The following is a 130,758-nucleotide window of genomic DNA, read 5'->3' as shown; positions in this document are numbered from 1 at the left end:
CCACTCTTCCATCATCCAGCCAGCCTCCATCTATCCATCCACCTGACACTTATTGAGCACCTACTGTGTGCTAGGCACTGTTCTAGGGCCTAGAGATACCACAAATGAAAAAAAAACAGACACAAATGTGTCTGCTCCTGCGTGGAGCGTACATTCGTGTGGGGGAGGCAGGCTGGATGATGGAAGAGTGGAGGAGTAGATGGATGGGCGGATAGATGAATGGATGGATGATGGATGGAGAATGAGTGGATGGGTGGATGGATGGATGGATGATGGACAGGCAGATGGATGGATGGACAGATGGATGATGGGTGGATAGATAATGGATGGGCAGATAGATGAATGGATGGATGATGGATGGATGGATGGATGGATGGTGGGTGGATGGTGGTTGGATGATGGATAGGTGGATGATGGATGGGTGGATGATGGATGGATGATGGATGGATGGATGGATGGATGGGCAGATGGGTGGATGGATGGATGCCTTAGTCTGCAGGCTGTGGAATTCTGCAAGTTCTGGAAGGAAGTGGGGATCAAGCCCCTTCTACTTTACAGTTTCCCAGAACTGACCTGGGGGCTTCCTCCCTTCATCCCCACTTGACTTCAGCTCGACAAGAGGTGGGCACAGGTTACCCTTCCCAGCACCTGCACTCATTTAAGCAGAAAAGGGATTTGTTATATGGACACTGAGGATCCCACAGACTCTCGGGGAGGGCAGGAGGACCAGACAGGAAGGTTCTGCAGCCAGAAACGACACCCAATATCACACCATGGGATGGTCTGGTGGGACTCAGCTGCTGGGTGCTGACCCCTGGGTAGTGCCGTCTGTGCCACACAGCCCTCAGGGGCGGGAGAGTCTGAACCCTCCTGTTAGTCTTACACCCAGGGTTGTGAGAGAACACAGAAGACCCAGTTCAATTTGAATTACAGATAAACAATGAATAATATTTTAGTAAAAGCATGTTCCGTACAATGTTTTATTATTATTATTATTTTATTTTGTTTAAATCTCGCACCCCTACCCACTACCTCAGGCGCCCCTCTTCTCCCCTGAGAGAAGTCCCTGGACACTAGCTTCCTTGCACCAAGGGCTCTCAATTCAAAGCCACAGCAGCATGTCCCATGCCTGCACCCTAGCTGCAAGGGAGTCTGGGAAAGCGAGTGTCAGACTCTCTAAGCTCCTACAGCAGGAGGGGACTCCACCTTGTGGCTTGGGGAGCCCCTCAGACTGTCGTCAGCACCTGGTTCCAGGCTGCGTCTCTCCCCTTATCTGGAGAGCCTGGGCAGGGTAGAGAACCAGACCTTCCCCAGAGAATATTGTGCGTTGCATGAGATTTGGTTTGTGAGATATGAACATCCTTTCCCTCAACCTATTTTCTCTGCCAGAGAGTTTTATCTTCTAGTCAGATGCAATCTCCACTAAAAGGAGCCAGGCCTCCCTGGAGACACGGCCGATTCCAGGACTGGGGCAAGGAAAGTACACGATGAGCTGGGAACATCTTGTTCTGCCGGAAAGTTGTGCCAAAACTGATGGGGCCATGTCAAACACACACAGGAGCCAGCTGGAAGGGGCCCCGCCTGTTCGAATCTGGGATGATGTGAGCATCAAAGTGAAAAATGATAGTAAAGCATTGTAATCCACTGCATAAAACAAGAATTAACGAGCCCATACTGATATATGTGTCTGTGCGTATATGCATAATATATGTACGTAATAAAGAAGTAATATATAATATTTAAAGTATGCATAAATATATAGTATAAATATATAATGTGTATTTATGAAATATACAACACTTGTGTGTACATGAATAAATAAATAGGGGAGAAGGGAAACCTTTTCCTTCCAGGACAGTGCCAACTAATAAATACAGGGGGCACGGTGGAATTAGAAAAGTCACCCTTGGCAGCCATCATAAAATACTTGTTTCAGGCAAGAATCATCAAGAGAGGCTAGAACTAGTGAGTGAAGGTTTTATGGGGAATAGGATGTTTACTTAGTCTCCATACACCTCTCTACAAGATAGATATTACAAAAAAATGCAGGAACGTCCCAGTGGAGAAACCTGGCAGACGCCAGCTTCCCCAAGTGGTCAAGGTTGACGTCAACAGCAACAGAACAGCTAGGCACGTGCCTCCCGCTACGGCGCACTGAGAAGGACACAACGTCACTTCTGGGAGAGTCCTGCCAAAAAGGCGAAGCCTGAGTCTCGTGATGCAGAAACAGTGGACAAACTCAACGTGTGGGACGTACTACAGGATATTTGGCTGGTAATCTTTTAAAAATGTCAACATCACGAAAGGAGAAGATAAAGTGAGGAGCTTGTCCAGATTCAAGGACACTAACGAGACATGAAAACTGAATGCGATTCCTGATCCGAGGTTTTCTTTTGCCGTGACGGACGTTCTGGCGACAATCGATGGGATCTGAGTGAGGTCTGTAGACACTCCTCACCCTGCCTCCACGTTGACTTCCTGAGGGGGACAACTGCACCAGGGTTATGTAAGAAAACGTCTCCTTCTGAGGAAGAGAGTGTCCTTGCTCTTACAAAACAGACGCTCAAGTATTTAGACATAAAGGGGGTCTCATGTCTGCCCTGCCTCTTAAAGAATTTAGAAAAGGAAAGAGAGAGAAAAAGGAAACTATCAAGTAAAGGAGGGGAAAATGTCTGGGGAATCGGAAGGAAGGGTACACAGGAATCCTTTGGACGGTTCTTGCAACTTTTCTGCAAGTCGGAAATTACGTCAAAATAAAAAATGCAAAAACAAACAAAAAAGTCTGTCTGGAAACTCAGAAGCTAAAATTGGCTCCTTTGTTCTGCCGTGGCCTGCACCCCCGGCGCACGCCCCCCGCCCCACCCCGAGGTAGGAGCCAGAGAGCAGGGGCTGCTGTCCGAAGGCCCAGAGCAGGGTTTTAGAGGAAAAAATCCTAGGAATGCATGACACATTTGTTAAAGTGATGGTCATAGCAGCAAGTAACATGTATATAGCATTTACTATGCGCCAGGCTTCCAAACAATTTAAAAAAAACTGCAGTCGCTGGTTTGAGCCTCATAACAACCCTAAGAAGTAGCTGCTATTATTATGCCCATTTTATATGTGAGGAAACTGAGGCACAGAGAGGTTGAGTAACCTGTCCAAAGTCACTCAGATCATAAGTGGTGGAGCCAGGATTTGAACCCAGACGCACTGGCTGCAGGGCCTTCTCCTGCCCCTGGGAAGTGTCATATAGGAAAGACTTCAAAGGCTCAAACCATAACGGGCTGACAAGGAAAGATGGGATAAGGCACAGGCTGGAAACTGAAGCCACACCCCTCACCAATTCCCACAGTGCCACCCTGATGGAGACAAGCTGTGAGGGGACCAGAGCAAAGACCCCAAAGAGTGAACGGCAGCAAACCCCCCTAAGCTCAGCATCCAGGGAGATGAGATGTCATGTGGACAATCGGCCACCATTGCTCAGCCTGCAGGGGAGGCGCCCACCTGTTGGATTGGGCTGAATTCTGTCCCCCCAATTCCTGTCCTCCTGGAACCTTGGAATGTGACTTTATTTGGAAATGGGGTCTTTGCAGATATAATTAGCTAAGTATCTCGAGATGAAGTCTTCCTGGATTTAGGGCGGCCCTAAATCCAATGACTGGTGTCCTCGTCAGAAGAGGAAAGGACACAGACAGACATAGGGAGAGGGCCACGTAAAGATGGGGTAGGGCCTGGAGGGGCGCAGCCATCGGAAACGGGAAGAGGCAGAAAGGATCCTGTCCTGAAGCCTTCAGAGGGACCGCGGCCCTGCTTGACGGCAGACTTCTGGCTTCCAGAACTGTGAAAAAATAAATTTCTGTTGTTGGAGCCAACATATTTGTGGTCATTTCTTACAACAGTTCTAGGAAATTAATACACTTGCAGTAAGTTCACAGATGAACTGCAACTCGCCTGCCCAAGGTGCCTTCTCTCCTTCTTCCTCACCACACAGCCCCTTTTCAGCTGGATCTGCAACGCACTCACTGAAAAACACGCCTCTCTCCAAACTCCCTTGCAGCTAGGAGTGGCCCGGGACCCACTTCTGACCAACCAGGCGTAACTGGAGATTAACTGGCTGAGACTTCTGGGAAAGTCATTGTTTCATGGTTTTTCCGGCTAAGTCACAGACTCAGGGGTTCTGCTTCCAGGAACGGCAGAGTAGCCACAATCAGATCCACTACGCCAGACCCAGCAACCATAAACTCTGGACAAAATATAAGATACAACTACCTGACGGTTATTGAGAGAACCAGAGGCAGGCAGAAACTGCAGGAGCGTCAACATTGTAGAGCGGGGACAGCACCGTGTGAGTCTTCTGTGCTTTTCAACTTTTTGCGTGAAGACAGCTCGGGTCAACACCATGCAGGGTTGGCCAATGTCTAACAGGAGCCGGCAGTCTTGAAGAACCAGAGGACGCCGTAGCCGGAAAGTGAGAGGGGAAACCCTAGCAAAGAGAGAGCCGCAGAGGGGAATGGCAAATTCTCTGTATACATTCTGCCCAGTCTCTGGCTGGCCCTCTGGCATGTGACCCATGCAGGCACAGAGCAGACTCCATGCTGTGCAGCCAAACAAAGACTGACAGACGCAAGAGGGATTTCAACTGCCGGCCACTGCGGAAGAGGGACGCTTGGAATTGGAGTCCAGACAAGTTAATCTCCTGCTCAAACAAAACACAACAATCCAGAATCTGCACACGGCATTCCTCACAATGTCCAAGATATAACCTAAAATTACTAGACATCCGGGGAAACAACCACTGCCAAAAATGTGTTCATACTCAAGGGGTCAGCAAACCACGGCCCACGGGCTGCCCACCTGCTTTTGAAAATGAAGTTTGACTGGAACACAGTCACATTCCTCCGCTTATATATGGTCTGTGGCTGCTTTCACGCTACAATCACAAAACCGAGTTGTGGCAACAGAGATGCTATGGCTTGTGACCCTAAAATATTTACTAACTGGGTCCTTTAAGAAAGAGTTTGCCAAACCCTATTCAAGAGAAAAGACAATCAATGGTGGCTGACCCCACGATGACCCAGATATAGGAATTAGCTGATATATATCTATGCTGAAGTCATAAAGGGAAGTGTCTTCAAAATAAATGAGAAAATGAGAAATTTCACAAAGAATTAGTAAAAGAACCAAATGGACATTGTAGAATTGAAAAATACAATATCTGGAATAAAAGGGACAGAATCAGCTGCCAGATGGCCTTTGACCTTCACAATGTCCGTCTTCCTGCCCAGAATGTCTATGACATGCAGGAGGTGAGGCTGCGTCATCTTTCAACCACGAGGACACATGCCACGTGCTGAGGATGGCAGAGAGGAAGCGTGAAGGAAGCTGGTCACTGGGGACTTCCCAAGCCCTGGACCCCAGGGGCAGTGGTTGGGTCTCCACCTTCCACTGTGGTTGGGTCTCTGTTCCATACAGCCAAATGCATTCCTGATTGACACTTTGACAAATACCGTCACGTGCCACATACTGACGTTTCTGTCAACGATGGGCCACATATCGGACCGTGGTCCCGTAAGATTAGTACCCCATAGTTTAGGTGTGTAGTAGGCTGTGGCACCTAGGTTTGTGTAAGTGCACGCCATGATGTTTGCACAACGACCAACTCACCTAATGGTGCATTTCTCACAACATATCCCCATCGTTGAGTGATGCGCGGCTGTAAAATCGAATTAGCACCTGAATGATATTTGACAAATATAATCAAATTAGCAAGTCATCGAAGGAGACGTGTGCTTATTAAATGAGATGGCGTCTGCTCGGTGCCCGGCCAGTCGCTGCCACATAGTAGGCACCTGACCCAGGTAACTCCTTTGCACCTTCTCGTGTCAGGAGGGGAGCAGTGGGCCTAGGCCGGGGACAGCGGGATGGAGAAGAAACAGCCTGGGGACGGCAGCCACAACTGGTGTAAGAGGTGAAAGCAGGTGAGCGGGGAGCCTGCTTGCTGACGAGCTGGCCTGTTCCCGTCCAGCGTGGCGGCAGCCAGGGCACACAGGGAGGCCGCCTGCCCTCCTCGGGGCCGGGGCCGGGCCAGACCCTGACAGGGGAACTGTCTGCCCGGTTCCTGGACAAAGGCTGCGACCAGTGCAGTGGGTCAAGATGAAAGAGTCACAGGAACGTCACGAGGTCTTCAAATCCTGCGTCTTCAGAACCAAATTTATTTTTTTTAAGGGCCTAAAAGATTTTCGGAGCCCACAGCAGCAGTCTAGAGCAGTTTGGGTTTGCTATGAAAAATTGGAAGGAAGGTGGATAAACAAACAAACGAAAAATCAACCCAATAAAACGTAAGAGTTTCAGGACCACCCACATAGCTGCAGGGTTTATTTCTTTTCTTTTTTAGCATGAAGTTGCCATGGTTTGAGGATCCATGATTTCACAGCTTCATGTCACCCCTTCCCCGGGACCCTAGGGCCCTCCGGGCAGGGCGGAGGGGGGAAAGGCAAGCCTCTGCTGGGAGTCGGAATCAGGGAAGGGCCTTAAAGTCCATCTAGTCCAAGGTCGGTCCTGTTTCTGCTTGTATTCTCCCAGAGACAGGGAGCTCCCTCCCTCTTCACACGGGCCATTTCATCTTCGGACAGTTCTGCCAATTAGAACGTCCTTTGTTGTATTCGGTAGAACTCTGTCTCCCTGTGACACACACGCACTGGCATTAGTCCCACCCTGCAAAAAAATGGAGTCACCAAACGTGGTAGCTGTGTGTGCGTACCACGTGCTGAGCTCATCTCAAGTTCATCCTCATTTAATTCGCATAACTGCCCCATGGAGTAGACACTGTTACCGTCACCCATTTATGGATGAGGCCACTGATGCTCAGAGAGGTTCGGTAACTCACTCAGCGTCACACAGCTGGTAAAGAGCTGAGCTGGGATTCAAACTCAGGCATGTCTGAGTCCCGGCTCTCAACTCTGACACCATCCCGCCTCCTACGAGAGCAAATCTTTATATATTTAAAGACAGCTCTCATGGCCTCCTGGTCTTCCTCTCTCCACTCTAAACCTCCCTGTTCTTTCAACTCTCGCTTGAGGTGGATCCAGGAATGGGCATGCGGCCGTGTACGATGAAAGGGACTTAAAAACAGGCCCGCTGGGTGACAACAGGAAAGATTTCCTCCCTGAGAGGAGAGAGAGCGCATGGGAAGGTCTGTCCACTCGCGTCCCTTCTTCCTGTCTCAGACTCAGTGTTCGGGGACCGGCTGGGTGTGGCGGCCGTCCTGACCACAGAGGACGGGTGAGAGGGGTGCAGGGACGACATCACTGAGCCGCGGCCCCTGGAATCACCTTCCCCGAGACACTGCATGTCTTTGGGGTGATGATCAGCTGGAGGAAGCACGAGAATCACCCAGAGCCCGGGTATCCCACGGCGCTGGACCCACCCGCAGAGGGTCTGACTCAGTGCGTCTGGGCTGAGAAGCTGCATTTCTAACAAGTCCTGGGGCCCCTAGCTGGAATTTCTGTCATCTGCAGCCAAACGCATTCCAACCGGGGCAAAACGTGACCATTATTTGAGCGCTTTTTAATCACCATCTCCCTTGCTTTACTCTTTACGCTGCTGCAGGCGGCTGTGATGTTTCCATTTTATAGAGGAGCAGCGTGAGGCCCAAAGAGGCAACGTGACCTGTCCGAGGTCCCATGGCAGGTGAGAGGTGGAGGACTCCCAGGTCCCCACTCTGGGTCCCCGGGGCCCCTTGTGCTGGCGCAGCCTCTGTCGGTGGCCTCGAGGCACCGAAGCCGGAAGTCACGCCACCCCCGCAGGCCCTGCCTCTTCTCGGACGACTTCTGCAAGGAGCAGCCCCTGCTCCACCCTGGGCCACCCCGCCTCCCCCAGCTGCCTCCACAACCGTCACACGTGGGAGTCTGGGGGCGAGGAGTGGGGCACGGGACTCCGGCGTCCTGGGGTAGCAGAACTTCCCAAAGCCGGAGGAGGAGGCAGGCGGAGGAAGGATGCAGAAGCCGAGGGAGGGGGGCCGGGGGGAGGGGGCCCTGCAACACCCCGGGGGAGCTGCCAACGGGGGGCGTTTCTATGGACTCGACAGTGCACTTGTCAGGAGCCGGTGTTTCCCAAACATCAGTCATTATTATCCAATCTCTGTGATTTTTGCAATCCACCTGCACGATTGTTTACTTAATATTTTTAAATCATTTAAAAAGCCTTAAATATATTTATTAAAGAGGAAAGCTATCCCCAACTTCAGTGGAAAAGAGCATTTGTCATAAATAGCGGGACTGTGAAAGCAAAGGCAGAGGCCTTGGCAGTGGGATGGAACAGATCATCAGGTGCCCCAGAAATCCTTCATGCGCTGTGGGGCGTTGGAACATAAAGGGACATGTGACTGCAATGAGAGGACAAGGGGCTGGGGTCTGGGAAGAAGGTGACTGTTATGGACTGAATCGTGTCCCCTCCCCCACCCCCAAATTCATATTTTGAAGCCCTCACCCCCGATGTGACTGTCTTTGCTGATGGAGCCTCTCGGGAGTTAGTTCAGGTTAAACGAGGTCATAAGGGTGGACCCTGATCCAAGAGAGTGGAGTCCTTACAAGATGAGGACGAGACACCAGGGATGTACGCACAGAGAAAAGGACACAGCGAGAAGGCGGCCGTCCGCAAGCCAAGGAGAGAGGCCTAAGGAGAGGCCAGCCCTGCAGCCACATCCATCTCGGACTTCCAGCCTCCAGAACTGGGAGAAAATAAATACCTGTGGTTTCAGCGCCCCCCGTGCGGCGGTATTTTGTTCCGGCAGCCTGAGGTGACTAGGACAGCGACAGAACGAAGCTGAGCCTGTCACCACGCGCCACTCAGCCCTCAGCATGCGATCTGGGGCAGCAGCATCAGCATCGCGGGAGCTCCTGAGCGATGGAGCCTGCCAGGCCCCAGCCCAGACCTGCTGGATCCGCATCTGCGTTTTGACAAAGCCCCGCCCCACACAAGACGCGCAGACTCCACGCATCTCCTCCTGCTCATCGGTGGAGGTCTGCGCCAGGCTCCAGGGACGCAGCAACGATCAGCGTCCGTAGATGCCACGTGCGACCTTCCCGGCAGACGTGGCGTAAACAAAGTTAGCTATGGGTCCGCGGGGAGGTTTTAAACGTTATATTTCACAGACTGCTCAGATTTGTTCATAAAAGAGACGTCATAGAAAATGTCTTAGAAATCAAACCGGTTTTATTGAAACAATGGCAACGTGGTCCCTGTTCATGCAAAGCACACACACAAACTTTACAAGAAACTTTTGTACATAGGAAGTAGCAAAACACATCATTTTTCATAGAAAAAAGCACACACGTAAGCTGCGGGCTGAGTGAGCCTACAGACAACACGGAAAATCAGAACACGGTGGGGCAAAAATCGGAAGGAAACCGAAAATTTTCATTCTAGGGGCGGGAGACCCAGAAACACTGTTGGCCTGATTTGTCATCTTTTTATGGGTTAAGTGTCAATGGCGCGATGGGCCCTAAACACACCAAATCAGAGGCCGTCCCTCATTACAAGGGCTTCTATTTGGTAGTTTTGTTTCCATTTTCAGAAGAAAAATGGTTCCAGTTTCAAAATGTTCGTGAGGACAAAAAAAGGCAGGAAGGTCTGGGTCTGGTGGATCTTTAATCCCATTAGCCGGGCCGCTAAGAGGCAATCAGGAAGCTGGGAACTTTATTTTTCAATGATGGGGTCGACTCACCCTGGAAGTTTCAGATTCTGAGACCTCAGGTAGGGACGGTTCAAGGACAAACCCGCTGCAACCTCCAGGACTGTCACTGATTCCAAAACCCCAAACTTGCAGTCTCGACATAGCCACAGCCACGAGAGGCTGGTGACAAAGCACAAGTCCGATGGACCAAATCTAGCAGCACAACACCTCGAATCCAGAAGTTTCTGAGTACTCACATCTTGGGCTGCACCTGGACACAATATCTGACAGGCTGACCAAATTCCCTTGCTCTGGTATTTGGGGTTGAATACTCAGAACCTGTGAATTACTACGAGCCCACAATGCACCAGGAAAAACAGTCCTGCTCATTTCAGCTCCGTCAAGCAAAACGTTTCATCGCTTTGACAGACTCCCTGCAGGGAGGGGCAGCGATTCCCCTTCAGTTTCTGCATTTATTAGAGATGCACTCAACAACCCACGCCCCGAGTTCCCAGGTAGAGAGTTCCTTGCCCAGACTAGCTTGGTTTTTTGGGTTTTTTTTTTTTTTTTCACTTTCTGCTAGTTCCTTTGCCTTTGAAACATTTTGATGGTGCTTGAAATCAACCTGAAACTGACATTCACAAAAGCGATATACTGGCCAGCGTAATGGCGGAGGGTGGAATGCCACCTTCTGCAAAGACATACTATTTACAAAAGGGGATTTTATTTCACTGTGGGTTTTGGTCTGGGCTTATGAAGAACTCTTACAAAGAGATGGAAGCCAGAGGGCACCGCAGTCCTCAGAGCCTCGGGAACATTTGGCAAGAGTCGTTCCACAAAAACAGGAAGAGAAATCCTTCTAGAGTGTTCCCATCTCTTGTTGTCATTACGCCGCAGGACGGTTTCATAACCACAAACGGTTCCTCCTCCCAGAGCTGCTAACCTCGGCGAGGAATGTGCTCTGGATTCCTTTCCTCCCACTGCTAAAAAATAGGTCATCCGACAGACGGGGAATCTGCACATTTACTTGTCATTTTTCTAAAAGCAGCAACAAAATAGCCCTTCTTTGGCTGTTTTTTAGACATCTCAATGGAACCCTCACAGACCAGGAATTAAATTTAAAAAGTGGGCTTCAGACAGAACTGCTTGCAAAGCAAAGACCCGGGTGTGAAATATGACACGAAAACTTGTCTGGGCTGGGGCGGGAGCCACAATGGGTAGGGGGTAAAGAAAGGAGCCTGGTTCATTAGTCCTCACTGAGACCAAAGGTCACGGCAGCAAACAGACAGGCCACGTGGACGAAGAGAAGGACAAAGACAAGATAAACCTCTGGAGTTACTGCTGAACTCTAAATAAACCAGCACTGCTGTATGTAGACCCAGCCTGCGCATGGCAGGATGCTGGCGAGGACAGGTGCCAGGGCAGAGCAGCGTCTCCCTTCCCCCAGCCCCTTGATCCCACCCGTTTGTCTGACCAGCAAACATTAAACCCATTTTTCTCCATTGGTAGGGACGGTGTTTTTTAATTTTTTAAATAACTACCTTCTACTCCATTCCTGAAACTCAGCCCACGTGCGCTCGCCGTGCCTCTCCCCACGCCCCTGCGGGCCTTATCGCATGAGCCTCAAACCCGCTGTGCTCTTTGCGGGCTTGGAGACCCACAAAAGAACATACAGGAAGGAACGTCTCGGATGACTGTCTATGCAGAGAGGGCCCCCAGGTGGGGACCCCCAGGTGTCAGCGGGACCGGCCACCAGCTGTGTGGTCAGGACCCCGAGGATGCTGTTTCTCCACGGTGCAGAGATGAGACAAGGCACGAAGGATGGGGCACCGAACGCCACTCAAGGAAGCTTCCTGATTCTCCAGATCCCCAGCCCACCCCCCAAATGACAACGTAAAAATAAAAAGCAAACCCCCGAAGCCCTTCTGAAGGCGCCCCCTCTCCCCGGCGCTGGGGCTTCACGGCCTGACAGCGAAGATTCGGAAGGCCTTGCCATCTCGAGGGGTCCTCAGGCTGAAAAGGAAGGGAGAGGGGATGTTACTGAGAGATCCCGAGAGCCTTCGACAGGGACTGGCGCTGGGAAGGGAGAGCTGGGTGCCCTTCACGTCCCCCCCCCCCCAGCAGTGGAAGAACCGTGGCCAAGGGACACTTCCCGCCGCCGCTGGAAACCAAGCCGGCCCAGCCAGCAACAGCTGGCAAATTGCGTTCTCTCTGCAGACGGGCCTGGGTCTGAATCAAGGTCACGGTTGTTAAGTTATTTTCTCTGAACTCCGGGAGTCACGGCCCCAGTGTGTCTGAATTGAACTCTCCCTTCAAGACCCGTGCCTGGTTTTTGCTGCCACCTGGGTTTTTGCTGTCAACCCAAATAGGGGCCAGCTGGTCGACGGATTAATAGGATGGCATTATAACAAGCAGGCGGGGGCCGCTGTTATTAAGACGGGGCACGCCGGCGGGGCTCAGATTTTGTGCAAAACACTCTGTCAGCCTTTTTACTTTCTTCCTGAGGTCGTGTAGCTTGTATCTTTATCTCGCAGGGAAGGAAACAAAGGCAAAGAGAAACTGAGTCACTTACCTGAGGCCACACATCCAGCAAAAACTACTCTCTCAAGAGGAGCTCAAGCCTTCAGCTAACTGAAGGCTTTTTTAAAAACCCGCTTTACTGAGGTGTCACACGCCATGAAATTCACCCTTGTTAAGGGTACAATTCAATGATTTTTTAGTAATTTTATAGGGTTGTGCAATCATCTCCACGATCCAGTTTTAGATTGTTAAAAACACTCCAAAAAGATCTTTGGTGCCCATCTATGATCAATTCTTCCCCCCCTGCCCCCGCACCCCAGGCCCTGGCAACTTCCGTCTCTACATATTGCCCGTTCTGGACATTTCGTGTAAACGGAATCATACGATATACGGCATTTTGTGGTCGGCCTCCATCGCTTAGCATAAGGTTTTGAGGGTCATGCATGTCGTAGCCTGTGTCAGCACTTCGTTCCTTTTTATTGCCAAATGATGTTCCACTCTATGGACAGACCACATTTTATTTTATTTATTCCTCAGTTGATGGACGTTTAGATTCTTTCCACTTCCGGGCTATTATCAATAACGCTGCTATGAACATTTGTGCACAGGTTTTTGCATGGACACGTTTTCAATTCTTTTGGGTCTACACCCAGGAGCAGAATTGCTGGGTTGTATGTTAACTGTATGCTCAGCTTTTTAAAAAACTCCCGAAATATTTTCCAAAGCAGCAGCATCAGTTTTCACGCCCCCAGCAGTGCAGAAGGGACTTCTAGTGTCTCCACATCCTTGCCAACACTTGTTACTGTCTGACTTACAGCTGGTGTAGCGTCTTCCTCTACGTAAAGATTCCTCATTCATTTTCTTCACCTGCATAGTATTCCATCATGATTAAGTATTATGATACAGTTAACTGGGTCCCTCTGAATGGATATTTAGTTGTTTCTAATCTTTTGCTTTTGCAAACAATGTTGCAGAGAACAACCGTGTCCAGGAGACTGTATTCATACGGACGAGAGCACCTGTGGACAAGCTCCTGGGGGGGAATTGCTGGATCAAAGGAACATGCCTTTGGAACTTGGGCAGCTTGCCAAACTGCCCCCCATAAGGTCATACCCATTGACCACCCCCCCATCAATGCGCGAGGCAGCCTGTTTAACCCACGTGCTGGCCAGCATGGCACGGTATCTAGTTTTCTGTTCTCAGCCAAGAGAATGGCATCCAGATAGAGTTTTAATTTGTATTTTGTTCACTCTGGATGAGTTTGAGCAGAAGATCAACAGCCCCGCACGGTTGAGGAGCACAGTTCCCTTCAGAGCAGCCCCCTTCAGACAAGAGGAACCCCAACTGGAAAATGCCAGACTAGACAGACGGCCTCGCCCTCGCAGGCTGCTCGGCAAGGTCCTCAATCCTCGGGGAGAGGCTGCTTGGGGTCCCTGGCCTGTCCCCCCTCCCCCAGGTGGCTTTGTGCTTTTGGCTCCCCTGGGGTTGAACTTGTGAAACGTGTATCCGATGGGAGTCCTTGGCGGGATGGCGCTGTGAGGAGAAGCCAAGAGCCCAGACACAGCGAAGGCTCGGCCGCGGCGGCCTCTGTGCTGGCGGCTCCTCACCAGACCACGCTGGGGAGATGGGCTGGGGCCCGCAGGGGCTGGGGTTACCCAGCTGCCCGGCTGGTTTCTGGAAAGCCCAGTTCCAGGGCCCTCCTCAGGGCTGCAAGATTTTCTTGGATTCCCTGCCCGAATGAATAGTCTGGAAGAACCACCCAGAGCCACAATGCCCTCGGCCACTCCACGTGGTGGGCAAGCCGCGCTGGGGAAAATCACCAGGGTTTGGGTCTCTGACTCACTACGGGACAGTCTATGGAGGGGCAGTGGGGTCTCCCATTCCCAGGGCCCCAACAGCCCAGGGACAAGGGGGCCTTCAGGCTGTCGTCCAGACAGGTACCCCAAGGTTCCTGGATGTCTTTCCCAGACCTAGACAGCATCCCCATCAGACAACCCATCCACCCAGCAGGCACGAGCAGGCCCCATGGAACTGGGTGTGTATTTCATAACACAGCAAACCGTGTGCTGATGACGCTGGGCGTCGATGTGACGACCCCAGATGTCGGTCCCACCCACCACCACAGGCAAAAAAATCCTGCAGGTTTGGGTAGCTCAAAGTGCCTTCGGCGAGTCCCTATTTGTCCACACCGCGAACGCTTAGTAAACTGCAGCTCTGCTGGGTAAGGTGACGGTCGTGCATGTTTGATGAAAAACAGGTGACGTGACAAATTATAAAATAACCTCCTTGTCTAAATCTTGCCTCTGATTCTCTTTCTGGATTAGTCTGTAACTCCCATACATGTATGAAGGGAGTGCAAATTGGTGCAGCATTTCTGGGCAATTTTCATAAAAGGTATTGAACAATTTTCACAGAGGAGATTGAACAATTTTCATAAAGGGTATGAAAAATCCCTCAACCAGTTCGGAACCAATTGCTGAACGCAGCGATTTCTCCGTCACTCAACCAGTGTTTACTGAGGACCTACTATGTGCTGGTGACGGGGCTGGGTGTCAGGGACAGGGGTTAACAAAACTGAAGGGGTTCTTGCCTTCATGGAGCTTACAGGCTGGGGATGGGAGATAAACAGCTAAATATGGGTGAGAAGTAATTTCAGAGGGTAGCGGGTCCTGGGGAAAACAACACGGGGGGATGAGATCAGATCAGATCGCTGAGGAGGAGGCGACTATAGACTCGACAGTAGGAGAACGCTTCCTCGGGGAGGTGGCGTCTGTGTGTAGATCTGAATGACAAGGGGACCCAGCCACAGGAATATGCAGGAGCAGGGAGGGTCCAGGGGTGGAAAACAGGAGGTGCAAAGGCCCTGGGGTGAGAACGAACTCGGTGTGGTCGAGGAGCAGAGAGAAGGCTGGTGAGGTGGAGCATTGTAATGAGGAGGAGCAATGAGCTGGAGTGTGGAGAAGCGGCAGGGGTGGCGTCATGTGTGGCCCTGTGTGGTAAGCGGAGGGGGTTTTATTCTTATCACAAGGGAAAGCCCCAGGGGGCAGGGCTTAAACAGGACCGTGCCTTACAGAAGGAGACCGATCGGGCGGCTGTGGCTGTTGTACTCAAAGGAAGTTACCTAAAGAAGTTGTCAGGAAGTGAGGGCTTGTGCAAGGACGTTCTTTGCAGAGTTGCTTATGACAGTGAAAGACAAACAGGAAGCAGCCGGATGCCCATCAACCTGGTAAAGAAATGATGGTCCATCCGCACAGTGGAATGAAAGAGAGAGAGAGAGAGGGGAAGGGAGGGAGGGAGGAAAAAGGAAAGGAGAAGATATTTGCAAATCGTATATCCAAAAAGGGGTTAATACCTAAAATATATAAAGAACTCATACAACTCAACAACAACAAAACAACCCAATTAAACAAATGGGCAGAGGATCTAAACAGACATTTCTCCAAAGAAGATACCAGATGGCCAACAGGCGCATGAAAAGATGCTCAACATCACTAATTATTAGGGAAATGCAAATCAAAACCACAATGAGATATCACCTCCTGCCCGTCAGAATGGCTATAATTAACAAGATAAGAAATAACAAGTGTGGGAGAGGATGTGGAGAGAAGGGGACCCTCATACAGAGCTGGTGGGAATGCAAACTGGTGCAGCCACTATGGAAAACAGTATGGAGATTTCTCAAAAAACTAAAAATAGAAATACCATACGACCCAGCTATCCCACTACTGGGTACCTACCCAAAGAACAAGAAAACACTAATTTGAAAAGATACCTGCACCCCTATGTTCATCGCAGCATTATTCACAATAGCCAATATGTGGAAACAACCCAAGTGCCCATCAAGGGAGGAAGAAAGAAGATGTGGTATATATATACAGTGGAATACTACTCAGCCATAAAAAGATGAAATCTTGTCATTTTCAACAACATGGCTGGACCTTGAGGGTATTATGTTAACGGAAATAAGCCAGACAGAGAAAGGTAAATACCGTATGATGTCACTCACATGTGGAAGATAAACAAACACACAGAAAAAGAGAACAGAGTGGTTACCAAAGGGGAGGGTGCTGGGGGTGGGCGAAAGGGGTAAAGGGGCCCGCATGTATGGTGACAGATAAAACCTAGACCATTGGGGGTGAGCACGACGCAGTCTACACAGAGACATATAATAATGGACACCTGAAATTACTCAACGGTATAAACCAATATGACCTCAATAAATAAATAAATGAAAGAATTAAAAAAAAATAGAAGGAAGAAAGAAGGAGAAAGAAAGAAAGAGAAAGAGAAAAAGAAAGTAAAAGAAAACCACCACAAAACTTCCCTTGTTAACTGGGGGATTGGCCTGGAACCTTCCGGGCAGTTCCCTCCAGCTGATCTGTTTGAGCTGAGCTGTGACAAGGGCCCTCTGGGAAGGCCCAGTGTCTGCAGCCTCGGGTGGTGTCCCCACTCAGCCCTGGTTGGTGATTCCCCGCCTTCTGATGGCCACTCGCCTCTCCATGCTCGCAGCTCCGCCCGGCACCCGCGTCCCACACGACAGAGGCTGCCCCGATCCTTACGCCATCTTACTCCGGCCCTTCCTCGCAGCCACCCTACGAGATCTCGGAGGTTCTTCCCGCTTGCAGAAAGGGAAGCAAGGCTTGGAGAGGTGACGCAATTTGCCCCAAATCGAACACCTGTTCCAGGTGCAGCCGGGATGTGGACCCAGGTCTGTCCAGGCTCTGAGACCCTTTGGTGACCACTGTCCTGGACAGAGGGGCCGTGGCCACACCATCCCTGAGGATGACATCGGCCAACCCAGATCACAGTGCCGGGCTCAGATGCCGGCAGCCCCCCGGGAGGCGGGAGGGCACAGGTGCACAAGGGGCCGCAAGCACAAGGCTCGTCCTCACCAGTCAAAATCCCTCAGGGATGGACCGATCACCGTGTGCGCCACACGACACAGACTGAGTTAAAGAGGCAGGAAGCTGGCTGTTCTGGAGCAGAGTGTGTGTCCGGGAGGACCGAGGAATCGTCCATGGAGTCATGGAACCCAGTGTGAGAGGAGAGCAGAAGAGGGGCACTTGATCGCTTAGCCCTGAGCTAACTGCTGCCAATCCTCCTCTTTTTGCTGAGGAAGAGTGGCCCTGAGCTAACATCTGAGCCCGTCTTCCTCTACTTTATATGTGGGACGCCTACCACAGCATGGCATGCCAAGTGGTGCCATGTCTGCACCCGGGATCCAAACTGGTGAACCCCAGGCCGCCGAAGCGGAACGTGCGAACTTAACCGCTGCGCCCCCGGCGTCCCAGTTTTTAAATGCATTTTATTACTAAGAACTATCATTTATCCGTACAGATATGTACTTACGTGTATATATACATGTGTATATACATATATATATATATTTTTTTTTTTTTTTTAAGGATTCTCTTTTCTCCCAGAGTCTCAGCCTCTACTAATCTTTCAGGAAAACTCAAGAGCCAGACATAGTCTCAGATCTTGTGTGTAGGCCTGGGGCTGGTGAGCCCATTTCTCTGAGCCTCAATTTCCACACCCGTAAGGCAGGGTCCATGAAGTACCCACTGCTTAGGGACCCTGTGAGCGTGGCCGAGCTCCTCCAGGCTCGGCGTCTGGGTCAGCGCTGCATGGCGAGCGGTGGGCCATGGGCCATGAAAGCCGTCATTCCAGTGAGGCTCCAACCTCATTCTCCCGTCAGGAAAACCAGGACGGGCCCGGCACACGGTGGGGACACACACGCGAGGAACGACTTATCCACGTAAAAGCCCAAACCCCAGGGAACTGTCAAACCGCCTCGTCTCAGTTCCTGGAATATGAAACGCCTTTTAGGGAAAAAAGCTTTGGAACAGTGTGTATAATGCGACCTCCCTTTTGATTTTCACGCGTGTTGCATGTGCACAGGGGAAACAGGCCTGGAAAAGCTATAAATGAACAATCAGAGGTTAACAGGGTGCCTGCGGGGACTCATTTTCTACTCCATAGACTTATTATTAAATAGTAAGTGTGTATTTCTTTTCTAGTAAATATTTTTTAACTTCGAAATAAGTGTACCTTATAGCACAGTCAGGCTCGCCCTGGCCCCTTCTGGGAGGGGCCTGTGCCCCAAGCTCAGTGACTTGTCTGTGGTGAGGAGTCACATGTGTTGGTTAAGAGCATGGATGCTGGGACAGGCAACCGGGTTCAAGTCCTGGCTCTGCCACTTGCTGGCTAGGTGACCTCAGGCAAGTTGCTTGACCTCTCTGTGCCTCCCTTTCCTTACTGATAAAATGGGGATAAATGTAGTCCCTGCCTCATGGGACTGCTGGGGGGATTAGAGGAGCTAATGTGTGTACAGACCGTAGAACGCCAGGAAATGGGGAGAGGAAGGGAAACCCACTGTCTGCACAGCAGAGGGAACCTAACACTCCAGCCTTGGTCCAGCCCGACCTGGACCTTGAACAACTGAAATGTGGCTCGCCCACACTGAGATGTGCTCTACGGGCAAAACACACGCTAGATCTCCAAGATCTTATTTTTAAAAAATGCAAATTTATCAGTATTTTTTCTATTGATACATATTGAAATGATAATTTTTTGATACATTGGATTAAATAAAATATATTCTAAATTTCCTTTCTGTTTCTTTTTACTGTGGCTATTAGAAACTGTAGGAGCCAGCTCTGATGGCCTAGTGGATAAAGTTCAGTGCCCTCCACTTTGGGCCCAGGTTCGGTTCCTGGGTGCAGAACCACACCACCCGTCTGTCTGTAGCCATGCTGTGGTGGCATCCCACATAGAAGAACTAGAAAGGCTTACAACGAGAACATACAACTATGCACTGGGGCTTCGGGGAGGAAAAAAGAGAGGAAGATTGGCAACAGATGTTAACTCAGGGTGACTCTTCCCCAGCAAAAAAAAAAAAAAAGACAAAGAAACTTTATAATCCCATATGTGGCTCAGAGTCCACATCTGCTGGACATGCCACAGTAGACAGAAGCCCCTGAGGATGGGGAGTTTTGTCTCTTCTGTCCCTGCTGTGGCCCCAGCCCCTAGGACAGTGCTGGGCACCCAGGAGCTGCCCCATAAACGCTAGTGGAGTGAATCCCCAATCGGAAGAAAGTCCATCATATATACACTACCTCCCTCTCTCTACAGGTTTGTTTGTCAAAACCAAGAGGCCCAGAATGTTATCTGTCACTGTTTGTCTATTTCCCAATCTCTCTGTGCAATGTCTTTGAAACTGCTCCTGGCCTAAGGAAAACTCCTGCTCTGATTTTCATCTACATGTCCAGCTTCTTCCTGAGAATATTCGGACAGACCCCAATCCCAGCAGTCAAAGCGCTCCCGGGCCTCTCTCCCCTCCTCTGCTGTGCCTCATGGGCACGTGTGTGAGAGAGAAGGCGCCTGTCCTCTTGCATTGTCCCCATTCTGCATGGTCCTCTTTCAAAACTTTCAGGAAATCCTCTTCTAGAAAAACACTATTGCTAAACTAAAGCTGAGCCACTCCTGGCCGGCGTGCTGAGAACTCCGTCCAGGAGGGTTTTGTGTGTTCGTGTGATTAACTGAGGATGCCCTATATTTAGAACACAGTTTGCTGTGAATGGATCCCAGTGCGTCCGGTATCCACATCTCTTGGGACCCACTGTAACCGCTCTGGGGTCCCAGCAGACGTTGGGGACAGAGCCACCCTCTTGGTTCCCACAGTCCCTAATGGGAACAGGCTCCAGGGAAATTTCTCAGCCCTGGTCTCTGTGCCGAGGGCTGCTGAGGTCCCATCGAAACAAGAGGAGGATGGGGCATGGCCATGCCCAAGGCCTCAGAGGTCTTTGCTGGAGCCCCCGTCACCAAGGAGGTGCCTCCAGACAGTAGGACGGGGCCCTGCTTGAAATGCTCTGCCCTCTGCCCTCCCTCAGCGACAGTGGCGGAGCCACCGCATTCTGGGGGTTGCAACAGATCTTCGAAGTTGTGTCATAGCAACGAGGGTGCCCGGATTTATCGGACGCTTGCTCTGACCCACCCTAAGTGCTTAGCACAGACTATCTCAATTAATCCTCATGGTGACCATTTGACAGAGGACGGACCGAGGCAGGGGACACTGCCCGCCCATGGACACCCAGTGGAGCAGGGTCCCAAATGCCACGGGAGCCATGTGCCCTCCTGGCCTGGCCGCTTCCCTCCATGTGAGCAGGGGGACTCCAGCATCTCGGTGTCTGTGGATCCCGGCTGGGCCTGGCCCACAGTGAATGTGTAGTGAAGGAATGACCCTTAATCACAAACGATCAGAATCAGGTGTGGCTCCAACCATGTGCCAGGGACACGGCAACCTTCGCGTCATCCTTCCAGCTGCGGCTGCCGTCCTCCAGCCTGCGCCAGGCCCCTGGAGGGCGAGTTCCCACACAGACCGCCAGCCCACCCCCGGAGTTTCTGATTCAGAAACTCTGGGATCTGCGTTTCTAGCAAGCTCCGCTGGTTCGGATGCTGCTGGTCTGGAGAGCCCACTTTGAGACCCTCCGTCTTCCCACCACCCCAGGGGGTGGGTGCTATCATTTTTCCCTTTATCAGTGAGGAAGCTGAGGCACAGAAAGGTTGAGTAACTGGCTCAAGCATCGTCACAGACTCCAGGACGAGGGGGGAAGAGTCTGAGAAGGAGGGTGGCAGAGGCTCCACTCTGGGGTCTAAAATCACTCACTGAGGTCCTTCTGACGGTGCAGAGGGCCCAGCCACTGTGGGGCCTGGGAGAGCTGCCTCGAAGACACTTATGATGACAGCGGCAATTCGGGTGGGTCCCCGGGAAGAGAGAAAGAACCACCGGCTTCCTCCGGTGGGGGTGGGGGGATTGACAGTGGGAAAGAAGCCACTTTGGGGACCCGCTCTCGGTCCTCTGTTCTCCCCAGACACCCACCTGTGGGGGCCGCACAATCGGCCCTCGTGGGCAGCCAGGCCGAGAGAACAAGGGGCCGGCCCACCCTGCTGGCCCCCGCTTCTCATGAGGACCGGCTCCTCTCACAGGGGGAAAAAGAGCCCCAGAGGTGGGTGTCCTGGGATTTCTTTCCAGCCCATCCAGGAAATTCCACCTAATCAGCTGCTTCGTTTCCCTCCCATTAAATCAATGGAATTTCCCTTCATTAAGCTTTTCCCAAACAAAGCTTGCAAACTTTGAAGGAGAAAATGCAGAACTGTTAACTCTAGCTGTTCGGGGCCGAGGCAGTCGCTGGGCAGGGGCCCCCGGGAAGAGATGCGTGTGACTCGGGCACCACCGGATTCGGCAGCGTCTCCTCGCACAGCGCCGTCCGAGGAGGATGGAAGGGTGGGGCGGGCGCAAGGCTCCGCGGGAACACGGACGCCTGTGCCTCATGGGGCCCAGCACCTTCGGTGCTCTCAATTCTATGCCCCTTCTCCAAAGAGGGCCCTCAAATAGAAACCCTCAGCTCTCGCCCGTCACGGGCTGAATGGTGTCCCTTGTGCCAATTCAGATGGTGAAGTCCCAACCCTCAGGACCTCAGACCGTGGCTGGAGCTGGAGACTGGGCCTTTAAAGAGGTGACTCAGTGAAAACGAGGTCATGAGGGTGACCCTGAATCCAGCAGGATGGGTGTCCTCAGAAGCAGAGCCAGGTGGCACCTCAGTTAATCCTCCCATCGCCCCAAGGAAGCAGACACCACTGTCACCCCGACATCACAGGTGAGAAGACCGAGGCTCAAGGAAATCTGGGGGCTTCGGTAAGGCCCCAGAGCTGGTCGGGACCTTGACCCGCTGGACCCCACGCTCTCTGCTCTTATTTATGTGACGATATGAACTTACGTTATTATATAGCCGCGTATAACCGTCATGTAACCACAACTTGATCTCACTGTTTTGTGGGGGGAAAATACGCACATGGAAAAAGGACCAGAGGGACACACACCCAAACTCTAGCAGGAACTCCCCCGGGGGACAGGTCATGGATGACTATTTCTCTTCGGGCTTATCTGATGTTACTAAACTTTCTACGAGAACAGGCATTGGTAAGAGAAAGAAAAAAAGTGCTTCTTTTGAAAAAAGAAAGGAAGAGAAGGGAACGGGCTTGTCCTGGGTGTTCCGGGGAGAGCGCACGCAAGTGGGCCCAGGTTTTATCTTAAAGGGCTCCTTCTTTGGCCCTCCCCCCAGGCCCCCCCCAGGGGCCACCGCTGCAGGCCTCGGGCGCCACGAGTCGGGGAAGAACGCCCTACCTTTCAGACTGGACTCCGTTCCTGAGCGAGCCCACGTAGATCTTCTTCTTGTCCACGGGCATCACGTCCACGTAGCCCCCGCTCTCGTTCCTGATGACCCCCGCGTGCACGGCTGCCTTACAGATGCTCGAAGTCTGAAAGTGAAAAAAGAGCTGTGGTCAGGGTCAAGGAGGTCGGGCCCCTGAGGGAAGCCCTACGGGGGGTCAGCCATTCCTTGGCCCCCTGGTTTGGGGGGCATTGACCATGTCGACCCCTAGGCAATGCCCACGACCACCTTGAGTCCTCAGTGGCCATTCCAGAGTGACAGGCATCATTCATTCATTTATTCATTTGTTGAGCAAATGTTTTCTGAGCACCTGCTATGTACCAGGCACTGGAGAAGATGCGGGGGACTTCAGCAGGGAACAAAATAAAGACCCTGCTTTCACGGAGTTGAGCAAGACAGACAGGTTAACAAACACACAAACTAGCAACTCCAGCTAAGAAGAAAATAAACCCAGATCATGAGATAAAGTGACTGGGTGGAGGGGCTCTTCCAGAACAGTCCATCAGGGAAGACTGCTCTTGGTGGACACTCAAGCTTAGATCTGAATGACAAAAAGGAACCGGCCACAGCCACGGGAATATCACTGGGCAGAGCACGCCAGGCAGAGGCAGCAGCTTGTGCAAAGGCCCTGGGGTAGGAGAGAACTCGTCAAGTCCAAGGGACAGAAAGAGAGCCAGGTGGCTGGAATATGGTGAGTCAGGATGAGTGTGGCGGGAGAGGCAGGAGAGGTGACCAGGGGCCAATCACGTGGGGCTGTGAGGGCCACAGGGGAGTTTGGGTTTGCTCCTGGTGCCAGGGAGCTGCTGGTTTTTAAGGAGGAGCAGGATGTACCGTTTTCTGAAGTCATAGAGTAGTCCCATTCCTGGGGAATAAAACCCTGGAGTTCGACTTTCATTAGGGCCTTAACTTATCCAATAGAAAAACAGTCCTCAGGAGGGACTGTCTGAGGGTAATTCAGCAACAATTCTCAAAGGTGGGGAAACTCATTCAGAGGTGGGACAGCTGGTGCTCCCGGAAGACGCAGGCTGCTGGGCCTGACCTGACCTGCTGACGCAGAATCTCCCAGACGAGGGCCAGGCGATGCTGACGCACATTCCAGGTTAAGGACCAGCAAGTAAGGCCCTCCTGCAGCTTTGTGATCCCTTCACCCGGCCTGCGCCAACATCCCACACCGGCCTCGGCAGTGGGTCTCAACCTTCACTGCGGCTCAGAGCCCCACGCGGCCTCCTCGCTCAGTGACAACATCCAGCTCCCCTGACCTCTCCGACCCCCGCTGGATTCAGTTGCCCTGGGGCGAAGCTCGAGACTCAGCATCTTCAACACTGGCCAGGTGACTCTCAGGGGCAGCCGGGGCTGCACACGTGGGCGGACCTAATCCCCTCGCGGGGTGAACGGCCTCCTCCACAGGAAGCAGCATTCACACTGACTCTGAGCTGATCACACACCAGGCCCGGGGCTGCGGGCCCTTCCACTTATTATCTCATTTAATGTTCCAATGAGATGGGTGACTTCCCATCTTACGGACCAGAAAACATGAGCTCAGGAGGATTCAATGCTCTTGCCGAGGCCACGTGGACAGTTAATGGTTCAGTAGAAATTGCAACTGAGGTCTGGCTGAGTGCAAAGTCCATCCTTCTCTGGTCAGCAAATAATGGCCCCCAAATGCGTCCACATCCTCATGCCCAGAGCCTGTGAACATGCGACCTGACGTGGCAAAAGGACACATGTGACTCAGTTAAGAACAAATTGAGATGGGGAGATCCCTGGACTGTCCAGGTGGGCCCAGGGGAATCACAGGGTCCTTCGAAGGAGACAGGAGGGTCAGAGTCAGAGTGAGGCAGCACGAGAAAGCGTCCACTGGCCATTGCTGGCCTTGCAGAGGGGGGAAGGGGCCACAGGCCAAGGGATGTAGGCGGCCTCTAGAAATCGAAAAAGGCAAGAAAACGGATTTTCCTCTAAAATCTCCAGAAGGAATGAAGCCCTGCTGACACCTTGACGTCGGCCTGGTGAGCCCTGTGTTGGACTCTGCCCCCCAGAACCGTAAGGGAATAAATCCGCGTTGTTTTAGCTCCCAGGTTTGTGGTCATTTCTTACAGCGGTGGGAGGGACCCCATAGAGCTTTTAACCACGGTCTTCGAACAAAAACGTCCTATTAATTAAGCTCCTTATGTTTGATGACTTCTAATTATACAGAAAACAGAGTCACCAGGAGAATCACCCCAGTGGCAGCTGGCACTGTGCTCGACCAGGGCTCACGGAGTCAGATGCTCAGTCTGGCTCAGAAACCTGCCAACTTGAAGAGAAAAAATCAGACCCGACGTCTACAGGGCAGGAAGGCTGCCTCCACCCCGCCTTCATTCACGACCTAGTGATTTGTGTCCACATCTGTGTCCTTCCCGGGGGGCTTACCCTGTGGACACTGTGTGTCAAGGGGGGACAGGCAGACAGGTCAGGTTAGCCATCCTCGTGTGGTGCATGGAGTGGAGGGCAGAGGCCACTGCTGACCGTGTCCCGAGTTTGAAAACTTCAACACCACCAAGGCAACAGGTGACCCAGCAGGAGGGCGGGTCTGGGCTTTGCTGTCTGTCCGTGCCACCCCTCTGCACAGTACCCGGGTCACAACGATGACCTATAGTGTGACCAAGGTCCCAACCGCTGGTTAACAGAGCCGGCACCTCCTTCGCGAAAAGAGCAAGAGAGTGAAGAAGACAGACTGCGTATGACTCCACTTATAAGATGTATCAAAAGAAGTCAAATTCAGAGAAACAGAAAGCAGAGGAGCGGCCACCAGGGGCTGGGGGAGGAACAGAGGGGTGCTGTTCAACGGGTGCAGAGTTTCAGATTTGCAAGATGACAAACTGGAGATCTGTTGCACAACGATGAGAATATACTCAACACCACCAAACTGCTCACTTAAAAAATGGTTAAGAGGGAAATTTTATGTTATGCGTATTTTACGACGATGAGAGGCAGACAGAGGAGGAGAGAGAGAGGGGAGAGTTACCCCAAGCCCAGGGGAGGATGCTTTTGAGAAGTACTCGGGGCATCCTCGAGAACGCTCAGCCCAGCCTCTGCCCCTGGCACAGCCCTCTGAGTCCCTTTGTTTTCCTGTCCTTACGGCTGTTCCTGGCCCATCCGTGTCTGGAAGATGTGCCCTGAGCTGTCCTTTGAATGGCACGAGCAACTCTTCTAGCAAGTTCTAACACCAGACCTGAGTGGATGGGCTGAAGTGGGCTCTCTGATGACACCGATTTGAAACACCCACTGGAGCGGCACCTGTTACGGCTCAGACCCCGCAGCCCGATCAGAGACTGCAGCATCTCCTCCTCGAGGGGTCCACCCTCCAGACGGTCAGCTCCGGCCTCGTCCTTCAGAAACCAGGTCATTCCAGAGACGGCGCTGGTTATGTACAAGAAGAAAAACTCCTTCACAGCAGAAGGCCCCACCCTGTCTGTTCCCTGGGAAGTTAATACTGCTGGTAACCAGGTGGAAAGTCTTGGAGCCAATACACACATTCCCACCAGAGCCTGGAGAACTGGGTTTCTTGCTTTCCAAGACGGATTCACCTGGAGCAGCTAAAGGCCAGTTTTCTCAACCCCGCGCTAACACATCTTGTCTTCTTCAATAAATAAATTAAACGCCTGAGGGCAGGGTTCCTCAGCCCAGAGTGGGCTCCCCAGGGTCCGTGAGGCCCTGAAGTGGCCAGCAGAACTCTGTGAGCCCACGGGGTCTGCATGAACACCCCTGCTTTCAGCCCCGAGCACAGGACCCCCTCGGTCCCAGGCAAACCAGCACAGCCGGTCACGCTGTCTGCCCAAGGAAGCCCTTTTTTTTTTTTTTTTTTTTTTTGCCTGGAGGAAGGATCCACAACTTTCCAGTTCTCAAAGGGGTCTGTGCCCCTAAAGATTAAGACGCAGTAAGTGTGCAGCCATCTCAAAGAGAAGAGGGAGACTTCTGAAATGAGACGATCATTCTAGAATCCCTCTAGATTTGCCGTTAGCCAAGCTGAGCTTTGTAAACGAGCACAAACACCCTCATTGTTCTCCCTGGCAGGCGGAACCGGCATTTTTTTCTGTCTTTCTGGACACTGCTCGCTCTGCTGACCGAGTTACCAGAAGTGAGGCCCCCGGGCCGTTTCCACTGGAGCCCGGAAGAGGGGCTTGTCCCGGACGCGCCTCCTGCAGGCCCCACATAGGGAGGCGCATCCTCTTGACCAAATGCCACCAAGAGACAGCACGCTTCAGCTTCGCGCCCTGTGACGGTGCCCTCTCTGCCTCCCGTCCCTGGGGCGTTTCTGGCCACCAGTGGCACAGAAGCTTTCCCTGAGAACATCGAGCCATGGCTTATGAAAATGAAAACCTCACACCCACTGCCAGATCTTTCTCAGGCAGTGGGCCCAGTTCCCGTCCGTTATCAACACGCACATCTGCAACCGCTGACGTCCAGCAAACACCGGCTTTCCCTTTTCTCCCTCCTTCCACCCACAACTCTCCTCTTGCCGAGCTCCCTTCCATAAAGATACAAGCTCGCCGCTCTCTCTTCTCAGGGCCCGAAGCAACACAGATATCTGAACAATTTTTAATAAGTGTTATTAGCAGAGATGTGGTCTCAGGGATGCTGGAAACCAATCCTGCCTCCAGCACTTGTTGGCTGTGTGGCCTGGGATGGCCTATCTGAACCCCAGAGCCTCTATTCTCTTAATATAAAGTGGGGATCATCATAGGCAACCTTTTTGATCATTTACAAAGATGGCCCTGTCCTGTTTCACAGGGTTTGATACAGTAATATCCCAATAACCCCACAAGGCAAATATTTATTATTATTATTATTAATTATTATTATTATTATTATTCCCTCTTAACAGATGGCACATTGAGGTTCAGGGTGGTTAAATGATTTGCCCCAAATCACTCAGCTGGCACACAGCAGAGCCAGGACTGTCCCCTGAGCCAGCAAGATGTACAGTATTGTACACGGGACAGCAATAGCCAAAAAGGGCTGTCGTGAAGATGAAATAAGATCAAGGGCCGAAGGCAGGCATGCACACAGTCAGTGCTAAACAGATGTTAGTTAATAAGACAAATACCACCATCATAGTCATCGCTGTCACCATCACTATTATCAAAAATTCTCAAGGGACTGTCCTCTCTAAGCCAGCGGTCCTCAAAGCGTGGTCCCCAGACCAGCAGCATCAGTGTCACCCGGGAACATGTTAAAAATGCAGATTCTGTGGCCCCACCCCAGACTGTCTGAGCCAGAAACACTGGGGGTGGGGCCGGAATCTGTTGGAACAAGCCCTTGGGGGTTCGGAGGCACAAGTCAGAATTTATCCACCCACCCAGGGAGTCAGGAAGGACAGATGAGAGAGCTGAGGTTCCGGGGAGGCAAGGCCTGCCCATCATCCCACAAGCGGGAAAGGTCACGGCTGGGGCTTAAACCTGCGGCTTCTGACCCAGCCTGTGCCCTCTGGGCTCCACCCTGATGCTCTTCCTGCCTGCAGCTCCTCATAAAGTATGGGGTCTGCCAAGCAACGCCCTCTGCGTGAGCAGGCAGGAGCTGCAGGCCCCGTTAGGCCCTTCGAAGGTCTCGAGACGATGCTCTCAAAACAAATCTCTTAGCTAAACAGACATTTTCCAAAGGCATCATCATTTCCCAGAATACAGAATGACCTAGAAACCACGGCCAGAAAAGAGCCTCTGAAATGGAGGTGGCTTTCTCCCCTCCCTCCTTCCTTCCTTCCCACTCTCGCCCTCTTTTTTGCTCTTTCTTTCTCCCTTCCTTCTTTCTTATATTTTCCAGAGAGCTGTTTAAGCACTGACTACTACAGTATCTTCACGTATGTATTCCTTCAACAAACATTAACTGAGCAATTATTGTGTAACAAGCCCTGTCACGAGCACTGTGGTTCCAAAAACTCAAAACTCCAGTGAACAAGTCGGTTAAAGACTGAGTATAGGTTTCCACCCACATCCCTGTCCACATCAATGTAATAAAGAGTGAAGGTGCATTTAAACAAAGCAGAACAGAGCAGAAGAACAGAGCCTAAGGCAAGACACAGCCTCATCTGTGTGTCACCTTTGCCATGTGCGAGCTGTGTGATTTGCGCAAGGCTATTCTGAGCCTCATTTTCCTTCTCTGTAAGATGGGGAAAATAATATCTAGAGATGGTGTTTTTAAACAACCTAAAACATAGTAAAAGGAAGCTTTATATTATTACTAAATTTTTATCTAGTTTTCCTTGCATTTCTAACCTTTTTTTTTTGCTTTATAGGTTTAGCTGCTGTGTTGTTTGGTGCATACAGATTCGATTTTCATATTTTCATAAATTATACCTTTTGTGGCATTGCATAATGAATTGCACTGTCCCATTCAGTACGTTTACCCTTAAATTTCACTTTATCAGATAGCAATATTGCCACTCCTGCTTTATTTCTTTGCTTCTTCATATTTGGCTGGAATCACTTGGCCCATCCCTTTATTTTTAACTCATTTTAAAATCAAAGTCTCTGTCTTTCAAGAGCAGACTTTGGTTCAGACATTTAGTATAACGACTTGCATACATTATTTTATTCCTTCATTAAACTTTTAGAATTCAATTTTGTCCAACAGTTGTTGAGATGAAAAAAGACGCACTTAAAGAGGAAAGAAAAAAGATGGGGAGAAAAGTTGGGCCAAGAAGGTTGCTTTGACCTTACAGAACTCAGTGACCTCGCATTTCCAGGAATCGGGGACAAACGAAGGCAGATGGAGGGAAAGATGGTGGTGGTGGATGGGGAGAGCTATAAAATGAAGACAAGAAAAGGCTGAGGAAAAATAGAAATGAGTGGAGCTGAGCTAACCATGGAATTTAGATCTTGAAGATTCGCTGGCCTAGAAAATCCCAGTTGGGTCCTTCTCCAGAGAGGTGAGGCTTGGCAAGAAGACCGCGTGGGCTGTGGGGCAGAGCTGTGACCACATTCACTTCTTCTGGGCCACCATGTCCTTAAATTCTGGGTAACTAGATGGGACAGACTACGTTTGGGAGGGTTCACTTAAGAGAATCGGGCTAAAGCTTCCTTGCTAAAGTAGGAGGGAAATGCTGAAGAGCAGACTCCAATGCCACGTGAGTGGCTTTTAACAAGTAGTAAATTTGTGTAATTTATATCCTGTGTGCTTCTAGGTTAGTGTGTACACAGCCAAAAGAAATGCAGCGAGTAGAGTGGGCCAGAATCTAGAAATGCATCAGGAGACCTGGAAAGATTATTAAACAGCTGGGGAAATGAATACGTGATGCATGAAAGCTTACACATTAAAAACGCATGTCATCGGGGCGGCAGGATTCAATTCACCAAACTACGAAGACATCTGTGTAAGAGGAGGCAGACCTGCACACACAGGCGCAAGCACTAACATCCCTACAAATGGGGAAACCAGGGCAATGGTGGCAGAAACGAGTGGTCCCAATTTAGCTGGAGGCACGGAATGGGATCTCAGGCTCCTGGTATCCAGACCTCGGAACATGGTTTCTGAGGTCCTAAGGGGCTTTGAGAGGTGGTCACTGAAAATGCCAGCATACTCACGTCTGCATAGATGTTGGACCCAAACACGGGAGCCCAGTAGGATGGCTCATCTTTGCAGTACGCCGAACAACGAACTCTGGAAAACAAGAAGCATCTGTGTGATGACTATGATCAACAGAAAACAAACCTTCTTGACAAACAGCTGGCCCTCTCTTTGAATTTCAAGATCTGAGTATACAGATGAAAGGAAACTCTTTAAGAAAAAAATGTACTTTTCCCACCCTAGCAGTGGTAAAGATATTCTCCCACTCCTTAAACAGTGCATATAGAATTTTAAAAAACCCATACAACAGGATACACACAAACAACATGGCGAGTGGGAAGAAATATCTGAGAGAGGTGGGTATGAGATTGTAAGCCTGTACCTCCCCTTCTGGGTGTTGGCCAATTCCTACGGTGGGCACATGATGGAGATTATAATCAATAGACTTTTTCAAAGGCCACTTCCCTGTGTCGGGGAGGAAAGGGTGGAGGGCCCTCACCGCCGTGAGTCACAGAAAATTCCAGGGAGGGGGCCCTGATAACCTGAGGTAGAAAGGGTTAGATCACCGCTGCGTCAGTGGCCACACTGCCCCCCACCACGGGCAGAGCGGGGGAGGACAGCGCCTCAACTGGAAATGGGTGGACCCTAGGTGGTTTGAGAGATTCAAACCAGGAAAAAGCATGAGCTTTAACTAATAAAAGGTCTTTTGTCTTGATCTGGAACAGCACAAAAGGGCTGCAACCCAGGGACCAAAAAACCAAAATGGCAGCCAGAAGCCATCTGGCCCCAAGACAGGCAGGATTCTGGGAGGGAAGAAAGCCAGGCAAAGGAACTGAGCAGTTGAAACGGTCCAGGGCCGGGAGAGGGCAGGGGTGGGCGGAGAGAAAGAGGACGTGTGTGTGAGATTTAAAAAAACAAAAAAAGAATTTGTGTAAGAATGTTCTTTCCTACTTCTTCTAGAGTGGCAGGCCAAATACTTATATTTTGGATACTCATCCTACGCCGAGTTTTTCTTCTTGTTTGTTTGTATTTTCCAAAAGTATTTCCTTCTGCTTCTCTTTCATATTTAGGGAAGTTTACTAAAAGGTCGTTATCCCCACTTGAACATTCCAGGGAGATTCGAGTGGTGGTGGAGGCGGCCGGGGGGGCCAGTGAGAAAGCTCCAGGGGCAACATGAGAGCCAAGCAGGGAGTCAGGCCCCTCTGGTCTCTCCTCACCCCACCCTCCTGGGGCTTTCCCTCTCAACCTCAAGGGTCTCCTCCTATTAGTTTCAAAATCAGTCTTTCTCTTCCAGGATCCATAGGCCTCTGGGCCCAGGATGAGGGTTCCCAGGATGCTACACGGCCCGCTTCAGAGAGAACCTCATGGGTCGCTCAGAGACAAGCGTTCCCAGGACATCCTTGAGTTTGTTATGATGACTCATCCTCCAAAAACCAGCCAACTAAGGCTTGGGCAGACACATTGAGACCTGCTCCCCAGACAGACGAACTGTGGTACATCCACAGAATGGAACACCACACGGCAACATGAAAGAATCAACCACTGATACGCTCAACAAGACAGAGAATCCCAAAAGCATTACGCAGAGTGAAAGAAGCCAGACGCAGAAGTCCACACATTGTTGATGAGGATCGAGGCTGCCCCAGCCCCAGGGAGAAGCCCAAGGCGTCCTGCCCTAATACCCATCTACATCATCCTCTGGGAAGCAGGGATGTCCTGACCTGATCCATCTGATTTGTATCCAAAGTTATAGGACCATCAGATACCCAGACCCCACCCACACTGATACCATTTTAACGACTTTTTCCATGATCTTTCCTTTGTCTTGTAAAGAAATAGCTCACATAGCTATGCCTTATAAATTTAGCTCTAACCCTCAAGGCATTGCAGCTCTTCACTGCCCATGGGTCCTGTCCCCATGCTATTCTCTGAATAAGGGAGCACTACTGCCAGACCTCGAGAGTCCAAGAAATCTTTCCTTCGACTCCTCAATTCACTGAGCCTGCATCACTGTGACGGCTCCATTTATAGGAAATTCTAGAAACGGCAAAACTACAGTGACAGAAAGGAGATCAGCGGTTGGCACGGGCACAGGTGGGAGGTGGAGGGAGGGGGACCGACGACAAGCGAACTTTCTGGGGTGATGGAAACGTGCTCTGTCTTGATTGACCGCGTACGTTTGTCAAAATCCATCGAGTTGCATACTTCTAATGGCTGGATTTTACTGTGGGCAAATTATACCGCAGAAAAAGGCTGGGTTTTAAGGAGCTGATTCTAAAGTGATCCATAAAAAATATCCCAGATGGAGCAGAAGAATCAACGAGCTGACTGAGAGGGGACAAGCGGCGCCAGCTTCCAGAGTTCTAGATTGATCTAAGAGACCAAGAATGACAAACTCGAGGTCTGCACGAGGGAGCCAAGGAAGAGCTTAGTGGCAAAGGAAGTCACTTCTACACGCACAAGTGCTCTCTTCCTTGAGGCAAGGTCACATCTAGAGGGACAAAGCCATTTCCTCAGCTAAGCTCCCTAGAGCATGGCTCCGGGGTCTAGCTGCACCCTGGGCTCACCCAGAAGCTTTTAAAGATGCCGACACCCTGCTGGGCCACCCCCAGAGACTGGGATTTCTGTGATCTGGGCAGGGGGCCCCCGGAATTTGTTCTTTTCATGCCTCTCAGGCAATTCCAACGTGCAGCCAAGGGTGAGAACTAGCCGTCTCAGGGGAAGGTCTGGAGGGTCCTTGACTTTGAGCACAAAGCAACTGCTTTCCTGGGTGGACACATAGTAGGGCCACATCTAGAACTCAGTCATGCTTTGCTGCCATGAGGTGGCCCCCAACCCGGCAGGGCGCCTTCTTCTCTTAGCCCCCGAGTTTGCAACACCAGACGCCGGTGGGCCTTACCTCGGACAGTGGGTCCCCGTCTTCACAAATGGGCAGAGCTGGGCGACGGTGGTGTAGCAGTCCAGGTCCTGCACTGTGGACAGGAGCACGTGGGGAAAGGGTCAGGTCGTGGCAAGCCTGGGCCTCAGACTACCAGCCTATGAAATGGGCTGCTGGACAACTCGGCCCTCAGGGCTCAGTGGGCCTCGAACAGACCTGGCAGGAGAACCCAGCAGGTGCCAAGCCCCACTGCCCCGGCACCTCCCCCTGGGGCCACTCAGGGGATGAGACAAACCCACAGCCTGAGTGTCTTTACAGGGCAAGGGTGTTAGCACCCTCGCTCGTTTCTCATTGGGACCAACAGTTCTTCTCATTTGCATAGTGCTTTTCACTTGGAAGCCTTCCTCCTACTTGATCACGTTGGATGCTCAGGTATTATTCCAATTATACAGATGAGCAAACTGAGGTCCGGAAAAGCTGAGCCCTCCCAGCCCGCTGGAGACTGCACAGGATGTGGGCGAGAGCCCAGGATCCCGACGCCCAGTCTAGAGCCCTTCTTGAGGGTCACGCGTTGTGTTCAAACAGTGTAAGAAAGCGGTTCTGTCCTGGCCACCTCGGCCCCCGACAGCACGTCTGCCTCTAGTCCAGGGTTCAGCAAACTCTTTCTTAAAGGGCCAGCGAGCAAATGTTTCCAGCCCTGTGGTCTGTGCTGTAACGACTCGACTCTGCTGTTCAGCAGAAACCTGCCATGTGTCAAGGAATGGGTGTGGCCATGTGCCGATAAAACTTTATTTACAAAAGCAGATGGCAGGCAAGATGTGGCCCTGAGGGCGGCCAGTTGCAGGTCCAGCCTATCACTTGGTGGGGCCCGGGATCTACGTAGCAACCCAACAAAGGGGACTGGTCTAGCACCCAGGGGCTGCTCTACAGCGAGATGCCAGGGAGGTCATTAAAATTAGGTTTGGATGCCACTTAAAGGCACAGACGTATCTTCCTGATGCATTATTATTTGAAAAAAATCAGGATGCCAACCTTACATAATTCCGTTTCCATTTTTTAAAGTATATCAATGTGTCTATCACCAATGTACATACTCTTAATACATAGGGAAAATAAACTATAAAGGTATCCACCAAAATGTTCAGAGTGGTCATCTCTGGGTGGTGGAATTCAGGTCAAGCCCTTTGTTCACATGCCACATACCTCCCCACATTTCCCTCTCTTGTCCATGGCAGACATTACTAATCTGTCAAGCTCTGTTTTCTGCTGAGCCCAGAACGAGGCCTCAGAATCCTTCTCAACACAATGGTCCAGGGACCCACTAGCAATCAACAGAAACTGATGCTCCTGATGCAGCTTCTTAGCTACTCCAGACCCAGGCATTACTATTTCTGTGACATTCGGCTGGGAACCCCAGGCCTGTGCTTCCAGTTTAGCAAACTAGGGCCAATGCTGAGTTCAGACATGTTTAGAAACCAGTTGAAGGACCTCTTTAAAGAACCCCTTTAAATAGTCTTTACAATGCTGCGAACGGCAACGTCAGCCGGCATGATAAACATGAAATCAATAACTAAGCAGAACGCGATTTCCAGGGACACCCAAGAGACCCGGGTCCTATGGTCACATGAGAAAACACCGGCCAGCTTACCTTTCACCTTTGACACCGTGAAGGAGCTGGAAGACTTGTATTTGCTGTGAAAACAGAACAGTGGGTCAGTGCAGGCAGAATCACTTCTAAAAGCTGCCTCCTTATTGACAGCCTCGACCACACATTTTCCTACTTGTTTCCCATCAGCCCGAAAGTTCTTAGAACATTCTAGAGCGGGATCTGGAAGGAGAACATTCTAGAGCAGGGCTCGTTGACCCTCTTAATGCCAGGACCCCGCTGGGAGCCTGGAGAAGCCTATGGACCCCTTCTCAGAATAATGACTCTAAAAGGCATACAAGAAATTTAAAAGATTAAATCATTTCTTAGTGATATCACCATCAAAGTATTGAAACAACTCTGCGTTAGGGGAACAGCGGGGCTTCTTGGCATTAAAAACAGAACCTAGAGGCGGCTGTCCTAAGCACTGTCACTTCAGAGTAACGACAGCATAGACCGCGTGTCGAGATGTTGGCAGCGAGTGGGTTTCCGCCGTGAGGCAGCCACCAGCCCTGCTAACGCCCCCCAGGTTTGGGGCCAAGGTTCATGATGAGGAAATACTACATTTCAACGAGAGATTAGTAAAAACAAAGCTTTAGTTTGCCCTGCGTTGATGTTCGGAGACTCCGTGGGTGCTAAAACGTGAAGAACATCACTCTAGAGGCAAACAAGTTGGCCACTGGAAGGGGCCAGAAGCGGCTTTAGGACAAGCGCCCAGCCAAGCCCACGGCGGTGTCAGTGTCTGTGCTGCGCTCTGTGGAGCCCGGGGCTGAGGTCACCCGGCCGACACCTCCTAGGACACCTCCTGCGCTTTCATTTAGCCGTCCTTGCTCTTGGTTTTGTTTCCATAACTAAGACAAGAGGCAGCACCACTGGAGAACCAGACCTCGCAGAGGGGAGAGACTCACGGAGCTTTGGAAACGTTCTCAGTGGCCTCATGATTCGGACGGGACACGCTACCTCGAGACAGTCTCAGAAGCATTGCTGGGTGCGTCCCTCATCGCAGACCCTGCGGGGCTCACCTGACACGGGGGATCCCTGGCACGCTGTCCCGCCGTGGATTAGCAGGGTGTCAGCCCTGGGTCCTACTGTGGCCTTCATTTACGAATGCCACCCGGAAGGGGTGAAGAAACTGGCCCAAGGTCATGCACGGGGAAGAGGGAGAGCCATGTCATTTGACCCCACAGGCCCCACTGGGTTCCACGATCCCAAGTCGCCTTCTGTCTCTGATTCCACCGACAGATCAAGACACGGCCTCCTGCTGCTCCTCAAGGCGGCCCCCCACCCCCAGAGTCGGAATGGGGAAGACAAGTGTGACCTGCCATCCACCCACATGCCTTACGTGAAAAACATTATCTTGCAAAAAAAGTAGTGTATTTTAAAAATGAAAAGCCTCATTCTCAGGAAGTACAAAAAAGTGCTGATTGAGAATTAGCCTCCAAACTCAAGGATGCTGCCCACCGTTAGTGAGGGCGCGTCTGAAGACTTCTGGTGACTGGGAAGGGAGAAAAGGCAAGATTCGGAACTCAACCAAACTGAACACACAGGCGTGTGCACGCACACACACACTCACTCACACACACACTGAATGAAATATGCTACTCTGCCTACAGGGGCAATTTCTGGGTTATGGTATTAAGGTCGTCTCTAATTTTTCCTGCTTCTTCACATCGTTCAGTACTTTTCAAAGTTTCGACAATACTTTCTAACCAGAAACAAATATTTTAAGGAACGCTGATCACAGAATAGTTACCTCAAAGACTCCACACCGTTTCGCTCCGACTTCACGAAAAAAGGGACCTTCCCGTTCCTGGTGACGTCCACCAGGCCCCCTTTGTCATCTAGGATGCCGTAGTGAATGGCTGCCCTGCAGATGCTGGACGCCTGGGGAGGGCGGGGGAGACGGAAAGTACCTCTGAATTCATCTCTGTGGCAATCTTTCTCGGAAATACCCGAGATGTCTGTCCTCAACCCACAAAAACCCAAAAAGTCGGGCCAAAGCTTACCCCACTTCTGCCCGAGACCTCTCACCATAACACGTCTTTGTTCCCGGGGCTGCTTATCTTAAAAAATCCATCCGCGTTGCTTTACCAGCTAAGAACGGTGACAGACGGCCCTTTCTCCCCACCCAGTGAAGCATGTTAACACTGGGGATGAAATGGAGACTGGCCTCTGTGAGGGTCAGCCCCGGATCCCAAAAGTGGCTTCGCAAGTCTGCGAGCTCATCAATACACATGGATCAGCTCTCGGAACACCAGGGCCCACAAGCCGTTTAAAGAAATATTGGCCACACTTACGCTTTCATAAAAGAGGGTCCCAAAGATCTTCGCCTTGCTGTTCAGGCAGCCTGCTGGGCACTGGTACCTGAGGGAGAAGAAAGAACATGATTTTCAGGGGTAAACATGTTGATTAAATCGCACCATGAATTCACCGGGCTTTCTTTCTTCAGGAGCTCAATAATTACCTATCGAAAAGCCTCCGTGACGCAGAAACCACTGTTTTTGAGCAGGTTGCCATTTACCCAGGATGAAGTTTATCGTCACATAAACGCGACTACCTACTCAATCTGACCTTCTTAGAGACGACTGTCACGTGTTTAAGATTCAAGTTGAAAGCAGAGACACGAATAGATGGACAATTCGCAGAAGAAAGACAAGTGGCTTCAAAGACGCCAAAAAAAAAAAATCTTCAACCATCAGATATCAAAGAGGCACACAGCGAAAGGAGAGGCCATCTTCTAGGTGTCAAATTGCAAGGGTTTTTTTTTTAATAGAATAAAACCCAATGACGGTGTTCACGTTCATGAAAAAGTATAAGTGAATCCAGAAAGCCTTAAAAATTCATAACTCTTGATTCTGGAACCTCCCTTGTAAGCGTACATCCCAAGTCAAAAGTCAGAACGTCAGCCGACATGTTATTCCGACCGCTCATAATGACAAAAACCTGGACATAGGCCAGCAGGTGTCAAAAGAGGAGCCAGACATTCTCACGTAGCCATACGTCAGAGAGTGATGCCGCCACCACAGATGGAGGTTTGGAGGAATACTTACTGACTTTGGGAAATCTTAAGTGAAAACAATAACACACAGGATCACATAAGCAATATTAGCCTAACAGCACACAGAAAAAAGACTGGAGGGAACTGCCTCAAATTGCTGCCCATGTTGAGGAGATTCTGGGACGCGTTAATTTTTCTTTATGTTTTGTTGTTGTTTTCCTGAATTACTTACAATGAACAAAAATACCTTTAAAGTCAGAAAAAAAAATCCAGTAGATGTTATTTTTGCAAAAGTACCACGTGCGAAAAACTGATGGCCCGGGAGGCGGGACAGCTCCCAGGAGAGAGCCGAGGGGGTTCCCGTGTTTGCAGCTGGGGCGGGTTACATTTCCCGGTTGAGGCCTCTAACAGTCTTCGCGGGCCGATCCCCGCCTCCTCCCCGCCTGGAGAGGCTCCTGTCTCCCCCCGGCTCCGGAACTCTTTCGATGCTGGCTGACAAACGATGTTCTCCAAACTCCGTCCTTCTTTCTGGCTGAGTGCACAGGGGTGATGCTCCTGTGACGACCTTGTGGTTCACACAGGCCCATCCTCACAAAGGGACAACCCTGGAGTGTTCTGAAAATCTCAGACCCCGAGTTTGCAGAGTGGACACCCCTTCCTGAAGACGGTGCCCAAAGACGGGGACCGTTACTCCACCACCCATTGCCGAGCCACATCCGGCTCATCTCACCCACAATCAACTGGCTTTAATTTGCAGGACTTGCTGGCTTCTCGCCAGAGGCTCGGGGGATGACGTGTGAGCCCCTGGAACGACCCCATCCTGGGTAGCTCAGTCTACACTCCTGCCAAGGCTGAGCGAAGCGTTCTGGCAAACTGAATTCCAAATCCCCATGGGATAAAATAGAACCCGCTCTCTTCTCTTTGCAGCATGTGCTTCAAACAAGGCCATTCGGCTTTGGAGGAGCGGATGCCAGAATCCAAAGGAGGACCAGTGAGGCCCCCGCACCGATGGCACGGCTGTCCTGCTGTGACCCTGACATTCTCTGCATGAGGCTGCTGCACCTGTTGGCCGTCCGCTGCCAGAAAGAGCAGCCCAGCAGCTGCCCTGCCAAACCAGACTCGCTCTTCTTGGCAGACACTCTCCGGCTTCTGAATGGACAGCGCTGAACGACTCCGTCCGCTGGATGAATCCATTCACGTCCTGCAGGAGACACTGGCAGCGCTTTCTCCGGTGGGGCCCACTGGGAAGCGGGCCCACTCAGGCTCTACGGCAGTCCTGCCGGGTCTGCCAAAGGCTGACAGTGCGGCTCACACGTGCCTCGCTCTGCCCCCCGCCCTGGTCCTCCCTGCACAGCACTCCGGGCCGCCCTGTGACCACCTTCACACACAAAGGCGGGATGGAGCCCCCAGCCGCGCAAAAACATTGGTCAAGATCTCCGTGTCTCTAGCACATCTGGCATTCCTACACTTTGGGGATCCCTTTTGAACCAACGGCCCAGAGCATCTGTAGTTTGAGCACCTCCTCCCCAGTGGGGATGAAATACTTGACTGGAACACATGTCCAGGTAGGAGACCCAGAGCTTAGCCAACTCTGTAGGTCAAAGCTTATCCACTGGGGGCAATTTTACCCCTCTAGGGACTTCGGGAAATTTCTGCAGATATTTTTGGTCGTCACAACTAGGGGGGAGGGTGTTCCCGGCATCTAGCGGGTCGAGGCCAAGGATGCTGCTCGACATCCTACAGTGCACAGAACAGCGCCCTCCAGCAAAGAATCATCCAGCCCTAGATGTCAGCAGTGCCAAGGCTGGGGAACCCCGGTCCGGGCTGACAGAAATGGATCATCTTTGCGGGCCAAGCCCTCACTGAATGGTGGCAGTCAGAGGAAATGCTGAGACGTTGTGGTCAGTCTAATTCATGGCACGAAGCAAGCTGAGTTACTCCCCACTCGATCTGGCACACTTTTGTGCTAAAAGTAGGGGGTACCATTTTTCCGTGGGTTTCTACCCAGCTTGGTTCTGGTGGCCGTCAACTGACTGACCACACGACCCACACAGCACAGCAGGTGCTTCAGTGGGCTAGGCAGCCGCGAGAGAGGGACCCAGCCGGGACCTTACCTGTTGCATGTGGACCCTTTGCACTTGTCCTTCAATTTGGTGTCACACTTGACAACTTGGGCTAGGAGAGAAACGCAGAAATATACGTCACGGCAAGAAGCAAGAGGAGGAGTCTGAGTCAGACCCCACCCCGACTCCAAAGAACTTTCTGGAACATTCTGGAATGCATGCCATAATGAGAGCAGGAGCACTGCCCCATGGCAACAGGCCTCGGTTGTGAGGTTCGAATCCCAGATCCACCACTTCACAGTAGTGATGTGACCTTGGACACGTTGCTTCCCCTCTCTGAGGTTCAACTCAGCTACGAATGATGGGATACGTACAGTGGGCACTGTTTCTGTGAGCATTAATTGAGGAGGTCAATGTTGTCTTGGAAGGGAGCTTGGCACACACTGAGGGCCCCGCAGCCCCCTGGGTTCTGGAGAGCAGGACCTACAAGCCTCACCCAGACTGTGAGGCAGGACCGGCCTTTCTCACCTGTCTCCCCTCGCCCACACCGAGATGCCTTTGCAAGCTTTCCTTCCTTGTTTACTTGACAGGGACATATCACAATCTGGGATTAGCGTTACAGTTTTACAAAAAGACATATATTATTTTGTAATTTTACGTTATTTAAAAAAAAACTGGGGCCAGCCCAGTGGCACAGCGGTTAAGTGCGCACGTTTCGCTTTGGCGGCCCGGGGTTCGCCAGTTCAGATCCCGGGTGTGGACATGGCACCACTGTGGGAGGCGTCCCACATATAAAGTAGAGGAAGATGGGCACGGATGTTAGCTCAGGGCCAGTCTTCCTCAGCAAAAAGAGGAGGATTGGCAGCAGTTAGCTCAGGGCTAATCTTCCTAAAAAAAAAAAAAAAAGAAAAAGAAAAAAAACCCAGTGGAACGAACCGCTTTGACCTTCTGGACAGAAGACAGCATCAGCGTATTTCCTGGCCAAGAAAGCTACAGAATGATCAAACAGGTGGAAATTCTGGGGGAAAGACACGGGGTGGCCCATGTTACCACAAAGAACCCTCATGGCAACCCTATACTGGCATTGTGGCCCCAATTTTTTTTTTTTATTAATGTTATGATAGATTACAACCTTGTGAGATTTCAGTTGTACATTTTTGTTAGTCATGTTGTGGGTACACCACTTCCCCCTTTGTGCCCTCCCCGCCCCTGCCTTTTCCCTGGTAACCACCGATCAGATCTCCTTGTCCATATACTAACTTCCACCTATGAGTGGAGTCATATAGAGTTCGTCTTTCTCTGACTGGCTTATTTCGCTTAACATAATACCCTCGAGGTCCATCCACGTTGCTGTGAATGGGCCAATTTTCTTTTTTTATGGCTGAGTAGTATTCCATTGTGTATATATACCATATCTTCTTTATCCAATCATCAGTTTCTGGGCATGTAGGTTGGTTCCACGTCTTGGCTATTGTAAATAATGCTGCGATGAACATAGGGGTGCAACGGACTCTTGGGATTTCTGATTTCAGGTTCTTAGGATAGATACCCAGTAATGGGATGGCTGGGTCATAGGGTATTTCTATTTTTAACTTTTTGAGAAATCTCCATACTGTTTTCCATAGTGACTGTACCAGTTTGCATTCCCACCAACAGTGTATGAGGGTTCCTTTTTCTCCACAACCTCTCCAACATTTGTCACTCTTGGTTTTGGATGTTTTTGCCAATCTAACGGGTGTAAGGTGATATCTTAGTGTAGTTTTGATTTGCATTTCCCTGATGATTAGCGATGATGAACATCTTTTCATGTGTCTATTGGCCATATTCATATCTTCTTTTGAGAAATGTCTGTTCATGTCCTCTGCATTGTGGCCCCAATTTTATGGATGAACAAATCAAGTCTCCAAGAGTCCAGTGACGTCCGAGTCACAGCCAGTATGAGGGAAAGAAGCCCTCTGAACTCTCCCTCAGGGAGGCCAGTGCTTCCGAAAGGAACCTAATTTCAGCCCAGGTCCCCTTGGAAAAGACAAGGTCTAACCTTAAAATACTTGCCTGGGGGGGAAAATGCCACCCAAGCACAACTCCCAGAATGCTTTTTTTCTTTTTCTTTTTTTGGTGAGGAAGATTGGCCCTGAGCTAACATCTGCTGTCAATCTTCCTCTTTTTCTCTTTTTTTTTTCTTTTCTCCCTAAAGCCTCAGCATATAGTTGTATACCCTCATTGTAGGTCATTCTAGTTCTTCTTTGTGGGACGCCGCCACAGCATGGCTTGATGAGCCGTGTGTAGGTCTGAACCCAGGATCTGAACCAGCGAAACCCTAGGCTGCTGTAGTGGAGCACATGAACTTAACCACTTGGCCACAGGGGTGGCCCCCTGCGTGCTTTTGAAATGACTTAAAAAATACCACTTTTTAAAAATGTCTTCGGGTTGTGCTTTTGCAAACTCCACCCCACCCTGCTCCCCGCTGTTTGTTGACCTGGAGACCTCTCAGCCCGCCAGCTCCCCCCCCCAACCCCCCAGAGCAAACGGGGCCCTTCCCGAGGCAGCTGGAGGGCAGGCGGGGGCAGGGGACGGAGCCGACTCACTCATGTAGTTCACCCCGGGGGGCTTCTTGGGCTGGGTGGGCCTGACGACCCTCGGCTGCACCCAGACGTGCTTCTCTTCAGGGACGGGAGCCACCTCCACCTCGTTCATCTCGTCCGTTTCGGGCTTTTGGTCGTAAGTCTCTTCTTAATAGTGGAGAGGGAGAAAAAGGAAAAATAACATACTGGGATTCAACCAAATGCACTTTGGGGCAAAAAAAGAGCAATTTGGAAACTAAACTTGACTGAGGTTTGCTTCCACAAAGAGTCATTTCAGCGGCAAAGAGAAAGTGACATGTCAGAGCAGCGCTGGCCGGGCGGAGGTCCCCCAGCCCAGGTGAGGGGGCCGGGCTCTCACTCACTGCGCCTGCTTTGGACCCGAGAGCAGTGGGCCGCGCCGAGGCTCCAGGGCCCCCCACCCCTGCATCAGCATCACGGTTTCTTGCCCCATCTCCCCCTGCACAGCCCCCTCCACCCAAAGAAGCAGCTTCAGGAAGCTGCCACATCCTCCGACCCCAAACCGGAGCTGTGTTCCCTGAGGCCCTTCCGGCCCCAGCTTTTCCATGGGAGGGTCTTCCCTGTTGATGTGCTCATTATGGGGCACGAAGACGCAACCCTCTGTGCTCAGTGCCCTTGGACCTCACCAAGCACATCCCACTCGCTTCTCCACTCCCGCGAGTCAAGATCTCTTAACCAACCCAACTCCTTTCTCCGCATGGAACTTTCGCTGCCCAATAACATTGCCAGGAACACCCGGTTTAAAAAAAAAGGTTCATTGGGTCCCAATCTTTTTCCCACCCAAATATTATTTCTCCAACCATGACCATGATCCCTAAGTTCGAAAATATTTTAACCAAGCAAACTGCATTTACTTAGTTTATTTATCTTCCAGTTTTCATCAGGAAAGACAACTATTAACTGCTCACCAGAATCTGTCATCAGGCCACCAGGAGACCAAATTCCAGCCAAAGCAGAGCAAATACTGCTGTTTTAATTTGCTCGAGTGGCCTTATCAAAGGTGAGCTGATGTGCATGGCCCCTGCGGGGCCCTTGGCATCTTTACAGCACACACCCGCACCCCTTACAGATGTCTGTGGCCAGAGCTGGAAAGCCCTGCCTTCTGAGCTCCTCCAGTGAAGACAACCTTCAAGGGGTTTGGGTAAGAACGATTGCAAGGAGGACCAGTGAGGCCCCTCGCAGGCCTCTTTGTGTCACTGGATTAAAATTCAAGTCCCATCAAGTGTTTGTCAATCCCCCAGCCTTATTCCTACTTCCCCTTCAGAGCAATGATCTTCCTTCTCTAAGGGGCAGACCACGTGTTTCGTGTCTATGTGACACAAGCATCCACAGGAGTGGTTCCCCGATGCTTTTCGAGGCTGGGATACCTGGAAGCTGATTCCCAACCCCACAACCAGGCCCCGGGCCAACCCAGTCCCCAGAGGAGAATGAATGGGATCTAAGCCAGGGGACCAACGGCAACCCTGAGTCCTGTTTCCATCCTTATCAGGACTCGTGGACCGCTGCGTACTGCTCCCGGGCAGCACATCCCAGCTGCAATTTCACGGCCACCTGCCTCTTCCACCGGCTGTAAACTCCCCGAGGCCGGGAGCCAGCCCGCTTCTCGTCCCCGTACACCCAGCTCTCAGCACACAGTAGCTGCTCAATGAAATTCACTGACTGAAGGATCATCGAAAACCCCAAAGAATTCTGTCTTTGAATTCTTTTGGGGAGGGGAAAAAAGTCCCAGTGCAGTTTAAAGACAATCGGAAAGGGAACTGTGAAAATACCATTTGGAGCCCGAAGCTATAGGCGGAATCTTTAGGAAGACCTGGGTTTGCAAGGCCGTGGGCGCGTCGGCAGGCTCGGGCTGCCCTGCCCATCAACGTGGTGATTCAGCCTTGCCCTTCACTGAAAGCCCGAGCTGCCTCTGGAATAAGCTGGGCTTTCTTCCACTGGCCTTTCGGATTTTCATAGCTCATAATCGCGGCTTTATTTAGCCGAGTATAGTCTGGAGAAGCAGCCTAAAGCATTTGAGGGCTCGCTATTTAAGAAAACGGGCAGACGGTCCTCCCCGTCAGACGCACACATGAAAAGGCAAACGCTCCCCCAGCGCACGGGCTGTATTTGAGCACATGCTAATTAAGGTCCCCCGTGGGGGCCAGCGCAGGCCTGGCGAAATTCGGCGCCGGAGTTCACAGCAAGGTGACCGTCCAGCTGCTGACCAGGGGTCTCGGGGCGCATCGCGTCGCTTACGTCATTCTGCAGACTCCCACCGGGTTCTCTGAGTGGTAACAAAGCTCACAGCTCACACTGACTGAACTCGGACCAGACGATGACCCGCCAGCTAGGCCCTTCCCTGGCATGCTCTGGCGTCATCCTCTCATGGCCCGAGGAGGCAAATGGGGAAACAGGCTCAGAGAGGCTAGGCAACCTGTCCAAGCTCACACAGCTGGGAGTCAAACTGCCTTTCCCCGAAGCCGGGCTGGAGGGCTGGAGACGGCTCTTACGGCCCATCCTTATCCCTGCGCCCTCTCTATCACAGGTCAAGGCTTTGCCAGGCACCCTCAGTAACACTTAAGGAGCTTACGCAGATAAGCTGCTTCCCAGGACACTTTCCACACGGTTAGCTAAGAAAACTGGGATGCCGGCCAGGCGAAGTTGGGCATTTTCCACCAAAAATAAAGAAACAAGCACAGAGGCTTCTCTGAGTGGGTAAGCCAGCATCTAGGGTATATTGGTGGGCATCTGTTCTTTTAAAACGACCCTCTGTGGGTTTAGGGGGTATAAGTATTCAGACAGCATGCAGAACACACCTGCTACGTGCCCCGGAGACCCCACAGTGAACCGGCGGTTCCAACAGGTGATCAGGGTCCCAGAGAGTCTGGGTGCAGTAAGGGCAGGGAGGCAGGTGTGCTGCCTGTCTGAGTAGTCAGGGAAGGCTCCCTGGAGGAGGGGTGACACCAGAGCTGTGTTTCCAAGGAGGAGAAGATGTCTGCCAGGTTCCTGAGATGGATGAGGGCCCCAGGCTGGGCGCAGGCCAATGGTCCCCACCAGGCGAGGAACGGTTCTGTGCAAGGTGATCAGTGCAGCCCTACCCCTCCGCCCCCACTTCTCCAAGGAGCTAAAGAGCGTGTTGGTAAAGCACTGACTATGTGCAGGTTGCTGTGCCAGCAACTCACATCCTTGTCGCTGTGGGCTCCACGCAAATATCGCAGGGAAGGACCATTGTTGTCACTGTTGCAGACGGGGAAACTGAGACTCAAAGAAAGCCAGCAGTATGCTCGAGCACACACAGCAGGAAGGGCAGAGATGAGCCCACTCTGCCTGCCCTTAACCCGGACTGCCCTGGGTGCGCCCATGGAGCCCCCTCCCGGAGGGGCTGATGCACTTCAAAAGCAGCGTTGCGACGTGTTAGGGCTGAGCAAATCACAAGGGGAGACTCAGGGAGAAGCCCCAGCGGGCGTCCCTCCCTCGTTCCCCACATTGGGGACAGCGGGCCCAGACCCGCCTCACTGGGACCCTGGGGAAGGGAGCTGACCGGCCTGCGCGTCAGCCTCAGCCTGCAGTCTTCTCTAGTCCTCCCACGCCCCCAGGGGTCGACACCATCACCCCCATTTTCAGACGGGAACACTGAGGCTCAGGGGGATGAAGTGACCTGCCCACGGGCCCACCGCTGGCAAGTGGCAGGTCGATATTCTTAAAGCCGGACCGTCAAACTCACTCTTGTCTCGTGAATCCAGGCACCAGAGGGGGCACAGCCAGGAAGATTTCACTAAAGATGGGCGTGGGGAGCCCCCTCTCCAAGACAAGGGAGAGGCGCAGCTGGGAGTGGGGGACCCCTGCCCTGGCCTGCCTGCTGCTCCTCCCCGAGCCCACGGGCCTGACCCCACAGCCCCCTGGCAGGGGAGGCCCGGCACCGAGGGCTGCTCCCTGGCCTGCCCAGCCCTGCTGAAAGGGGCTTCTCAGCCCTCACGAGGCCCGGTGATGCAGCCACGTGAAAACCCAGCTCGGCCACAGACACGTGGTCAGCCCCGTGGGCCCAGGTGTGCCCCTTCTGGGACGGAGCCGAGGAAATATTCCAAAAGGTGAAAGAGGCTCGGGCACGGAAAACGTGCATTATTTATAGCAGCGGAGAAAGTGGGAACATCCCAAGTGGCCGACACCACACACGCGGCGGAGTAGGCGGAACGGGCGGGCGGCCTCGGAAAGCTCCGGTCCCGGCTGAGCCCGGGCGGGGGTGGGGGGAATCATCCACGTTCACGACAAGTCGGGGAAGGATGAGAAAGATGCAAACAGGGGGCGGCCGATGGGCCGACAGGATGGGAGGGAAGGTGTCCAGCCTCCCGGAGGGACCACCCCTGCCTGGCCTGGAGCTCACAGTCATGTCACTTGTTTTCATTCCTTGTTTGTTGTCTGTTTTATACCAAACTGTGAGCACCCACGAGGGTAGGGCTGTGCCAGGGTCCACACTGCACGGGGCAGAAGCCTAGCGTGGGACATCCCGGGGTGGCGCGGGTCCCCAGGGAGCTGGGGTCTGAGCCCCAAGTCTGGAGATGGGGCCCCGCTCATCACGCACACAAGGCTGCTGGGGGGGCTGCTCTGGGCGGGGAGGGGGCGTCCTGGACCCCTGTCTGGTTCTCCCGGGTTGTGGCAGCTGTTTGATGGCTTGCAGACCAGAGGGGAAACCGATGCCCAGCGGTTTTGTCATTTCCTACCTCGGTAACACAAGTTGCTCCTGCAGCCGCCTCCGTAGCTGGGTGGGCACTCGGAGCAGGGCCGGCCGTTTTTGTAGGGCGCTTCTCCAATCCAGTTCCCCCTGAAGACAGAGCAGAGACACCCATCAGGAGGGGCCGCCACCCGAGGGCCCAGACCGCGCCTCTCCTTTCCTGGGCCTCTCGGGGCCCCAAACTCAGAGGGGAAGAGGAAAGGGGTGCGCTGTGTTAGGGGGGAAAGGCAGCTGCCCTGGGCCCCTCCTGTGCACAGAGAGGCTGGAGAATTCTAGAAGAACCCCAGTCTGGAGCTACGACACGTCTTTCTCCCTGGCATCTCTGTCCTGTTGTGTTAGTGTGCATGCCAACACCCCACCGGCCCCACATCAACCCTTTTGCTCCCCCTCCCACACCTCAGAACACTGTCAGCCACCCCCTGACCCCAGCCCCAACCACCCTGCACTAGAAAGCTGCCGGGACGCCTTTTAAGCCATTTCTCAAGTGAGTAAAAGCCAGCATGTTCTAGGGGGTACCTCGTGATTACTGAGCTCTTACCCCATACCCAGCCCGGGTCACTCCACCCTTCCAACACCCCAGGAGGGATGGGCTGGAATTCAACCTTTTGGCAGAGGAGGAAACTGAGGCTCAGAGAGGTTAAGTGCCTTGTCTGAGGTCACACAGAGAATGAGTGGAGGGGCTAGGATTTGAACCCAGGCTGTGGGGCTCAGAGCCTTTGACCACACACTGCTCTCAGGGCTGGACCAAGATTCCTCGGGTCATCCCAGGCGCCATCGCCTCCCTCTGAAGTTCCCAGGCCAGGAAAACCGGAGGTCACAGGCTGGGATTGCTGCAGGGGCCAGGTAGCAGGTGGCGCCAGAATTCCCAAGCCCGTCTCACAGCCCCCAGGCCTTTGGCAGCACAAGCCGGAACAGCGAGTGACTGGGGACCAGTCTCTGTGATTTGTTCTAGAAACTTCCTTCGTGGTTGCCCCAGTCATCCATTTGTTCACTCGGGAAGGAGATTTGGGGCCTCGCTGCCAGGCCCAGCTTGGCCCCAGCCTCCTCCAGCCAGGCAGGACAGAGCAGACTCCCTGGCTGGGACCCCCGCCCACTCCCCCTCTGAGATGGGGTCATGGCGGGAGGTTGTTGTGAGCATGAAGGGAGCGACTGTGTGGACGCCCTCGCCCGGGCCCTGCTCCCGGGGCAGCTCCGTGCTCTCCCAGCCTTTGCTAAATCAACAGGCTTGCCCGGGTGACATGCTGACGGCTTTCCAGGGAGGCCAGGGCGGGGTCCTGCTGCTGTTGGCCGGAAGACAACTGCAGAAAACACACTCTCTGTTTGCCCTCCGGCGGCTCAAAATAGCGGAGTGGCATCACTGAGGGCCGCGTGGGGGTCAGGTGAGAGGGCGGGCGGGGACCGTCCTGGCACACACCCCACCTCCACCTGTGCTACAGCCCCCACTCGGCTGACCTCCTCTGCCGGGCCGTTCAGGCTGCTGGGGACTCTGGAGGTGCCTTCGGGTGAGTCCCCACGCGGACCATAGCCCAGGGACCAAGAGCGCCACCCAGCCTGTCCACTGCCGCGTGAGCCTCCAGGGCTCCATCCGATCTGGGTTCCGGGACGGGCTCATCCCTCTCCCCCAGCACACCTGGGGTTCCACGTTTCCTCAAAGACACACCACCCTCAGACGCTCCCGGGCCATAGCATGCGGATAGCATCTGTGGAGTGTGGCTGGGGGCCAGGCCCGCCAACGCCCTGCCCCGGACACGCCCGACCTTCCACAGCCTGTGAGTAAGCGTCCTCCCCTCGCGCACAGGACATTGAGGTACAAGACTCCATCCCCTGGCCTCACCCGCAGGGAGCTGAGCCCACCCTCTCGGCCGCTGCCCACATGCCGGGGGCCTGGGACCGTGTCCTGCACAGCCAGGGACTCCGACTGGACATGGCGGATACCCCGCAGAAATCAAAGAGAGAGGCCCACCGATGGCGTACCAGGGACGCGTCTCACAGACACGGGGTTGAGAGGAAGACCTGGGCACAAGAGGGTGTGTCTCTCCCGTCCGCTCACAGGAGGGTCCAGACCAGACAGACGGGCCGGCGGGGAGAGAGGTCAGAAAGGCGGCCTCTCCAGGGGGCATTGGGAGCCTCCTGGGGCCCTGGAAATGTTCACGGGCCTGATGTGGAGGGGTTACACAGGCGTAGATGGATTCTGAGGAATGAACTGTGTCCCCAAATTCCTATGCTGCAGCCCTAACCCCCAGGGTCGCTATATTCACAGATGGGGCCTCCAAGGAGATAATTAAGGTTAAACGAGGTCATAAGGGCGAGGCCCCGATGAGATGGGATTAATGACCTGGGGAGAGATGCCAGAGAGCTCCCTCTCCCTCCCTCCCTCTCTGTCCCTCCCTCTTTTTCCCGCCCTCTCCCTCTCTCTCTCTCCCTCTTTCTCTCTCTCCTTCCCTCTCTCTCCCCCCCTTTCTCTCTCTCTCCCTCTCTCTCCCTCTGTGTGGCCAAGGAAAGGCCACGTGAGGACACAGGGAGAAGGCGGCCGTCTGAAAGCCAGGAAGAGAGTCCTCACCAGCAACGGACCCTGCGGGACCTTGAGCCAGGACGCCAGGCTCCAGAATTGTGAGAAAACAAACGTCTGCTGGTGGAGTCCCCAGCTGCGGTATTTCGTTATGGGAGCCAAGCTGACCAATACACACAAATATGTGTGAGAATTTATCAGGCTGGGCCCTTAGGATTAGCATATTCTACTGTATGTAGATTATTCTTTGTTCAAGAAAAGGGGTGGGGGCTAAAGAAAGGAAGAGTTGCGTTTCTGATGGGACTTCAAGTATATTTTTTTATGTAAAGAGCAAATCAAGGGCTAGCCTGGTGGTGCAGCAGTTAGGTTCACATGCTCCACTTTGGTGTCCCGGGATTCACCAGTTTGGATCCTGGATACGGACCTATGCACTGCTTGTCAAGCCATGCTGTGGTAGGCGCCCCACATATAAAGTAGAGGAAGATGGGCATGGATGTTAGCTCAGGGCCAGTCTTCCTCAGCAAAAAAAGAGGAGGGTTGGCAGAAAACGTTAACTCAGGGTTAATCTTCCTCAAAAAATAAGTAAATAAAAACTAAAATAAAGAGCGAATCGAATGAGTCCTCACTCCCCACCTGCCACTCGGACAGGAAGCCCACCACAGTGGACCAGTTTCCTGCTCCTGCCGGGGGCCTGCGTCTGTCCCCAGCACAACACGGTCTCCCACCCTTATCCCGCTGGCCACTGAGACCCCGCCACCACAGGCACACCACGTGCTTTACGGAGCTTCTGTTTCCTCCCAGCCTCAGCAACTCCCCCTTCATCCCACCTTCTCTCAGCCACTCCCGACCCAGACCAAATAAATGAGGTCATCCTCGTTTCCTCCAGAAACTGAGCAAACATGCCTCAAGGGCCCGTGGTGTGCAGGGCACGGTGCTAGGATGGCGGCCAGGCCGGCGGCCAGCAAGTAAATCGCAGGCTGTGCACTGGGTGAGCAGTTCTCCGAGAATCAGCACATATTTGTCTGATGAGCGATGGAGGTGACGGAGGAAAGGGATAAATGAGACGGGATGATATCAGGATGCTGTAGGGGGAGGGCCATCTGCCGCATACGTTCAGAGAAAAAAAAAACACCACTATGGCAGACCCTACTGGTTGCCCAGCCAACAGCTCTTCCTGCTTCTGACTGGCTCAGGTAGTCCCAGGGATGACATGTGAAGCCAATTGGGACAACTGCTTTGGTTGAAGCCAATTAAGGCAATGTCATTTGGTCGAAGTCAATTAGGGCAATCTTGTTTCCTCTGGTCCATGAGTGGCCTAGTCCCGGCCAATGACATAAAGAGGAAGTAAGCCAGGGGTGAGAAAGGCCTAAGAGAAAACCTTTTCTACCATTCTCCTCTCTTCTGCTTGGGAACATGTGATGGCTGGTGCTCTGCAACCATCACGGGACCATGAGGAGAGGATGGTACAGCAGAAAGACAGAAAGAACCTGAGTCTTCATTGACACTGCTGAGCTCTTAAGCTAAGCTGGATGCACCAACCTCCAGACACCGTGTTACAAGAAATAATGATGAGATTTCCCCATTTAAGCCACTTTTAGTTGGGTCCTTCATGGCAGGCAAACACATCCTGACCCATAAAACCACGTTGCTTGTCCTTACTTTGGAGAGTAATTGCAGACGAGGTAGACCGCATTCTCCCACACCTCTCCCCAGACGTTCATCCTCTGGCAGGTGTTCACGGCACAGCCGACCTTGTTGGTGGTGGCCCAGACAATCTGAAAAGATGACATCCGTGCATCAGAGCTCAAGGGTGGCACACCAGGGCGACCTCATCTGGCTGCGTCTATCAGGTATGGGGGGCAAGAGTGGAAGGACCAGATTTTTTTTTCCTAACCCACTGATGATCCATACATTTGTTTGAAAAACAAGACAAAACCAAAACATGAACAAACAAAACCAAACCACAGACCAGGAAAACGCCCCAGCAATGTAAAATTGCCATGGAAGTTTCTAGTGCTTACTCTCAGTTTCTGTCCTTGGGAACAGGTCACAAACAGCTCAGCCCACCAGCTATACTTTGAGTGGCACCAAATTAAAGGAAAGTATTAAAGCAATGACAGCACAGATGGGGCTGGTCTCCAACTGGGCAGTGACCCCGTGGGGCTGGGGGGTGACGGGCTTGGGCACCGGGCCGAGGCCACGGCCATCCCCCTGGCGTTACCTGGGTGTAGTGGGTGCACATGGCCCCTGAGCACCTCTCAGGGCACCAGGGCTTGCACTCGTCGGGGGAGGGGTAGGTGTAATCCTTCACCTCGTCATACCAGGACTGCACGTGGAAGCCAGGGGAGCGATACCTGCGGGGGCAGATCAGCTTGTTACTTCCCGGCTGCCACACACCCAGCCAAGGGAGACCACGCTGGCAGCCCCGCCACCCCCGGGGCAGGCTGCAAGAGGGGCTCCTTCGGGAGCAACAGCCCCAAATCCCAACCAGCACCTGTTAAAAGTGCTTAAAACCCAAGGAATTGGCCCGGAGCTCAGCTGGGCGTCCCTGGAGTGCCCCTGAGTCCCAGGAGAGTCCTTGGGTGGCCACACGCCACCTGTGTCTGCACGGAACTTTGGCCCCCAGTGAGTCCTTTGTATGTTAACAATTGTGTATTTATTTCCCTGTACATTTGGGAAAATCTGTGCTGCCCATGAACCCCATATTTCACAGATATTATCGCTTAAGATAAGAATCCATTTAAGATCTGAGTCCATTGAAAGTCAACGTAGAGAAAAAATAGTAAGGAAATAACTGAATGGGTGACGTGCAGGGGACACCCACGACAGCAGGAGGGTCTGAAAGCTGGGGGATGACAGGGCAGACGGGTCCCCGTCACCCCCCAAATAGGGACCTAGAGCCTCAGGTTTCCGTATTGTCGTGACTGGCTTCCTTGCTCAGCTGCCGGGGGACCCAAGGATGCAGACACAAGGCAGAAATCTCAAGGGCGCAGAAACCCAGAGGGACGCAGAACGCTGCCGACCCGGGGCAGACCCTTTAGGAGACGTCCTATCTAGGATTTTATCCCTGGAGCCCTCCCTCACCCCCAGTAAGGAGGAGAGCCCCGGTCATCGTGGGTGGCCACTGCCCTCTCGCCTCGGCCCCGTCTGCCACATTGGCACCGGTTATTTTCTTACCAGGAGAGAAAATAAACTGGGTGCAAATGCCTGGTGGCTGTCACCAGCGAGTGTAAACAAGTGGTTTCAATAAAGAGAAAAGGCTCGGGGGGGCACCGGTGGTTTCTGAGAGCACTGCGGCGGGAGAGACAGTCAGGGGTCTTGTGACAATGACTGTCAGGCCCAGAGCGGATGGTGGCAGTCAGTGAAGAGGCGGGAAACGGCCTCTCCTCCTGGGCCAGCTTGGGGAAAGCACAGCAAGGGAGCCACCCGCGGAAGGACCCCCACCGCCCTGACCCCGTCCCTTTTCCCGAAGACCCAAGGCCAGGCTGGGTGGTCGTGGGAGGAGGGCCCTCGGCTGCCGAGGGGCCTTCGAAGGAGGGGCGCTCTTGGAAAGCGAGTTAACAGGACTCACCCAGAGGGGGAGGTCTGTGCCCTTGGCCCCATCAATCCTAGTGCTCAGAGTTATTCTAGTGAAATAACTCAAATGAGCCAACAACAACAAAAAAAACAAGCTACAAGAATGGACCGGCTAAATGTTGGTCTGTCAACTTGACGGCGCACAGGCAGCCTTTACGAGACGATAACCATGACAGCTCTGTAAGAGAAAAGTCGTTTGATCTTGTATGAGAAGGAAAAAAAAGAAAGAATTAAAAGCCGTCCTGACCACAGTTACAACTGCGTAAAAATATGCTGGCCCCCGGCCAGACGCTACCCAGGAGCCAGCAGAATGAACGGAGCTGGAGCAGGGCGGTGGAAGGCTGGATTTTTTCCCCTTTAGACATTTTCTTTTAATGCTATCGTTAAGATTGATTTTACAAAAAGCAGAATTCCCCAGAGGAAAAATCTGTGTTGATTCGATTCCATGAAGCCACGTCTCTAGACCCATCATGCCCCCGGCCCGGGCATCGACCTGGAGGAGGGTGGAGCTGCTCGGGGGTCAAGCTGAAGTCCAGACCTTAGAGAGCTGGATTTGGTGTCAGGCAAACCCTGACCTGTATTGTGAGGGGACATGTCCAACGCCAGCAGCGCCCCCTACGGTGGACAGGTTTCAGCAGAGCTTCCAGACTGGACAGACTGGGACGAAGGACCTGGCCACCCACTTCTGAAAACACTGGCCACGAAAACCCTGTGCACAGCAGGGAGCACTGTCTGACGGAGCCCCGGAGGGGGAGGGGACAGCGCAGACAGACCGGGCAGGGTCCGCTCTGCTGGCCGCAGGGGCCACCAGGAGTCGGAATCGACTCCATGGCACTAACGACAAATCGGTCACTACGGCTTAAGTGGTCAGGAGACATTTTCCCCAGCTGCTCTAATGAAACCAGCCCTCCGCCCGGGAGGGGACTTTCGGCCAGCTTGGGTGCTGGGTGACATGGCCCAGCTGACTTTGGGGGAAGGCCAGCAGGCGGCATTTAACAGACAGCTGCCGAGCGCCCCCGTCCAGCAAGAGGGCGCAGGCGCTGCCAGGCCAGGAGGCCTCGGGGGGCTGGACGGATGAGGAGGGGAAGGTGAGGGGGGAGCAGCCCGGCTGAGCCCTAACGAGCGAGCAGAACGCAGACATGCGGGGGCGGGCGGAGAAGACAGGACTGACGGCCACTGCAAGGCCACATTCCCGCTTTTCCCGCTCACTCAGCCAGCTCCCGCCCTCCCGCCGGATGCAACTGGCTCAAGAACCCTTTCAAGCAGACAGGATGCAAACGCCAAGCTGGAGTCCTCAACCAGGCACGCATCCGTTTTGCCAGTTACTCGGAAGTGTCCCTGGGCCTGAGCCTCAGTTTCCCCACTTGCAAATGGCATGGGTGGTCTCTCTCTCGGTGGGTGATCTGAGGGCTAAATGCGACAACGGACTCCCAGTCGGTGCTCAGCAGGGGTGGCCAGCTCACAGGTCAGGGGGCCGTGGGAGCTCTTACCTGCCCCAGTGCACGGCCAGGTTCTGCCCGATGGACACCAGCAGGCTGGTGGGCCCGTGCTCCCAGATGCACTCCTGGGCCCACGCTGCTGCCGACCTCTCCAGCTCGTCGTCCCAGGTCTGCAGTGGGGGGAGAGACGGGCACCGGGTCAGAATCAGGGAGGGTGTAGGAACCGGAAATGCAGTGACGCCCCGCCTGGGGCCCTGGGAGACCCCACGGGCTGGGTATGGCTTCTGCGACGCTGGGTTCTGCGCATGTTGGTTGGCTCCTAGCCCAGCAAGTGGGAGGGGACAAGTCAGCAAAGCGCTCAGAGGAGCTGGACCCAAGGCTGCCCTCGGAGCTCCTGCCCCACCTCTGACTCACCGGGGACGCCGGGCAAGTCCCTTCTCCTCTCAGCCTCAGTCCCCCATCCATGAAACGGGAGGATGAACAAGTCCGGGGGACGGATGGTGGTGACGGGTGCACGACAATGTGAATGTCCTCAATGCCGCTGAACTGAACACTTAGGAAAGGTTGGAATGGGGGGCAGGCCCGGTGGCATAGCGGCCAAGTTCACGGGCTCCGCTTTGGCGGCCCAGGGTTTGCAGGTTCGAATCCCAGGAGTAGACCTAACACTGCTCATCAAGGCGCACTGTGGCAGCATCCCACATAAAATAGAGGGAGATGGGCACGGAAGTTAGCTCAGCGACAATCTTCCTCACCAAAAAAAAATTTTTTTTAAAGTTCGGAATGGTAAATTTTAGGTTAAGTATATTTTACTGTTATTAAAAAAAAAAAGTAGGAAGAAACGCCTTCGACTCCCCCGGTCCTGCTCCCTTGGGCACAGCCCCTCCTGACTCGGGGGCGTGGGCAGGGGTCTGGGCCTGCGGCCCCTCCTGCCTCCAGCTGGCCCGGGACACACAGCGCTTGGGAAAGAGCGCAGTGCACCAAGCACGCGGGCCGTTTCTCTTCTCCGAGGGGACAGACGCCCAGCCGCCCCCCCCCCCGGGGCCTCACACCAGCTGCTGCTGTGCCGCCCCCCGGAGTCATGGGCAGACGCTCCGGCTGGCGGCAGGGAGGGGCTGTCCCCCCAACTCTGGGCAGCCCAGCCCGGCACACGGAGGCAGCTCAGGGAAAGCATGTCCGGCAGAGCCCTGAGAAGGAGGCTATTAAACCAACCACGGGACCCCAGTAGGGACCACGGCGAAGCCGCCTGCGCCCTCTCCTCATCCTGGCCTGCCGCATCTTTCTGGCCAAGAGGACGGAGACTCCTCCACATCCAGGGGGCAAGTCCTGCATGAAATGCATGAAATGGGCAAGACCTCCCATTTCAGCTACAGTGGACATTCTGGGTTCCCCCAGACTCCTCTCTCACCAACAGTGCCCCACCTTTAGTGCCCACCATGCTCTGTGCCCCTTCTGCCTTGGATCTTTCCCCACTGCCCAGGCCCAGCCTGAAATGGACCAGAGGGTTAACGCCTCCAGGGCCACACTCAGTGGGGGACAGGCCTGTGGATAAACGCAGCCACCTCCTGCCTTCTGGGGAGCCATCTGCCTGCTGCTCCCTTTACACAGCAGATCTTGGCAGATCCGAGCCCTCGTTCCCTGTGGGAGACCCCCATCGTGCACAGAGGTTGGACTTCCTCCTTCCTGTCTTGAGACTCATGGATCACCTCCTAAAAAGCCATCTGCATGGGGTCAGCCCAGTGGCGTAGTGGTTAAGTTTGCACATTCTGCTTCGGCAGCCTGGGGTTCAGGGGTTCAGATCCCGGGTGTTAACCTACACACTGCTCATCAAGCCATGCTGTGGTGGCGTCCCATACAAAATAGAGGAAGATGGACACGGATGTTAGCTCAGGGCCAGTCTTCCTGAAGCAAAAAAGAGGAAGATTGGCAACAGATATTAACTTAGGGCCAATCTTCCTTACCACATAAAAAAAAAGACAGAAGACCACCTGCACCAAGTCAGTGGATCTATCTCCAAGCAGGGGACCTCCTGATGCCCCATGAAGGGACAGACACTGTCCACCAGGAGATGTGGGCCGCGGGGACGGGGGGCAGCTGGCACTGACACCAAGACCCCTCTGGAAGTGGCCAGCAAAGGCCCTTCCCAGCATCCTGGGTGGTGGGCAGAGCCTGTGCAGGCGCCGACCCCCCCACCTCCCCACCGAGGGTCACTGGCTTCTGAGCAGTTCACGGTTTATCCCGCGCCTCGGTTCACAATCACCAGGAACCGCGCTCGCTGTGGGTCTGAGTCCGTAACGCTCCGACAGCTGGGCGGGAGGCGAGCAGGAGGGCGAAGTTCGGGTCAGGGAAGAAAGCCCTGCCCGGCCGGCTCTGGGGGGTTAAAGGCTTTTGAATTCCGGCTGGAGACGTGCAGACTTCACATCTGCTCTGAGCAGGACTCGGTCCACGAGAACCCAGCTCTCCCTCCCCGTCGGAGGCCGAGCAGCCCATCCCGGCCCACCCCTCACCTCCCCCCCTCTCGGCTCCAGCCGTGCCCGGCACATAGTAGGACCTCAAAACAATGTTTCCCAAATGCAGGGGCGTGGGGCTGGCAGGCACGGGTTTGGTTGTGTGGGGAGCTGTTCCAGCCGACACACCCTGTTGGTCAGCGCCCTTTCCACGCAGTGAGAATGCCCTGACCGTCACCCCGGAATTACGCATGCATGCATGAATGAATGAATGAATGCATGCATGCACCATGAGGCCTAGTCCCCAGCTCACGCCACCCCTCACTGACCTCCTGCAGTCCCCACCTGCCCGCCCCCCACTCAGCCTGTGCTTTCCCAGCGGAGACCTGCCCCCACAACTAGTCTGCGTCCCTCTAAAGGAAAGGCACGCGTGGTCATTCTTTACCCCTCGAAGGGACCACTCAAGGAGGGAGCGGGGAAGGAACAGGGCAGCAAGATGCACTGGCGAGAGTGTTTGCGTTAAGCCAGGCTCTGCCCTTTCTGGCTGTGTGACTTTAGGCAACTGGCTTCACCTCTCTGTGCCTGTTTCGCTCTCTCTAAATGGGTTAATGGTACCTGCTGGAACAGGATTTGGGGGCAAGCATGGAGCCCCCAGGGGAGGTGCAAAGGAGCCCTCAGGACCAGATATTAAGGAAATGAACTTTCCCAAGCGCCCGCTAAGTGCCAGGGGCAGGGCTGGGCCTGTACCTCTAGAGCCGCCATCATCTGGGCACCTGCCACCTGCCAGGGAGCAGCAGCACGTTTCCTTTCTTAATTCCCACAAAAGCCCTTGGGGTATGTTTTATTTTTCCGTTGTTGCAGACAAAAAGACCTCGAGGCTAAGCGAGGTGAAGTTGCTTGCCTAAGGGCACACAGCCAGGAAGTTAGAACTCTAACAACCCAGCCTTGCCTGGCTCCCAAGGGGGCTCTTCCTGACCGCATGCTGCCACCAAGTGCTGGACCCACTCCACTAAAATAATGTTACTAAAATAATAATAGCAACAGTATATTAACATTTATTTAGTACTGATTGTGCATTTTCTTAGTGACTCCTCCAAACAACCCTATGAGAAAGGTGCTTTTATTGTCTCCATTGTGCCAGTGAGGAAACACAAGCACAGAGAGGCTAAGTAACCCGCCCAAAATCACACAGCCAGCAAGTGGCTGCCACCTAAACTCAGGTAGGCTGGTTCCAGAACCTGTCCACTTATAAAACCTCAAAATGGGGTGTCTTAATTCTCTGGAGTTTTAAAATCCACCTTTCGATGCTGAGGCTATTTCAAAGGACTGCAGCTCGAAGCCCCAGCAGACAGGGCTGAGCAGGAAGCCACGTTTCCAAGACACTTTCTCAAATCGGTGCCACCCGTTTGGGTGGGAACAGGAGAAGACAGGTGGCGCGGGGTCGTGGATGCTGGGGTGGAGGGCTGGGCCTCGGACTGCCCTCCTGGCCTCACTGCCCCTGCTCGGAGGCGCCCCAGGAACACCGCGGAAGGCCCCGCTCCCTCCACAGGCGGGCTGTATAGACCTGGGGACCCAGAGTGCAACTCCAATCCCGACATATCACAAAATAAAGAAACGGGAACACATGACAGGCTCGTCAGGGGCTGTCCAGGCGCCGGGCCCTCCCGCTGCGGACGCAAGCTCCCCTCCCCGCACCGAGTCCTCCACACGATGGCCAGGACTCGGCCCACCCTCGGCCCTCAGAGCCAGAGGCAGAGTGAAAGGGCAGGGTGACCCAGACGGTGCGATAACAGCGGTGACACCACAGCCCCGGGCGTGGGCATCTCTGCTGGGTGTTTTACCGCATCCCCTCATCACATTGTCACAGGAGCCCCGTGGGATTCTCAGAGTGGAAACTGAGGCTCAGAGCGGCCCAGGAGGCATGAGGTCACACAGCCGGGAGGTGGCCACCCTCAGACCCCGCGCTCCGCCCTCGGGAGGGCCTGGTGGAAAGTCAGGGCCGTGTCGGGTCTGAGCCAGAGGGAGGTGACATGACGGGGCTGGCGACTAGGCAGCCTCTGCACCGTGAACCCACGAGTCTGTTTCAGGGGTGTCAAGGACAGAGGCAGGGGACCCTCTCTGCCAGGGGCCCCCGAGCCTGCCACACATCCCGGTGCCTGGGGACACCACGAGACGGCGGCCCCGGCCTCCCCAGCCCCCGGGGCGTGCCCGCGCTCACCATGTGCTCCATGTTGGAGGCGGGCGGGTACACCTGGCCCCGAAGTTTGTTGTGAAGCATGAGGATCTCCTCCTTGTCCGCCCGGGGGATGGCCCTCCGGACCCGGGAGTGGGGTCTGTCCTGCTGGTATTTGCTAAGCAGCTTCTCTAAGTGTGTGACGTTGGGCAGGAAAAAGCCTTGGGCTCCGCAGACCAGCAACACCAGCCCCAAGGGGACGACGCCCTTCAGGACACAGCTCATGGCTTCACGGCGGCAGCAAGAACAGGGGTCAGGGCAGCCTGGGTTCCTGGGGCCGAGCCGGGCACGCAAGGGCTCTGAAAGGAAGCAGAAGGTGACGTTACACCCACAGCCGCATCGGCCCAAGCAGTGAATGAGCCGGAGTTCCGTCTCCACAGTGCAGATGTGGAAACAGGCTCACAGAAGCCGAAGAATCAAGGTCCCAAGCGGTGAAGCTGGGGTTCCAGCCAGCCCAGCTGCCCGGATTCCGCAGAGGATGTCCTGCCACCATTTCTCCTGGACTCACCTTCTCTTGTCACCATCTTTTCTAATTCTGAGTCAGCATTTCTACTCATTCCGGCCTCAGGTGGGTCTACGGCCTGAACAAAATTCCATCTCCTGCCCCCAAAGAGCTGGATAAAGTCATCTCCCATCACCAAAGGATTTGCCTTGAACCAGCGTCCGTAGCAAACTTCCTAGTCCCTGGGAAGTAAGACTCAGTTTACCAAAAGTGGTTGACAGGCAAACCCGGACCGATCCTTGCAGAAGGTTCCTCTGATCACGGCCTCCCTTGGGGCATGGCCTCACGATTGCCACACACGTGACGCAGTCACCCAGCACCCAGCACCCAGCCAGGGACCCGGCCACGCGCTCTGCTGAGCAACAGCCACCTGCCAATTTTATTGCGGGGGAGAGTGACAGGGGAAGGAGGGAGGCCCCCTCTCGCATCCCTGAACCTGCCCTGCAGACCCGCTCAACCACCAAGCACGTGGCTGCCCTCCATCAGCCTCTGACCACGAGCCTGTTACAGACACGCCAGGTGCTACGCTTTTGGCTGCTGGGTTAGTGGTTTACACGGGTAGTTAGTACCCAGTGACCGCACCGGGATGGTTACTTGTTGGTTGACAAAACCAAGAGCGGTGCCCAGGGGACAGAAGATGGCGGCCGGGACTCCTGGGCTTCTGCGACCCGGTCTTGGAGCTACCCTTCCCACAGAGCATCCCTGGCATCCTCACCTGACGCGGCCGGGGCTGGAGGCCGTGGGGCAGGGTCTCACAGCCACGTGGGTTGGGACGCACCCTCGAGGGATGGACAGGGCCGACCGCAGGAAACCCCCTCACTTTTATTACCCACCGAAGATGGCGATGGTCCTTCCCTGCTTTTGGGGTTACAGGTCCCGTTCCCAAATACCACCTCTTATTAACCTTTCTTCCCGGGCACACGTCTTAGGAAAGGCCGGCTTAGTCTCAGAGCACACTTCCTAACTTTAAAACCCGAAGGTCCGAGTTTTATTAGGTGCATTCCCACTGTGACTTTTGTCCCTTCCGAGAACCATTCCTGAGCACCCATGTGGGCTGGTGACCTCACGCACGTCATTTCCAACCCTAACGATGACCCAGGAGGTCCGTCTGTCATCGTCCTGTTTTACAGATGAGCAAGCTGAGGCTTAGAGTGGAGACACACCGTGCCGGAGGCCACGCGGCTGGTGAGTGGGGACACCGGGACTCGAGCCGGTGGGATGACCCTGAGGGCTCAGGACTGTCCATCACGCTAGCCACTCCTCTCTCCCTGGGGGCCAGGGTCTCACCTCCTCTAAAGGTCACTAACTGTGGTCCTCCTCCTGATGTTCGTCCCGTCCAAGAACAAGGCAAGACCTGAGCGAGTGTGTTCATTTACACCTGTCACCTCTGCTTGACTCCCAAGGGAGAGTCGGGTGGTCACCCCATGACCTCTATTGGGCACCTACTTTGTGCTGGACCCTGGGATACAAAGATGAAGCAGACACTGTCCCCAGCTTCACGGAGCTCCCAGCTGGGCTGGGGAGACAGGCGAGGACACCCACAGCCCCCACCCAGTGGGACAGGGCTGACTACAGACAGCGCAGGGAGCCGAGGAACCCCACCTGTAGGGTGGAGGGCAGCAACTGGGCCTCGATGCTGACCCATCCGGAACCCAAGAGGCCCTGTCCTTTCAACGAGGCTCCTCCCTTAGCAACAACCAGGTTCACTGTCAAGTAGGCTGGGACTGCGAGATGGAAGCCAGAGGGACATCCTCAGGGGCAGACGCAGAGAGAGCAGGGAGGGGACGGCTGAGCTGGGCACCCCAGGAGGCAGAGCGCAGAGCCAGGAGCTCTGGGAACACGGCGGTTCCCATCTCCGACCTTGGAAGCCCTCCAGGTCCTGACTGAGCCGCGCTTCCAATAAAAATAACCGCCATGCAGCTGGGGGGGGGGGGGGGGGCCGTGGGGTGCTGGCTCTCTTTGAGTGGGTGACATGGGGCTTCTCTCCTAAGGCGTTCCCTTCAGGGCAGAGCCCCAGGGACGGCGGAGAGGACTTCTGTGCGCTCACTGGCCCCGTTGGGAATCAGACCAGTAACACAGAACCTCCGAGGGCCCCCGACTTCTCTCCCAGGTTAGTCACGCCACCATATATGAGCATTTCCCAGCCACAGAGGGCAGGCTCAAAGAAGAGATGCCAAGACACACTGACGCTGGATTAAGACTTGAGACAAAGTGAGAGCGGGATTGACGTCACAGAGCGGCCACTCTCCCGTCACAACACTCGATCTCTTTACTCTACACTTAAGTAGCAGGGTGGGGGGGCAGGGCACCCCCAGAGGAATTGCTTGTATGACTCAACTAGACCCAAACCTGGGTTTGGTTTAAATCATTAATGGGCACAACTCAGATGGCTATCAGTAGGGGGATGGGTCAATAAATTGTGGGGTAGTCATGAGTGGAATATTATACAGCAGGTAAAAGGAAGGACCTGGAGCCATGTGAGTGTCCACGTAAATAAGTCTCAAATATGATGCCGGGTTAAAAAAGCAAGTTGTGGGATATTACACTAATGGTACTATTTACGTAAATTTAAAAATATCAACCACATTGTGTGTAGTTTATGGATGTATATGTATGTTACATACTCATGTGTACACACACATACTCATACACACATTACGCATAGTTCCTGGTGGCGGTTGACTCCGGGGTGAGGGAAGGAGAACACGAGGGACCTCGCCTTCATCTGTAACCCAGTATTTCTATTTTAGAATCTCAAGCAACTATGGCAAAGTGTCAGGCTCTGTTCTCTGAGGAGGACAGGCCGAGGTGGCAAGAGCTGCTAAGTGGTACCCAAAGGAGGGCGTCCTCAGGGCCAGACCTAGGTGGGAGTGCATACTCTCCTTTGGATTTGCCTTTTTAAAAAATTTTTTAAAATCGTAATAAAACAAAAGAAAACACTAAAGCATAAAAGGATGATGAAGCAGCTGCCGGCTCCAGGTGCATCCTTCTGGCACGTTCTCCTGAAAAAGTGCAACCTTATCCCCAAAGGCTCGACCAGCCGCCCCCCTGTGAACGTTAAGGGCCTCCCACACTCCGTGGCCTCAGACAGTCCTTCCCTCTGAGGGTCCAAAGAGAAGCGACACAGCCCAGGGTGGAGCTGTGGAGTTGGGAGGACCATGCGGCTCTGTGGAACCTTCCCCTGGGAAGACAACACAAGAGGACGGAGAGAGAGGAGAGTTTCTCCAAGTGCCAGCTCTGCCTCCCGCCAGCCGCCGGCCTGGGTGGAGCCGTTGGCAGCTCTGTGCTGGAGCCCAGGGGACCTGGGGTCCACCCGGGGGGCGGGGGGCAAGGCCTGGATCCCGATGCTCCTGCTCAGGTTGGGCTGCAAGAGGACACTGAAGATACGAGCGGAATGTGACGCTAACAGTGCCGGCGTCTCCTTCACACCTGTCTTCCCAGAGCCCAGCACGAACCTGGCACAGAGGAAACGAGCCCAGAGTTCTGGGCTGAGTTGTGTCCCCCAAATTCACATGCCCCAGGCACCTCAGAACGTGACTGTGTTTGGAGAGGAGCCTTTAAAGATGACTAAGTGAAAACAAGGTCATCAGGACGGGCCCTCATCACAGCACCATGACTGGGGTCCTTATAAGAAGAGGAGACCAGGACACAGACTCGCATGGACGGATGCCCACGTGAGGACACGGGGAGAACACAGCGTCTACATGCCAAGGGGAGAGGCCTCAGGAGAAACCCACCTGCCACCACCTTGACCTCGGGCTGCCAGCCTCCAGGACCGGGAGAGGATAAAGCTCTGCTGTTTAAACCCCGAGTCGGTGGTATCCCATCCTGGCAGCCCGAGCGGACTAATCCAGGTACGAGATAAGAAGCAAAGGGACAGGACTGTGTTCTGAATGTCCCCTGGCCGCTGTACAGAAGGAGGCGAGGCGAAAACAGGCGAATTAGCGGGCCGAGGACCCCGGGCAGTGACACTCGAGCAGCCGAGGTCCACCTACAGTTAAAAAAGAACTTTTTCCAAAGGAGACGTACACATTGTCCAAGGGCGTCTGGGGCTTTGCAAGGACAAGGACAGCTCCCACAGGGGAGGCTGGGGGGGCTTGAGCGAAGGGAGACCTACTGCGCGCTGGCGGCTGCGTCTGTCCCCTGGCCCTCCCGCTGGTCCAGAGGTCTGGGCCCGTCACTCCCATTTACAGAGGAGGAGACTGAGGCCTCCGGGGTATAAGGAACCGGCCCAGGATCACACGACTGCAAGGAGAGAAGTGGGGTTGGAACACGTCTCCGTCTGACCTCAGAGCCCCTTTCTTACTGTCCTCTGCCTTCCCTCGGAGGGGGCTTCCTTACGGATCTCCCGTCACCACCCATGCAGGGCAGGGACCCCCATAAACATCACAATCTCGCACCGTAACCCTCCTCGCCCTTCTGGGCTTCCGGGCAGACTGCCGGGCCTGCGGCTCAGACGGTGACTGTCTATGAGGAGGCACCAGCACATCCACCCCAGGGGAGAGGGGCCTGTACGTCACAGGGACACTGCACCAAAACACACCCCGTCATCGGGCTTGGCACCCATCCAACCTCCATCTGCCGACATGCCTTTGACTCAACTGTGATGAGCTGACCTCTGATCCCTGGAATCGATGGGGTCCTCTCTGCAGAGCGCCCTCCGGCTGCCGAGGTCCTGGCCGTTTTCCTAACGGCCTGGAGGAGCTCAAGCTTCTGTGGGGCGACCCCAGCCCGCTTCGGTACCCGGAGAGGGAGGCCCATCCTCTGGCTCTGCACTTTGGCCCCCCGATCCTCCTTGGGCTGCCGAGGGCAAGCCTCGTTTCTGGAGGAGGCCTGCTCAGCTCTCTGTCACTCCTGGCCTCTTTCCAACAGTGTGAGATGCCGCCGTGGACGGCTGTATGAGGCGGCAGCAACGCTCTCTGGAAGGTCTTGTTCTCCTCAGCCGCGGTTACAAAACCCAGCCCGAAGACCGCAAACAAGATAACGGTGCCACGGTCTCATGAGAACGTCCCAGACCTCAGGCCGCCAGGGGGGTTGGGAGGGTGACAGACCAGGCTCTGAAGCCCCAGGGTGAACAGCGAGACCCAAGCCTGGCAAACGGATGTGGAGGGAGTCAAATTCCTGCAGCATGGCCCGGAGCTGCCACCGCCTCTGCCAAGGAGCTGGCTGCTCTCAACCCCATTTTACAGAAGGGAAAACTGAGGCCGGGGGCAATGCCTGGAACGTGCGAGGCTGCGTGGCTGGCTAGATGTGGAGCCAAGGCTTGAGATCAGGCTTGCTGAAAGCCCGGGAATTTTCAGCATGTGGCCACTGCAGGATCAGCTCTGCACCCATCCCCGTCCCTGGGCCAGGCTCCGAGGGCATTCGGGGCATTGGCAGGTCCTCGTGTTCCCAATCTAGCAACGGGGGCTCCTTGATGGCTATCTCCTGGGCGACGCCACCCCCAAATCCAGCTCTCAGGAGCGCGGGAGAGGAAGGGAACAGGCTTCAAGTCCAGTGCGTCATCTCGCCCGCTGCCTTCGCCCATGTTTAGGAAAGTCTGCCAGAAAGATGAATCTCAGGACCGAGCCTGTCAGCCGTCAGCTCCCAGTCTGTGCCAAGCCCTCTGCTCTTGCACACGCTGTTCCCACAGCTCATCCCGTGACTGCAGCCTGCCCCTTCTGCGGCCCCGGCCTGGCGGTTGAGACTCAGCTCCAGGGGCTGGCTTAATCACGCTCCCCGACCTGTCAGGCTTGTTCACTGCCGGATCACCGATGTCTGACCAGTCCGTGTTCGATAAATATTTACAGGATGGCCGAGAGGATCTCCCTCCCAGCGAGATCAGAAGAGTCGCACGAGGACGACAGATGGTTTTGGCTTTGTGGTTGATGGCAGCTTGGGCTCTCAGGGAACAGAGACTGGGACCAATTCCTGACACTGCCCCTCACTAGCTGTGTGGCCTTGGACATGGCATTTAGCTTCTCTGGGCCCCAGTCTGTGCATCTATATGGTAGAGATGAATTACAGGATTTGTCAGACGCTGGGGATTCAGCACTGAACGAGATGGACAGGTCCGCAGGCGTGATCAACCCGTGAGGCTTCCAGGAAGCAGTGACCTTTCAGCTGAGTCTTCACTGAGGAGCAGGGGTTAATCTCTCTGGCTGGGGTCAGGGGAGGGGGTAGGCTGGGGTCAAGGGATAAGCTGTGGGGTGAGGAATGAACGGGAACATTATAACATTACAGTGTCAGCCATACAGTGTACAGCTAACAGTGTTAGCTGTTATGGTCATGATGCTAAATGCTCCCCAGATGCCTTGTCTGAAGTAGCTTTTAGAAGGCTGGGATTAATAACGGAGAACTCAGTGAAGAAGACTATTCTCTCTTCACTACAATATTTCAAAGCCCCACCCCTGCCTTGAGTCAAAATCCAATTTTTAAAAATCCTATTAAATGGCTAATGCTTTTGGGGGGGAGCCCTCTCCTAAATTTGAAACACACTTTACTCAGTACATGCCACTTTTTCCCAGCTTTCTGGGGAAGCAGGTTCCAAGATGTCATGACCCAGGTCTGGAGCATCGATGCTGACCGTCCGGCCAGGAACCATCCATACAAACGCACGTGGTAATTCACGTTGGTGACAGTGAGCCAGCACAGATGCCGTCGCTGCCATGAAGTTCGATCTCCTCCCAGGGCTGTCTCAGCCGAGTCACCAGGCCCGTGGCTGTCCTGGGATCACCACCCTGCATTGTGTCCGCTCATGCTATTTGCCTCTCCAGCTAGACTATGCGTTTCTCCAGGGCTGGAACGAGTGATGTGCTGGTAAATGTTCAACAACCACCGCTCAAAAAAACAACAAAAAAGAAAACATCCTGATTTGTAGTGTCTGCCAATTCCCTTGATATAAATACTCCCTCTCTGGCCAATTTCAAGCAACCAACATGAAGTCACTGACAGTGGAATTTCTGGAAAGAGACTCGCAAAGGCTCCATCAGGTACTCCTTCCATCATACGGATACGATCGACAACAGATGCCAAGAACCTCCAGAGCAGAGATAACAGTAAAGTGGGGTAAAACATTAGGATAAGTTCTGAGTATTTATTACCCGCATCTGGAATATGACTGACTTAACGGTAAGTTTATATAATTTAACATTTAATGATGGTTGTGTTTAATTGACTCACAACCTTTCTGAAACTTTAACTCTCGGCTCTCATTACCAGGACAAGCCAGCTCCAGAGCACCACGGCTGGCACCGAGTCTTGTTCAACTTTATACCCCAGCATGCACCACTGCTCAAGCAACACGCATCTCCAACAGCCCAGTTCACACTTGATGCCTGTGACACTGTGCCAGGTCCTCTGCTCCCAGCCTCTCCCAGTGCATCCTTTCCGCAGACTGATGCGGTCACTCTGATTATCAGCCCCATTTTACAGATGAGAAAACTGAGGCTCCAAACAGACAAGCAGCTGGCTCACGGTCATAACAGAATGCCTGCGGACAGTGCCGACTGTTTGTCACACTCTGTTTGCTGACCAATCCTGGCTCGCCCACGCAGCAGCTCTCCAAAACGTCACGCAGGACGGACTGACAGCCCCACGTCAGGCAGACTCACTCAGCAAGACACCCGCCCACAGGACAGCAGCCGACCCCAAAGGCCAGGGGTGCCCCAGGCTCTGCTCTTCCTGAGAAGCACAAAGGAGAACTCAAAATGTGAACGAGGCCAAGGGCAGATCAGAGCCGTACCCACAAACCACCCAGAAATTCCAGGAATGAAGCCGTGGCTGGAAGGACGTGGTGGAGGAGGACACCCCGGCACGTCTTGGACAGATCCCAGGACCGGGCAGACCCCCCCGGGAGAGCGTCTGGGTGAGCACCAGACGGGATGGCGCCCCTCCTGCACTGGATGCAGTCGGCTTTCCCTCAGCCCTTCTGGACAGGGGAGGAAACAGCCCCGTTCCTTCCCTCACTGGCCACTCTGCCCTCAGCCCTGGGTCCCCTACAACTGAGGACAGCGGGCCAACAGTCCACTTGGCTTAACAGAAACGTCAGCCCCACGGGCGCCTTCTTTCCTCCTGTCCCCTAGGCAAAAGATGCATCCTTATAGGATATAAGGGACAGCAAGGCTGGGGGCGAAACTGGATAAATCCAATATACAAAACCCATTCGATTTAATACCATGCCGAGAGCATAGGCACACAATCCTGGAGAAAAATAGAAGAAAATGCAGTCAACAAACACGTATTCTACTTTGTGCAAAAAAAGAACTAAAACCCAGGTGTGTTCACTACAAGCCAAGGTAATATATAAGAGACTGGATAATGAATTAATACAGTCTTAAAATAGCCGGTCCCTCACTCCTGGGGCCCTTCCTCCCTTCTTGCAGATGTGTGGGTGTTTCCTTGGAAATGATGCTCCCAGCAAAGCTTTAGATAGACAGCAGGAAACCTCCATCTCCGAAGGACAAGCAGCCAAGGGCTCCCAGAAGGCAGGTGGAAAGGCGGGGACGTTGGGTCAAAGCCGGGTTCGAATCCTGGCTCCCCCACGTGGAGCTGTGTGCTGCCCAGAAGGTCCCTCACCCTCTCTGAGTCTGCAGCTCCTCACAGGCACCGGGAGGCCCTGAACTGCTCCCCAGGCTGGCAGAGGGAGGGTGTGAAGATCGCATAAATAGCGGGATAAAGAGCCTGGCGGCAGAGTCCGGGACTTCCCGGTGCATAATGACCGTTCTTGCGCTTCTCCCGGGTGAACTCAGGCTTCCCCGATCATCTCTGCTCCAGGCTGCATGACCGGCAGCACCCAGACCAGCCTCCTGCCTCACACGAGTGATTCACCGGTATCGGGTGGCATCTGCCAGGGTGAGTCACGGCCATGGTTCTGAACCAAGCTCAAAGCCACACGGCTCAGGAGTTATCCAGCACCAGGCTATAGGATCTTCACCCTGCTTGGGGGGGAACTCCTCAGGGCAAACCCTCGGTGGCCATGGAGTCCTTGGGATACGCAAGTGAACGAGACCGTCCACACCTGGGAGCGAGGAGGCACCAACCACAGCAAACTGATAAATACAAAAGGCTCGAGGTGAACAGCCCAGGGAACTGGATGGGGAAGGGGGCAGAGGTGGGGCAGGGACCACTGTGGCCGGGTGACAGCAAGGTCCCGCTGAGATCTCAGGGAAAGGGAACTGCAGGCAGCAGGAACTGCACAGACAAAGGCTCGGAGGTGGTCACCGTCTGATGACTGAGGACAGGCACAAAGCCAGTGAGCCGGAGAGAAATGGGGTCACAGAGGTGGGCAGGGCCAGGTGGCCAGGGGCCTTGAAGGCCAGGATGAGGAGTCTCGATTTACCCTCAATGTAAGGGGAGCCTTGAGGTGGGGGGAACGAGCCGACTGATTTACGCTTCGAAAGCCCGTGGGCATGTGACAACACAGACGAGGCTCACGTCTGTGATGCTGAACAGCAGGCGCGAGACGCCAGTGAGGAAACAGGCAGGGTTCCGTTTTTGTAAAGTTCAAAACCAGGCAGGACCAACCCAGGTCATCAGAAGTCCGGAAATGGTTACTCTTGGGGGTGGGGCCGTGGGAGGGAGCCGGGGCCGGTCAGGCTCTGCAGCGTGACCTGGAGCTGGAGGCCGAACGTGTGCCCTTTGTGATGATTCAGCCTCCACACAGAAAGGAGGTGCATTCTTCTCTAGTACGTTAAACTTTAATAGAAAGGTTTTTTTAAAAAGTTGGAAATTGCTCTGGCTTCTGTTTGAAGAAGGGATCAAGGAAGCTGAGCGGCTGCAAGGAGAGCACCAAGATGCCAGAGGAACCCCTCCGAGGCTCTCCCCTTGGGGAGTCTCAGAGCTGAGACAAGTCTGGGGCCCGGGCTCAGACAGCCTTCAAAGTGAACTTAAACCCGTCGGAGCCCAGATAGAGCCCAGCGGCCGGCGGGGCCTCCCACTTGGACCAGACACAGCACTCCCAGACAGGGCCGGGTTCATCCCAAGTCTGAGAGGGCACTTTGTCCAGCGACGCCAAAGCTGAAAATATCTTCAGTCCCCGTGAAGACCGAGCCTTGAAGGTTCCCGGGAATAAACAGAGTGTTCAGGCCCAGGGCTTCCCGACGGGAACAGACCGGCTGTGTGGGGCGCTGCTTTGGGGCAGGAGGGCGCGGGGCTGGCAGCAACAGACACACACGCATGTACAGATCTGTTTGAAAAGCTGTTGAGGAAACAACTCCTTCTCTCGGAGGGGGCATTTAGGGGCCATAATAGATGCATTTCGCAAGCTCTGGGGCGCACGGGGCACTAAACACACTCGGAAGAAAGATGCTAGAATCTTGGGATGACTGCTCGGGCCCCAGAGCACCAGGCGCCAACAGGCTGAGCATTCTTCCGGAAGAAAGGCGTACGGATCCGCCAACAACTGTTCTCAAGGGGCCTCTGACTCCGGCCCGGAGGGGGTCATTCCAGCTCCCAGCCGCTCACTCCGTTCTTGCCATGTGACTTCTTTCTGGTCACGCCAGGCAGAGCCTTCCACGCAGCTTCACAGCTGCCCCCACTAGCCAGGCCCCCGTGTCTGTGCCAGGGCCCCGGGCAAGTCCACGTGGGCTTTCTAGGGCAGTGGGTCTCCCACCGGAGCCGCACGAGAAAGTACTGGAAACCTCATTAAAACACACACTGCCAGCCCCACCCCCACAGCTTCTGATTCAGGAGGTCTGGGGCGGGGCCTGAGAATCTGCATTTCTATCCATTTCCGGGGCACTGCTGCAGGCCCAGGGACCCCGCTTTGAGACCCCCACCCACAGAGCAGATCCTTGCTGCCCTGAGCCTGACCCTTAGGTTCTGGACACACCAAACTCCTTGCCATTCTCCACGGGCACCAGGCCTCTCCCCACCTCCAGGCCTTTGCACACACGGTCACTTCACCTGGGACCTTGTCAACTCCCCGCCCACCCACCCACCGTCACCTGTGCTTGCCAGCAGAAGGCGGCTGCCTCTTTACTCTGGAAGGACTTCAGCTCTTATCAAGCTGGTCTCAGCGGATGCCAGCTGGATGCTGGCTCCTGGTCCTAGAGGGATCTGAGTGTGTTTTTTTCCCCATCCAAAAGAACTTTGGGTCAGGGTCAATTCCAAGACCAGTTGACTGCAAGCAAAATGTAAGCTCGATTCTTTTCCCTTCTGGAACGCTGCCATCCTGGACTCACAATGGGACGTGGTCCAGAAATTCGGACTGAAAATGTGGGATTTCATAAGTTACGATATTTTTTAAACAACGGTCCAGAAGTTGCATAATCCTCGTTAGGACTTTTCTTTTTCCCCTGGATCTGTGGGTTTTTGTCTAAGCTGACGCAGCACTTGAGCCAATCAGAGAAGACAAACCTCCCTCGGGCTGGACCACGAGAAACTGTCTGTCCTCACAGCCTTGAAAGGGGGGTGTCTGTGAGTACCCACAATTCTACAGCCTAGGGTACAAAGCATGGCCCACACAGGACAACGTCTGAGACAGGATTCTCTGCCAGTTGCTGCTGTGACCCTGGGTGGAATGTCAACACTTCTGCCAAACGCCCAGTCGCCAGATTTCCCTGCACCGGTGGCAGAGGGCCTTGACTCATGCTGGAACGAGACGACCCGAGTTGACGCTTCTTCAAGAAGGAAGTCAAGAAAGAGGACATGGGCTCCTCAACAAATTAACACAAAGTTACCATGTGAGCTGGCAATTCCACTCCTAGCTGTAGACCCCCAACAAATGACAACAGGTGTTCAAACAGCAACATGGACATAAATGTTCATAGGAGTGTCAGTCACAGGAACCGAAAGGTGGAAGCAGCCCAAATGTCCATCAATGGAAAAATGGATAAACGAACGAAATGTGCTCCATCCACACCGTGGAATATTACTCAGCCATTAAAAGGGATGAAGCGCCACACAGGCTACGACATGCATGAACCTCGAAAACATCATGCCCCATGAAAGAGGCCAGCCACAAAAGGCCCTTACTGTATGGTTTCTTTTACATGAACTGTCCCGAGTAAGCAAATCCATAGAGACAGAAAGCAGAATAGTGGTTGCCAGGGGCTGTGCAGAGAGAATGGGGAGTGACTGCTCAACATGGCTATGGGGTCTCCTTTTAGGAGGATGAAAATGTTCTGGAATTAAGATAGTGGTGATAGTTGCATAACACTGCAAATGTGCTAAATGCCACTTGACTGTATACTCTAAAATGGTTAAAATGGTAAATTTTATGTTTATGTGAATTTTACCACAATGAAACAATTTTATTCAAGGGAAAAAAGGGCATGGCTGGCCCTACCAGCCGCCACCCAGATCTGCTCAACCCTCCCAGTTCCAGAACACAGCGTGCTCCACTCAGGACTTTACGAGGGGCTCCGGATCCCCTTCCCACAAAGGTCCCAGCATCTATTCAGCTCAATGAACCAAAGATGAAATGCAATGACGCCTGTGTTGTATTTTCCATTCTTGACAAGCCATCAGCCCCTTTGAGTGATGCTCGGTTTGCACATCTGGGACTGATCAAAAACCAGTGAGTCTGCAAAAAAAAAAACCTCCTAGGTCGGGAGCGAGCAGACACAGAGGCACCTCCCATACACAGTAAATTACACTGGTGACAGAGAAAAGAAACGTTCCAGCTCCCGCGGGGCCAAAGAGGTCAGCGTTGGGGGTCCTGCCTCTAAAAGCCAGTTTTCAAATGCAACCTACAAAAGCCAGATATACACCGTGGGGTCTTGGAGGGAGAGGAGAAGGGGGCTCAGCGGGATCATGCTCTTCTGCCAAGGTTCCAGGCCCTCCCCTGCCAAGCCAGCTCTCCGCTCCAGTCCAGAGACAGGGCTGGGGGAGCCAGCCTTGAGCTGGGCCCTGGGGCAGGGCCTTCTGCGCATTGATACCAGTACCTGTCGGCAGAGTGGAACTGAAGCCCCCGTGTGAGCGCATTCCCTCTCCAGGCCCACCCCCAACCGGGGCCAGGGATGCAGACCCCACAGGGCACAAGCAGCCTTGAGTAGCAGAAAGCTCTGCTGTGACATTCTGTGGCTGGCACTGGACAAGCACCTTCTTCCAGAATCTGGGGTGCGGCCCAGCCAGGATGGCAGCTCTCTGCCGCCCTGGCTGTGTCGTGTTGGGTACACGCTTTAATCATGCTGAGCCTCCATTTCCTCCTCGTAAAAAGGAGGACAGTCCAGCGCCCACCTCATAAAAAAGCCAGTGAGCTCATCCGTGTGAAACCCTGGGCACGTCTGGCCCGTAGAAGCGCCGGATAAATGTCAGCTGCTGGGATGACTTTATAAATGTTATTATTACTATTCCTACTCTTACTTTTTAAGAGATTCTGTAAAAATCAAAATCGTTCTCTTTATTCTCCCCCCCGGGGGCATTGTCAGGGACTTGAGAATTGGCCTCAACTCTGGTGCCTCCTGCTTTGCCCGGAGCCCCTCTCGGACAAATGCCCGTGTGAAGGCCAGGTCCACAGGCAGAGGTAGTGATCGGGCAGAGAAGGGTCTGGAAGGAGGCAGGACCCGGCGGTTAAGCGTGTAGGGTCTGCAGCCAGACAGACCTGGGGGTGACAACATCACACACCAGTTAGGGGACCTTGAGCATGCACTTCGCCTCTCCAAGCCTCGGTCTCCTCATCTGTGAGATGGAGAGCAAGCAGCCTGCTGCCCAGGTGTGTTGCGAGGACCATCATACAGGTAAAGCGCACAACACGGGGCTTCACACCTGCCACACCAGCAATACAGCTCCCACGGCTTCTGATCCTGCCCCCAGGTGGAAACAGCTAGATCAGGGGCAGAAGCGGCAAATTCAGTGCACAAACACCAAGAGCCTGGGGAGGTCCCCTTTCGGTCTATCTGGGGGAGTGGGGGGGCACACCCCTCGTCTGGCTCTGCACGACCCTGGTCTCTAGCCTGTCAGGCTCCAGACCCTAGATGCCCTGACCCCGCTGGGGAAGGCAAGCTCACCCTGTTCTGCCAGGGCAAGGAGACCAAAGGCTCAAGGTGGAAACTCACAAGCCTACTCTTGGCTGGAAGGTGAGCTGGGCATTTGCACAGACTCCCAGCAGCTTCTCTCAACCAGAGCAGCAACTCAGCTTTTGGCTAAAAGATACCCAATTCAAGTTAGACTCTGACGAGCAGGCATCGGCTAAGTCCTTTCTGGCTTGTCCAGCAGCCCAGCCCTTGGCGAGGGAGGCTCCGGGTCTGCGCCGCACGAGGGACTGGCCCTGGCTCTGTCCATCTAGGGCAGCCTGTTCTCCCCAGGACTCCAGAGCTGAGCCCTTGGCTCCCGGCACAATTCTCCTCTACAAGGAGTTTGTGCAGATGCCTACTCTGGCTGAAGAGACCCAGGAACGTGTTCCCGAACCTGCAGGAACTCTGACACGCCCCATGCCTGGACACGTCCACCTACAGCTTCGAGGGGAGACAGAGATGTGTCCTAGCCCTAGCTCTGCCTGGACAACTCACTTCACCTCTCCGACCCTCAGTCTCTTCATCTGAAATAGGGAAAGAGGAAGGCTAACTTGCAGGTTTGTTGCAAATGAAATCTTAAAGGGGCGTGGCCCTGTAAACTGCAGAGGGAATCCACATGCCCTTAGGAGTACCCTGGCCCCTCCGCACGTGGGTAGAACACAGTCAAACTCCTGCCACAGCCACACCATCAGCTTTCCATTTATTGACGTCCACTGTGTGCAAAGGAAGGCAACAGATGCTAGCACATTGCACAAGGAAGACACGAGGACACAGCCTCTGGGAGCAGAGATCTGTGATCAGACCAGCTTTGAGTCCCTCACTTCCTGGCTGTGAGGTCTTGGCCAGATGACTTGGGCTCACTGAGCCTCAGTTTCTCCATCTGTGAAAGGGCATGCTGCTGAGCACCGTTCTGAGATGCAGGTAGCGCGCTCCGCTTAGCGCCTGCACCCAGTAAGCCTAACAGAGGGCATCTGCTCTGGCGGCTCCTCAGAGATGACCGGGGAGCTGATCGCCGCTTCCAGAGAAGGGAAGAATCTAAGTCACACTTACCTCCGCAGGGCTCCAATCACCACCTCGCCGGCGTCCCCCGCGTCGAGCAGCGGCGATGGCAGCAGCAGCACGGGCACAGTGGGTACAGCGGACGCAGCTGGCGCAGCGGATACAGGAGGCAGAGAGAGCCCGCCGCGGGATGCAGGACAACCCGGCCGCAGAGGGATGCAGTGGGTCTGGGGGCCCCGCGCGCCGCCTCTTGTAGGCTGCCCGGAGCCCGGAGGCCACGCCCCCTCGGCGGCCAGCGATGCTGATAGGGCCGTGCCGTCATGGCCCCGCCCCCTCCGTCCTCCGGCCCCGCCCTGCCCTGTCCCCTCCCAGGCCCCGCCCTTCCCGGGCTCGCCCCGCCCAGGCCCCGCCCCCTCATGCTCGCCCCGCCCCGGCCCCGCCTCCCTCAGGCTCGCCCCGCCCCGGCCCCGCCTCCCTCAGGCTCGCCCCGCCCCGCGAGCCCGGTGGACCTGGGGCGGCGCGGGTGCCCGCGGTCCCGAGGCCGCGCGAGGAGGGCGGGGGCGCCCGCGGCCTAAGAGCTCAGCTTGAGAAGAGGACGTGCTCAGTTTCCACGTCGTGGCAATAAAAGTATCGCTTACCCCGCGCCCGGAGTGGTACCAAGCACTTTCCACCAGGGGTTCACAAATTTACCGAATCGCGTCTCTCTGCGGCTCAGCTGGAAAATGGGAATAGAGAGGCGACCTCCTGGGACTGCAGCAAATGCCATCGGGAAGGGCGTGGGCTCCGTAAACCGAGGCGCGGAACACACGCTTGCTAAATTTATTCCCATCCTCTACACGTGGGGTGACAACTTCACTCTTGCCGCCCAGACACACACACACACACACACACACACACACACACTATTCCCAACGTGCAGATGAAGAAATAAGACTCGGGGATGTTCCTGGCTGAGGCAGGTAAGCGCTTTGCCTTCCTGGTCCCAGCAGCGCTCACAGGAATCCAGGGAGGTGGAACAGAGCCCATTCCACAGACCAGGGAATGAAGGTGTGGAGAGGAGAGAGCCCAGGTGCCACAGCTGGTGAGCAGGCAGCGCAGGTCCAGGCCGTGCTCTTGCCGCATTTTGCCCACAGGCATTTAGCGTCCTTAACCTGTGCAGGTCAATACAGCAAGCAATTGAGAGCCGGAAGAAATCGCCTTTGAAACATGGAAATCCAAGACACCATTGGCACCTGAAGCAACCAAGGCTGGAGGAGCTGCAGGGCTCCCCGGCGCCTCCACTCCATCACACAGTGTGGCCCTACTGTGTGCAGGCAAGGGTGGGAGGAGGCTGTCCTCAGGTCCCCACATGAAGACGCAGGAATCAGCTCACACATCATGTGCTCCTCCCACACCCTCCCATTGACTCCCTGCCGGCCCCTGGGTGATGCAGGGGGAGCCCGCACAGACAGGGCCCCTCCGGGATTCCAGAGTCTGGAGTGCCCAGAGGGGTCAGAGCATGCTGGGCAGGGAGGAGGGAAGAAGACCCCTCGGTGACTGGCAGGGCAGGGGTGACATGGATTCAGAAGCCGGAAACCTGTCCCCAAGATTTTGGTGCAGCTCAAATGCAGATGAAGAATAATGCTATTTCTTTTTAAATCTTTTTTCATTTCTTTTACTTTTCTTTCTTTCAGTTTTGAAGCATGGTTCTCAACTCAAGATTCATTCATTCAATACTTATTAAAAGTACCTACTGTGTGTCGGGCTCTGTTCCAAGCATTGGGGCATTCAGTGGTGAACACGATGGACTGTTCCAGAACAGTGGTCCTCGGTTTGACAAGGGCAAACCCAAAGGGAGAAGAGACCTGCATTATTAACAGACGCCTCTCAAGCACCTGGCCCCACACACAGCATCCCGTCAAATCCACCGCCACCCAACAACCGCCTGAGGCTGGTGCTGTTATCAGGAAACTGGGCACAGAGAGTGTCAGTAGCTTTCCCGAGGCCACACAGCTCCTGAATGGAGGAACTGGGATCTGAACTCATGCTCTCGCCCACTTGGCTGCTAGCTTGTGTAGCAGTAAAGCTCGGGTACAGGGGAGTGGGATAAACGGGGTCCCCACCCAGGCACAGGGGAAGGGAAGGCACGCAGGATCCGATCCCCCGTGTGCTCAGTATTTGGGTGGGGGAGGTTGATAAAGAAAGGTCCACAGCTCTGCTGACCGGGGCCTCCAGCTCCTACCGACGCTTTTGGTGGCAACTCTGCAGGCTCCTTACTGTGCAGGATGGCTCCTCCCAGCCGGCTGTTCCAGGGGCACCGTTGGCAGAGCTGCAACCTGAGGGCACCTCTCTACAATGTCGTCCCCCGGCCGAGCTACCAACTCCCGTCCAGCCAGGCAGCTACTGCCCGAACACCCGGCACACCACAGGACCTTCCGCCCCTCACCCCCTTCTCTCCCTCAGTTTCTCGTTTCCTCTCCCTCTGGTCATCTGCCCATGTGTCCTGCTGAGTCTCCCTGGCCTGGCCTCTGGCCGTGCCCACCGCTACCCGTTGACTTCAGCAGGCACCCACATGTGCCGGGCGCTGGGCACAGGGCTCCACCGGCATTGGCCTGTGAACTGCTCACAACCCAGTGATGGGAGGGGTTCTCGTCGGCCTTGTTTCATAGATGGGGAAACTGAGGCTCGAGTAGGTGAAGGCACTTGCCCAGGGTCGCTTGGCTATTGAGTGGTGGCATTGGGACTCCAACTCAGGCAGTCCAGGGCCACAGCCCGTGACATTGGCTTCTAAACCAGATGGCCTGAGGGGACTGGGGTGTTTGGGTTTGCTGCAGTGTGAACCCAGTGGGGGTTTCTGAGCTATTTCATTTCCTTTTAATGTCTCAGTCAGGCTAACATGTCTCAGATGGGACGTCATGCTTGCTATTGCTACGTAACAAATGACCCCAAAAAGTAGTGGCTTAAAACAAGCACTGTACTTTGCTCAGTACTTTGAAGGGGAGGAACCTGGTCCAGGCTGGCTGGATGGCTCTTCCTTGGGGGGTCTGTCATGTGGCTGCCGTCAGATGCTGGCCGGGCTGCAGACACCCGAAGGTCACCTGGGCTGGACATCCATGATGGTTCACCCACGTGGCGGGAGCTCAGCGGGGGCCGCAGACTGAAGGGCCTCCGTGTGGCGTCCCCAGGAAGGCTCTCCTGAGCAAGCCTCCCAAGAGAACCAGGCGGAAGGTGCATGACCTTCTATGACCTGCCATTGGAAGTCATAGAACGCCACTTCCGCCATACTCTTGGTCGAATCATGGAGCCTGCCGAGGGTCAAGGAGAGAGGATATCGAGCATATTTCTCAATAGGTGGCGATCAAAGAATGTGCAGACGTGTTTTAAATCCTCTCCAGGTTTTAAAACAGATAAGATATATGAAAACACATAGCCCAGCGCCTGGCACCAAGCAGACACTCAATAAAAGATGCGTCGTCCTTCCAGGGAGCTAACCAGATGGTCCAGCAGAAGGAGCACCATCTTTGCATCTCAACGGATGAGTTTGAAACTTCACTCCATCAAGCAGCAGCTGTGTGCCTTTGCTCCAGTCCCCCGACCTCTCTGAGCTACAACTGCCTCCCAGGTGGGGTTATTCAAGTGGCAGACGGAGTCCGTAGCTTGCTGCTTGGTGCCATCTGGAACCAGTGGGGCTGGCTTCCAGTCCCGGCTCCTCCACTTCCAAGCTCTTGGCCTTGTGTTCAGCTCCCCATCTGTAAAATGGGGGTGATGATGATGGCATCTCCCTCCCTCAGGGAGAGATGCACGGAAAATAATTAGAACAGGCCAGGCACATGGCAAGTATTCGCTAATGTTATTGTTATCAGGGCCAACGAAGTAAAAAGGGAGACAGAAAAGTTTAATTTTGATCAACTTTTCCATCGTTGTGCAATCTTAGAATCTAACTTCCAAAAAATAACCTTTGAATTTGAATAAGATGGTGTGTCATGGGCAAAGTGGGATCCTGAGAGGGCATCCAGGAGGATGGGAAAGGACCAAGATGCACCTACGAGTTTTCCTGGGAAGGGACTGGCCGCTGATGTCCTTAGAAATCCCAGCAAAGGGTCCTGTTTGCCACCCAGGCAGGAGTTAAGTCATGGAGAGTTTGAGACGGAGAAGGTCCTTCTGGTCATAATGAGGCCCGACCCAGAAAAAGGAGCACGTGGGCCAGGTCGGGACACCCTGGAGAGACTCCAGCCCCCTCTCACTCACTCGCTCGCTCAGAACCAAGGTGAGCTGGTGGGAGGACCACACGTGTGAGTGCAGATGGTGGGGCGGGATCAGTCAATGCAAAGGTCAAGGTCTTTCTTTCCCATCTCGACGTGGCTGCCGTACTGACGGGTCTTGAACTCACACCAGTGTCTCCCTCACCAGTTGTTTTCATTGGAGTCTCCTGAGCTGGACATCAAGAGCCAAGACTGGGGAGTTCCAGTTTCTCGTTTGTTCCCACCACACCCATCCAGCGGCTGCAGAATGTCACTGAGACTCAGCCTGGCAGCAAAGACCACTAACTACTGGAGTCAGGAGCCCTGGAGGGACCGTCCTGTGATGGGCATGGCTTAGACAGGGGCGCCAAAAGGACGGGAAAGATGGCGACCGCCCTGAGTGGACAGGTGCTAGCTGTGCGGCCCTCAGGCTCTGAGGGGCATGAGTTTGCTGGCCTTGGAGAGGAAGGGTACAAGCGTGAGTTCCACATCTTACCTTGGCAGGACTTCTTTGGGGCAGTGCAGGCCCTGCCCGTGGGGAGATCTGCGGCAAGGTCTTGACCGATGGAAGTTGCGAGTAACAGAAACCCACTCAAGTTAGCTTAAGCGGAGAGGGGGCTTCTCGGTAGGATACTGGACTATTGTGGACCCCATGGACAGCCAGAACCCTCAAAGAACTAGAATTAGTCCTGAAAGGGGGTCAGGCACCCTGGCAGTACTTTCTGTGTATTTCGCACCTCTCCGTATCCTTCTCCCTCTGCAGCCGGGCCTCGCCCATTCCCTGTGGACATGACCACCCCGCCAGCACCGGGGTTCACATCTCCCTTGTTCCGGGGACCAGCTCAGGCCGTGCCCAGCCACCTCCCAGTTCTAACTCCATAGAGAGAGAATCTAATTGGCCCTGTTGGGAACAGATGTCACCCCTGGTCCAATCAAGGGAGACCAAGGGGACATCGCCAGGTACCATGAACATGACAGCAAGGCCCTGTGAGCTGGGTGGGCACCCCCCAAGGCCAGATGGATGGAAATGAGCCACAACAAAGACTCTGTGGAGGCAGCCAGAAAAAGGCTCAGAATCTAGTGAGACAAGAGCTTGGGGTAAAAACTCCATCCATTGGACTAAAGCAGACAGTCAGCGTTCCACTCAAGCCCATCAAACTCCCAACCATTTCTGTGCACGCCAACCTGACTTGCCCCAGCCGCACCTGCGCCTGCTGGAGGGCTGCCCCTGGGCTGCACGTAGCCCGTGAGCATGGTGGCCCCCAAGTGCCTGGGATTTAGTGCCCCGGGGACATCAGCTGACAATGGCTGACAGGGCTGGGGGTGCAAATACCCCGGATCCCGTGCTCTCAGCTGGGAAGATTCCGAGATGGGTGTCTGCCGGAAGGATTCCCTACTCGGCCACGCGGTCGCTGGCTGAATGATGCACATTCCCTGTATCGCTAATGCATCTCTTTCCTCTATTCCTCGCCCCTTTCAGATACACCGCCCTCAAATCCTCAGCTGGGCGTCTGCTTCTGGGAACCCAAACGAGGACAAGGACCCTGAAGTTTGGGGACAGGGACCCAGGAGTCACGTTATTCTCTTAGGACACCTGTGCATTCGTTCATCCAGCCCTTGAATATTGGCTGAGTATCTACTCCGTGCCAGGGGGTGTGCTGACAAATATAGGAGAGAAATAGGAAAAACCCGACAGTCTGAACAGCCATATAAAGAGAGAAGGGCTTTTTACAAGGAGAGTCTGGGAAGCCAAAGGCTGACTGTGGTATTATTTCACTGTATAAAAACTATGACTCACGGAGGAAAAGGGAACACGGAATCCCAGAATATGATGGGCACCCCCTTTAAAATCTGAGAGAGGTAGTTTAGGGCAAATTAAAGGAATTCTTCATCCAACAGTGAATAGCAAATTTATTCACCTCCAGTTACCCCACAATAAGTAATACAAGCAGAAAATGTAAATAGATTTTTAAAAATAAATGAATGCTGGAGTTCATTTGTGATTCTATTTGATGACATTCGCCGAGGACTTTCTTTGGACCAGGCGTTCTGGAAAAAGGAGATGAATGAGGCAGAGAGGAGACAGATGGAGGGACCCTGGGTCAACGGTCAATGCTGTCTTCTGTTCGAAGTGCAAGGACAGAGGGAACTGGAGGGTTCCAAGGAGCCCAGGAGAGGGGCCGGGTGTCTGGACCGAGGGGTGAACCGAGGCCTCACAGCCGTGATGCGGGGCCAGCGTGGGACCCGGGCCTCTTCTGTGGCCGGCACGTTACAGAGACTTGACCAGGACGGACCGAAAAAGAGGCCGTGTATGGCTCCTCTAAGTGGGAAGTCTGGGAGAGGGGCGAGTTTCAGGGGCACCTGGGTCCAGGACCTCAGACAAGATGGTCACGTCTCCCTCCCTCCCCTCCCTTGACCTCCCCTTCCCCCCCTCCCCCGGGCTCTGCCCGGCTCCCTCCTGCTACTCCATGAGGCAGAGAAGGTGGCCACTGGCTGCCACTGATTCAAGCTACCCCAGCTCTGTGACCCAACAGGCCAGCGCCTCCCACCCGGCTGCAAATGGAGAAATAAAATCCCAGGGGAAGACGCAATTGGCCTGGCTCAGGCCACGTGCCCGCTCCAGCAGACCTTCACGCTTCACCCTGGTACTCCCACCCTGACGGCCACGTGCATACCAGCTGGCTTCCAGCCGCCGGCACATGCGTTCCTTTGCCTCGGAGCTTTCTCTGGGCACGGGCCTCCAAGGCAGGCCAAAATCGACATGGAGTCACCCGCCTCGGGGCAGCATCAATCGATAGTTTAATAAGAACTAGAGGGTAGACGCCCGCTCCCTCGCCTTTCTCACGCGGCAGCACTGGCTCCCCGGGGCCCCCGGGGTTACGCTCCAGGTGCCACAGAGGCAGCTGGTGAGATAGCTCACCCGTCCTTGGCTCCTGCCCCGCCCTGTCTCGCTTCCTCGCCCACCTCCTGGTATTTCCTGGGCTCATCTCCCCAGTAAACTACTTGCTCTCACATCCTGACTCAGAGTCTGTTGGGAGGAACCCAAAGGAAGACACCCAGCCCTTGCCACAAGCTGTGGCGGGGGAGAGGACCTGGGGATCAGCTGGCCTGGCTCAGGTGCTCACCCAGGGGCCAGGGCAGCCGGAGTCTGTGATGGGAGTGAGGCAGGAGCAGCTGCCCCAAGGAGGGGGTGCTGGGCAGAGACGGCCAAGACAGAACGGATGCAGAAGGATGAAGAGGGGACAGGTCAGGGCCTGTCTGGGCAGAGGACAGCGTGGGCAGGCAGGGGTCACAGCGGGGAGGCAAGGCGAGAGCCCTGAATGATGCCTGCTGAGCAATGCAGACTTTAACCTCAGGGGAGAGAACTAGGAGCTCCCAAAAGGCAAGACTTCCATTTTGGGCAGATCACGGTGCATCCCCGGGAGTGTGGCCTGGGGGTGGGGGTGGGGGCGGGGCTGGAATGGTGTTCTGGGGGGAGGTCCTGGTGCCAAAGAGAATGGTCAGCCGTAGGCTCCAGAACAGCTCCCCTCCTCTCTGGGCACCTGGCTGAGCCCCCAGCTCAGAGGGGGGAACTAGGAATGCCAAGCTCATCATGCACTCAGCAATTCACACGAAGCCTGCATCCCATCCTCGTGCCACTGCTGCGAGGCGACAGCATCCCCACCAAGCGCAGAAGAAAACCGAGGTTCCCACGTGTAAACACACTGCCCGGGAACACACAGCAAGAGGTCCAGAGGGTGTGGACTCCGAAACCTGAGATTTTACCAATTCTGTGAGGTGTTAATTAATCATTAATAGGTCCAATGCAGGTCCCTCCCTCTCCCTCTCTCTGTGAACCTATTCGGGTCCTGAGTGCCAGGTGTGAGCTTCCAGCCAGCGAGGGAGTCCTGTCGAGGCAATGAGGTGGTGAGAAGGGGGGTGTCCTACTGCGTCCTTTGTTAGAAAGTACCGGAACATTCAGGGAGCTTTTTGGCACAGGACTTGGCATGGAAATGTCTTTATGGTATTGAAGTACAGACAATTATCCTGGAACGCTCGCGAAGGCTTCCTCCTCAGCCAAGGAAAAGCTTATAAAAAGTGACGAGGCTGCCAGACCATCAACACCCCGGGTGACACGGTTTGTGGTTTGTGGCCGTAGGATGATAACGCCAGCTTCCCAACTCTCCATCTCAGCACTAGATCCCTTTTCCCACAAGATCCCCAGCAGTCACACCGATTGCTTGAGTTGCCTCCCAATACCACCTCTTTTCTTCCTTAAAAATAGGAAGAGCCTTGGGGCGGCCCCGTGGCCGAGTGGTTAAGTTCTCGAGCTCTGCTTTGGCAGCCCAGGGTTTCACCAGTTCGAATCCTGGGTGTGGACGTGGCACCGCTCATCAGGCCATGCTTAGGTGGCGTCCCACATGCCACAACTAGAGGGACCCACAACTAGAATACACAACTATGTACCGGGGGGATTTGGGGAGAAGGAAAAAAAAAAGACTGATAACAGATGTTAACACAGGTGCCAATCTTTAAAAAAATAGGAAGATCCTTGATTTCTAACTGAGTACCTTGGCACTCAGCCAAAAGACTACTTCCCAACCTGCCTTGTGGCTTCTCCTGTCCATAGAACCATGTTTTACCAAAGAAAAGTGAGTGGAATCATTGTGCATGGCTTCAACGAAGTCTCTCTAAAGGGAGGGGGATGTTTGCCCTTCATTGTTCTTCTTCCTTCTTGCCTGGAATATGGGTATGATGGCTGGAGTGCAGCAGCCATCTTGGACCATGAGGTGCCTTGGGAACAGAAGCCATAAATGGTGGCACCTGGGTCTGTGAAACTGTAGGTCTCGATATCAGTCCAACTACCTACATCAGACTTCGTTTACATAAAAGAGAAATAAATTTCCATCCCTATTTAGGTGGGGAGGTGGGGCATGGTCATCATTACTCATAATAGCTAATCCTGCTACGTCTTCAGTTTAAAAGTGCAAATAGGTCTAACGCTAGAATGAGGGAATTTTTTGTTATTGTTTCTTAGTTTTCTCTCCTTTGAATCATCCATTTGGCACCTCTTCATTCTTGGGGGAAAACAACCAAACAGATGTATGATTCCATCTCTACAAAAAGGGACGGACTCCATTTCACAATTTTGTTAGGGACTCAGTGCTCACACTGCTTTGAGTCATTAACCTGGGACAGACTGAACCCATGACCGAAACACGCCTGGGTCCCCGTCACCGGGGCTCCTGCCCCCTCCCGCCTCTCCGACACCCAAGCACAGGGGCCAGAGAACACCCCTGACCACACGCGATCCAGAACTCCTCGGGAAACGCAGCTCCTCTGGCAGACGCGGCCGCTGCGATCGCTTTCTCCCCGGGCAACAATCAGGCTTTTCCAGAGGAGGCTGGGCCCTGGGTTTCACGCCCAGGGTGTGGTGTTTCCGGAAGATTCTAAGCCTTTCTGTCAGCCTGGGGGGAAGCCAAGCCTCAGGATGCTGCTTGTTCTCCCCCTGCTGGTCCCCCGAGGGCATGGGCTGGGGCCTTACGTGAGCTGGACCCCGTGGCGCCAGCCCGGGGCAGGGGGACGGGACAGAAAGGAAGCTGGTCCCTCTCCAGCCCCCACACCTCCTGCTGGGGAGGGGCCCTCACACATCTCCTCGTGGCACTGAGCATCCCGGTCCCCCGGGCCTTGATCGGAGCTCCGTCACTTCCTGGCTTGAGACCTGGGACAAGGGCCTTGACTTCTCGGTCCCTCAGTGTCTTCATCTGTAAAATGGGCATCACAACAGACTGGCCTTATAGCGCCGCCGTAGTGAACAAGTTAACTGTCGGGAACCCTCAGGCCACTTCAGCCCTTCTGTCTTTGTTCTCCAAGTTGTCCCCGCCCCTGGCTCTACAAACACTGTCCCTGCCAAGCATCGCCTCCTACGGGCCACCCTCCCTCATGCCCCCGGAAAACAATCAAACAAGCACAGTCCGCCGTCAGGGTTTGAAAAGCAGGGTGGAGGAGTGCGCTAGTGTCCTGGGGCTGCCGCAACCAACGACCTCAACAGAAACTGGTTCTCCTCGGGTATCCGAGGCCACAGTCTGACAGCGAGCTGTTGCAGGCCGCGCTCCCTCCGCGGCTCGAGGGGAGGGTCCCTCTGCCTCTCCCAGCTCCTGATCTGGCCATGTCTTCTCCGCTTCTTATGAGGACACCAGTTGCCTCGCATGAGGGGCCACCCGGCCTCAGTATGACCTCACCGTAACAGATTGCGTCTGCAAAACCGATCCCGTTTCCAACTTGGGCCACATTCGGGGGTCCCAGGAGGACATGGATTTGGGGAGGACACTATTCCCTTGAGTCTGAGCTGCAGGACCAAGAATACGATGAGGGGACGCCATGCCAGGCCTTAAGAAAAGGGCAGTTTCCCCTTCCTGCTCCTGGAAGCCCCCCGCCATGCCGTGAGGAAGCCCAAGCTGCCACGGACGGCACCAGCAGCAGCACCAGGCTGCAGGACGGAGGGGCCCATCTTGGGGAGGAGCAGAACAAACGGCTGTTGCTGTTCTGAGCCGTCAGCTGTGCGGTGGCTTGCTGAGCAGCCACAGACAGGAACAGGAAGGAGCAGTCCGTTCCTCACTTCTACTGCACAGGGCTGGGCACGCTGCAGGGCTGACGGGAACAGAATCATCTCCGACTCCCAAGAAGCTACTTAACAACGGCAACAATCAAAGTCGTTAATACCCTGGGATCTATTAACTGGAACACGCCAGGCCTCTGTCTTCCTCCTTGCCTAAACCAAGATAAATTGAGGTTTTTATTTCCAAATGATGCGTGGCTTCAGTATTCCTGCAAAATAGGCAATACTGGCCCCTAATGGGAGACAGACCTTCTGGAGGCCTTGGCAGGCGCTGGCGGGGTGAGTAAGTCGATTCCTGAGACCTGCAGCTGTGCAAGTCCTGGCGGGTGCTTCGACCTGGGGACAATCGCAAGGATGATCTCATCCGGCCTGCACACATTCCAGATCCTTGTCATCGGTTGAACGACTGGGGTCTGTTGCTCATTGGGTGTTGCTTTCAACCCAAGCCAAAGCCGAAAACGTCTCTTCAGAAGCGTAATGAGCATGTGGTAAGTCACTGTAACGATGGCACCCAACGAACCCCGCCTCCCTGTGGTCTCGCCCCTTTACAAGGGGACTTTGTCCAGTGTCTCACCTAGCGGTGGAGTCTATTTCTCCATCCTCTGTACCTGGGTTGACCAGGTGACTTACTTTGGCCAAAGGAATATGGTGGAAGTGACCGTGCACCTGTTCTGAGCTTGGGACTCAGGGCATCCACAGCTTCTGCTCTCACGCTCTTAGAACTGAGATGGCCATGCTATAAAGAAGCCCCGTCTAGCCTCCTGGAGGATGAGGGGACACGTGGGCAGCCTCCTGGAGGATGAGGGCACACGTGGGCAAAGCATGGCACCTGAGCTGACAGCCAGCACCAACTGCCAGGCATGTGCAAGCGGCCTTGAACCTTCAGCCCTAGTCAAGTTGTCAGTAGCATGCACAAGCCCCTTCGAGACCACAGGAGGACACCAGATTGCCACCCCATGGAACATGGGAACAATACACCGTCATTGCTTGAGCCCCTACAATTTGGGGTGCTTTGTTATGCAGTAAAGCCTAGCTGACAGATCACGTCATGTAACCATCAACCTCGTCAAGAGAGCCATGTGTGTCCCCTCCAGCACAGCCAAAGTCCAATGAAAAATCTCAGGAACATTTCATGCTTCTGCTACGGGCTGAACTGTGCCCCCACAAAATTCCTATGGTGAAGCCCCAAACCCTAGGACCTCCGAATGTGACTGTGTCTGGAGACAGGTCTTTCAAAGGTACTTACGGTAAAATGAGGTCGTCAGGGTGGCCCGAATCCAGAATGACTGGTGTCCTTAGAAGAGGAGGAGATTGGGGGCCGGCCCCGTGGCCGAGTGGTTGGGTTCGCATGCTCCGCTGTGGGGACCCAGGGTTTCGCCGCTTCGGATTCTGGGCGCAGACATGGTCCCGCTCATCAGGCCATGCTGAGGTGGCCCCCACAGCCGCTCACGTGACCCCTGAGGTTCCCCCCGCCAGCCTTTGCACTGGAAATTTGCACTGACTTTACCCCCCCCCCCCCCCCTTTGTCATCACAGGAGAGGGACCCTCAGGTTCATCTCTCCAAGGGCCCCCACGGCTCCGCCTCCAGCCCCAAGCCCCGGCCCGACACTGGCAGGGACCCACTCGACCGTCCAATGAGAAATTCAGACCTGCCGAGCCACGTGGCCTCCCCTCCCATCCTCACACTTGCTGCAGGGGGTGAGCTATTTTCCTCCCCTCTCACAGCGAAGGAAGGAAGCGAAGCCCAGAGGGGCTGCCTAACCTCCCCGGGGGCACACAGCTAAGCGGCCGGGCTGGGCCCCTCCACGTCTCCAGCAGTCCAGCTCCTCCCCGGCGTGGAAGCTTATCCTGAGCTCTAAGGCTCCGTGGTCGGCTGAATAACGGCCCCCAGAGACGTCCCCATCCCACTCCCTGGACCGAGAATGTTCTTTATACGGTGCGTTCATTTCCTGAGGCTGCTATAACAAAGGACCATGGACGGCAGGGCTTAAAACAACAGAAGCTGCTCTCTCCCATTCTGGAGGCCAAAATCAAGGCGCCGACAGGCCTCGTTCCCTCCAGAGGATCTGAGGGAGGATGGGTTCCGGGCCTCTTGCCCAGCTTCCGGGTGCGGCCGGGATGCCTGGCGTTCCTGGCTTGTGGCCACATCCCTCCAGTTTCTGCCTCCATCTTCACACGGCGCCCCCGTGTCTGCGTCCACACTTCCCTCATCTCACAGAGACACCCTTCTCACAAAGGCCCACCCTCAGCCACAAGGACCTAGTCTGAACTGGATGAAGTCTGCAAAGACCCTATTTCCAACTAGGGTCATTCTGAGACTCCAGGTGGACATGAATTTTGGGGGGCGCTGTTCAACCTACTACATGTTGTCAAAAAAAGGGACTTTGCATGTGTGATTAAGTTAAGGATCTTGAGATGGGGACGTCATCCTGAACTATCCCATGGGGCCAATGGGACCTCAAGGTCCTTATAAGGGGGAGGCAGGGGTCAGAGTAGGAAGAGAGAGGATGTGACGGGAGAGGCATGGCTGCAGTGGTGCGCACGGAAGAGGGAGGGAGGGGCCCCGAGCCAAGGAGTGCAGGCAGCCTCTGGAAGCTGGAAGAGGCCAGGAAACAGAGCCTCTCGCGGAGCCTCCAGAAGGACCCAGCCCTGTCAGCACCTTGCCTCTAGCCCCGCAGGACGCATCCCGGGCTTCCGACCTTCAGCACTGTAGGAGAGTAAGTTCACGTTGTTTTCCACCACTAAGGCTGCGGCCATTGGTTACAGCAGCCCCAGGACACCAGCACAGCTCCATGATCAGCTGTGTCTGCAGGAGGCCGCAGAGCTGGGCCTCGGGCCGGGCCGCCCCTCGAAGGGAAACCACCGGGCATGGGCCGTGCGCCGCGGACGCCGGCTCCCAGGCCCGCGGACCACACAGCGCTGCCGGCCTGAGTCATGCGGCCCCGGGAGGCGCCTCCTTACAGCCTCCTTACCAGAAATGCCCTGGGTTCTCCCGGATTATTTTTCTAGTGATCAAGTAACACTTTCCAGATGCAGACTTTGGCCAGGGGCCAGTCGCAGTCTCCGCGTGGCCTGAGAGCCACGCAAGCCACTCGGGTGGGTTCTTCAGCCCGGGCCACCATCACTGCCCACCCAGTGCCCTCCAGCACCGGCCGTGTCCTGGTGGGCAGCCGTCCTGCCACCGTTGGGGGAGCCCTGGCAGGCGGGACTGGAACGTGGCGGGGGCCGTGGGCAGACAGCCCAGCGCGCCCTTGGGTCTCCCCGGCCGTCCTGCTCTGCGCATTCTCAGCCCGGGCTCAGGGCAGCTCTGTTCACACCCCGTCCGCTCGGAGGCGTGTATTTATCTTCCATCACAGGCGGTTGGGGGCGCTGGGAGGAGCAGGACTTAAACATGACAATAAGCAGTATCCTGTCTCTCCCACTTGACGTCATCTCTGCTCATTTGAAAAGTCTCTGGTCACTAGTCTACAATGGGGCTCCGGAGCCTCTCAGGGCAGGTCTCCCTGACTCTCCCCTTCCTAAGATGCCCATGGCTGGAGGGGAGGTTTAGGGTCTCCATGGTTTTGCTGGGGGAGGGGAGCCTACCCTACCCCCAGATCCTTTTACACAACATGGGAGCCAGGACTCGCTTCCTGGGGTGGCCATAACAAACACCCACAGACAGGAAGTTATCCTCTCATGGGCCTGGAGACCAGGAGTCTGAGATCCAGGTGTGGCAGGGCCTGCTGCCTCCAGAGGCCCCAGGGGAGGCTCCTTCCTGCCTCTTCCGCCTCCTGGGGACCCCAGGCGCTCTCTGTGGCCACATCACCCCAGTCTCTGCCTCCATCCTCACACGGCCTTCTCCTCTTCTTATAAGGTCTCTCGTCACTGCACTGAGGGCCCACCCGGGGAACCCAGGACCATGTCTCTCGAGACCCTTGATCACAACTGCAGACTCTTTTTCCTAACAGGGTCACAGGTGCCAGGGGTCAGCTCTTGGAGATCTCTTTTTAGGGTCCCATTCAACCCACACAGCGAGCCCAGGCTCACCTCTGGCCGCTCTCCCACCCCAGCAGCCTGGGCTCTGGCGCCGCCTGGTGCTGGAGCTGGACCGTGCATGGGGTCCCCCCTCCACATCGCACTGGGTGGTGGCTCTCAGCCCTCTGCTTTCAGCCTTGCCCTTAACCCACCTCCCTCGCTCAACCCCAGGGTTCAGACCCAGGGGGCAGCTCAGGACAAGTCGCCCCCATCACTTCTTCATCTCCCCCTCATGCAGCTGGAGCCGAGAGGGGAGGACGCCCCTTCTGCAAAGCAGTGAATTTTATTTCCACTCCGGCTGATAATCAGCTTGAAGGTCAAGTTCAACAGGGCTGAACTCTGGATGCAGAAGTGGGAGCTAAAGGCATTCAGAAAACCCTTTTGTCTTTGACCTACATCAACTTGCAGGACTGTGTCTCAGAACTCAGAAGCTCAGCTCGGACCCCTCCTTTCGTGCTGAGCTCCTGTGAAGCGTTCCTGGTCCCCGGAGGCAGACAGGAGCCCTGGCCGAGAAGGGAAAAGGTCATGCACCCCCAAAGACAAAAAAGGAAAGCACAGCCACGTGTTCTAAAAGCAAGATCCCGCTCGTCGACTAACGGCACCTGCACTGACCCCATCTCACCAGCAGGAGGCCTCAGAGGCGTTACGAATCAACCTTATGGCAGGGCGACTTTACATATGATGGAGTGCACACGGTTTATGGGTGCTGACTGTCTACACCCGAGTAACCACAACCATGACAGAGCGTCACCCCCTCAGGCCCCCGGTCAGCCCTCCCCGAGCCGTGCCTCTTCTAGGATGGCACGTCAATGGAATCGTACAGCAGTAAGAGCTGCTCTCGGCCCTTCCCTCCCCTACGGGGGAGCACAGTCAGGCCTCCAGCTCCTCGAACGGGGCCAATGAGGATGGATTTTAAAATAAATAAAGATTCATGGCTTTGTATGTTAAAAAAATAACACCTATTTCACCGCTTGTCGTGAGGGTCAAATGCAATTACGTGTATCAAGTGCCTGGCACTTGTTTAAAAACCTCTAAGTGACAGCAACGTGCCTCCTCTCTGTTCTCCACTCTGCACCCAGAATCAGCTGAAAGCTGAAGCCTGACCAGATGCTCCGCTGCTTACAACCTCAACTGGCTTCACCACCGGCTGCCTCTGAGGTCACCTCCTTCTACTGCATTGACTCCCTCTCCCTAACCCACAACCTATGCTTCCACCTCACCAAACTTCCTCCTGCCCTCTGAACCCACAGGGCCTTCTGTGCCCCTGGGCCTTTGCACATGCTCTACGCCTTCTCCAGAACTCCACCCCACCTTTCTAGACCCAGCACAAATGCCACCTCCTCTGTGAAGGCGTGTGGCAGGCAGGTGGCAGTTCCTTATATCTCTGTCTTCCTTAGCAGCATCTGTTGCCTCTTCTCTTTTTGCATTTATCATGCAAATTACCTTACTCACCTGTCAAAATGGATGAGGTAAATTGAAGTGTGGGTTCCAATTCTTCGCTCTGCTGGAAGACTGCTGTACAGCCCCATGGCCTTGGGGCTTGCACAGCCTCGTGGTGGGCAGAGAGCAGTTCCCACCTCTTGGCTTTGAACTTGGCCATGGGACTTGCTTTGACCAATGGGTTTCTGCCATGGCCACCAGGAGAACACGCCCCAGGTAGCCCACTGGCCACAGAACAAAGATGTGTGGAGTAGGACGGGATCCGATCTGCAGCTTGGAGGCAAGCCCAGCGGAAGCCGGCATAGACCAGCTGACCCCACCCCCTCACTCCAGCTGACCTGCAGACACGGGAGCAAGAGAGCACCACAGTTGCACGTGCTTGCACTCAGCATCACTGTGGCAAGAGTGAACTGTTATGATGGTTCCATTGCCTCTTTTTATGACAAGCATCTATAAGACAGGGACCATGTCATGCTCCCTCTGCACCCCAGCTCCAGCATGAGGCTGACTCTTGAAGGGGAAGACGTTTCAGAAGGCCTTGTGAAAGAACGTATCGTCTGTTTCAGCCACGAGGAAGAAAAGACAGAAACAGGAACCCCAGCACCGACGGGCCCTCCCCGGGACAGCTGAAGGGTGAAGAGCATGGATTCCAACTGCCGGACAGGCCAGGCTTCACTCCAGCAGCCTCCTTAAGGGACTGGGCCTCAGTTTTATCAGCCACAAAGTGGGGCTAATAACAGTGTGAACCTCACAGTGTTGTTGGGGGGAGTAAATGAACTAATGTAGGAAAGCCCTGAGTATAGCGCCTGGCACATTGTCAGCTCCCCCAAACATACCTAAAATGGCTATCTGGGAGAGAGACACAAGCTAACCCAAGAACTGTACTTAGCAAAGAGAAGAACCGGAAAGCACTCATTAGAGAGAAGCATCCTTTGGAGCGTGGACTATGCAGCTCCAGAGACAGAGGCCCAGCACAAGGGGAGGAGGAGAACCAGTGGGGAAAGTGGAGCAGAGGTGAGCACATCATTCCTGATGGCTGGGCTTTTAGCCCAATACCTCATTTCTCCCAAATTTCCAGAACTTCCTGCCTGGCTCCTTTGATGATTCAAACCATAGACACCACAGTTGTGAACTTAGGGGACAAAATACACTCAGCTTCTGGTATAGGTGTGTTGTGTTTCCTAACGGTAACACGTTATGTTAACACACATTAGGTAACACACACAATGTTTCCTAACGGTAACACATTATGTTAACACACATTAGGTAACACACACAATGTTTCCTAATGTACCAGAGGTACATCCAAGCATGCATTACTAATACTGACCTTTTCCTAAACCAGTCATCTGCTGATTGTCTCACTGTTTTAGGGAAAATCTCCACTTTCTATACATCCCTAGTGAAATTTCAACTTTTTAAAAAATCTGCAAGTCAATAATAGAGATAAATTGTAATCAGATAATTTACGTAATTAATCTAAAAGAAGACAAGAAAAACAAGAAAAAAGTAATGAAGAGATAAGACAAATTGAAACCAAATAGCAAAATGGCAGGTTTTCACCAAACGATATTAATATTCATCTTAAATGCAAATGGTCTAAAAACTCCAATTAAAATGCAGAAGTTGTCAGATTGTATGAAAAAGCAGGGTGAGACTATGCTGTCTACAAGAAACCAACTTTAGATACAAAGATATAGATAGGCCAAAAGCAAAGGGAGGGAAAAATGTGTACCATCCAACATGCTACGCTAATCAAAAGTAGACCTCAGAACAAGGAATATTTCCAGGAATAAAGAGGAACTTATCATAATGATAAGAAGGCTGACTCATTAAGAATATACAAAATTCCTACTGTGTACATACCTAATAATAGAGCTTTAAAAGACCTAAAGCAAAAACTTATAAAATTGAAAGGAGAAATAGACAAACGAAAATCATAGTTGGAGAGTGAAATTTAAAAATGCCATTTGCAAGAGTTACAAAATACGAAATATGAAACACTTATTACATCTGACAAAAGAGGAACAGGACCTGTGCACTGAAAACTACAAACGCTGCTGAGAGAAATTAAAGACCCAGAGAAACGGAGAAGTACATTGTTCGTGGAGCAGAACCCGAGGAACTCTCCAACTCCATCTATAGCTTAAATGTAATCCCAATCAGAATCCCAGCAAACTTTTTTTTGGTAGAAATTAACCAGCAGATCCTAAAATACACATGGAAATACAAAGACTGCAAAATAGTCAAAACAACTTTGAAAAAAGAACAAAGTTAGAAGATTTACATTCCTATTCAAGACTGTCGTTATAAAACAGTGAGCAGGACAGTGCAGGACTGGTAACAGGAGAGACAAACAGACCGAGAAAATGGAAACAAGAGTCTAGAAACAGACCCAAACATATACGGTCTTTTATTTATTTATTTTTTTGCAAAAGCACAAAGGCAAATTTGATGGGGAAAGGAGAGTATCTTCAATAAAAAAGTACTGGAAGAATCGGATATTCACACGCAAAAATGCACTTTGATCTATCCCTCACACCATACACAGAAATTAACTCCATCAGATCATAGACTAAATGTAAAACTTAAAACTATAAAACTGCTAGAAGAAAACACAGGAGAAACTCTGTGACCTTGGGATAGGCAATGATTTCTTAGATACGGTTATCAAAAGCACAATCCGTAAAAGAAGAAATTGATAAATCAGATTGTTTAAAGCAAATACTATAACACAGAGTTCTTGGTTTTATGACGCTGTGTGTGACTACAACAGCGCTGAGTGTGGGGGAGCGGGAGCAGATGGACAGACCGCGGCTGGGCTCCTGCATTTTCCTGGAGGAATTCACTAACTCTGAGTAGGTCACGGTACGTTAAAGATGCATGGTGAAATCCCCAGAGCAACCACTAAAAACGATGGTGTTTCCCGTGGCCTGGGAAATATATTAAGCAAATACAGAAGAAAACGGCATCATATCAAGGGTACAATCCTAAATATATAAAGAAAAAAAGGAATACAAAGAGGCCAAAAAGAAATATGCGTGCATGTGAATGATGAGACTACAGCGGGGTTTTTTTTTCCCTACTGTTATGTTCCTAACAAAAATGTTTAAAGTGAGCATGTGTTACTTTAGGGGGAAATGTGTAAAATAGGAAAATGAAAGAAAAATGAGAAGGAGGAAAGAGGAGAAAAAAAAAACAGGAAAGAAGGGACAGAGGGAGTGAAGGAAAAATAAGTGATGGGGAATCCTCAGACCAGAGAGAGGAGGGACGGCCGGGGCGTTTGCAAGCCAGGAGCTTCCCCCCGGCCTCCATGCACGGTCAAACGCAGGACGACGGCTGTCAGGTGACTTGCAAGAGCAGAGCTTCCTGTGAACGTGGAGCAGAAGGAGATGTACCAGCTGCATTGTCCACACCTGTAGCCGCGCGCTCTGTGCTCATCATGAACGGAGGGCAGAGAGAAGCGCGCTGCTGTTTAACTGACAACAGCAACCAAATGCACCCAGTTGCAGCTGTACAGGCGTGCCGGAGACCGCCGGGGATGCAGTGCTCTCGGTGCACATCCACAGCCTGCATGGGGTCCCGCAGTGGCCCGCCCCCCATGGCCTGTTTCTGAGATTAACCCTCATGACAGGGAGTCAGGGAATGGCTGGTCCCACCTCCTTCCAAGCCCTAGGGAAGGGGCCGGGATCCGGACCTCTCTGAGTCAGCCTTGCTGACCAAGACTGGGCCGGGTCAGCGGAAGAGAAGGTCACAAAGTTCCCATGAGTGACGTGATCTTGCTCCATCTGCAGAAGGAGCCAGCCTTGGTGGAGAAATGGCAGCTCTCCACGCGGAAAGACGTCTCTGGCTTCCCAGAATCCTTAATCAAAACCCTATAAACGTACAAGCTTTTCAAGGGTAATTCTTCTTACTAACATTTCCCATCAAGAGATGGAAGTCATCTGAGAGAGCGTTGGCTCTTCGCCTCTCGACGCGGTCTCTGTGAAGTGTTTGCTGACACGGTGGCCGACTGCTGGCTGAGCCCAGAAGAGCCGGGATCAACAGAAGCCTGACACTCTGCAAGCCCGCCACTGGACAACAAGCCCGTCCACCGTGTTTACCTGGAAGACATGTCTTCAGAATTTTATTTTTTTAATTTATCCTGGCCAGGAGTCACCATAAAAATGGGCCTGGGTTCGAATCCTTGCCATAGCACTTCCTGGCTGTGTGTCCTGGAGAAAGTCACTTCCCTTCTCTGGGCCTCACCCCCTCCTCTGTCAGTGAGGACAGTGAGCATGATGCGCGGCCCAGGGCTGCTGTGGAGATCAGGGAGAGGGTTCGGTGAGTGCAGATTGTCAGTGTGCAGGTAAGCATCTAAGAAACAACAGCTGTTACTCGTATTTAAAATATAGATTCTTGGCTGTGTGTGCCTGACCCGAACGCTTTCACTCCCTGGATAACTCACACTCTGTCCGCCTTCCGCGTCGTTCAGGCCCCCTGGGGTCAAGCACACCGGTGCCTCGTGTCAGAACGGCACAGCCCTGGGAGGCGGGAGTCCCAGCTGGGCTCTTGGCTCTGCCACGCTCTTCCTCTCTGCTGCTGGGTTTCTCCATTTGTAACAGGACAGGACTTGGCAAGCTCCCCGAGAAGCCTTCCACTCTGACCTTCTCCACTCTTCCCGTTTAGAGCAGACGGAAATTCAGCTCCACACACAAAATGTGGAGGGAAGCCGGGGGGTGCCCGTGGGCCCAGGCGAGGGGAAGTCATACCAATTGGTGCAGAAAACCATTTGACAAAATTCAACGTCCATTCATGATAAAAACTCTCAGAAAACTTCGCATTAATAGGAACCTCCTTAATCTGATCAAGAAGATATACCCAAACCCCACGGCAGGTATGTTAATGATGAAAGGCCGAACGCCTTCGCTTAGGGTCAGAAACAAGGCAAGAACATACCTCCTCACCCCTCCTGTGCCACATTTTACTGGAAGGCCCAGCCGGAGAAATATTGCAAGAAAAAGACATCAGAGGCGTTCGGACTGGAAAGGAAGAAACAGAACTGTCCCTAATTTGCATACAGCACTGTCTATGTAGAAAATCTTAAGGAACCTAGAAAAGAAGCTTATAGGGATAATGAGTTTAGCAGTCTCAGAAAACAAAGCCAACATACAAAAATTAACCATATTTCTACGTACTAGCAATAAACAATTGATAACTGAAATTTTAAGAATACTGCCAGTTACAATAGCACCCCCCCCCCCCCCAATGAAATGCTGAGCTGTAAATCTCACAGAACTCGTGCACGGTTTCTACATTTCATTTTGTCTGCTCCGTAACTCGAGCATTCACCATTGCCCTCTCACCTGGCTCCTGCCTCCTCCCACTGACTGTGGACTCTGCCGGAACGGAGCCGTCAAGATGCCACCTCTTTTCATTTTTGATCTTCCTAAAACTGCAAGCAAAACCTGGCACCGAGTCGGTGCCCAGTAACCGGTTGATGAATGAATCGATGCACTTGAAATTGACCCAAGACTTGATTCTGATAATGACTGATAGTGGACTCGGGGCAAGGATTTTGGGGGGAAAAAGGGGGCTGTTTTGTGATTGCGGAGAGAGACTGGCCAGAGCAACGTGAGCCCCAGACCCCATTGCGCCAGGATAAACTCTCAGCACAGAGGTCTCCTTAGCCATTGACAGAACTAAGAATAGACAGAGAAAGCCCTTATAGACATAGTTATTAAGTACCAATTAGGATCCAGGCTGGAGCCATCTAGGGTTTGGAAAAATGTCTTCAGATTATTTTCCAAGGGTTTGATGAAACCCCAAAGACATTTTTCCCAGGCATATTTTTTCCAGAAGTTGGAAACTCTCGAGTATTTAAAGGAGAATTTAATCCCTAGGTTTGGGGTTTGTTTGTGTGAACTCATCCTGATGGAACAGTGCCCGGTGCCCATGGGGCTTGTGTGTCTGTATTTTATGTATGGAGTTAGATGCTGGTGGAATTTCGAGGGCATGCAACTGAATCTCATGGTAATTCTGAACTCAGGGCTTGAATTCCAAGAGGGTATAGGCTTGGCAGATGCATTCCCCAAGGATTGGAATCAAAAGACGCCCCTTGGGTTGCTACACGGCCAAACCGTGAGCCTTGGAGAACCTGGGACCCTGGGTCGGCAGAGAAGCAGAGGACAAGCGGGGCTCCAGCACCTTTCCTGGGCAGGCCACACCAGGGTGGGAGACACAGAGGAGAAAGTATTTCTAAATTTAGAAAGTAAAAATTGCTCACTGTAGAAAAATTAGAGTATACAAATAGAAAGATTGAGAGAATAAAAAAAGACTGCTGAGACAACAGAGACAACCGCTGGCGATGTGGACAAGCGGACTTCCTTTCAGTTTGTTTGGGGTTCCTTTGCCCTGCGCTTTGGGAATTGCTTTCAAGGTGGCAAATGCACGATGGACATGAAAGGCGGACTTGTGTCTCATCAGCCCGGGCCCCTCGGTACAGCTGGTCACCGTCCTGGTGGGCAGCAGGGTGAACAGGATTCCTGCGCCAGCTGCACCTGTCACTCACGCAAAGCCCATCCAGAGCAGGCGGGCACCAGATCCCACCCACCTCGCAGAGGGAATGGGAGCAGGGAGGGGAGAGAGGAGACGTGTGCGGTGGGTAAAACGTGGTGACTTTGCAAACCACCACCGGCCAAGCTTCAGTTTCCTCATTTATAAATGGGACTAATCCCGCCCTCACAACTTAATTCCTCCTAAGATCTTGGTGACGCTTAGGGTGATATAGTGTGAAGACATAATGTCACATGGTTAGTGTGGTGTTCGATTAGGCGGTGAGCATTCAAGAAATGGTCCCCAGGAAGGAAAGACCTGTTTTATATCCTTCTGAACTATGAGAGCTTCCCATCTGGAGAATAATTTATTAGTGGGTATACTGTTATTAAAACTGGCATCCTCTGGATATGTTTCTGTGTGTTTAAACCCTCTACTGTAATTTCAACACAAAGCGACTTTGAGCCCATCAAAAGGACTACATTGACCCTGCAGTGCACTTAAAATTGGACCAGAGCCCCATGACCGGTTGGTAGGAGTGGAAATTGGTACAATCACTTTGGAAAACTGTGTGACAGTGTCTACTGATGCTAAACATACACCTACCCCAGGAACCTGCACTTCCACTCCTGAGTGCGTACCCAAGAAACACAAGCGCACGTGTGCACCAAAGACAAGTGCGGGAACCTTCAGGGCCTTCTTCCTGACGGCCCTACCTGGACTGCCCACCACCAACAGCACACTCAAATACACTGTGGTCTATTCCTATAATGGAATACTACTCAGCAATGAAAAAGAACAAATGACTGGGACAACCAACCACGTGGATGGACTGCAGAGAAATAACGCTGAGTGAAAAAAGACATGATGAGCACATACTGTTCGATGCCATTTATGGGAAGCTCAAAACAGTCAAAATGGTCTTGGCAGTGGTTCTCAACCAGGGTGATTTTGGCCCCCAGGAGACTTTTGGCAATGACTGGAAACATCTGGCTGTCACCACTGGAGGGGAAATGCTCCTGGTATCCAGTGGGAGGAGGCCAGGAGGCTGCTAAACCTCCTACAATGCACAGGATGGCCCCACTATATAGCATTACTGGCCCCAAATGTCCATGGTGCCAAGAGCGAGAAACTGACGTATAACAGATGTCAGGTACTGGTGACAATTAGGGATGAGGCAGGGACAGGGAGGGAGCTCAGGGGCACTGGAAATGCTCCACACGCTTACATGGCGGTGTAAGTAAGCACAAGTCCATTTCCGGCTAGTGCGCTTAGCCATCCGTCAGTCATCCTCCGCTCCAACCCCAGCCAGCCCCACACTCCGCAAGGCGCGACATCAGCGCCCTTGCCACCACTCCCGCTTAAGTAGGACAGGACGTTTTAGTCCACAAAGTATCACTTTGACTCAAGTGAAATGAAAAGGTCTGGTTTTGGGGGATTCCAAGTCATATGAATGTGCAGACTCATGGTAGCCACTCCGTTCTCTTTCGCAATATTTTCCAAGCCACCGCCGTGGCAAGTGAGCGAGGCTGCCACTGACGGCCCCCCAGGTTTTACTGCTCTGGCACCCCCGACTGGAGAGCTCATCATTTCTGGAGAGCTCATCATTTCCGTGAAAAGGGGCAGGCTCGGCCCCGCCCTGCTGGCTCAGGCGGCTGCAGACCTGCTCCGGGGCGTCGGCGCGGGTGGGTCATCGCTCAGTGGGCCAGGAGGTCAGTCCTGAGCAGCTGACACTGCTGGCTGGTGCTCGGCTTGAGCCACAACTTAATTCCATCCGGTCCAGGGCACAAACGGGCCAGAGCGATGCTCTGGCTGGACCTGCGAGCCTATTGTGCTGCGGCTACTGCTCCAGGGAGAGGGCTCTGAGGCTCCGAGCCAAGGGGCGGGAGAGCCGGCTGAGAATCTCTCAGGGAATTTTATTTTCCCTTTGACTCCTATTATACCATCGCCGTTAGGACTAAAGAGACCAAAACACTGACATCGATCTGGTTTCAGGAGAAGATGACTCAGAAGTCAATATGGGTTTTGCAGTGCAATCTGAAGTCGGGGACTTCAACCACCCAATGCCACAGGAAGTCAGGCGGCCCGCCCGCCTGGGAACATCCAACAGGCTTTCGGGCCAAGCAGACGGCACCTCCAAATGTCTAACACACGAACTGTGTTGAAGACGCTGAGACCCTGACAATTTCAGAGCAAAGTGTTTCTAGAAGAGAAGGACTAGCTGCTTTCCTGCAGAGGGCAGGAGGCAAGTGTACACGAAACTGGTTTCCGCGGTGGCCGTCAGCACCCACCGCGCCCCCAGGACCAGGCTCCTCCCCGCTCTAGGTGTCTCTCCTCTCCTCTCCTCCATCCCCTCTGCCTCCCCACAGCCTCAGCCCTCCCTGCCCGGGGCTGGGCACACACAGACCTAAAGCTTCCAGCGGTTTGCTGTGTTTATCGAAGTGCGTGCTCTCTCCTTAGTCGTAAACGGGGCTGAGCTGAAGTTTTATATTTCTATTTCTTTGGAAACAAATCTTAGGTTGCTTCAAATCTTAGGCTGGAGGCGGTCTTTGACCTGGTTTATCTCCTGTGCACTGGTGACTTTTAGTTTTAAAAGAAGTCCCATTACAGCTGCAAAGAAGAGTAGGAACAGAAAAATGGAATGCACGGATGTGTGGCCGACCCTTGATTCCACATCTGAATGAGAGGAAGACAGCGGGAGTACAACTTTTCTACTGGGCTGGTCGGGATCACTTCGCTGGTTTGCCCACAGTCCAGACATTCACGCTTTTAGGGGAAATTTGGCCAGAAAGAAACATATACCTCTCCTGGTGAACCCTGACCAGGTAGCAGGCAACATCCACCCGTCTGGGTTGAACAGATGCATCCCCAACTGACAGGACGGCAGAACTCAAATGAGGGGACAGGCAAGCAGGGTCAAAGGTCACAGTAGGTAAAAGGGGGAGATTGGAAAGGCGAGTTGTCAGAAAGGAGGACCTGGCCCGGCCCTGAGCTAGGCTTCCTGTGGGAAGGGCCCACTCGGCCAGGGCTCCTGGTCCGGGGCTCGCCTGGAGAACGTGGCCCAGCTCCTCCTCCAACATCAGAGGAGCCACCAGTGTCCAGGGCTCGCTGAGCCCCACGCGGTGCTAAGAGGTCACACCCATTACACCGTGCCTACTCCTGTCCCCGATTCGGTGTGGCAGCACCACCACAGCCACTTCCTAGACAGACACTGGGCCACGCCCCCAAGGCCACATGACCGTTAGTGCAGGGTGAGTATGGCTTCTGCACCCCAGTTTTTAATCATTTCATTACTTCGTTGTTGTTGTTTGATGTCTGATCTGATTTATTTGTTACCCTTAGAAAATCTCATTCCTGACTGGACTCAGAGGACAGCCTCAGTCTCTTGGCAATCTGTTCCTGGTGTTTTTCTTCGGCCTCCTTCGTTCTCTTGGCCAAAAGCTCAGCATACTCTGCAGACTCTTCCTTATTTTCTGAGGACGCTGCTTCTCCAGAGCAGTACACTGACGTTTGCGCCGCAGGACATGTGGAGTCGCAGGACGCCGGACCTTGGGTGCTTTGGTCCTGGGTTTCTCACCTTCTTTCTCGAGAAGCTTTCTCACAACATGCTGGCGGCCGTCAGCTTCCTTAGAGACTGGCAAGTCTGCGGATTCTGCTGGCTCTTCTGGGCCCAGGCGACGAGGCACAGTAGCATCCGTGAGTCCAGGAACATCCTCCTCCCCTTTTTTACAACGACCAAGTTGAGAACGCTCAGACTGGCATCCACAACGCAAGCCCGCACAGAGCTGCGCTTTCTTTCTCCAGCCTCCTCGCTCTGTAACAGGAACGCCCCTTCCTCAAAGGCCCGCGGACAGGCCGTGGGTGAAGGCCCCCTGCTCCAGGGGGAGCCTTGTTTGTGGCCCCACCACGGGTCCGGACCACGAAACCCTCCCCTTCTTCACTCAGAGCATCAGCAGCAACTTCTGTGGCCATACGCTTCTCACAAAACGGACAGTCTGCGTTCATCGTCGCCTTCAATGACTTTCTGGCAGCCGGGCTGGGGCAGAGATGTTCAGCTTCATCCCGACGCACCGATCGCCTCTGAGGCACCACAAACAAGTTGTTTTTGATTTCATGCTGCAGGCACTGAGGGATTGTGCAGTTTCCCTGCGTTTCTCTGCAGTATCCCCGGCCCTGCCTGCCGCCCCAGTTCACCAAGTGCCAGGGACGGAGCTCAGCAAGCAGGGCCCGCCGCAGGAGCGAGACGGGGAGCGCCTGCCCGCAGCACAGTGCCGGGACTCTGAGCAGAACAACTCCCCACTGTGCCACCAGACAGGAGGTCCTCGTGGGGTGATCAGGGAGCCTGATGCCTGTAAAGAGCTCAGAAGCGGGCCTGGTCCATAGGAAGCCCTCTGTCTTGGCTATCATGAACAGCTTAAAAATATGCTAAGCCCGCAGCCAAAGGCGGAGGGTGTCCCTGAGAGGCGAGGGGAAGTGGAGGAGCTGGAGGAGCTGGAGAGAGGTGCTCAGGGGGCGCCCCAGGGTGACCAGAGGACTCTGCTCTGAGTGCCCGGTCCCAATGTGGAAGTGCTCTGGGTCCTGAACCTCATGGTTGGTCGCAGCCCAGGCAGAGGGCTCCCGTGGAGCCTGTGCTGCTTGCTCTGGGAGGTGTGGCCCCAGTGCAGCAAGGAGCATTTAAAGCCACAGGAAACAGGGGCTATCTTTCTAAAAAGTCAACTTTATTCACTGCAAAGTTAATTTACACCTTTTCAAAAGAGGACAAATCTCCTGTCCGTGCACCACTCCCTCGGAGGACCCCTCGCTGGCCTCACGGGGCAGAGGGAGGACGTTCCCCGGGAGGCTGAGAGGCACGACCTACCCCCTGCAGAGCGCAGGAGCACAAGGCTTCACGCTGCACGGGATCCAGCAAGCAGTGGGGCAGCTGCCCTCTGCTCTCAGCAGCCGCGGAAGCAGCAGTGAACACACAGCTGCCTGTGCCAGGACAGGCACAGGTCGACAGCCTCGACCCTGCCCAGAGCCGCCCCCCGAGGAGCCCCGGGAAGGAGCAAGGACGGGCAGTCCGTTTTCAGATCAGCAAGTAAATCCACATCTTACACAGGAGGCTTTCAATCTTTTTTTTTTTTAAAGCAGAGGAAAATTTTTTTTCTTAGATCATCTAGAGAATCCCCAAATACTCAGAAAATATGTCAAGAGATTTGCTTGCTTTGAAGGACAGGCAGGAAGCCCAACGTCAGATTCGTCAAACCCCGGAATCCAGGGCTATCCCGAACACTGAAAACCATGCCGATGGCCGACAACACAAACCAAAACACAGTCTGGGTGGGTGAAGATGTTACCAAAAAAAAAAAAAAAAGACAAGACAAAAATCTAGGGTTGAGGTTTATCCAGCTGCCCAGTGTGCCGACAGGGACACAGGCATTCCTTGGGAAGTCCATCCAGAACTCCGCAAATGCAGCAATGCATGTTAGGGGTTTGGTACAGCAGAAGAAACAAAGTTACCCTATATTGTACTCGTTAGGAAACAAACGATACTTTCCCAACCATGATAAATACGACAAAGTGCCAGCACTTAAATGGGGGTCTGGGAGAAAATGCAGTTTATAACAGTTTCAAATGGAAGTATCTTAGACGCCGTCCCTCAGTATGCCTCCAGTCAAAACACAATCCTTTGTAAACACCACCGCAGCCGGCTGCGTGAATCTTCTCTAATGCGAGTAACAGTGATTTCAACGTTTACTTGCCAATTGTTTCCACGGAAAGACCGCCTGACAAAGTGGTACTGTGTTCAGTGAATCAGTGCTCAGTCAATTCTCCCTCATGACGATCAGCACACAGCCCGAGACATCCACACTGGCTAGCGACAAGATGCCCTGTCCTGGGCGTAGGGAGAAGATAAGAGAGTGAAAGGGGATCACACGTTTGTTCCTTTACTCCTTACAAGAACAAACACCAAGGTGAAGCCCGGCTATGGAGTGAATTTCATTTCTCAAGCAAATAAATTGTTCTCCATAAGGTACAAATAAGATGGGAATGGTCAGGGGCTGGTCCAGTGGCATAGTGGTTAAGTTCATATGCTCCACTTTGGCGACCTAGGGTTCGCTGGTCTGGATCCTGGGCACACACCTACACACGTCTCTTCAAGCCAAGCTGTGGCAGCATCCCACACAGCAGAACTAGAAAGGCTTACAACTAGGATTTATGGCTATGTACTGGCGCTTTGGGGAGAAAAAGGAAAAAAAGAGGAAGATTGGCAACAGATGTTAGCTCAGGGCCAAGCTTCCTCACCAAAAAAAAAAAAAAAACAATCACTGAAAACTGGGGTAACGTGAAGAAGAGGATAACACAGGGGAAGAAAAAAAGGATGCAAACGGTCAGACCAGAAGCTGAGAAACAACGCTAAAAAATAAAACCCTGGGAAGTGACAAAATGTTGATGACGGGAAGGCATGCCTGCTTCGAATCTGCCATGATTGACTGTAAAGAAAAAACACAAAATTCTATGTAGGATTGGTCATTAACACAGGACCTTGCGAGACACTGACTATTTTTAAAACACTCGGATTTTGCCTAATGTTTTCTAAATCCACTGGCCCTGAGGAAATTGGTGTAATGGGTGACTGTCCTCACTGGGGACAGTCAACAAAATCTTCTTTTTTCTTGAGCCCGAGAAGTAACAGAAAAGTCTCGGGTCTTCTGTCTCTCCTGACGGACTCAGCCCTTCCAAAGAGAAGCTGAAGAAAAGGCTAGAGTGAGGTGTCCACATGGGAACAACTTCCTGTCACTGACTCACCCAAGTTAGCTGATGGCCTCAATTCTAAACTCACCGGTTTATTTGGCCAATTAAAGCAACGGACTTTGACCGCAATCTCAGCTTTCTGACCGGTTGGCCTGGTCAAGCACAAGCAGCCTACGAGAGCAACAACCAGAAATTTCCACTAAGGAAGACATAAAATGATGTGTTTTCTGATTACAGAGTTCCTGCTCGTGTGGCCCGCACGTTAGACCAAGACGATGAAACTCACCATACTGAGAAAAGAAAGCAGTGTGCTGCCAGAGCCGCTCGGGCAGCCGAACCATGTCATACACAGAGGACGATGAAACGACGGCCGTTTTTCATTCTGGATGGAACCCGTAGTGCCTCGTGCGCTTTCTCGGCTCTGGGCAATGTACCAACCAGGGAAACCTCGTTACACTCTTCCCTGTGTAACTTCTCAGTTCATTACTAAAACTTACACACTAAAGAAAAATCTCCCTGTAATATACTTCTAACAATACCCTCCTACTCACACTGGATGAAAAGCCACTTATAAAGACATGTCAAATCCTAATGAAGGAGCATCACTAAATTTGTATCCGTGACACCAAGGTTAATGGGCCAAGTTCTAAGTGTAAATGGCTTAAAGACAGGGAAACAGTCTATGAAACTTACAAAAATACTAAACATTACAGCACAAAACATTAAACGTTGAGGTCAAAAATCTCAAAAACCGATAACATGGATAAGCCCACAATTCACGTGGGACCCTAGAAAATGCTGGATTTGCTAGAAAGATCTAATTCTTTATCTATGAGCCAATTATTCACTCCAGGGACAAATGCAAATAATGCTTAACTGCAGGGGGCATCTCCTTGTTCCGCATCCTGTCCCTTTCTGAGTTTCGCTCCTGTGTGCAGCCAAATGTGCTCAGCCCGCAGAAGCAAAACAAAATTGGGAAGCTACATCTCTGTCATAAATAGAGTCGGGGTCGTTAGGGGGCGTGGGGTTACGCACGCTCTTTCAAACAAAGCTAGCTTTCATCTTTCAAACAAACATCCTCACATGCAGGCTAACACAGGAGGCCCCTGCTGGCTACCAGATGGCTGAGAACAAGTCCCCATGGGCCCCAGGGACAGCAACCTCAACAGCAAATGCATCGTTGCTACACGTTACACAGTGACCAGGACACCCGAATGTCCCACTGGGCCTAAATCATCTCTAAATACTTTTGAGAGACTTGAGATCTTTCCAAGGAAGTTTCTCAATGTCTCAGTCATTTCCAAACTATTTCGGGACTGACAGAACGGATACCTTAGCAACATAAAGACTATGGAGAAACCCCTGCATGCTATGTGAGGGAAAATTTTCTCATCCAAGTACACAGGACGTGTCTGAAGGTTTGGAAGCAGGCTGGTGTGACAACAGCAGCATTCTTCGTCCGGCCCCTTGCTCCAGATCCCTGTGGAAGGCGTTCCCAGACCAGCCAGCCTTGCTCTTGACTGGCCGCTCACTATGACTGCAGGGGATACTTCAGTAACTTGAAATAACAGAGCCACTTTACCCTGCTGGGGGCGGAGGACCAACACCAGTTAGAGAGGTGGGTACTCAGACAGATAAGCCATTCCCTCCAGATGGGACACGACAGGGCTCAGAGTATCACAGCCCGGAAACTCAAGGAAGTGCTTTAGAACAGGGGTTATTTCACCACTGGCTGGGTTACTGCTGGTGCAGTTACTGCTGGGTTACTGCTCCCCCAAAGTTCATTTGGCTTCCAAAATCCACATGTTACATAAGAGTTGTATATTATTTTAATGAGAAACTAATTATAATATGACTTGTCAGCCAAGCAAATCAGAGCAGGATTACAACAAGCTAAGTAAGCCAAGTGGACAGTGCCTGTCCTATAATTTTAAACAGCTAGCTCAAGCCAGGAGTGGCACAAGGCTATGATTAGGAACAGAAGATGGTAAGAGGAAGAGCTTGGGTAAAAGGCTCAGACCACGTAGAGCCGCTTCTCTGGGGATCCCGTACATTATGATGAGTTGCCTGCACGGGGCTGGAAGCTGGGGCACGAGAGGCCCAAGAGCCACGGGGAGCAGCCTGACCTGTGTGTACGTCTCTCCTCTCCATCTCTTCTGTCTAGGAAGGCTTTCTTCCACAACCCGAGGGTGGCATCAGATGTGCTGCTAAGATGCCCCAGTGGCACACAATTAAAAGGATGCTCAGCCATAAACCCACCACTTTGGTGACACTCAACAATGCTGGGGACAGAAACAACGAATGGAGACTTTATCTCCCCTTTTTAGCTATCTGAAGAGTCAGAAAATCCATTTACCCGAATCACCACAGTTAACCCCTCTGGAAACATTAAACGAGCATGACCCGCGTCTTGGTTCGGCTTTCACAAACACAGCAGGCAGCTCAAAGGCTCACTTTACTTCTGGAGGGGCAGTCACGCCCCCCTGAGCTCCAGTTTCTGAAAATGGCATTCGCAGTCAAAGAAACCCCACACAGAGCTTTAAACCAACTTTGTGATTTTTATTGATGGGCGACAACTTTATACTCCTAGATGTCACTAAACTGTGTACAATTAGAGACGCAGCGCTAGAGAAGAGCAGACAGCGGAATTACACAGAGACTCAAGGAAAGACCAACCTTCATTATTTTGCCCATTTGTCATTATGTGTACACAGAAGCATGAAAGCAATTTGAAATCTTTTAACGGCAATAAAGTTACAATCACCCATCTATGTGACTAACAGCTTAACTCCAAATATTTGATCTGCAATGTGCACGTAAGCAATTTCTCATCGCACAATTATTAAAATGTATTTTTCCTGTTAGGAACCAGCAACTTATTTTTTGTGTTTATTTTTCTTTTGAAGTAAGAACTATTTCTTCTCTGATAACTGGCTCATTTTTACTGTTTATCAAAAACTAAAGGGTGGGGAAGGAAAGTGTGATGGATTAAAAAATTTATTTTTTAAGGAAAGATAAAATTCATTTTCACAAATTTACAAGTGTCGTTGCTGGTGCAGGATTTATTCTACTAAGCAATTAGACTGGGAATCAAATGCAAGTTTCCCCCTCTTACTTAGGAATCAGCATTATTTCAGAAATATGGGTTTTTGTGTATTTTCTCAAATCAACCGACAGTCTGTTTCGACCGAGTGATTTTGATTTGGAAGTTAGAAGTCAACACAAACTATGTTGCGCACAAGCCCCCAGGCGTCTCCTTTCCATTCTAGCCCATTTTTGCAAAAGGGAGAAAGTTTCTCTCTAAAGAGCCACTAAAGAGAGGGAGGAAGTCAGTGAGAGTCGGTGTTCTAGAAGCAGGCGTCGGGCACACAGAGCACACAGGTGGTCACAGCAGGTCCACGCGGCGGTAGTACAGGAGGTAGGCTGTGCGGTCAGCAGTGGGCTTCACCACCTGGTACTGGTTAACCACTTTGACCATCTGGTCGTCGATGCGCAGCCAGCCGTTCAGGCCGATCTGGAAGACGTCTGTGGTGTAGTGGCCGCCCGTCGCGCTGCTGCCGTGGTGGTAGACCACTGCAAGAGAGGCCGGGGCTCAGTCGGAGAGGCAGGGCGACCTGGCGCACCGCCTGCTCCTCCTAAGCGCTGTCCCCTGGAACCCCGTCCCAAAGCAGGGGGACGGAGAGATGTAATCACACAAGGAAACGTCACTGAAACTCCAAGCCCCTGAACAACTTACGATAAAAAGTTATACACATACATCTTAACGACATGTTTAAATCATTCGATACCTCACAAACAACGAAAGAAGCACCAATCAAATGGGGTTGTCCCGTCTGTGAGCCCTCTGGGCAAGGACTATCAACCATCTCGATGTTCAGCGCTGCAGAAGCGGACCGGAAAGCAGGGCGTCAGAGCAGAGCAGCTGCCCTCTAGAGAGCACATCCGAGGCCTAAACACGTGCGTGCCCCCTCCGCCAGCCCACAGCCAGACGCTGACAAGAGATTATCTGAATCTCGGACAAAAATTTTACAACAGTCAAAAAACAGAAAAACCTCAAGACCCACTAGAAAGAAAGATTAGTGAAGCAGATTACAATGAGATGAATTTTTTGGCAGAACAGATTAAGAGCGTTTGGCGTGCTCATATTACATGAAGAAAAATGAGAACGCTAGGTTTTCTCTGGATTGCCACTCCCAGGTGACAGCACCCGTCCCAGGAGGGACGCCAGGACCATCAGCTGAGCTGAGCGCACAGCTGAGGAGTGACCCCACAGAGGCAGTGATACAGTTATTACTTTTTTCTTTTAAAAACATTTCCAATTTTTCTATAACAATGTTTTAACAGGAAAAAATACCACTTATTTACTTAAAAAAAAAAATCCTGTTAATTCAACTAGGAAGCCTTAGTGAAAGGCCTGAAACAAATCTGTTGGCAGATGTCATGAAGACATTACAGACAGCACGCTTCCCTCCTACCAAGAGGGGCCCAGGCGGCTGGCCAGGAGCCGGTGTCTGTAAGACCCCTTGACTCCACAATTCAAAACAGAAGAGCACTCGACCGGCACTCAGCTTTCTGAGGCAGTCGCCTGGTAACTAATGCGGTAACAGGTCACGGACACCTGGCGAGCCCACCTGCCAGAACAGAACTCAGCATCTGAGTTTTTAAAAAGCTTACGCGCCTTACTACCTTGTTCTTTCTGGTCCCACAATCAGAACCTTTTTAAAAAGTACCTCTTTACTCACATTTTACAGAAAATTCCAACCAGTGACCTCATTTCTGAGATTAGAAGACTCAAGATGAGGACTCAGGAGAGCAGGAGAGAACAACTCAGGTGTGACCCCTGGGTCACGGCCGGGGTGGGACATGCACCCACACCAGGCCCCTGGACACCAGGAGACAAGGAATTCCTACCCCTTGCCCTTGATCATCAGCCTTGCCCTGCAAGGCCCCAAGGGAGAGCTGCAGGGAGACAAAAAGAACCACTTTGTCACCCACTGGGCCTCGGAGCCCAGTGCAGGGAGCCTGGGGACTCGACCAGGAGGACTCCTCTGGTCTCGGGGGTAGGCCTCAGAGCTGCCAGCCCAGGGCAGGGCAAGGGAAGGGCCGGAGACACCAACAAGAGCGAGGTGTGCGTCACCACCTTCTCTGGGTCCCCACAGGCTGGGAGGGGCTGTGACCAGCTGCCTTGGTGGAGAAAAGAAAGTCAAGAGCAACAGCGTCTGGTGGAAAGAAAGCCAACTGGGCCGAACACCTTCTGATGCGGCACAGGGACCTCCTCCACTGAGCAGGGCCCAATCCCACTTCCTACAGCCTTGTCAGTGGACTGAGGGTAGAGGAGAGAAGCCCTGCTCTGCCACTTGGGTCACAGAGCAGTGAGCGTTCCTCTCTAAGTTTCAGTTTACTCTTTTATAAAATGGGGACACCACCACTGACCTCTCAGGACAGCTGTAAGGAATAAATGAGACAATATATAAAAGGCATGCAGTAGAAAGGCTCAACGAAGGTGTGAGGGTCAATCAACATGTGTTATTTTAAATTACAAACAGGCTCATCAAAGGCAACACAAAGAAGGGATGAGAGAGAAGCCAGAAGAGTCTAACAAACACAGCCAGAAAAGTAAACACAACGACAGCTACCAAAGGAGATGGAGAGCCTCAAAGGCACAATGAGTCCAGCTATAAGGAGAGAGAGGCGGGAGGAAGGACACAGGGCAAGGACAGAGGTGTATCAGACAAACGGGCCCAGCGGACGCTCCAGGCCGGGAGATAAAGGAGGTCCCAGGGCCCCAGTTTTGGGGCTGGGCTGTGCCCTCGGCCACTGGATGATCCGGGACTGATGGAGAAGCGCGGCAGCCGAGGGGCCCGCGGCAGCTGGAGCACCTGCTCGGGCACACCCGACCGCGCCGTGCTCCCCTGGCGACCGGGCATCGCGGCCGCTCCACAGCTCTCCCCCACAGGCGCAGCTGCAGCAGGCAGAGGCCGCCTTCTCACACTGCCAGGCTGGCGCCTAGAACTCATCCTCCGACCCCAAGACCAAAGCGATCGCGCTCAACAAGGTCTTATGTTGGGCTCAGCTGAGAGAAGGGGTATTCTGTCAAATTCCAAGCACCAAGTGTCAGGTAAAGCACATATTTTCAAATGATTTCCTGACTTCTAAAGTCCATACAGGTACAAATAGAGGAAACTATTCCCTGTGTTAAGTGGCACCACAGCAAAATCGTGCCTGGCAGCAAACCTTTTTAGCATTGTTTTAACAGGGAAACCATGCACAGACTGACTTACCCGCAAACAGCCTGTAGGTTCTGTGGCATTTCAAATTCTTATTTTTAACTCCTGGAGAAAGCAGCTCTGAAAAACAAAATACCAACAGCTCCAATCTATAAAAGCGCTTGCAGAAAGGTCAGAGTGACAGGAGCAAAGGGCTAACAGCAGCCTCCACTCAAGGACACCGCCCAGCAGGCCAGGACACACAACAAAACCCCATCCCTTTACCAGCATTAACATTGACCCATAAGGAAAACGCACTGTGCAATGCAGTTAATACACGCGACCACACCCAATCCGTGAAAGAAGCATGGGCAGTGCACTGAGCCTATGAGACTCATGCTAGAAATCCCTTACAAGCAGATGTCTGAAACACGGAAAAGAAAAAAGCTGCCCACTGAAAAACAAAAACAGAATGAAGCAGCCCTGGCAGACCTAAGAATTAAAACGTTTCACATGGAAGTCAGACCACAAAACTTCAATCAAGTAACAGTAAGAAGATTTCCCCAGCCAGAGGTGCTGGTCCCCCAGCCGGTGCAGGCCGGAAGTCCTCTCGCTCCTAAGGCACGCAGTTCCCCTTCACAGAAGCCCCACTCCAAAGCCAGGAAGAGCTCATCTGGAGATGACTGTTCTTCCAGCCAATACTGGTTCATTCTCTGCTCCCCACCTCCATGACCTAAGCTAGGTCCCCTTGTCCTCATTTATGTCATTTCTCTTTCTAGAAAGCATCTGAGGTGGCAGCTGATACAAAAATACATATAACAAGCAAGAAAAGATAGGCAAATAAAATCTGTGAAAACCATATAAGTCAGTTAGTCAAGATGGTTGATTTAGGGGTGAGGGAAGACGCAGGGGTTGGGGTAAAAGGCCGCTGTTGGACTCTGCGCTCGCTACCTTTCCTGACAGCCGTGCAAAATAGGACAGATGACCAATACACGACTCTCGGCTGGCGTTTCTTCCCCTTTCTGGTCTCACCTGGGATTAGAAAAACATGCTGCCTATGAATGAAGCAGCACAAAGTGCGAGAGGAGGGGCGGGCCGTAAACTGGCCCCAGAGGCAAATCTATCAGCTGAAGACGGCAACTCTTGTGGCCAAGTCTGAATCTTCAGCTGAAGGAAATGCGAGGTCCCTGGGGTGCAGGCACGGCTGACCATGAACACAGCCAGCTACCCACAGTTCCCAAGTCCCTGGCCTGGGGAGGAGTGGAGTGCGGGTGCCGTGCTGCGGGGAGAGAAGGAAGGAGGGAGACGACAGGGTTATTCCTCTACGAGATCCAGGGGTGACGGCCCCACGACCTCTCTTCTGTTTTCCAGAAAACCTGCTATTCTCAGAATCACCGCTAGCTTCTTCCACTCCCGATCGAGCTTCTGGATTGCACGATACACTTTTCACAAATTCTGAAGCTTTCAAGGAGTCTTCCTTCCAGCTGTGTTGTCAGCATGACAGCTTGAGTCTGGCGCTCTTTTGAAAGCATGTGCTCACGCTGCAGAGCGCCAGTCACCTGCCAGGGACCTGTGGCTGACAGAGTGCCACGAATGTAATGTGTGTCACTGCAGCCAGGCCAGAGGAACCCCCAGTGGCCTAGGGGAAACATTCTCAATTCATTCAAAAAGTCCATTTAATCAGGCTGGCCAACACAGTCGTTAACACTTATTATGAGAAAAATTACTTTGTACCATTAACCTATAAAATGTTCATAGAAAAGTCATGTTCAATTTAATGGACAAAAGCTCCTGTTTTTCTAATCTAGTGAAATAACATGGTTTATTCATTTTTGCCTTTATTTTTAAAAAGGCATTTTAATGATAATTTTAATATAAAGGTCTATTAAATGTCAAGAAATTTAAAATAAAAAAAGTCATGAAAGAGAACTTCCTTAATCTCACCCTTACACAGAAATGCTAAAGCGTCAAGCTCACTGATTTCCAGGAGTACTGTCAGCAAAAACGCTTTCCGCCTCATGTATTATGTATTTGTACCTTTACTGATTTCCAAGTCCACAGGGTATTCGATGTTTTTGACGAGCTTCTGACAGCCACCAGTCTTCTCGTAAACAAAGCGCTTCAGGTGGAGCACGAGAACAGGAGGGAGCTTTTCCAGAGTCACTCTCCGACTGATCTCGACCTAGGACACAAGCACACCGGGACACGCCGCCCGTCTTACTCCAGGCAGCGCATGCCATCTCCACCTGCCACTCAGAGACCTCCGAGAGCTCATGCCTTCAACTCTGTGGCAGGGCTCCTCAAACCTCCCGGGTCACACCATCTTTTGAGGATCTGATGCGATTTTTTGAGAGCTACTGATATTATTCTTAGAAAAATGCGTATATCCCTAAAAACACAACGGCAGAGGACCCCCTGGGCCCCTGAGCCCATCTGTGAGCTCCAAGTGAAGAACCTTGGCTCTGTGGCATTACTGACAAATTGGCACAAAAATTAAAAAGCTGACTCAGTGGCACTTTCAATTGCATATGTATTAACTTGCTTTTAATAACTCTCATAGTATTGATAAAACTGACGCCAACATGTTTTCCTAAATTAGATGTTTTAAACAACCCTAAAGCTACTTATCTAACCATTAGTTTTCTAACAGTTTCAGTTTTATCAATTTAATGTGCCCACTAAGTACTTTCACAGGTCTAATGAATGCTTTCTATTAAAATACAACTTCACAAACAATACTTAATCCCTTTATCTACTGTTCTCTGTCCTTACAAACGCTTTGATGCTTCCTGTATTTATGTGGAGAAGACTTCTGGCAGTAGTATCTGTTAAAGTAACAATCCCAAAGACAGGATACGTAAGATATGGAGAAAGCTTCCGGAGGACCCTACCAGCATCTGGCGGAAGGTATCTTAAGGGGCAGGAGGCTTTTGGAAAGCAAGCTAGTGGTTCACTGCTCGGGCTGATGAAGTCTCAGGACCCTTCCCTGCCCGTCCCCCCACCCAGACTAAGGAGCCACCCTCCGCTTCTCTATATTCCCACTGTCTTTGCATTCTCCTCTCTCGAACCAACAAGATTTGTGAATGAATAAAAGTGCAACTCCAGTTCAAGAGTCAAAACCAGAGAGGATGAGGACAAGCCCCCAGGCTCCTCACTTGAGTCAAGAGAGCTGACGACAGTATCTCCGGGATGCTTCTCAGTGCTCATGATCTTGGACCCTGACCTTAAATTTTCAGGCAGTTCATTAAGCGGCTAACCTAAAATTCATAAATGTGTGTTTTGGGTTTCCAGACAAACTGAGGCACACTTTCTTATCATCCAACAAAAGTCAGACCTTTTCTATACAGCAAATATTTTGTATAGTCAAATTTTCCCATGGACCTTCATGTGTTGCCAAAGAAAAAAACCCTAAAAATATAATAAAATTAAACTATTTTCAAAAGTACATTTAAAAAATCACATTCCAGAAAATGTTATTTGCTCTTTACAGATATTTTCATACAATCTATCCAAAATCTTCTTTCCCCAAACATCTGCTTTTCCGAGTGATCTTGACCACATCTGATAACACACGAACACAGTCATGGAGCTAGAACAGTCAGCATCACTGTTTTTCATGTTCAAGGCTGCGCCAAAATGCTGCTTTCTCGGAGCCTTCCTCCAGATGTGCCATCTAGAATAAATCCGCTTTCCTCACCATCCTGTGACAACAGGCCAACAACCACCTCCAGCTCCATCCCCACCCCCACCACACCCCCTCCCTAAAGTCGAAGTGTAACTGCAGGAGAAGCAAACGAGGGGAAAACAGACCACCAAGGGGGCTGTCCTGGTAGCCCAGGGAAAGGCTGAACATCTCCCCCGCAGAACGAGGGGCCAGAGACTCGCACAGCTGGCTCAAAGGAGAGACAGCAAGAAGAGGGCACAGTGGCCAGGATAGCAATTCCATCTCTGAGTCATGGCTGCCACAGAAGGAGCCAAGTGGACAGTCCCCACAGCCAAAGACACAACTCAGCCACACCAACCAAGCTCCTAAAACAAATACCCACTCTCTCCCCCTCTGCATTAAGCTCAGTTCCACCGCCGGACTCTTCTCAGCTTACTTACTAAGGCAACTGCCAAGATCCTGCTTCTGGCTCCCACCACTTTGTTTTAAACAAAACTGCCCATGAGAAGCCAGTCAGAAAATATATAGTGGAGGATTAGTTGTAACTGCTACAGATTCCCCAAGAGGCTGGCTTGACCAATCGGGAGCAGGAGACCCCAGAGGAACTGAAGGCCTCCAGGTCCCACTCTGCTCGTCTTCACTGAGAGCGTGGGCTGCAAGGGCAGGCCCACCTCAGCCAGGTGAGGTGCTGACCGGTCTTCCACATTCCCCTTAGAACTACCACATACTGCCAGTTATTTGAACCAAGCTTCCCAGGAACACTATAAACTGTTCACCAAAGTATTGCCCATAATACAGCCCAGTGGTGTAGTGGTTAAGTTCACACACTCCACTGAGGCGGACCAGGGTTTGCTGGTTGGGATGCCGGGCATGGACCTACACACTGCTTATCAAGCCATGCTGTGGTGTCTCCTCACATATAAAACACAGGAAGATGGGCACAGATGTTAGCTTAGGGCCCATCTTCCTCAAAAATAAAAAAATGTAAAAAAATAAAGTACTACCCATAACTCACCTGCATCATCTCCCCAACACATTTTATAAATTCCCTGCCACAATCCAGGATATGTAATAGAAAAGACATTCTCTACTGGAGAGTAGAAAACAGGCCTACACCGGCCTGTCAGAATAGCCAGGAACCATCAGGCTCCCACAGAGCAGAGCAGTGTCCCTCTCGGAGCTGACAAGAACACCACGCTAAGGTATCCTCTGCTTGTCTTGACCCCTGAAGACCCAAAGACGTTATCTTTTTCAGATCAAATCAAAGAGTAACAGGCATCAGAACAATTAGTTTCTATTTTTCAACGTCCTTGAAGAGCTACGATTAAATGCAAAACAGATGTGTTCAGGATCTCTTTGACAGCCTAACTAATCTCACAAGACCGTGCTCCACGAGGCCAGGAAGGTAAAGAAGCTATTCCACCTGTTAGAGGTAGTAGCGATTTTGTGACATCATGATTAGATAGCCAGAAAATTAAATGTAGCTCAGGATAAATAATCCAAAAAATCATTATCTTGTGTGACATGATTCAGAGTGAAAGCAGGTTGGTACACTCATCTGTTTCAACCATTTCCTTCTAAAACTGTGCAAACTTTCAGTCTAAAACAGCTAAGTGACTGATTTAAGAGGCAGAACCCAAACCTACTTCTCCTCATTCCTAATTCTGTGTTTCCACCACATCAGAGCGCCTCAGTATAAAAGTCAAGATCAACTGTGAATATACCTCTTGTTTGGTTTTTGTGGTATAACCTTGGACTGATTCTCTCGCCACCAAGCTTTCCAATGCATCCTGGACTGTCCGTATCTTGTCAGACTGGATATCCAACTGCAACGTGAAAAATGGCTGCAAAGTGGCAGATTCTTTTGAACTTTGCTGGTAAACCACAGACCTAAGAATTGAAACAAAAACACAAAATTTAAGAGACTACTCCTTCCGACTTTCCCTTAAGATTATCCAACAGGAGAAGAGGAATAAATACTGAAAATAATATTACTCAATACCATATTCATAAGGCTAGAGAGAACAGAAAAGCCAAAAATATACTGAATTTACAAATAATTCTGAATACCATCTGCTAAGTATTTCCAGCAACGAAGGCCACCAGTTGATAATCTTCCCAGCTCAAGTGCTCCGAAGAGAAAACATTTCGCCTTCCAATCCCTTCCCCGCCCCCCACGGCTGATTTACCGCGCTGTTAATCACTGTGACGATCCTACCACAGCCTCAAAATGCTGACACTTCTCATTTTCTCAAAGTATCATGGCCTGTTCTAATAAAATAGAGGAAACCCCAAGGGAAACAGAATATTTTTAATGGCATCTTCCCCTATAAAAATGACTTAGAAAAGAAAAGGAGCAGGGTGTGTATAATAAAACAAGTTACACTCCAGAGAACAAGCCTCCCACCCTCCAGAAGAAGGTGCCAATTCAACCTTGTTTTCTTAGCTGGCTTTTCATTTCATCTTTCTTTTTCTAAGTTTTCCTGAGTACAAACCGTGTGTCCGCCCCTCTCAATTAGCCTCAGCCAGGAAACGTTCCAGTAGTTGAACAAGGGGCTCTGGGCCTGCGGGCCGAGCGAACTGTTTACAAACGGCCGGCCCGGGTGTGCAGAGCGTTCGACTTCGCAGAGCAGACGCTGCGAGGAGCAGGCTGAAAGGCCCCTGCTCGGGGCCTGAGTTTCCCGCGCGGCTTTCCGCACACCCTCCGAGGAGGTGCCTCCACGCTCCTCTCGGGAGAGACTGGAGAGTGACGACCGTTCCCTTGGTTCCAAAAGGGAACCGCGGAAAAGCAGTCACTGAAGTCGGTGAAGAAACAAGCGGTCCTCTTGACTCAAAGGGCCTGGATTTTATCAGAAGTGTCCAGGGGCCCAGGGGGAAGGTGGCGAAAGGTGCTGGTCTTTCTGGGGAAACTGAAAAACCACCCAAACAGGGTGAATTTTAGAAGAAATCCTTTTAGCTGGTCTGAATAAAGAAGCATGCTTAATGATGGCTATTATACACAGAAGAGAAGTTTCTAAATTATACGTAGTTCAGTATCCTTGCTTTACCGTTTTTCAAACAGAATTATCAACAACCAATCTCAGCACAAGGAGCCCAGAGAGGCCGAGGGGCCACGGTAGAGCCATTTAGGCCAAGCCAGAAATTCCTCAAAAGTGGACGCTAGCTTTTCTCACTGGTTATTTTCAAACCAATTTGGGATCTTTGGGTATGCTGGCCATCAGTGGCCTTGCAATCCTGATATTCCACCTACCTTACATCCATTTGGGCTGCTCCCTCACCCCTCTCCCCGATCCATAAGTGATCACCCCAACAGTGCTAACATCAGGCTGCTGGTCTAACGGAGAGCTGAGGGCACAGGCAGCCTCCTCTCGCTGCTGCTCCCCGACCTGGATCCCTGCTTCCCTCTCCCCAAACAGCCCATCCCCAGGGACCTATCTGGCAAAAACGAGTGAGAGCAGCAGTGGTCGTGGCTGGGCGTCCCCAGAGCACACCTGACCATAGGGCTGACACGGAGAGACTGCAGAACAGAGGGGCCTGTAGAGTCTAGCGCACAGCGAAGAGCACAGAAAGGACTTGTGCAAGGTCCCATGGCAGCAGCACAGCTGGCCTCCACATCCAGTCCCACAGCATCGCTGACCAGCTTGTGAGGGAGTCAGCGCAGAGGGGCTGTTTTCATTAGTCTGTTGAAAGATGCCCAGTCTACACTGTTTTAGAGCAGAGAGACTGAACAAGTCTTGAGGCCTTGAATAGTGTGTTACTTCTGTTGGATACACATCATCTGGGACAACACAAGGCGGAGAGTCTCCCTAAAAACCCCCCTCGCGGGTCACGCTGCGAGGCCTTCAGAGAGGACAATGCGCTCTTCAGGTGAGTGAACCTCCCTGGGGACGGGGCGAGTTCTACTGACTTCCACAGCACGTGGTAAGGAACGGCTCTAATGTAAACAGATAAACACCTTTTAGGAGTTCGTGAATGAGCAAAAAGCAGCTGGTTTAAGGGCACTGGGGCAGAGGAGGTGCCAGGTTTGCAGGAAGTCACCCGCCCTCCTCTCTGTGACAGTACCTTCCTCCACACTCTCTCAACTTGGCAGCTCCCGTGGTTCCGGCACCTAAAACTCCTCCAATCAGACACATGAATTTCCCCTCTTCACAAAGCCTGCATTTCAATGAGCTCATTTTCCTCTGCCTACCTAGCTGTGAGCAGCTGGAGTAAGAGGAGCAAGGAGCTCACGCTAGCAGATGGCACCTTGGGGACAGTGCCCCTGTGGAAATGTCACGATGGGTACTGAGAGAGCATTGGGGCGGCAAGAGAAGCATGAGGAAGTCCAAGAAAGAGCAGGCACAGAAACATAAAGGCGAACCATCGAGCGCAAAATTTCTTAGGACAAGGCTTACACCTTTTCCCCCTTTAGCAAAATGCCAAAACTCTGAAAAAGGCAAATACTAAATTATTCCAGAAAAGCATAAACCTGATGTGTCCACCAAAAATGCCGGTGATTGGGGTCTGAACAAAATCGGCCTGGCGAGTGACTGAAGTCTTATTTCTGGGGCCCACTTGTTCCCACTCGTCCTCACTTCCTTCATCGGGTTCTTCCTGCTCATCTTCGTTCACTGAGTGGCTTTTGGGTCCATTGGAAATAGTAAGTTCTGAAAAGTAGACAGTCTGCTTAGGCTGCTATTTACAACAAGAACAGCAATAAACAAAAATAAAAGAAGCTTCTACTTAAACCACCCGCACAGATTTGTCAATTGTAGCCTTTGAAACAAACTCAGAGTGCGTTCTACGTTAAGAACAAACGCAGCGTTGAGTGACCTGACTGAATCCCTGCTGCAAAAACTGCTCAGAAGACGCTCTGGGCACCACCGGGGACACGTGAGGACAACGGGACAGTGGGCATTCCTGTGCAGCCAGTTAGTTTTCTTAATCTGATAAAGGACTCTGGTCACGCGAGAGAGTAATCTTACCCTCAGCAGGTGCCTGCTTTAGCAGTTAGGGGTGAACTAAACTGCCACCTGCCCTTCAGTGTGAATCACTCAGGAACAATGTGCACGGACATTGTGTGTGTGGATGGAAAGAGACAGAAGTAATGCCAACATGTCAACAACAGCAGAATCCCGCAGTTACACAGGTATTCATCAAACTATTCTTTCAGCTTTTCCCCATGTTTGATCATTTTCCTAATTAAACGTTGAAGGAAACAAAGCAGAGGTTCTGGATAAATTTTGATTTATCCAAATATAACATTCTCAATGGTATGTAATAAGCAACATAAAAATAACTACTTATCCTAATGAGTAAATAAGTGATTTGTGAAGGGCAAATGACTGTTGGGGGGAAGCAACTTAATATATGAACACATAACATTTGTTTAAGAAGAATTCTTAAGAAAATGTTGTGACGCAATTCTGTAGCAAATACACCATAACCTACTTTCATTACTCGGTGAAAGAAGTTTCTTTAGGTTCAACATCTCCTCGTGAAGTCCGTTCAGAATGAAGCCTAAGTACTCCTCGGCATCTTCCTGTCGGCCCTGGAAAGGTTAGACGCGATCCCATGAATTTTAATGGACCACTAGCCAAGGTCTGAAGGGAACATTACAGCTGCATATTCAAACTATGCCTCCTCTTAAATTTCCAACAAGAAGTAATGCCAAGTGTTTCCAAAATATCATGTGAGCTTTTCTTCGGACGGCTGAGACAAAGGGTGGGACGAAGGTGGGGGGAGACAGATCACTTATCTCTAAGTGAGAGAACTAACGGGGATTTTTATTTTATTATGCTTTCCTGTATTTCTGAAATTTTCTACAACAAATATACATTACCTTTATAATAAAAACGTTATTTAAAAGTTGCTCTTTTGTTTAAATGAAACAGAAGAACAAGAACTCAATGTCTAGGGCCGCCTCACTGCACAACCCCAAGGGTTATCATTCATGCTGCCCGCTGTGAAATCAGCAGCCCAGTACGTCTCCTCCTGCCTGTTTTTGATGATGGGCAACTGTAGGGGGAAGGACCCAAAGCCCATGTGAAAAACTATTTATTTAAAGACTTAACTGTTTTAAATACACACACATCAGCAAAACCATTCATAGATGAGTCACACACTATAGTCACATATTCGTTTTATAATCTCACAATGGTTTTACCGCAATTAGTTCACATTTCATTCTTTGGAGAATAATGGCATGTTCCAAGGATCTGTAAATTCTTCTGCTTGCGGCCCCTGGGTAGATTTGCTTGTTCCAAATGCAACTGCAGCCATGGACAGCAGCTGTTTGGTGTGAGTGTGTTCTGCGTGTGTGTGGAAAAGGGCAGAAACTGGCACAGCCCAGGATGTGGTAAAGAATTAACACAGCAGACCTGAGGCTGCTGTCCTTGAAAAGCCTGCTTGCTGGGATGGTCCTGGTTGGCATGCGGAAACCTGGATTTCAGGAAGGTTCTCACCATTCCCAGAACTGATAAAGGACTGTGCCTAAATTGTGCAGTGTGACTGATGCTAAGATACCTACCTTCCCTCTGGGAGTCTGGAGTTTTATCTTGTGCTACGCAGAGGGTGCCTACGTGACAGCCCCTAATAAAACCCTTGAAGATTGAGTCCCTAACGAGCTTCCCTGGGAGACAACCTTCCCACGCGCTGCCACAACCTGACGCTGGAGGCCAAGCATGTCCTGTGCGACGGCTCTAAGAGAGGGGTCTTGCAGTTTCCTAAAGACGCTGCCCTGGTGTCTTTACTCTGTGCTGTTTTTGCTTTGTGTCCTTGTGCTGTACCAACCCTAACCGTGAGGACAACAGCTTCCGAGTCCTATGATTCCTTCTAGTGAATCACCAAACCTGGGGGAGGTCTCGGGGACCCTGACACAGCCAATATTTATTAACTTCAACAGACACTTTTGTCCATGACCGTAACTTCTGAGCAGGATCTCAACCACAGGAAGTGCTGTGCCTTTGCCTCTCTAGCTCTGCCTCCACCCGGGCTGCGGGGCCTTCCTCTGGCTTCTAAAGCATCGGTACATGCGTCTATGTTAGCACTTCTCTTGTTGTCTCTACCCTTAGGTCATCTATCTTGTTCCCCCACAGGACGGTGAGCTGAGGGCAGAGGGTACAGTTTATTCCATTTCTGCATTCCTGACACTCTGTATATTCCCCATCACTTGGGAAATGTAAATTCTGAGCTTATTACCAAAAGCTACATTATGAGCATGGAAAAGCCCCTGGTGGTATCCTACTACACTGCCTGCCCTGGGCATTCACCCTTCTCCAAAACAATGGAGCTTCATATTACTTTACTCAGTTTTAATGGAATTTTCTTGACTATTTTTCTCTCTAAATAATTTCCCTGAGCATCATTTCAACTGCTTGTACTGATTCATCACAAACTCTACCAGGGAAGAAAGAAATGCTCCAGTTAACTAATGCAAAGGATGCCCCAGAGTCACTCTCAAAGCCATCAGGGCCCTTTACCAGACCTCCTTGGCCCTTGGTCCTGTGGCCTTTCCCAGCAAAGCGCATGATAAAAATGTAGATGCTCCAGTCAAGGACCCAAGGAGCTGCTAAAGCAGGAGCATGAGGAAGACAAAGGCTCTTCTCAGCCCTGCCACTATTCCACTCCCTACCAGCCCACTCTCCCTGAAAGGCAGCACGGCACAGTGGTTAGGGGCTGACTCCAACACCAGGCTCTAGCTCTGCGACCTTGGACAATGACTTCACTCTTCTCAAATGTAACAAGGAGACAGTAACCATACTTTACTCACAGGGTTAAGTAAGTTAACATACGGAACAAACTTACAACAGTACTTGGTGCACGGTAAATGCTACATGAGTTGGCCCTAATTATGATAACTACCGTCATACTCTAAACTCATCCAGGCAATTGACACCATAACAAGCCTAGATCTACGGAACCCCCACCAAATCGCAGCACTTAAAGCACAGGGCAAGCCCTGAACAGGCCACAGTCAGGGCACACACTGGAGCACAAGGCCACATTCATACTGGCTACGTTAGCACAGTCCCAAACCTTTTCAGACAAGCTCGACTTGATGACGGTCAGGAGTCTATAAATATACGTGGGTTCAAAGGCAGCTCCAGGGCGGATATCTCTCACAATTTTATCCCCAAGAGCTGCAATGAAAACAGAACAGAGACTTTCATAACTAAGACGCAGTCTTAAACTGATGGAAAGTAAAATCACCAAACTCCCCCCCGCCCCCTCACAATGTTGAGAGGAACATAATGTCACAAGCTGTACTTGAAGAGACATTTTCTCTCCACAAAGACTGACGTGATCCAATTCAGTGATCTGACTTCGTAACTCCCAGGACCTAACGGCCCCAAAGACCTCATCTGTACTCACCTTGTCTGGGTTTTGGAGGTACTGGCATATTAGTAAACTCATTCATTAACCGGACACTAAACATGGAAAAAAAAACGTTAAGTGGCACTTCTTAAAAAGACATACTTTCACTAAAGAACACTGACGGGCTAAGGAGACATTACTTAGTATGAAGACAGCAAATTCCAGGTAATCAGTGCTATAATAGCTGGTGAGTCTTAAATCTTCTCTGTATAAGTTTACGGGGTATTTTATGTGATACAAACTGGTAAACACTAAAATTTATTCTACTCAATATAAAGAACACAGATGAATAAGCTCTAATTCTGGTTAGCTTCCATATAAAATCATGAACAGTAAATTTAAAAAAATAGAATTAGGGACTCATTTACAGGAAAACAAGAACTTTGCTAAGTCATTTGAATTCTAATTATCAGAGGGAGAGAAACCTAGCCCTTTAAAACATTTGTGAGCACCTTACTTACAAGCTGTCTATCATGGGTGTCGATGTACAAGGCCTCTGCACTTTTGAGTACAGAGGAATGAACTTCATCAGGTGGTACATCGGAGGGCAGGCTACCAGGGCCTGCAGCGTCTGCACGTCGGCAGTAAGGAAGCGTAAAGGAAATACAACAGACACTGCAGATGTCCAAAAGGCACCTTCAACACAAGAGCATGTAAAACAAGCCAAGGACACTGAAGGACTTAGATGTGTACACACAAAAGAGAATAAACCAAACCACCAGGGAGCACCTGCCTTGTGACAGCCATAGAAGGTGTTATATGAATCCAGTCGTTAATAGGCGAGAACCCAACTCAACCAAGACGACCAAAATCTAGTAAAACAAAATTTCCAGTTGTGAGTGGTCACTCTGCCCTATTATTTGGGATCATTCTAATGAGAATAAAACTTGCCTGATTCCGTCAGGCACAGGTCAACAAGTCATCTTTTTGGGGGCAGCAAGAACCCTGTTTATAAGCAAGACAGGCAGACTAAGAAATGAACCAAGGTTTTGGATTCAAAACGTGAGGTAGATGCCCCGTGGAAGCTGAACCAAGTCAAATGCACTCAAGAAGGAGCAAACTGCAGTCAGCTGGCCTTGGGGACAGCATCTGAGAAGGATACAGCGTTAATGTAGCACCAGTTTCCTTTATTGATCAGCCCACGGGGTTGCAATGACACTGGTTTATGTATGAGGGTTACATTCTCCAGTAACTCTGAAAGAGGAAAGAAGCACATTGAAGAAGTTAATGACATCAAGTCAACAACACTGAAGTAGATTCTTATGCTCTACACTGGGAGAGTGTTAAAAACCCCTCAGTAAAACACACATCCAAAGAAAAGGCATACTGCGCTAAAACTTTGTTTCATTCAACATCATGTACATTATTTAACGATTCAAAATTTTAAAAAATATTTCCCCCCAAACACCAACATTTATTTATCTTCCTGGGAATATATAATTAGGAAGCATGAAAATTATTGTAATAAGAAACAGAAAAAGCTTAAACAACAACATAGTATTAGAGAATAAATGTAAAAGATACAGGCTCTTTTCCTTGAACACTGAGAGCAGGCACGCTTCTGTAACAGCACAGTCCCTCAGACACTAGCCGTGAAGGTGCTTCCGTGAGAACCAGAGTCTCATTCATGTCTGAACTCCCAGCAACCACTACGGCAGCCAACACATCACAGTGGGTGCTCAGTGAGTGACGATACTGTTTGGGACAACTGTCTCCTACTTATTAAATTGTATTTTTCATCAGAATGCCTATTTAGGGACTGTGTTATACACTGGAATTCCCTTATTCCACTTAAAAACAAGCTCCTCCTCAGATTCACCCTTTGCCATCACTCTCTTTCAGTCTTGAGATAGCCGTGAATGACATCTTTACATAATGCTTTAAATAATTTTTTCCAGAAAGTCTTTAAAACAAGACAAGGTCCCCCCCATAGCCCATCATGAAACTTGTACAGTGACAGCTACAATTTAAGGACAACTTCTACGCTCGGCAAGAGCTTTACATACAAATGTTAATCGGCTGCATTTAATCCTCAGTAACCTGGAAGTACCACTACCAACCCCCTTTCACTGATGAGGAAACCGAGGCTCAAAAAGGTTAACTAGCTTGCCTGTGACCACACAGAAGCCAAGCAGTGCAGCCAGTGCCTGAAATCCATAACCAAACATCCACACTGTTTCCCATTACTTTTAAGTTGTATCCCAGGAAAGAAACACCAAGTGAGCACACCATTTGACAGTAGCATCCATCCAAGGCATCACTCAGAAGAAGGCTTTCTTTTCTAAAACAGTTGGATTGGCAGGTCCTAGACTTAAGCATTAGTCAAATGAGAAACTAATTTGCAACTTGCAAATTCTAATGTCAACATTAATGTTAACACACACTCCCGCCCCTCTCCCTCCCAAGAGTAAATGCCCTCTTTCCTCTAACTGACGAAGCATAGGGAATAATTTCACATTTATAGAAAGGAAAACATCACGGGCTCAAGAGAAGCCAATGGAATCTGTCCAACTAAACCAAGCCTGCAAAGCTCCTCTCATCTCTCTCTGACTACGGGGTGCAGTGTTGCGCCTTCAGTGAGTAACAGCTCAGTTACAGAACTGAACCACAAGCCGACCCGTGACAACACCCAGCACAGACAGTCGCAGTCACGCGGCACACACTGTGCTGGGAGCTCGATCTGTATAACTCATAACTGTCCTAACAACCCTGTCGAAGAGACAGCGTTAACATCCCCATTGTACAGCTGAGAAAACTGAGGGCCAGGGGGTTAGGTAATTGACATAGGTCACACAACTGAGCTGACACATGACTCCAGAGGCCCAGCTCTTTCATCTCAATAGATAAGGGGCTCCACTTTAGAATTCTACTCTGGGGTTTCACATATGAACCCTTCCCCACAGGCGTCAGATCTTCTACTTACAATGGATTTTTACATTTGTCTTTGAGCCATATCATGACAACAACCCATAATTTCCAGTGTGTGACAGAAAATGGCAATTATTTAATATAATTACTCTACCAAAAAATCTGTGCATTTTCAAATAAGCATCAATCCCTCAATCCCAAATGAACACTCAAGCGTGACACCTGTGAATCTCTGCCATGGTATTTTTATATCTAAAAACAATTAACAAGTTTTTTATAACCATAAGACTCAAAATCAACTGCCTTGCGAACACAGGGACCTCTGTTAAATGACATGTTGCCATCTGCTGAGTCTTGCCTGGGCACCGGGTCCAGGAGGCGCAGAGATGACTAAGAGGTGGCCCTGCTGCAAGAGAGCTTGCAGACCAGTGAAGAAGGGCCATCACAGCGCAGGCTAAGCTGGAGGGGTTCAGCGAAGAGGTGCTCAGCCCAAACCAAGGACTGGAGAACCCTGAGGAGGCCAGGGGCCGATGACAGCAAAAGGCAGCTGACGCCACAAGGAGGTCTCCGGCTGGGAACGGTGGTGCCTTCCACTCAGAGGAGGAACACAGCAGGACGAGAGGGTTACTTCCTGTTTTGTGCGGTGACGAGATAATGCGTTCAGTTTTCAGGGTGCTGATAAGAGGTACACCAGGAACAGTACACACAGACCAGTAAGTAATGTATCTATCCTCACACACACAGGCCCTGCAGCTCAGGGCTGGAACTAGACCTTCTGACAGCACAGACAGCAAGGAGAACAAGGAGTCCGAAGGGGAACCCTGGGCACCACTGGGCCTACGTGACAGGCCAGGAAGAACCCACATGGTAACCTCAAGGACAGAGTACTCCGAGTTAGTAGTGGGGGCAGAAGTAGGTTCTACGGCCTCAAGGAGGGAAGCGACAGTGGAGAGGACACACGCAGGGCCCTTTGGCTAGAAGGCTGGCTGAAGAGTGAGACAGGATGGGGTCCCTAAGAGGCTCACAAGACTGTTGGAGGGAAGGAGCTAAGGAAGTGCAGACTCACCAAGGTTTATGGAGGGACAAGAAAGGAAAGAGCAACCTCAATCTTCTACAGTGGGGGCAGGGGTGAAGGTTAGAGGGAGGGCTGAGGAGGGGGCTTGACAACACTAATTCCTGTTCAGTACAGACACTGGAAGAAAATGGAAAGAAAATGACAAGGGACAGGCATACAAGACCTCCCTGAAACTTCCCTTCCATGTCAACTGTTGTAACAGACTCAAAGACATGCTTACAGGGCTGGCCCCACGGCTGAGTGGTTAAGTTCACGTGCTCCACTTCAGTGGCCCAGGGTTTTGCTGGTTCGGATCCTGGGTGCAGACATGGCGCCACTCATCAAGCCATGCTGAGGCAGCGTCCCACATGCCACAACTAGAAGGACCCACAACTATAATATACAACTATGTACTGGGGGGCTTTGGGGAGAAAAAGGGAAAATTGAAAATAAAATAAAATTTTTATATAAAAAACATGCTTACAGATGGTCAAAAGCACTTTGAATTCACATCTTGTTAAATTTAAAAAATCACTTATGACAAGGCTAACTCCCCTCTCAAAAAGGAAGCAGATGCAAAAATATCAAGAACTGCTCTAGGCTGCCCTGGAAAACACATCTCCTCTTACGTCCTTAACTGAGCTACATGCCCAAAATAATCCGCACACCTGGAGGCTGGAGCACCCAAGCCCTGTGGAATCAGAAAATACACCCAATTCAAAACCGCCCATTAGCGGACTGCTTTCCAACATTTATCTGGGAAACAGTGTGTACTGGTTGGACAGAAACCTTTAGTGTCTACATCCACCCTTTCCTTGAATCGATGCCAGTTTCTGGCAGTTACTTTTGGTTTGCTGATTTTAAGGAGCAGGCAGGTAAAAAGCTGTCTCACTGTCATCTTTCACAATATTAGTTCAAGTCTTTCAGCATCACCTAGTGGTTTGTTCAGTAACTGCAAGTAACGGAACATTCCAAGTAGACATCTATCTACAAAATTAAAAATGCAAAAGGTCTAAAAACACAATGTGGAACAAAAGAACACAGTACGTTTACTAGAGAATGTACTAAACTAGCTTCTTTAACATTCTTAAAGAGACTTCTGCTCCAATATTCATAAATGTAGATTACTAAGTCTTTACAGACTTAGAAAATACAGAGACACTGAACAATCTAGATTTTTCTTAACAATTATCTGTTATTCTAGAAAAATTTTCTCTACACTGGCAAGACTTCTATGAGCTAAAAAGCACAGAAGCATTCTGCTGCTTTACCTTGCGGTGCCCCTCAGCTGCGCTCTCAGAGTGAGCCAGGGTTCCAGGCTGCCGGGAGCAGTCTTCCCCACAGGGGCCTCGGAGCCATGCGCTGCGGGTCTCCACAGGAGCAGACTCCTCGTCGTCTCCCTCGTATTAGCAGTGAGGCTCCTTCCTTGGGCAGGAAGCTCCTTACAGACAACACCCTCACACTGCCACCCATCAGCTGAGTCTCTCCCCCGCCCACCGGGTCATCCAGGGTTACAGGACTTCCTGCCATCTCTGCCCCCAGCCTGATACTACCATCCCTACTGGCTCCATCAGGTCTCCCCCTCACCTTCTTCCCCCACACTCCTCTGCAAATGATAACTTCTCTCTTTCAGCTAAAAAGAGCTGCTGTCTCTTCCTATCTTATTCCTTAGACAACCCTCCCGGCCAGGCCAGTTGTTACGCACTGACCTGGTGGCTTGCCTCCAGTAAGCACTCATTAGACAGTAACACGGGATGCAGTAAACACCTGGATACCAAAGCTGTTGCTTACGGTACAGGACACCATTCGAGTCTGTCAGATACGACCCCATGGACACTAAAAGTCATTCTATCACACTTCACAGAGCCTCTAGGAGTGCCCCGTGGGGAAGACCACCAAGGGCACAAGTCAAGGAAGACACCCAGATGACAGGGTTCACAGCCTGGCTCTGCCACATCATTCATCCGCCACCTGGAGCAGATGACTGCAAGATCCTCACCTGAGAGAGACACAACGAGCGGCCTCATGCACAGCCACGTGAGGATGTGGGATGAGCAACAAGTGCACAGAGAACACATAGCAGGACGGCCAGCTCGTTACAGATGCTCCGTAATCCTCATTAGGAAATAAGGAGCTCACACAGGCGGGAAGAGAAGTAACAAGGAAATTGATTTCTGGAAGAGTTTGAGAGAACCAAGAATTTTCAGTACTCCAAGAAATAAGTTAGCTTAAATTCCTTAAAATGAACTTTTGAACACTTTGTGAATATATATTAATAATTTCATTTCAAAAAGAATGAAAGATTGTAAAAAAAATTAGGATTAAATATCTTACTGTCTAGGATTTTCTCTTAAAAACCAAATATACAAACAATTTTAGAGGTTCAGGTTTGTAACGTACTGTATTTCCCCTGAATAATCTCAATAAGCACACACTGGTCCAGACCCTGAGACGCGACAAAGCGTCCGTGTGCTCCTCCCCTTCTCCCTCCTAGTGAAAAAGCACAAGTGAAACGACAATTCTAATTCCAGTGAGTTGTCACCCGTCGCTATTACTGAATCCTGTTAAAATGAATGAATCCTACTGGTATAGTTCAGAAGTCAGTTATTCACGATTTGCAGACAAGCCAGTTATGAATACTGCTTTTAATTTTTTTGTATAGCTCTTGGCTCTATTTAATTAAGTTCCCTTTATAACAACATCACCATTTCCATTAACTATTTTATTCCTAGCCTAAAGCCCAGTAAGCACTAGAATTAGGGAAGTCAAAAGAATCAAAACTGGGAAGGGCAGCCACAAAGGAGAGAAGTTAGGGTACTTCCTGAGGGTGGAACTCTAAATCTGACCTGCAGCCCAAAGTCACCACCCACAGTGATGCTGTTGGTTATCTATTTTACCTTCTTTTAGGGCAAATAATCAGAAGTTGACTACAATAACAAACTTTTCTCTCAGAGGCCTTCTATTCAATTCCTCATTGTTAGTGTAATTCACCACCAGAGCCATTTAGACGGCGGCTTTAGGAAGATGTCCTCCCCAACCCATCTTCTTCACAGGACTTGGTGGGGTTGCCCAGAACAATGTTATTGGAACGGCACAAAATGCCAGAATGACTCCATAGCACATAAAAGATATAAAACTGAAACCAGAGTCCTCACCCTTTGTAATACCTCAAACATTAAGTGGTTGAATTAAAGTTCAACCTTCTTATGTAATCTGCTGACATATAGAAAAATGGAGTGTTTAATATCGTTTCTCGTATTTCAGGACGCACAAAGTAGCTTCTATACGTTGCCATAAATCAAATATGAAATGACATAAACTCGGTGGCAGAACTCGAGTTTTGACGTCAACTTTTACATCAACATAAGCTGCGATTATACTTACACATATTTTATGCACCAAATTTTGTTTTCCTAAAATTAGGATTTGGAGGTCATACTACCACTTAAAATCCATGAAAACACAAGGTGCAGAACTTTCTTTGATTCTTAAGGCTCAACAATTGGCCCGTAATCAACATTCTGACGTTGCTGACCTGCTCTTCTGTCATCTTTTAACTGTCCAGAACATTCTCCAAGTGCTTACTTTTTCCTCACTACATCACTTTGGAAGCACACACACTATCTTGGTCACCTAATCAGGTGGAGGACAGCAAAGTGACCAAAACGCAGCACTACAGCCCAGCTGACATTTTCCAGGCGGAGGGGTCTCAATTTAGTTCTATAAAATAGAGACGCATCCTAAGCAGCAGCAAGGACGCGGTCCACATGGAATCAGACACGGAACGGACTCCTGCACACAGGAGCTGCCCTTTTCAGCTTAGGGCACGCTACGTTATCACGACCTTCACCACTTAGGAGAATTTGAAGAAAAATGCAAAATATTTGAGCAATCATTTCCCAAGGAGGAGGGTGGTATAAATACGATTGATAAACTACCAAAATAAATACCAATCATAGGGTATATTTCTGTTTACATTTAAAATAAATATGGACATGGGAATTCATTTTTCTGAGCAGATCCAACTTGTAACAATTTTGTAGCTCTCTCCCCAGCAAAACTTTTTAGGTATAAAACTACTGTGCAAAATCAGGTATTAAACATGTTTGGACTAAAATTCATAATAAGTGATATTACCAGATACTTCAATTTCCTCACAGTATAGAATTTTCTTAGAGCTGTCAAAAAACCTCAGTTTATCCAGTTCTCCTTCACTGAAATTTTAACTCATTTCATTTGGGCATTTGCCCTAATCTCTCTCCTTGCCCAACATTATTTACAGCCCTTTAAAACAAAATACACTGATGCACAATTTTAAAAGCAAAACAAGGGGCCGCCCGATGGCCAAGTGGTTGAGTTCACGTGCTCCGCTTCCACCACCCAGGGTTTCACCGGTTCGGATCCTGGGCGCGGACATGGCACTGCTCATCAGGCCACGCTGAGGCAGCGTCCCACATGCCACAAATAAAAGGATCCACAACTAAAAATACACAACTATGTACCGGGGAGCTTTGGGGAGAAAAAGGAAAAATAAAAATCTTTAAAAAATAGAATAAAATAAAAGCAAAACAAAATAGCTCTATTTGT

The 130,758-nt window shown here is 52.1% G+C and overlaps 2 protein-coding genes, 1 long non-coding RNA gene and 1 pseudogene across 14 annotated transcripts in view; 1 reads left to right on the top strand and 3 right to left on the bottom strand.

The window, feature by feature from the left end:
- Positions 1 to 9,175: 9,175 nt before the first annotated feature.
- CRISPLD2 (cysteine rich secretory protein LCCL domain containing 2) lies at positions 9,176 to 74,670 on the bottom strand. Of its 3 annotated transcripts, none has more exons than XM_046684267.1 (15): positions 74,532 to 74,670; positions 59,028 to 59,341; positions 54,417 to 54,535; positions 51,572 to 51,704; positions 51,010 to 51,125; positions 46,831 to 46,931; positions 42,119 to 42,262; positions 39,585 to 39,645; positions 36,770 to 36,836; positions 36,226 to 36,356; positions 34,476 to 34,519; positions 32,849 to 32,921; positions 29,967 to 30,042; positions 22,362 to 22,495; positions 9,176 to 11,668 (listed from the first exon to the last, which is right to left on the bottom strand). In XM_046684267.1, the coding sequence occupies exons 2-15, from the start codon at positions 59,265 to 59,267 to the stop codon at positions 11,614 to 11,616; spliced, it is 1,494 nt and encodes a 497-aa protein (XP_046540223.1). In that variant the 5' UTR covers positions 59,268 to 59,341; positions 74,532 to 74,670; the 3' UTR covers positions 9,176 to 11,613. The 3 variants fall into 3 exon arrangements, with proteins under 3 accessions (XP_046540223.1, XP_046540224.1, XP_046540222.1); XM_046684268.1 differs by lacking the exon at positions 74,532 to 74,670 and adding an exon at positions 68,101 to 68,226; XM_046684266.1 differs by lacking the exon at positions 74,532 to 74,670 and adding an exon at positions 64,161 to 64,460.
- LOC124251452 (uncharacterized) lies at positions 65,454 to 80,696 on the top strand. 9 transcript variants are annotated; one of them, XR_006891756.1, is made up of 5 exons: positions 65,454 to 65,594; positions 66,051 to 66,654; positions 66,745 to 68,596; positions 74,540 to 75,439; positions 76,154 to 80,696. It is a non-coding gene; the product is annotated as an uncharacterized LOC124251452 (long non-coding RNA). The 9 variants fall into 9 exon arrangements; XR_006891757.1 differs by having other exon boundaries at positions 65,581 to 65,670; XR_006891762.1 differs by lacking the exon at positions 65,454 to 65,594 and having other exon boundaries at positions 65,740 to 66,654; positions 76,154 to 79,178; positions 80,181 to 80,696.
- An 11,331-nt stretch (positions 80,697 to 92,027) lies between these two features.
- Positions 92,028 to 101,702, bottom strand: LOC124249535 (40S ribosomal protein S6-like; annotated as a pseudogene).
- A 4,875-nt stretch (positions 101,703 to 106,577) lies between these two features.
- Positions 106,578 to 130,758, bottom strand: part of USP10 (ubiquitin specific peptidase 10) — a 70,565-nt gene continuing 46,384 nt past the window's right edge. The window contains exons 4-13 of one of the 2 annotated variants that reach the window (XM_046681843.1): positions 123,352 to 123,443; positions 122,711 to 122,820; positions 122,247 to 122,302; positions 121,911 to 122,014; positions 119,325 to 119,424; positions 118,363 to 118,540; positions 115,619 to 115,784; positions 112,268 to 112,412; positions 110,306 to 110,371; positions 106,578 to 107,597 (exon numbers count right to left, since the gene is read on the bottom strand). In XM_046681843.1, coding sequence (XP_046537799.1) covers positions 107,410 to 107,597; positions 110,306 to 110,371; positions 112,268 to 112,412; positions 115,619 to 115,784; positions 118,363 to 118,540; positions 119,325 to 119,424; positions 121,911 to 122,014; positions 122,247 to 122,302; positions 122,711 to 122,820; positions 123,352 to 123,443 — 1,205 coding nt within the window. In that variant the 3' untranslated portion in view covers positions 106,578 to 107,409. The remainder of the gene's footprint in view (positions 107,598 to 110,305; positions 110,372 to 112,267; positions 112,413 to 115,618; positions 115,785 to 118,362; positions 118,541 to 119,324; positions 119,425 to 121,910; positions 122,015 to 122,246; positions 122,303 to 122,710; positions 122,821 to 123,351; positions 123,444 to 130,758) is intronic. The other variant, XM_046681842.1, reaches the window with a different exon arrangement.

This window comes from Equus quagga, chromosome 13 (assembly GCF_021613505.1).
Source record: "Equus quagga isolate Etosha38 chromosome 13, UCLA_HA_Equagga_1.0, whole genome shotgun sequence".
NCBI lineage: Eukaryota > Metazoa > Chordata > Mammalia > Perissodactyla > Equidae > Equus > Equus quagga.
The sequence above is the reverse complement of the archived record's forward strand: the minus strand, read 5'-3'. Positions and strand labels throughout refer to the sequence as shown.

Bases quoted from the DNA above. Each gene is read 5' to 3' on its own strand.
- CRISPLD2 (XM_046684266.1), bottom strand. From the start codon at position 64,305: ATGGGCCTCCCTCTCCGGGTACCGAAGCGGGCTGGGGTCGCCCCACAG. The intron at 59,342-64,160 runs GTCAGCTCATCA...GCTTCCTTTCAG, and splicing joins ATCGATTCCAGGGATCAGAG to AGCCCTTGCGTGCCCGGCTC. The intron at 34,520-36,225 runs GTAACTATTCTG...CTGTTTTCACAG, and splicing joins AACGGTGTGGAGTCTTTGAG to CAAATACAAGTCTTCCAGCT.